The sequence below is a fragment of the Haplochromis burtoni genome, unplaced genomic scaffold, assembly GCF_018398535.1.
Source record: "Haplochromis burtoni strain Fernald_Lab_line unplaced genomic scaffold, NCSU_Asbu1 Contig_506, whole genome shotgun sequence".
NCBI classification, from domain to species: domain Eukaryota; kingdom Metazoa; phylum Chordata; class Actinopteri; order Cichliformes; family Cichlidae; genus Haplochromis; species Haplochromis burtoni.
In genome coordinates, this window is record NW_024582867.1 from 3,050 (window position 1) to 147,228 (window position 144,179).

Here is a 144,179-nt window from a genome sequence, read left to right on the forward strand (position 1 = left end):
GCTGTTCAGACCTTCTGTTTGCCAGGGCAGCCAGTCAGAAGAAATCTGGCTTAAAGGGAGAGGATCTAAAATGGATTATTTCAGATATTGCAAGAATGGCATTGCTGCACCAACACCCAATCTATGGTAAATGAGGATTATTTTGAACGGTGATTCATGCTAAGCCACTCTTATTAGAGTCTAAGAATGCAAATGTGATGGTGGAAAGGAGAAGAATAGGTTTGTACCTATTTTAGATTTGCATGTGTTTAAAACTCTGTCACAATGAATGACCAGACTCAGGCGCAGAACTCTGTTGATGTTGCAAAAAATAACAGTTTATTTACACAATCACCAGGTGCCATATACAAAGTGTGAGTGGAAGGGTGGTGGTGGTGGTGGTGGGGTGGGGGGGGCACACTCTTCTTCGGCCACACGCACCACTCAGCAAAGACATGCCTGGGGAGACACAGGGAACCATGACAGTACCCCCCGAACTTAAATGGGAGCCTGCTGGCGACCCATCATTCTTGCCAGGATGCAGGGGTGGAACTCTCAAAGCTTGGTTTTGTCCAGAACCACTGACCGCAAAATCCAGGAGTGTTCTTCAGGGCCATAGCCCTCCCAGTCCGCCAGATACTGAAATCCTCTCCCCCTGTGGCCTGGAATCCATAGTCCATTTTATAGAGAAGACAGAGGCATGCCAGTGGCCTGGTCCCTGTGCTTCTTGGAACGATGACTCGATTTCCCATGCAATGGTCCCAATGGTGTAGGTAGGTTGCAGGATGGGTGCAGTGTCAGTTGGGTCCTCAGAGAAGTGGAAACGGGGGACGGGTCCAGCAAGATCTATAGACTAGAAAACATGACTGGAAGCCAGGAAAAACACCGGGAATGAGAATACACTAGAAAGAGATGGGGTTACACCGACAAGTGTCGTAACGATCCAGCGATGAGAAACACTGAGCCATCACCTTAAGTAGTAGCTGGAGTGTCCGGAGAACAAGAAGCAGGTGCGTGATTATTTGCTGGAACCCGCAATGAGTTCCACCCTGGCAGAGGAGAGCAAGAGAGAGAGATTACAACAACAACATCCCGAGGAGACACAGGGAACAATGACAAACTCAGATTCTGGGGTTTTTTTTTGTTTTGTTTTTTTAATCAGTTGGCATGTTGTTCCTTTAGTCCGAATTCAGATATCAATTTCTGTGCTGGATGGAATTTTATCTGCACAGTTCCTTAATTTATAATGAAATGAACTAGAGATGGACCGATCAGATATTACATATCGGTATCGGTCCGATACTGGCCTAAATTACTGGATCGGATATCGCAGAGAAATAAAAAATGTAATTCGATCCATTAAATATAACGAAAGCACCTCACAAAACTTGTGACATGGCGTAACTCGGCTCATAACCTTAACACGTCGGAGCAGTGTGCTCACATGATAGAGCGGCTGTGGCGTGCGAGACCTGTCGGTGGTCTGGTTGAGCATTTGGAGCCTTGCTACCAACCCGGCATTTCATCTCCGACAAAGTTATCCCAGAGAGAAGTAAAGCAAGTGTGTAAGTTCATCTCTGAATGTTTGTAAAGCATTCCCACGTTAAGCTTAACAACCGATATATGGATCGACTGCTTCTTCTGTCTCCCTCCCTCTCGTGCTGCTACTTCAATCGTGAAACTGATCAATGATCAGCTGATCGGCTTTTCTGTCGCAACTCCGTCTCTCTTGTTTGTTTATCACCCACTTTGCACCAGAAAGAGGAAACCAGCGGATAAACAACAGCAGCACGTTTAACCTTGATAAGCTGTTGTTAGAATTTATTTAATATTATGTTCTACACCAGGATCCTTTTCTACGTAGCTGACGGCTGGTAACTGTGCAGGGGCGGATCTAGCAAAGTTTAACCAGGGGGGCAAGTAGGGCATTAACAGGGAAAAGGGGGCAAAAATACATACTTTTCTTTCTTATTCTCATTTAAAATGTCTCACTTGTATTAAATAATTATCTGAATCTTACACCCAAAGTTTTAATTTGATGTAAAATGAATAGAAGTCCATTACTGTATATAGTGACTATTAAGTCTAATATACCCTAGTAAGCTATAGTACTTTTTCCTTTGGGAAGGCACCAACTGTGCAGTCTGCAATTCTGTAGAAGAAAGATGTTGAATCTATTTAATATTTCTTGAAAAATAATTGATTTTGGTGCATTTTTTTTCACACTGCATCAAATTAAGGTTGATTACGTCGATTAAGCATCATGAGGTGGAGCGTGGGGGGTGGTTCCCTTTTTTTTTTTTGTTGCTGGGAGTTGGAACCCTATTAGTAAGGTTGCTTAATATTTACGCTAATTACTCTTTAAAATACCAGAATAGGGAGGATGGTGTAGGTTTAAGTTTATTAGACTGATCAGTATTGCTGAATTATGAAATATTTTGGGTGCAGTGTATTTTTTTGCATACAGATATAACAGAATAGCTTTAGAGTTGTTATTTTTTTTAAACTTGAATATGAACTTATACAAAATGCAGCAAGATATTAAAAAACAGTTTTATTGATTAAAAAAACACTATCGGATTCATATCGGTATCGGCAGATATCCAAATTTATGATATCGGTATCGGTATCGAACATAAAAAAGTGGTATCATGTCATCTCTAAACTGAACCAAAAAGTGCTGTTAGCCAGGACAGCTGTTATCAACTTCAGTAATATACATGCTCTTTATAGTTAACATCTGGTTGTCATAGTGTAAGTTGTATATTGTGTGCCTCTAAATGCCTGATGTCATCTGACTGATATGAAATGAACAACACTGTCTTAATTAATACACTCCCCCATATTAATTTAGTTGTGATCTAGCTCACTTTACCCTTCACTGTCCCATGTGGGAAAATTCAGCCAAAAGCTTTTGGCAAAGATGCATGAAAATAGATATGTCTCTTAGAAAATAATATACGCTAACTAAAAACAGTAATAACTATCAGCAGAGGGAGTAAATAGTAACAGCATTAGCAGATGAGAAAAGACAAGTTAAAATAGGTAAGATTGTTTATCGGGGTCAGTTTACATTGAGGGGTGAGTCACCTGATGACACACTCACACCTACTGTACAGTAAATCTTTAATATCTACACTGCTGCTAAATTGCCAATTAATTAAGTGCACGGCCAGTGTAGTCTGCATAGTAGAGAGCAACTTTTAAGAGACCATTAATGGATTGCTCAGCCATATCTAATTACAAGGTTGTGGCATTTTACGAGAGGAAGAGAAAAGAGAAGTTTTTTCCCCCGCTCCTTTGTTTCTCTGGGCTTTCTTTCAGCAGCTGAATTATGCTGCCTATAAACAGTCCAGTTTTGTTTTTGGTTTTTACATGGTTTTCTGGAAGCTGGTATTAGTTTAAACCTGGAAGACTCAAAACATGAAGTGTATCTGTCATTCGTCCTGTTGTGTCTTTGATCCTATTTTCCTCCTCTCTGCCCCAGCTGGTTACACCTCCAGGTGCCTGGTTCGGCCCAAGGTTTCTTCCTGTTAAAAAGGAGTTTTTTCCTTCACACTGTCACCAACTACTTGCTCATTGGGGGTCATTTGATTGTTGGGATTTCCTTTGTATTACTATAGGGTCTCTTAATTACAATATAAAGCGCCCTGAGGCGACTGTTGTTGTGATCTATACAAGTAAAACTGAATTGAATTGAACTCAATTGAATATATAAATGCTGTCCTTGTTTTTTTATGGGCCTTTCTGACCAGTTAACTACCAAAATAAGCTGTTAACTGTGAAACACGTGAACATTGGTAAACATGCTTTGTGTTGTTACTGAAAGCTAAATGAGAGGACCATCAAATTCATATTTTAATGGATGCTTCTCTAATCTGTGTTAAAAACATGTGAAGGCACAGGGCAGAAAAAGACTTTGCACAAAAGCCTAAAAAAAGGTAAAGAACGAAACAGTGAATTGGTTTTGACATGCTAACTTTAAGTCATATTTAACCTTAGGGGAGTGAAAGAGGTTTTTGTTTTTTGTTTTTTAAATAAAGTTGAAAACCTACTTATTCCTGTTTGCTTTCAGTTCCAGTTGAGAAGGGTACCCTGGCTTTGACTAAGCAGTCTTATTCACTTTATTTTACCGGATGAGTTGTACGGTATATTTATTGTTAATTTAGTAACTGTTATGTCTAGTGTATGTTTTGTATAACATGTACAACACTTTAATCAATTGAGGTTGTTAAAATGTACTATAGATATAAACTTTTACTTGACTCCACCTGATGCACTTTAATAAGTGAAAGCTAGGGGTTCTGCGGGCTGGAGACGGGTTATGTTGAGGTGTGGAGGGTGAGCTCAGAGCCACCAGAATGGGCGGAGAGGGTGGTTTGCTGACAGGAGGGGAAATAAATGAGCTTTGAGATGAGAAGTTAGAGAGCACAGAGACATATGGCGAGGGAGCTGTCTGACATAGAGATGAGGATGGATGGGCTCTGAGTCTGCCTGTAGGTTGAGGAAAACGCTGTATGGGGACAGGTGCATAGTGCCATATTGAGCGGTGACATTATATCTTAGATTTTAGAAGTAGACAGACTGAAAGAATGGTAGGTGGTGTAACCATGTCACTGCAGTATACAAACGAACAAAAGAATTACTTATTACTGAAATGATCTGACCCACTTTAAATGTATTATATTTTGTTTGGCTTGATACATCATGGCACACTGTAAGGGAAAAAAATCATTCCAATCAGTCCTGTTTGTGGCACATTAGTATATGTGAGGGGGCAAACTCCTCAAGATGGGTGGTGATCATGGTGGCCATTTAGAAGTCGGCCATCTTGGATACAACTTTTGTTTTTTCAATAGGAAGAGGGCCATGTGACACATCAAACTTATTATTGTCACAAGAAAAACAATGGTGTGCACCGAACTGGGTCACTTTCGTATGCGGTGCTGAATCCGATACATATCTGATGTTTTAGAAGCGACTGCTGTTTGAATGGTCATGTCGCATTAAATCCGTCTTTTACGTCATCGCGAATGCTTCCTGGCCATCCAGTGTAGATGTTAGTGAAACTGTTTGGAAGACAACGTTGGAGAAACGTGAACATTTTATTTGTACTGTATAATCTGCAGGTTCTGACAGAAATCTGCAACTATCCTTTGAAGCACCGCTCCTCTAAAACAGCAATAAGGATAATTATTAGGCCATATGTAAATAACAAAATAACGTTATAACTTAAAGCAAAATTGGGAAACAAGTCTTTATATTTAGGGCCATCAGTCAAACAATACTGTTTGGTCTGGGTCTAAACAGAGCGCGTTGTGTGTGACGTCTTCTTTTGCGCACGCGGGCGGCTTTGAGGGTTCACACTAGAGCGCGTTTGCTGTCACATTTTATTTGTAGTGTGAACAAGCAGACAGAAAATTGGAATTGAGCATTAAGGCCTGCAGTGTGAACGTAGCCTTAGTGACTTTAAAGCTCATCATTATGTCTCCTTTGTTTAACAAAACAAAATGTAAAAACCGAAAATGTGTGGCTGTTTAGGAGGTTAAGGGTTTTTTTGATAGGTAGGAAATGAGCAAAGAATGAGGGATGTGTGGTATGCGACAAAGATTTGACAGTTGAAACAAACTGTGGGGGTAGCAGTTACGTGGTATCCCAAACCATTTGACTTTGTTGCCAGGAAACCACTGGAGACAACCAGAACTGCTGGTAGGCAGATTTACTATATATGGACTGAGACAGGTATGCTGTTTCTGCAGTCTTTTTGCAACGCTGGGCTAAGATAACGTCTCACGGCTCTATATTTAAGGTACAGTGTAAGGAAGTGGAGAAGTGCTTAAGACATTGATTCTGAACCATAGCTGTATATAAAAGATGGATTTAGCCACAGTGACGCCACCCACTGGAAGTCCATTTCTGAAGCCTTAAAACAGAGACAGTATTTTGTCTTGTGGGTTTTTGTTGTTGTTTTATTTTAAACCAGATGGGTGAATCTGAATGACATGAATGTGAATCTCACATGGCTTGTTAATCACGATGTAAGCAAACCCAAAATAATATTCTTTTTCATCTTCTATTTTACTCTCCTTAAGAGCATGATTGCCAATTCAACTGAGGTCGTTTCGACAAGCAGATTAGTTTTCCCCTTGCTGGGTACTACAATGAACACAGATTAAAGTCCCTTCTGAATTGGCTCCACTTTGCAGAGCTGGTTTCTATATCAAGTGTGTTTTCAAATTTTTAGTTAGCACCAAATAACAACTACAGTTGCCTCAAGATGCTTTAAATTTTAAAGACCCTGCAAAAATACAGAGAAAAAAGCAAAACCCCCAACAACCAGATGACCCCGTATGAGTAAGCATTTTGGTAACAGTGGGAAGGAAAAACTCCCTTTTAACAGGAAGAAACCTCCAGCAGAACCAGACTCAGGGAGGCACAGTCACCTGTTATGACTGGTTGGGGGTGAGGGGAGGAAGACAGGACAAAAGACACGCGGTGGAAGAGAGTCTGAGATTATTAATAACGAATGAATGAAAATAAGTAATAATGAATTGTAACTGATTGTATGTACAGCCTGTTTCTAACTCTTTCTTTGTGAAAAAGAAACAAAAATACTTACTTTTGTTAGCTTCTAATGCAATTCATTAATGTAGTAAATTAACATATATGAAGCACACATTCAGTTTAGCTTGTGTCACATTTAAGCCTGTGATCCACACTCACTGATACTGTGGAAGATCTCATTAGAAAGAATAAGGAGGCTGGGATAGATGTCTCAGTTACTGTCACTGTCAGTGTCATATTCTTCTCCCTCTCCTCTTTCCTTCTCTCCATTATTTCACACAGATCAGACTGCAGCTTTGTGCAGTTTCCCCCCTTTTTTTACACTGTCCATTCATTATGAAGCATCTCTCATCCTCCCACGTTTCAGTCCCCATCCTTTCGTTTCCTTCACTTTTCTTGTGTGTCCTCTCTAAAACCCACAGTTATTCTATTTATCTCTCGCAGCCTTCTCTCTATCTCTATCCTATCCTCATTTTCTCCCGCTCTATCACTGCATGTTCAAAGAGAGCCAGAAAAGAGAGAGCTGGAATAGAGAAAAAGGAGAGAAGAGAAGAGAGGGGAAAAGGAGAAAGACATGAGAAGAATATACAGGGAGTACATGTTCACCTGGATTTCTGTTTTCAAGCCCCTGCTCCTCCCCCTCCTGTTGCCTCTGTTTCCTCTCAGTAACAAATGTCAAAGCATGCAGACCCGCTGCCTCACCCTCCTCCTCCTCTTCAGCTTATTATTATGACTTTCATTACAAAATACCAAAATCTGCCCTTTGCTACATCAGTTCATTGTTCCTCAAAATGATCCACTTTGCCTATTCTGGTCATTTTTTTGCTTTGTTTTCTTCTAAAAATCAGCCAGCTACTTTGGGCTTATGGTGACGTGGCAGAAAGTGGTTGGGAGAATGATTCACGTAGACAAATGAAACACACTGCTTTTACATGTATTCTCTTCCAAAATGCATAAAGGGCATATTTTACTGCATGTATGTATATATTATTTATGATTTCCAGCAGTGGGGATATTTTAATAGTAAACTCATTTTGTGCCATTTCCAGCGATCACCGACTGAGTCTTTTAGCCACACATGTGGGACGGCTGGAGAGATGGAAATTTCCACTGCTTTTTTGGCAATAATGAATAGAAGGATTGCCATGAAGTTTTCCACTGACATTTAAAATCCTAAAATGATGAATTCTACTGACATTGAGGAACTCCATAGCTCTCCTATACCATCAGATTAGGCTAGCACATTGTAGCATGCTAAACATGCATGGTAAACATGGTAGGACAGGGTGATTAAAACTGCTTAAAAGAGGGCAATTTCAGCTGCAGTGCGTCAAACACATTACTATGCATCACTGTGGCATCACAGTGGTTGTAGTACAATTGTAAGGAATGATTAACTGTATTCTGCTGCTCCAATAGGTCTGGCTGAATTGAGATGAAGGATTGTTGTCCTGAGTTAATTGTTTCATTTAGCATCATATGCGAGAAGACCAAAAATCCCAGACATTACTCTATTAAAAATCCAAAACCTTACCTTATACATACACTTGGACTGATCTTTCTCTTAAGATGATCTTCTCATGCACCTCTGCAATGTTACAAGCGTGCTTGCAGTTTTTGGATCACTCTGTAAAAAAACAAACAAACAAAAAAGCCCTAAAACCACATTTGTATTTATTCCTCTGATGTGTGCTGGACCTCACTGCGTTTCACCATTGGGAAGTAAATAAAGTCACAGGGAGGCAAATTCAATTTAATTCAGTTTTGTTTATATAGCACCAATTCACAACAACAATCGTCTCCAAGTGCTTTAGACTGTAAAGATGTTAGAATAATAGATGCCCTATGAGGAGGACTCGGTTACAGTGGGAAGGAAGAAGAAGAGACCTCGGCACAACCAGGCTCAGTGAGGGGCAGCTATGTGAAAGAAAGGACCAAACAGAAGCCATTGGAGAGAGAAGACAAAACTCAATAGCATGCAATCATGGCATTTAAACACGCAGGGACTGAAAAGAGGGAAGTGGAGAAGAGGTGCTCATTGCATTATGGGAAATCTTCTGGCACGCCTAAGCCTGTGGCAGCTGATCCAACTTTAAGTATTTGCTTTATCAAATATGAAAAACTTCGAAGCCTGATCTTGAAAGTAGAGATGCTGTCTGTCTCCTGACAGCTGAAGGCTCTTACTTTTCAAAACTCTAGGAAAAACAAGTAAGCCTACAGTCTGAGAGTGAAGTGCTGTGATAGGATAATACTACTACTACTAATAATACATTTCATGTACAGATGACTTTCACCTTTAAATAAGAACACCTGACAAGGAATTACTTACCAAAATCACAGTATACATAAAGTAGTTAAGAAACGCCATAGAATAAAAAGCTAATACATCATAACCTCAAATTCAAACAGAATAGGCCATTTTTAAATAAAATATGTGTTTTATGACTGGCTTTAAAGATCGGGAGAGAATCAGTATTGTGAGTTAGGTCCGGGAGAAAGAGACCCAAAGACAAGGGGGCACTTGGCTGAAAGCTCTAAGGCTCTAAATTAATGCAGTATATTATCCTACTGTGAGGTCTTAAATTTGCAAGAGAAAGGGTGGCCAAACCGCTCTTTTCTTTTTGTTTTACATTTATTTGTGCCATTGTCATTTGAAAGAGAGCTATCTTCTAAGGTTCAATAGATGTGTCGAAGTGATGTAATTCTGACCTAGTTCTCATCTGCATTACTTTAAGTTTAGGCATCTAAACTACCTGAGTGTGATATGTGATACAACGTTTATGAGGCAATGAGATAAGCGTTATAGAAAATGCGCAGTGATGAACAAGAAATATTTAGGACGAGTATAAAAGCACAATGTCGGCCACAGCGCAACTACATATTTAATGTGCCTCCAGGCTGTCGGTTTAGCCTCCGTATGATCGCTCTTGTGATGGGAGAGAAAAGGAGCAGAGTTAAAGAAGGTCCCAAGTCACAGATGGTTTTTGTTTTTTTTTGGCTTAACACAACTGCAGGTGTAAGCAATGGCTGAATCCCATTTAATAGCTAGTGAAAAAAAAGTTTTATTAGTAGAATTGTACCTCTGCCAGTACAAAAGGTGGCGTACACATCAGTTTGAGAATACAAAGGTGATCAGAGTTTGGCGAGCGAGTACACGCGCGCACTGCCATGATTCAGCCAGCCAGTGATGACTTGGCTCTGGAGTTTATCATCTGTCGCTGTTTAAGGTCAGACAAAAAAAAAAAAAAAAGATAAAAAAAAATACAGGAGACAAATACCAGCTGACAGGGTCACCCCTCAACAGCAGGCCAGTCCTGACATTTGTGTGCGTGAGTGTGTGTGATGCCACAGATATAGTTTATCTCACTTGGACAGTGTGCTGCCATCTGCACTGTCCTCGCCTGCTGACCTTTGTGTTCTTTGTTTTCTCAGTTTTCAAAACTGTTGAAGATGAAAAAGACTTTTTAGAGCTTTTCACTTTTTCACTGTGTCTTTTATGGTGTAAGAACTCATTTTTGCTGCCTCTGCAGTAAGTGTGTAAAACCAAACTGTGGTTGAAATCGAAACTTGGTGTCCTTCAGCCCCGGGGAGCTGCTGCTGCGGCTGTAAGACAAGCTTTTCCACTGTGTTTTATGAGACATACTGCACGTCAAGACGTCCTTTTATTTGAGCTCTTCTCCCCTATTTGTACTTTCACGATCACCTGACTCTCTGTCCTCTCTCGTCTCTTTTGTCAAGCCAAACTTTCCGGCCCCTTCTCCCCCCCCAGCCCATCGGCCCTCCAGTCCAACAGGACCATGATGCTCAGCAGCTCCGTGGAGGTGCCCCGCCCGGGAGGGATGAGTGGCTTGAGCGGGCTGAGCACGGCTGCCCGGAACGTGGTGCGCTCCTCCAGTATCTCAGGGGCCATGTACAGCCTGGAGAAAAGTCCTGGCAGCGGGGGCCCAGACTCTGCATCGCTGACTGGGACTAAGAAGCGGCGCTCCAGTTTGGGTGCCAAGATGGTGGCCATTGTGGGGTTGTCACAGTGGAGCAAGAGCACACAGCAGCTCAACCAGCAAGGTCAGTTTACAGTCTAAACTACTTAATCTGTCAGTCGTTCTCTCTATGTTTGTTCACTTTCTGATTCCACCTTTCTGACACTTTCACCAAGGCAAATTCATCTGTTTTTCCTCATTTCCCCAGCCGTCATCCTCATAGCTTCTGTTTTTTCTTTCTGTATCCTTTCCTTAGTTCTAACCTTGGTCTCTCCCCATCTGATTTATTGTGATTTTAAAAGTTTGAAGATTTTAGATTCTTTTTAAAATTGGGGTTTTGTTATTTCGAAGAGGAAGGAGGATCATTTTTATCCTCCTGAATTTTCTTTAACACTTGTTCCTTTAAATTGATTTAAATACCTTGCTGCAATTGTTAAAATGACACTAAAACTGTTATAACAGAATAATTATTATTACAGTTAACATTAGCATAATCCACTCTAAAGTGTATCTGGGGTTATTTTGACAGCTACAGTATTTGATTGAACAAGCTTTATCTTTTAAGGTGTTAGTATTGTAGCGAGTCCTTTTTGAAAGGCTGCAGCACATTTGTGAGCGTCGCCGTGTGTTGAACTCTGCAGCGGGTTTGCAGCGGCAGCAGCAAGCACGCATGGTGATTGTTTGGTAGCGGCATTATGTTCTAATGCGTCTCCTGCGGCGTATAATTACAGATCCTGTGCAGCTGCAAGAAAAGCGTTTCTCACTTTGCGCCTCAGTGGCGAACACAAACCTACTCTTTCCTGGTGGAAAATAAGAAAAACATGTCACACACTGAGACTTTGTAAAGGCTGAGAGGCATGGGCAGGAGGGGCAAGGGGAGCAGGGGATGCATCTTATTTGAGTGCAGCCAAATTTTTCCTTTTTTCTTTTTCATTCCTCTATCTGTCAGTATGAAAGAAGTTGTTCATCTCCTCGTGTCCTCTTACACATTCTGTTTCTCGTCTCAGCACATCAAACTGTAACTTTTACAGAACAGAGTGTTCGTGTCTGCATGTTTCTTTCTTTCTTCTTGCCTAGCTGTACACCGTCTGTGTCTAATTCTGTGTAAGTGTTGAAATATATCACAAGATCTGGCTCTCTGCTGCTTTGTGCAGCAGCGTGTTTTTACCGGTACTTTAAATTATATGAGCGCTTTATTTTAAACAAAAATGTCAAATATGTATTTATTGTACCTGCACAGTTGTGTATATTTGTCAGTCAGACAAAACGGTGCAATTGAAAGATTTCACAATAGACGGCGTTGACTCATCTGCAAACACTTGCCATTTATTTTTTAAGCTGTTTTGAAACCAAAAAAGGTGTAGCACAAACCGGAGAACATTCACCTTCAAAGTAGAAGTTGTGCTATGCTCTTTGCGCCAAATTTAACACTAGTGACTCCCAGCAGCCTCCAGCAATCACTTGCTAACTGGTTGCAGAATACACACTTGTCCCTGGGTAACAGTGCTTACAAGTGGGCATTATTGACCGGTCTATAGGCTTTTGTGAGTGGAGAATTCGATTTCACAGTGACTGCCCCAGCAATCGGTTGGAGAATGCACATTTTCCCCTCGCAATTAGTTATTGCCGTATGGCGCATGTTTGGCTATGCAAGTGGGGTCTAACTCTAGCCCTAGATATCTTATAGCCTTTTTCCACTAGTACCAGCGTGGGTTGAATCTGTTTTTAGGGCTTTCCATAAAGTGGTAGTATCTGGTACCAGGTACTTTTTTAGTAACTACTCGGCCAGGGTTCCAAGCAATCTGAGTTGAAAATGTGACATCAACAGACTGCATGCCACTGATTGGCTAGTCAGTGGCTTCAGTTAATGAGTCATGAGCCCCATGAGTCCCTTCATGAAAATACATTCCAGCAATATGGGAAATGGCTACACAAAAAGCAGCACAGTGGTTCCCGAGTCTGACAAAAAGCCATACAACGAGCAGCAGGTATACCATCGTCTCAATATCCTCCATTGTTGTGGTGTTGGTGTTGAATATAAATGATGTCACAGGACTTTTGGCTGCGTTGCTACAACGACCCCATGCACATTTTGTGATAGTTGATGGTATATTGCCAAGTTGAGCTAGTGGCTATTAATTGACACTGTGATACTCTGTGGGATGCTAAGTTTGGACCTTAAAGCATATTATTTTTCATAGAATTGTGATTTATTCTTAGAACTCCACCGAGTAATTGGCCAACGGCTGGCATATGACAGTTTTGTGCCCTAACCAGAGACCAGCTTTTCAGCCTAATGAAAGTCCGATTATGAACTGGTCTGCTCCATGCATGGGCAACACATGCACAGCGGCGCAGGCACATAGCTGTATGCATGCTCACATTCATACGCTAGCATGCAGTTAGTGTGGTAGCTCTTCACTCAGAGTGAAAAAACAAAGTTTGACAAAGTAAACTGTAGGGGGACAACCATGAAAATGTTCAGAAAAACAGAACTAATCAGACACTTAAATCACCTTCAGCCTGAACATGGACACTTTAAAGAGGCTTACAAAAGCAAAGTGGCTGTCCAGAGCTCAGAGCCAGCCAGAGGCCAGCTGCCCTGGTAAGAGCAAGAGGATCAAAGCAGTTATGGGGATAATTACAAAGTGCAAGTGTCTGGTGAATTTAAAAACATGCTGGGAAATGATGTAAGTACTTGAAATTTGTTTTGTTATATAACTCTGTCGGCCTGGTTTTGTTTGGTAAAGTGAAAAATGTCAGGTTTGTCCGGGTAATTATTTATGCTGCTTCTCAGTAGCAGATCACTTTATTTTGGAGCTATTTAACTGAAAGAAGCAAATTCTGTAACTGACTCCAGTTTAGGGGGGAAATTGTAACATTTAAAGAAAGCACATCTGTATCAACTCTTCAGACACAGCAGCTACATCCATCTTTTATGTACAGATTCTTTATTGAACTCATTTGGCATGTCCCGTAAGTTATAATTTGACATTATATTTATTTAAGTAAAAAATTTAGGTCAGTGTTTAAACACTGTATAGCAGCCGAAGTATAAATTTTCTGGCTATAGCGCATCTTGATATGTGTAGGACTGCATGTTTGTCAAACAAGGTCATTTGATTCACTTATTAATGGGCTTTTATTTGTACCGCAAATGTAACAAAGCCAGGCAGTTTAGCTTTTCTTTCTGTCTCCAGCGACAGCTTATCCTGAAGGATAAGTAAGAAGAAAGCAACCATTAGATAAATGCAAACACATCCACTCACCATAATTCTGCATTGTTATCCCCTATCATTACCTGCCTTTGAAATCAGCTTAAAATGGCTGTTGTAACCAGGGCTCTGTGGACACACACACACTCATACACAGTGACACAAACAAAGAGCTTGCTTCACTCATCACAGCTGACACTTGTCTGACGCAGGGAGAACTGTCGATATTTTCACCACGGGGGCTTTCGTGTCGTGTTTGCGGTGATGAAGAGAGCACAACAAAGGGAAAGTGCAGATGGGGAGGCTAGGAGGGGCTGACGAGGTAGAGAAGAGGAAGGGGAGACAAGGGGTGCATCTAAATTTAGATGTTCTCAGCTGCCGGAGCAGCACATTGTGCCTGGAACAAAATCACAGTATCGTAGATGGCTCTTTCTTCTTCTTCTTCTTCTTCTTCTTCTTCTTCTTCTTCTTCTTCTTCTTCTTCTTCTTCTTCTTCTTCTGTCGATACCACATCTCACCGCATTAGAAGTTCGCTAGTTTTCTCCCTTTGCTGCGCTGGCAACAGGTTATGAAATGATTTTTTTAAAGCACACCTCTGATGAGCTGAGACTCAGTACGAGATATGAATAAAGAAATCTGTTCTCAGTCCTATAACAAGATATTCTAAAGTAGAGTGGTTTAGATCATGACCGTGGACACAATATCTTATTAAAAATAAGCTACTAGCAGCCAATCTGATAAACTGAGCTATAAAGTGTCACTTAAGCAGGAGAGATGGGTCACACACACAGGTCAATTGTGTGCAGCCCATCTAACAGAATCTCATAGAGTCAACTGCAGCTTTGTAGATACAGAGCCTGGTGACAGTGGCATCAGTGTTATATCGATTTCAATGTTTTGCGGGAAAAGAGAGAACTGATGGTGCTTTGTGACTCAGTACTGATAGATATCCCGAGTATCAGAATCAGTTTGGCCATTGCATCTCCAAGCTGATTAAGTGGAGGGTAGGCTCAGACTCAGACAGTCAACATTCCAATTGATTTAGGTGTAAATTGAATCACTGTCCAGGTCTTTTTACGTAACAGTCACCCAACAAGATTATGTCACTGCTCTACTAGGAATTTGCCTGTTTCTCAAAGCTTAACCAGGTAAAGACTGAAAACCTGTTGCTGGAAGAAAAAAAACAAGGTTGTTTACTCCAACCTAACATGTCATCAGCTCATAGTTTACACCAGCTAGAAGGACATATCAGATGCAGATAATTAGGCATGTGACCCACACACAACATTCCTTCTCACTTGGTCGGGTTCGATTAGGGTCCTTTCTTTTCTTTGTGGCAGTCAATAATGACCTAGTCCGGTCAGCTCTTGGTGCTCCATGTTTAGAATGACACCAGCATCGATTGACCAGAGGGGGGTAGGTATGTGGGGAAAAGATGACCAGCTAATAACCAATAACACACAATATTGATGCAGATTTGGTCTTGGACTGGATGCATGAATGGGAAAGGAAAACGAACCCAAAACTCAACATGGATTATTTCATTAAATGACTTATTGATTGATTTGATTGGATGTTGTTGGGGAAGGGAACCTTGAGGAGAAACACAGACTCTCACAGCACTCCGCAAATCTATTAAATGCATATACAGTAACTTCAGTGTTCTGCATGTGTTGTGCTCTATTTTTTCATAACTTTTAAAATGAGATCACAAGCAGCCTTCTTGTTATCTAGTAAAAAAAATGGATGGTTCTACTGCTGCAAACAATACAGTTTGTGTGCAAAACGTGAACACGGTGAAGGAGAATGATGAAGAATGTGACTTAGCAACAAGGTAACTGGTAGACACCAAAATGTAAAGACATTGAAGGAATATGCCAGTATCTTACCGATAAATCGCTTTTAGGAGGTAATGCACTTGTGGTATTATTGTGTCACAGTTCCTACCAGGTACGTTCTTATTTTGTGAACTGGATCCAGTCAATTTACAGCGATCTGCAGAATCACTTAAGGTAAGGTCTAATGCAAACTTTTTTTTTTTCTACAGATGCGTTCAAGCACATTTATTTTATCTGATTCCCAAATAACAACATCAGCATCATCTGATGCTCTTAGTGGGGTTCTTGACCGTTTGTCAAGGTAGGCTTAATTACATTGAATCAAGTTTCTGTAGGAGTTGTCATTAGGGTTGTAACAAAGATAAAATTCCTTTCCTAATCAGCTACTTGTAAATTTCCAGGCAGAACTGCTGATTAAGTATCAGTGTTGCCACACACAACCCCTTAAGTTGGAGAGCTGGTGTTGTGTCTTTCATCAGGCCAATCATTTGAGATCAGTCTGTTTGGTTAAACCTGCTTCAGGGTAAATTTCCCAGTGGCAAAGCACTCAGGATCTCTGATACATGCTCAAATCTCCTTCGTCACAAGGTGGAAAATGAGAACAAACTGTGCGCAGTGAAGAATGCAACAAGATTATTAATTTATTTAATTAGTGCTTTTGGGAATTGACCCACCTATCCAAGTATATTATTCATACATAAACTGATTTTACATATTTGAAGTAGGGCAAGGACGTTTTCTAGGACTTGTCAGAACTGTCAGACAACAGCTGAGACCTCTGCCAGTTCGTCGTCTTAATGCGTGAAATTTAATTGCGCCCTTAGGTGTTTCCAAGAAAAAAAAGACTTTAGGGGTCAGGTCTCTATTTTGCAGCAAAATGGGTAATTGTCATTCAGTGGAAATGTTTCAGCAACTGTCTCTTTAAAGAGAACTGCATGAATAAAAGCATCAGGTCAGAGTAAAGACACTTACAGTATGTACATTACAAGTTTATCTAGTGGTATAGAAAATAAGGTTACATACACTGCGAGTGCCTGCATGTTGTATAAAAGTACAGTACACTTTGTGTTCTGTTGTTGTGTAACATTTGATACCATGTATAGCTCCCTATCTTGACTATTTTCACGCTTCCTACCGACTTGGTGTATTTTTTTCTTCCGTAATGCAGCTCAGTGTTCCTCATGTTATTCCATTCAAAGCCCCGACTCCCACTGTCTCATTATTCTGGGTTTTGTAACAGTGTTGGGGATGGCATTTTGGTTCTGTCTGTGTTCTATTTATTACCTGCTATTATTAGTACCGGTGAGGAGAAGGCACACACACACACACACACACACACACACACACACACACACACACACACACACACACACACACACACACACACACAGAAACGGTTTCCCAGGTTTATTGGGTGAGTCACTCCTCAGCTGAACATGGTCTTATCTTCTGAGCAGGTTTATCCATGACTGCGAAAACAGAGCCAGCAGAGCGCTCCCAGTGCACTGTCTGTCTGCACAGAGGGACGTGGATTCAGAGAAACAAGCACCAATCATGTGATGCAGTGCACCAAGAGAGTTAGATTAAAGGAAACCAGGCATAGATATGCATGTTTGTGTGTCCCACTGAAAGCCCCCCCCCACACACACACCCCAGCTCATATGTGTCTAAAACACCTTACTCTTTCCTGCTCTATTTAGCTCAGCGTCCATGCTTTTGTTTCCTTGACCTCCTTTTTAAAATCTTGACTCCTGTGTGTTTATTTATTATTTATTACTATGGCGCTGTAGCTCCTGCTGGAAGGACGCCAGAGATACGGAAAAGAAACAGAGACAGAAATGGAAATATGTTTGACACGTGATGAGAATACTTGTTCCTTTGCTTATTAAAATGATTCCAGCTACACTCTGTGACCAATAGCAACCACATTTCTGAGTATGCTGTCGTCAGACAAATATTTTTGAGCCTGTAACTCTAGCTCCAGGCTGTGAAAAATATGCAGAGGGACTTGCACCATTGCCAGTAATGTTAAGTGCTTCTGACTCATTTTTATATTTGTCTTTCAGGAAAATAACACAGGTGTTTCCTCCAGTGAATTTTACTTTGTTGTTGTATACCAAAGGAGAAAAAAAATAGAGCAAATACTTAAATTATGTTAAATTAGCCTTTTGTTTCTCAACGCAGGACAAATTGTACTCAAGCGACAAAGCTTTAGTTGTCACAAGACTAGTATTTTAAACTCAGTACCAATACCAGGAAAGTGTTTACAATTTTATTCTTGTTATATTTGGGTGGGACTGATAACTGCCTACCTTCCACATTAATGCTATCACATTATTTAGCTATAGCTGTTAGCCGCTAACTTAATGATAGCTAATGCTACTTTTGGTTAACTGCTAATAGTTCAATGGCTCGCATGCCCCGGACAGATTAACATTTATGATAACTGTTCAACGCTGTTGAAATGTGAGCTATAGTGACCTCTTGAAATTTCTCATTAGGTGTGAGAAAAACGTCAACTACTTCAGCTGCTAATGAGGAGAGGTTGTCTGTCTGAGGTTGTGTGTCAGCAGCAGGAGGCGAAGATGGCACTGTTGGTATTGATACTGTTGCAAAAGAATATTTAATTCAGTAGCAATTTCTATTATTGATTAGTGTCCGGGTACCAATTTTTTCGACAACCGTGCACAGAATTTGGGCGCCTGACCACGAACTCCTCTCTGTACCGAAATATTAAAATGTGAGGCCATCTGTTTGACAGCTCAGCTGAAATTTTGTGATGCAGCAGGGCAACGATCACAATCACAGCATCAAATCTGAAAACGAAAGGAATCAAAGTGTTGCAGTTGCCCCAGTCAGTAAAAGCTCAGATCTCAACCTGATTGAAATGCTGTTGTGGGAACTTAAGAGAGCTTTGGATGTTCGGATGCCCATAAACCTCAATGAACTGAAGCAACGCTGTAAAGGCATGAGGGAAAGATGTGAGAGGCTGATAAAGTGATGCAGAAACAGATTACTTCAAGTTATTGCTTCTAAAGCCAATGAATCTGGGTGTGTTTAGTTTTTTTACATGACTGCACAGAGTCCAATGCAAATGTGCTTTTAGATATGACTGTACACTCTGTTAGCTACAATAAGATGCAACCAGCTGTGGATGAAAACTCAGCCAGTGTTTGACCCATATTTAGCAATTTATTGCAAAGAGACTGCTTGACTCTGCACCAACATCTGCTAAGCTGTGATGCTACATGTGTGGCCGACAGTGCACAGAGCATTTTAAACAGTGGAGCCAGAGATTTGGTGACAACTTTTCTAAAATTGCTACAAGCATCAGGTTCTCAGAAAGAAAAAAAGAAGATAAGACGTTATATAAGCTGATAGCGGTATATCTGCAGGACAATGCCAGGCGGCCAGTAGCAGTTCTCCTAGTTTCCTAAATACTGATAATATGAAGGTTGTACTCCCCCAGTCTGAAAAAGCTCAGGCTAGACAGGATGATGTGATGCAGAGGGAAGATAGCAAAGGATACATTTTTTGGAGGAGCCGTTTCCATCTAGTTAAGTCTTTTTCTCTCATTTTTGAGGTTCTCTCTTCACTCTTAACTGAAAATGTTTTGAAAGGAAATGATCTCTCTCTCTTCACAATCTTGTAAATAATGTTTTCTTGTTTTTAAAGGGTGCTTTGACAGGAGAAATAAGCCCAGCAACAACACACTTAAAGGCAACAAGTTAAAGCGCGTCCTCTACACTATACTATAGTAGATTAAAGAGACCTTGCGTTTCAGTTCTGAGGGTGTTTTTGTGGTGACTCATGCCCTACTTCCAGCTCAGTTTCTGAGTCAAAGCTAGGAAACACACATTAGGAATTTTGGCAGGCGCATCTTGGAAAGCTTACAGTGATTTAGATCCTTTGAGGGAAAACTCACCTCCAAAGGGAGATTCTTAAATGTCACTTTAGCTCAGAAAAGCCCGGACAAAAAGAGCAAGAGCAAAGACTATGAATTGTTAGAATAATAACAATGAAAGTTGCTGAGTCTCTGCAGCATCCGAACTGTAGTAACACACGCGCTGCCCTTTTGATAATGAAAGCTATTTCTGTGGATGACTCACTTGATTACTATTCTTATCCACTATGACTAATCAAAGAAAAAGTCCTTGCGTCTTTCAAGCTGCTATTTCAGGTGAAACTGCTCTTTTTTTTGTAATTTCAAGCGCTGGCACGTCTTTTTGCTTTGAAAGCGAGATTGTGTGATTGGCTCTCCTGACACATACTGTAGAAACTGAAACCTTACTCCTGTCTCTAAAAGCTTTCTCCTCCATACTGGTCCTTCTGGAGGCTGCCAAACACACAGCTAAACTGACCGACGATCACTTTCTGTCCTCTTTCTGCCTCTCGTGTCTCCACTTCCTCATTGTCCTCCCTTTGTTTCCACAAGCTCGCCGACATCGTAATTTTCCCTCCCCTTTATCTCTCCGCAATTAATCTCAATCTCTTTGGCTCTCACTTTCACGCAGCATCTATCACGTTTTCTCAATCTCGCCCACCAACCCATCAATGCTCTATTCTTAGCGAGACAGATTGGTGAACTATTTCACTCTTTCTTTCTTTGTGGCTTTGCAATTTTGGAAGTGTAGCTTCTGCATGTAAAACACTACATCTAAACAGCATGTGGATTCAAAGCACACTGCCTGCAATCTGATTCAACGTTGACATTTGATATACCGTCTTTAAGATGCAACTCTTTACAGCAGCATACTTGCCAATATTTTCAAATGATTTTCAGTGGGGATGGGGGTTAGCTCATCTCGCCTGATATGCTAGCTGATATGGTGTCCTATGTTACTGTTATGTTATGACTTTGCAAAAAGGCTTGCCCACTGTCCAAATGGCTATAAATCTTTTGACAACCCCAAATGCCTCACTCACACAGGCTTAAAGACAAGTCAGCAAGCGCCCGCTAGCCACAGGTCGCAAGGGAAAAATGTTCCCCGACCAGTTTGCAGGTGATTGCCAGAGATGGGTGATTGTCACTAGATGAAATTGGTTTGTACATTTGTCCAAACACTGCCAACTAGCCAGTGAGTGGTAATGAAACAGGGAAAAGTGTGACACTTTTCTTGTCCAGTTCTAGTGAGCCTGTATGAACTGCAGCCTAACTTTCTTCTTCTTGGCCGACAGGAAGAGCACCTGGTGTGTTCTTCTGCTGTTGTAGCCTATCTGCTTTAAGGTTCAACGTGTTGTCCACTCAGAGACGCTCTTCTGCATACATCGGTGCATTGATGCAGTATTTTATCTTGTTTGTCTGCTGTTCTGTGTATTTAATAAACACATTTTGCAAAATGTTAGACCTCTACACTTGATCAAAGTCACGTAATTGTACTTGACAGCAGAGTGGTCTTTTCTCAATAAATATCCCCAAACTGCTTATGTTAATAAGCGAGGCATGAGTCAACGTGTTCATATGTAACATATCTAAGTCTAAGGTAAAATTAAAAAGCACAGTAAACACTGCGCTTACACAGAGCATACGCAAGCCTACTGCTGCCTGCCGTGCGGTGTTTTGGATGGGGATGGGGAGAACAGCTTTTGGTGCATAGGAGCAGCACACAGTTCTGCTTCCTTCTCAAGCAATGGGAACATACAGGCAGATTGATTTCTAATTCTGTTTCATGGCACAGAGACGCTGCTGCTGCTGCACTGCAGGAAGCGCTCAACAAGCGATTTAATTTCTACCCTGAAATGTTATCTCCTGTTGAACCGGAGCACAAAGTATCTGTAAGCTAGATATAGAGCTCCCCTTCTGATCAGGTTGTTTGGGGAATTTTCTTGACCTAAATGAAATTTTCTTCATGCAAAGTTATTGCTCTCATAATCCTGCTTTTATTGAAGATACACTGGCTGGAACCTGGAAAACAGCTAAATTAAATCAGAAGGAAATTAAAATATTCCATCCCAGTAGTAGAATTTTACAAAGCATTTATGTAAAGGCAGGTTTGAGATCAGTTTTGTTTTGCTCTGTGTGTTAGTAGTAGTTTAACAAGCAGCAGAAGGTCTTGTGATTTCGTTTGTTTTTTCGCCATATTTTGCCCATATTGTCTTATTTTTTTCTCATCTGCTTTTTCTCAAAAAAAATAAAATGCTCTGCCATCTCTAATCCTTTGGTCATCAGCCACAGAGTCAAGTAATCAAGAGGAAATTACATCTAAATTAAATTACTCTTTTCCTCATCGTAATTAATTGCCGTTAGACAAGAGCCTGTGTGGCATATTAACTCGCTGACAGACATCCTGCCATACATGAACGTTTTTTTTGATTTCATGAAATAATTTCCCATGCAACCCGATGCTGAGAAGCGCTAATCACTTACTTCACATTGACCACTCCCTAACTTAGGTCTTTGCCTGAAATGTTGCATTGCAGTTCACACACAGCGACAGTGCACACACGTGCACACAAAGGGGAAATTCGATTTGTTTAATTCCCATGCATTATCTTTAAAGACGGGGTAAGACTAGGCTACACTTAACCCTCGACCACATTTATTTGTTTTTGCATGCTCTGTTAGAGTTAAATAACTGACTTGGAAAAGAGGAACGCTGGCAGTGTTTCATAAATGGTTAAATTATAGAGAAAAGGATTCTTTTGGAAGGATAAAAATACAGATGCAGCACAGCAAATGAGGGAAAAAACAAGGAAACAAAGCTTATGATTGCACATTAATACAACATAATAAACCAATTTTGAGAAGTCACGATCATTAACCTAATTACTTGTACTGTAAATAGTTTTTATGCACTTTCTGAACTGTTGCCCCTACATTATATTCGTTCTATGGCTGTTGTTTGTCAAAAAGCTGATATGCCCTTAAACAAATGGTTCAAAGTGAGAAATACTTGTAGTTAGCTTATCTTAGCATACAGATGGGGAAACAAACCATGATTATGGCTGATCAAGTCCTGCTTTCACTGTACAGTAAAAAATAAAATAAATACAAATCATATCCTTGGCTGGTTTTAAAATGAGGTGAATGCAAAAAAAACAAATGATTACAACATTATTTAGCAAAAATCAAACCAAAATGCAAAACATTGTGTAAAAAATTAAGTACACCCTTACTGCTTCCATAGAAATCAGGAAGGTTAGTAAACAACCAGGTGTTTTAACACAATGCCAAGATGGAAAGATATCATCAACGATCTTTGGGAAGACAATCTGGGAAAGGTTATAAGTCCATTTTCAAACAGTTTGAGTTTCAGCTTTCTACAGTAAGATTTCCACTCCTGGAAATCTTAGTCAAATATTTGTGACTAAGATTTCCAGGAGTGGTCATCTCAGCAAATGCAATCCAATGTCAATATATATTCAATGATCAAAAAGAAAAAAACTGCAAAGAACAAAAGGCTCTATCTCAGACTGTGCAGATCTCAAAGGATACCAAAGTGGAGGTGATTGGTCATAAAGCACAGTGTTACATTTGGTGGAGGGTGATGATTTGGCCTTATTTTACAGCCACGGGAAAAAATAGGTGAGGGCATCTACCTTACAGCTAAAAGTTGCCCAACTCTGGGTTTTAAAACAGGACAATGATCCCAAGCACAGCAAAGAATCTACAACAGAATTTCTAAAGAAGAAAATAAAAATGTTGCTCTGGTCCACTCAGAGTCCAAACATCAAACTGATAACAACTGTGCATAAACAAATGCCTGCAAAATGAACTGAAGCAATTCTTTGGCCCCATGAGCTGCCCAGATTTCCTCCATGATGATGTGAAACATTGATAAAGTCATGACTAAATTTGGTTCTACAAGATACTGAATCATGGGGTGTACTTACTAATATTTAAAACCTTAGAACTGAAAGAGGTGGACTTTTATTTTTTCGTGACTGTAGACAGATGCCCGGGGTCTCTTGGGAGGACTGATTGGAATCAATAAAACAAAAAAGCCAGCCGAGCCAACTTGCTCTGTAAATTTCTGCTGTTTACATGTTTGAGTTAACTTGGCTGTAGTGATTTTCATGCTTTTTTTTACTTGTTTTACTGTTATGTGTTGCTTTGCCTTTTTTATTCCTCGGTGAAATGTTTAAGGGCAGTTCAGAAAAGACAAACCTTCGTTTACCAAGACCAGCTATTCCAATTCAACTTGATTGAATAATTCATCATTGGGGAAAAAAGGGGGCATTAAGTCATGTGCTTTGGGAATGTGATTATGATCTATTTAATCACAACATGTTATCACTATTTAAATGTTATCATAGCTATCTTCATTTAGAGGCTCCAAGTTAAACCATTGGGGTTGTGGGTTGTGTTCTGTGCTTTCCTAGGCTTGATAAGATGAGGTTTGCCTTGATAGCAGGGAGGGGAGCGACTATGGCCCTAATACAATCTGACAGATGGCGAAAAAGGACAGAAAGGTTACAAAGCAAAACCTGTGCTGTGATCGCTGACATAGACGTGGAAGAAGACAAACGAATTGATGCCGTCAGGTCACTGGTAATGTCTGTGTTGCTCATGGACAGCTGTAACGCTGGCAAAACAAACACTTGGAATGCATGCGTCTTTCTAAAAGAAATGCAACATCAAAGAGAAAATTAAATTTGTTGGTCACAAGCTCTACTGTCATACAGCAGTAAACCCCAATGCACTGCGTGATTTGTTAAGTTGCTCCCAGTGTTTGAAAATGTGGTTACACTTTTATCTTATTTGTGGTAGCTCAACTGACACAATGGATTGCCAAAAAGTGATTTCTGATGTTTCTTTTAGTTTTTTTATGTCTAATATCTCTACTGATATTGGTAAATGGGCTGTAGTGAAGAAGATATTTGAAGGGGTTCTATATAAATAAAGAAATAACTGACTTTGCAAATATCTGTATATCTCTTCATCTCTGAATCAATCCAGTCTTTAGTATTGAAATGAGAGTTGTATTTATCCTACAGACTTCTTGGCAAAAACTACAAATGCACATTTGAGACATTTATCAAAAGACAACTATGCCCTGCACTAAAAAAATGTTACGTCTGTGTAGATGTGGTTTGGTTACATTTCACAGAGTGAAACTGGCCAGTCAACCAACTGCTATTAGACTATTTTTTTTCTAACTGGAGTAAAAACTGCTGATCCTCCAATAGCCATTTGAAATTGGTTCTAAAAGCATCAGAAATCATTCTCTAAAGATTGCCACGCTTGTTTGTCCTATTTTTTTATTTTTTTTTTTTTTTTAACAGTGTGGGCCTTTTAAGCTAATTTCACCATGTATTCATCAGTGGCTGAATTATACCGGTTTAGCTAGTTTGCTTTTTTAAGCCAATTTGACATAAAATAATAGACACATCCAATGATACTTTTGTCACACTCATTAAACCTTTGCCTTTGTAACAAGAACAAATTAATTATACGCTAAAAACCTGTGTTTACCTACTATTTCATATCAAAATGGCTGCTGTGAAGTTTGTGTTGTGTAAGGACTTGATGCATTATCAGAAGCATGCTAATAGTGTCACGGAGGCTAATATAATTGGTGCTAGCTGTCTACCAAATTGCACCTTAATTAATTAAATTGCTTTGGGTTATTTAAAAAAATGATGTTACTAATAATATGTTTTGCTGTGAACTTAATGTATTAATCATCCATCTTTTTCTGTTACTTGAAATTCTAGGTTTGTGTTTTTTCTGTGTTGTGAGTAATTGGCGGGTATATCAGTTTATATGACGCACATTGCTAATCAAGATAACCAGCATTACCTGATAATGTTTTCAGTTTTATTCAGATCTTGTCACTTCTCGACATTATTAAACCACGACAGCAATGACCAAAGCACCAGACTCGAGATGTTAAAGCAGTAGTCGAAAAACCAATGGGTGATTTTTTTGAGTGTTCCATCTTTTATATACAGTCTGTGGTCACAAATAGTGCAATAATGCCAGGCTAATTAGGAGTTTTAATTTTCAGGATTTTAGCTTCCTAAGGTAAAGCAAAGGAGGTCGCTAGTGATTGTTGATTATTTTGTAAAAACTAGAGGGTTACATTGTGGGGTGTTCAACAAAACCTTTAAACTTAACAAACAGTAAATAAAAACTTAGATTAACTGGCTTGACTCATTTTGAATAAACTCCATAATACAGGAATAGCTCCAAATGTGTCATATGACACATGAATTGTGTAAACTGTAAATATGGCTCTGAATCTCTGATTCATATGTACACTATAACCTCTTGGTCTTACTTAAGCTTCCACTTTGAATCTTCCCTTAGTCCAAATTTAGCTGGGGTCTGGCAGTAAATATACCACAACATATCCTTCATCTCCAACACCCATGCTTGGTTACTGTTGCTATGCATGGTGGATCGTTGCCGTCACCGGTGCATCCAATAGGCATGTCGGCGTAACCCGGGAATCTAAAAACAGCATTCTATATTACAGCATATAATGAGAATGGCTTCATCAGTGTGCTCTCCAAATGTCAGAGCAGTTTTAATGATCTACTGAGCACACACACACACACACACACACACACACACACACACACACACACACACACACACAAAGAAGCTATATGTCATGTGTGAGTGTGCATGCAGTCACAGTGTGTGGCTCTTTTCTGCATTGTTGGCATTTTTAAGCAATCTCACCTTCCTAATAGTGTTCAGCGTTGAACCTATTAGTTCTTTCCACCCTAACACTTTTGTGTTACACCCTTATATTTTTTTCCTCTACCATGATACATAACATGTGCATAAGCAGCTGAGAAAAAAAGTTTAGTGTTTTTTATTCCCGTGCTTCGCATTTCCGCGAGATTCATGAGGTTGTTTACAGGGGCGGGGTATTACTCATCATAGTGAAGCCAACAGGAGACACTTTAACTGTTTTTGTAACACACAGAAACTGAAAACCCTCTACTGTAGCACAATAAAGCACAACAGCTTATGCAATGTTTTTGTTTTAGCTGCTCAAATGGCATATATGTCAGACAACCTCTAATTTCTTCTTCCGGGATGTGTGCTTTGTGTGTTTTGATGTTAACAGTATAACAGACTGAATTCACCAGCAGGTTGGGAGAAAATACATCCAAAATGATTATGAAGCAGGAAATAAGATGAGGCAGATACAATAAGAAAAGAAGAAAAGGAATTGGTTAGGAAGGGGTTCATAAGATAACTAGCAGACAAAAAGCTGGAGAGAAAGAGGAGCAATAAGAGGAGAATATGACAGTGGAAAAGCAGTGGAGGCTCGATTCAAAGAGTGGGACTTGTGGAGGGGACAATATGAGTAAGGGGGAAAGGCTTATGAGCGAACATGCCGGCCGGGGCTCTTGGTGCAATGCAGAAGGCATTGCCATGGAAACGAATGGAGGGAAAGAGCAGATGAGGAGGAGGAGGAGGGGATTAAATAGGAAGGAAGAGATCAGTGCCTCATACTGTGTAGGGGGCTATTTTCATGAGAGGGGAGGGGCCGGTAGACAAACGAGTAACAAGTGTGTGGAAATGGAGTTAAATGAATAGCTTCTCGATAGTTTAACACTGGAGTTCTCCCACTTGTGTGCATGAAACTACTCATCGTAACAGAGGCGTCGTCGCACTTGTGTTAAAATTTAAACACACTCTTCAGCAGACTTGTGCGGTTTGGTTGTGAGCAAGGACAAAGTTTTGGAGAGGAAGTTAGTGCAGAAGTTACAGTCAAGTATTTCCTGTACAAGTTACGATTCTTATTTAAAAAAAAAAATGAAATAAAATAAAAGGCAATAGCGGATGAGCCTGTCGCTATGGCGCTAGTTGTCTCAGGTGGCATTGTCTGAGGTCCAGATCTGAGGGCGGGGGTTGTCATGGCAGCAGGAGTGCATGGAGTTTGTCTGGGTGTCATGCTACAACACATACAGACCTTTCCCTTTCTCTCTCGGTGTCTCTCTCTCGTGCACACACACACACGCGCACACACACATACGCACACATACACACACAGGCTGTTGGAAATACTCTTTACTGCAGGATTATAAATAGAAGGTACCAGAAGGCAGCACCCCTCTCCTCATCTTCAATGCCCATGGGACCCTATCATTCTCATCTTCCTTTTCACCCATCTATCCTCAGCACTCGTCCTCTCTCTTCTTTAGAGCCCCACAGATGCAGCATTTTTTTTTGTAAAGGTTTATGCTAGTCCGCTTCAATCTAACATGCATCTTTTTAGATTGTTGCAGACATCGACAGCATTTTTGTTAACATGGGATGCACCACAGTTTATTTTCAGCTGGAACAAAAGAGCTCTGTTCAGTAACCTGTAGCATTTTAAGATTTGTTCAGGTGAAAGCAAGAGAAGGTCTAGCAGATTGATAGAGAGATACATAGATCTGTCCTCCTCTGTCATTATCATCATTTTAACACCCAAAACTACCATCAAGGGCCTCTGTTTTGCTGTCTGTTTATCTCCACAGTGATGGTGATGATGCAGGGTGTCTGTGGTTGTCATGGTAATGAGCCTGGCATGGTAAGGATGCTTAATGAGACTGGAGATGCTCGGGCTAATGAAGTGGGACGGCTGGGTGTTCGCTTAACTGGCAGTGATAAGGAACCACTTGTTAAGTCTGCTGTGCTGCCTTCACTGCGCTGTTTTGCTGTATATCCAGGCTCCTATACAGGGCAGATGTACATGTTTCTACAGCAACCACCGCTGTAGTCGTAAAGGCGCTCTGTGATGTATTACTTCTCTTTGTTATTGCTTTGATAAGCAGCCATTTGCCTCATAATTAACATGCTCAAAGAAGAGGAAAGCTTTTAATCCCCACTGGAAAGTTTTTGAAAAATATTTTTGGCCAGAAAATCTCCTTTCATAGGGTTGACCCAGAAATTAGTCAGAGCCACTGTGGAGGTTTTTCTAAAGTGAGCTTTGCTGACATGACAGCTCACAGCTGCTTTCTCATCCTCCCGTGTGACTAAACTGTCACTGTGTGGCCCGGGCTGTTCACGTGCACACACTTTGTGCACATGTTGCACAGAGGTGTGAGTGCGCAAGCTGCATACCCGTGTAAAGGTGTGAATTTACAGTTGTGAACATCGATCTCTTATCAAAGAGTTGGCAAATGCCAACTCTTTGATAAAACTGACCTAAAACTCTATGGCTAATGCTACAAGAATGACATCGAGGCTGAGGTGTGGAGTGATAAAAGTGAAGGAAAGAGCTGCACAACCTTACACTTCATATCCTGAACCCAAATCACTTCATCTGTGCCCTGCTGCTGCTATTTCAGCATGCCGAGTCACACGGAGATACAGTGTGTCATTACAGGGGATGATGTCCTGAAAGCTTCTTCTGGGGTTAGCACTCTCTGGCTTGCTCTCATTCTCCTAACGTCAGCAGGACTTGCAAAGCCTTGATAACCCTCCCCTCTCCTCCTCTCATCTCCTCATCTTTCTGAGCTCAGCCTCTCACCTCTCCCCTTGCCCTGCCACCCACTACTCTTCCCCATGCTGGCAATTTGTGTTTCTGCCTTACAAGCCGAGGCTCAGGAGGTCCTCCTAAAGGCTTATTGCTCCCTAGTTGCAACAGCCATTGCAAAATGGGCTTTGTGCATTTAAAATGGACTGTAGTTATACCTGTGATGTGGAGCTGTTTTTCAGTAGCGCAGGGACACCCCAGTGGATATTGCCTTCTCGCTAGAGTGGCCTCGCTTCATAATAAAGAGTGCAGGGATCTGAGCTTTCAAGGCAAACTTGAATTCTTGGTTATTTGTGGTAGGTAGCTTTGAAAAAGCAAACATTTTACACAGAAACACACTCAGAAATAACTAAAGAGAAACATCAGACATTTTTAGGCAATTTGTGCAACTGAGTGTGTATGTGTGTAAACTTTGCTTGGCTTTACGAAGTATCTTAAATTCTCATAAGGGTCACATAATTTCACCGTTAACCCCTGGCGCCCTTAACAGGCAGCTCTAATAATCCTCGGATTATTATACTTAGTGGATTAGCCTGTTGAAATAAAGGTACTTAAAGAAGGGAACATGACCTCTGTGTTCTGCTTTCAGATGGCGGGACAAAGAAGCTCCGCAGCACCATCCGGCGAAGCACGGAGACCGGAATCGCCGTCGAGATGAGAAACCGAGTGACACGGCAGGGCAGCAAGGACTCAACCGACGGCAGCACTAACTCAAACAGCTCCGATGGAACGTGCGTGTTCCGTCCGACAGTGTATCCGTTCGCTCGTCCATATACACAATACCTGTTCATCCAGCATGAGTCTGTTTCTCCTCTTGCAGGTTTGTCTTCCCTACCACACGCCTGGGCCCTGAGAGCCAGTTCAGTGACTTCCTGGACGGACTAGGCCCCGCTCAGATTGTAGGCCGGCAAACATTAGCTACACCCCCAATGGGTAAGCGTGAAGTCGGCCAGCATCACCATCTAGTCCCGTGCAGTCCACTCCATTCTCATCTGTTTTTATCATACAAAACTAGTAGAAGTCATCGATTGTTTCTACTTGATAGCGTTTGATTGAAATGTGAGGCATATAAGCAGGACAATATATCGCACACCAGCACAGTCAGATCATTCAGTTAATACATTATCAATCAGAAACTCCGGTTTCTGTTTAAAACTTTTTGCAGCATGCATCCACTTAAATGCACAACAGCATCGTGAAATACTGCCCAGTAATCGTGTATTCGCTCAGCAGGAATGAAGTTATTCCTGCGTGAGCTATAAATCTTTCATGCAAAGGTTACTGGTTTTGAAAAAATAACTACCCAGAGCAGTGCGCTCCTTTATATCTGGTGGTGAAGATGGCGTTGTAGCTCTATGTGGCCCTCTGCTGCTGAACATTGTCTGTTGCAGCTGCAGTCCAGGCTCTCGTTTGATTGTTAGCTGAGTATCACAGAGATCTCAGCTGCATTGAAACTTCAGGGTTTTTTAAAAAAAAAAAATTTATTATGGTGTTATATTGAGTTTTGGTTTGTTTTGATCTATAGGGGATGTAAATGTAGGCATGGTAGACAGAGGAGGGCAGCTAGAGGTGGAGGTCAACCAGGCCAGAGGGTTGACCCCCAAACCAGGCTCCAAGAACATACCAGGTACTCACTTCTTGATGAAAGCTACAATTCTGTGGGCTTAGCAGCACATGCATGAGGCTCACTTTTTCTTTTTTCATCTGCAGCAACCTATGTGAAGGTGTATCTTCTGGAGAACGGCGTGTGCTTGGCTAAGAAGAAAACCAAAGTAGTGAAGAAGACTCTGGACCCCACCTACCAGCAGGCTTTGTTGTTCGATGAGAGTCCTCAGGGCAAAGTCCTACAGGTAAGTAATCCTCTTTTTCTAGCCTTTACAATTTTCCGCCAAACATTTTAAGCTTCATCACCCAAAAATGAAACGTCTCACGCATTTTTCTTTTGATCCCGAACACCCCAAATAATTGATTTTACGCTGTCTTTGCTGGTCTCACAGGTTTAAACTGGGTGATACTGAAAGTTCTTATGCACCAATCAAAAACTTCATAGGACTTATAATTATTGAGTTAGTAAATTTTTTGTATGAAAAATAGATTTGGGGTCTGCCAGTAGCTGAGAAGTCTCCACAGCACTGGAAATCAGTAAAAAAAAAAATTTGCTGTCATTTCTCCTCCAGGTAATAGTGTGGGGGGATTATGGGCGTATGGACCACAAGTGCTTCATGGGAATGGCCCAAATCCTCCTGGAGGACTTGGACCTGTCTGCCACAGTCAGCGGCTGGTATAAGCTGTTCCCTACCTCCTCCCTGGCAGACCCCAGCATCGGACCCCTCACCCGACGCCTCTCTCAGTCCTCCCTGGAGAGCGCCACCAGCCCTTCATGCACCTAGACACCCAGAATACATACACACACGCGCGCGCAAGGCAGAGTCACGCAGACACAGGCGCACGTACTGTATATACACGACGACTATGTAAGTGCAAAGCCAGGTAGGCATACATACACAAAGCGATGCATCCGTGCAGGAAGACACACTTGACATACACACAAATACCTGATCCCAGCCACATTGACACACATGCACTCTCAACATGCTGCCATAGTCTTTACTGGAATATCCTCTCGACTGTCCGTTCACACTCTCACCCAACGCTCAGTGTTTACTGGCAAAACGATTAGCAGATCCAAAACGGGAGAGGGCGTAATTTACCTGAACATGTAGCATTTTTCCACCCACCTGTTTCCAACATCTCATACCACGAAAACCAGGATTCACCGGGTGTTCTGCAGTCCAAGATTTTCCGTGGCACAGCTCATCCCAGGGCACATCCTGATGCCAGTTTCTAAACTCTCTATGCCAAACTAAGAAAAAAAACTTTATTTTTTAAACCAAAGCAATTGTTATTGTTGTTAATATTACTATTATAAGTAGTAGGTGAACTAGTATACAATATAAAATATGGATATGTAGCAGAGTCAATGACTTAGATGTAATCCAAAAAAAAATAAAATAAAAAAATGACGATACACACACGCACGCGCACACACACAAGCTGGGCACGGGAGGCCAAACACATACACATACCTGGATAACAGGCTCGGATATTCACATAATGGCTATTATGTGAGGTAGCAACACTGCTATTCTATAATTTTCACAGGGCAGAGTTTATATATAGATATATATATATCAAAATAGATATATAGTTAAAAACTTACTTGTGTTTATATATATGTGTCAGCTGCATTCTGCATGTTTGCTTGCGAGACATTTTAAAGTGCTTAAACCTTTTTCATTTAGCTTGCTTTGACCAATGTGACAGCAGTGTAGTGCTGCTTTATTTTGTGCCGAGAAGGGAGCACACCGCACTGAGTTGGGGAGAAGGATGGGGCTGTGGTGATGGCGGAGCGAAGGGGTTGGCTGTCATCGCTATCTGCAGAAGACGAGAACAAAATAAGCCAGCCAGCGGACAAACACATTTATGATCCCTGCCTTCACCTTAGGCGTTCGGAGAAATGTGACCGCTTTGTAGCCCGTCCTCGCGTATTCTGGGGAAAGGGCCTCTACCAGCACCTGGACTTGTTCCAGCTTCCAGTTGAGTTCCCCATTTTTTTTCCCGTCCTACTTGATGAGGGATGTGGGGAGATGGCCAGCGTGCCTCTGCACCTCTCCTTTTCCGATCAAATGTAGCCGGTGTTGTGCCAAAAAATAAACTGTTGTAAATGGCCTTGCTGGCCTATAATCTGTGAAACATATGTCAAACCTGTTTCTCATGAATGATATCAAGTCCTTTTGAGCCACAAACAACATTCCTGTCACAAGATACATTCAGTTTTTGGCAAAGTGACTCTTATAAATCCTTTATTTATCTAGCTAAGAAGTGTCATTTACATTATAAATGCCTTATTGTAATAGAAATCCAGCCAAGAGGGCAACAGAAATTGCAACAAATATAGCATAAATGTTTTAGAAAAGCCAGAAGAGACTGGATTGATTATAATGTAGGTGCAAATAATACACAATCATAATAAGAAGCTTTCAAAACAGGTAGTTTCTTCATTTTGTATATAAGCCCTTCAGAAATCCAATAGACTCTGTAGTCTGTTTACCAATATAAGCCAAGAGATTATACATAAAAAACACACAGGACCATCGGGAATGACTTTTTGGGACAACACCGGAAACATTAACATGCGCACAGCTTGTGAAACCTTTAACCCTCCTAACTTTCCCTTTGACGCTAACTAAACCTCTTTTAAATGTGTCAGCGTGAATTGAATTTCTTTGCGATAGCCGACTATTATGTCAGCACTACATTTACTAGCGTACCTGCCATATGGTGGTTTTACTTGTTTCAGGTGCAAACGTGGCAGTGACACATTTCCAGCACTCTCGTTTTATATTTCCCGTCAGGCGGCGTGTTTGCGTTTTCTTTAAATAGCACTTTACTGTAAAATATTCACGCTGAGCACGCAGCGGTTGACTGCTTCTTCTTTTTATTTTCGTTTGCATTTTTATTTGGTCACACTGCGCTGCGCAATTGTTTTGAATTGCAGCATGGAAATGTAAGTCGAGTGCACTAGAACAGCTGATCCAGGTGACTTCTGCTGCCGGATTTAGACTTCTTGAAGGCTTTTAACCTTGTTCAGCCACCTTTTCCCATTTACATTTCCTCTGAGTCCGCTTTGCACTAACTATAAGGGTGTTTGCAGAAAAAAATCAACAAAACAGTTAAAGGTGTGATGATAATGGAGTCTTCACTGGCAGCAGAGGGACTAGCATCCAAATTAAGCTACTGCTTTCTTACTGGTTTATTTAAGGTGCAGATGTCTTGGGGGGGGGGGGGAGGGTTTATTTTATTTTTTTCTGACCAACATCAATCCTTGTATATATTTCTCATACATGAACACGGGCAAAGGCGCTAACAGAGATCATATTTTGAAGAGGTGCAAAGACACAGTCTCGAGTTCCTCTCTTAAAAGCTTCTGCGTGTTTATGAGCTCTGAATTTGCTTTTATCACCACCTCATTTATTCCTCTCTCCTCATCTTTCTGCAAAAAAAAAGGGAAAATGCGAGGTTTTTTTTAGTCTCGCAGCACCTCAGAACAACACAATTCACGTTTCAATGCTTTTTGAACTTTGGATAAACTAAAGGGATATCTGGCATTCTTGAATTTTTGGGAGGATGATTTATGATGTTTATTTTTAATCCTCCTATCATATGTATACAAAATGTTTTCTTTGTTAAAGAGGTGTTGTCATTTGTTTTATGGTTCGGAGCTATTCCTTGCTGGATCTGTACTTGTATGGTCCCGCCTAGGAAGTAATTTCATGTATTGATTTGTTTTCTTGAGACAGCTGGCATGTTATACAAATATGGGAAAAAAAAGGAATAAGAATCCTCAAAAAACAAGATAATGAAATTTATAGATCTGTGTAACTTCCCTGCTGATTGTTCCACTCCTTGGTAAACTATCAAAATACTGTTGAAAATGTGTTTTGGAGCTTTTATGAGACTGCGTGTGTATGTGTGTCCCTGTGCTATATATCAATCATCCTCAAAGCATTACCCATTCTAATGATTGAATAGATGCAAAGAAATGTATTATATATCTTATAAGAAAGGCAGGATTAGCCAAAACTTGCCCAAATCCTTTGATTCTTGCAACCTAGAGGATAAGTTTGAAATATTGCCTTTGTTTAAAGTGTAGTGCGGGTGTATGTCTTTTAGAGAGATGCATTTAGTGTGTTAGTGTGATGCATAATGAGCGACAGGGCAGCAAGGTGTGAGTGGATCAGAGTTTTCAGATATGAACGCCAACGTTAACTTTGAACTTTCTCTTTACCTTACATTTAAAGGAAAAAAAAATTATATATAAACTGTAGTGTCACCTGATCATTGTGCATTGTCTCACACAAGGTCATTTGATTTATTTGGACACACAATTAACAAAAAAAGGGGGTCGAAGCCTCATTAGCAGCAGGGATGACGGGACGGAGATCAAGCAGGTTGCCAGTCTTCGTGCTTTTGTGGAGCTGAGTGACGCGTAGACTGTTTTCGTTTTCTTTTTGTCAACGTGAAGGTGTCCAGATGCATGAAGTCGACACGGCTCAGGTGACATTTGAATGGAGAGGCTGCCAATGCTCAGAATGTAAAACCCCACAAACTTGCTATAAAAAAAAGCATATTTTTAACCCAAAAAATGTATTGTGTGTAACGCATCTTAATAACACATACCTGAGTCATAGTTTGTGCACTATATCGAAATATAGTATTATATGTATTTTATTTTTCTAAGGACAGAGGTATTATTCAGAGAAGGAGGACAGCGTGGGCAAAACCCGCCTTTTAGCTTTTTTTGCAAAAAAACGAGGGCTTGTTCAGTTTACAATGGCCTTACTTTGCGTAGGAAACGTTGCTTCACTCTTGTAGCACACAGCTGAAAGTTTTGAACAAATGTATTTTGCTTGAGATATTGTACCGAAGTTCTCTATGTGTATATGTATAGTTTTATGAATGTATTTCTAAACCCTAACACCGAGGAGGAGTGTAACTCTTTTTCGTCATCTTGTTTGCTATACTGTCTCTTCTGGAGACTTTCCGGGGACCCCGCCTGCACCCAATCAGGCGGCCCCTACTTTTACTGTACTGTAATACTGTATGTCTTATGATTTGTGTTTTAAAGGAACAGCTCTGTGTTTGTAAACAAGCATGAATTCCGTCTGGCGAGATGCGGTTATTTTATTTATTTCAATCGCCAAGATGGGTTTTGAGCAGAAGGGTTTGCCCTCCCCCCGCCCCCAACCCTTTGTCTATCAAGCTGATGGAATTATTATATTTGTATTTTGATCTAGGAAATATTTGCCGCATGGTTACTCTGATCTTTGCATTTCTGACCTTGTATTTAACCTTTAATGATGGTTTGATCACGATGAGACCAACAAGCGACAGCGGTGGGGGCAATCAGACCCAGAACAGCATCCAGAGAGATGCAAAAGAACTTTTATGATTAAAAACACTGTTATCTTGCAGTAGCATGAGCCAAGCCTTACATTTTATGATGTTTTTCTTCTGGCAATAAACATTGGCTGTAGCATTTGCTGTCGTGGGCGCCTTCGCCCACGGCTTCACTCTCTCTCTCTCTCTCTCTCTCTGTCTCTCTCTCTCTCTCTCTCTCTCGTGACCCCAGAGCTGAGCATGTGGCGCCAGAAAGTGATTTCCGGTATTCGCCCAAAAAGTGATTAGCCTAATTTGTGTGAAAAATATATCGGACTTATTTCTCATGAATGATATTAAGTCATTTTGAGCCAGAAAGAAGTTCCCCTTCAAAAGGTAGAAGCTTGAATCAGTTTTTTTTGGCAAAGTGACTGTTATATTTCCTTTATATATTCGGGTAAAAAGTCTCATTGACATTAAAAATGTCTTTTTCAAGAGAGATCTGGCCGAGAGGGCGTCAAATATAACATCACAGTTCTTGAAACACACTATAAGGGACCAAAAGGCAATGAAAAACCAGTTATTTCTTTATTTATATTTGACCCCTTCATACATCTACAGTCTATTTACCGATATGAGTAAAGATATTAGACATCAAAGAAACTCGTGGAAACATCAGAAATCACTTTCTGGCTTTTGGCACAACACTGGTATCAGTTGAGCTACCATAAATAAGATAAAAGTGTAACCATAAATTTAAGCGCTGGTATAAGTTTAACAAAGCATGCAGTGCATTGTGATTTACTGCTGTATGACAGTAGAGTTCGTGATCAACAAGTTTAATTTTCTCTTCGACGTTGCATTCCAGACACATGCATTCCAGGTGTTTGATTTGCCAGCGTTACAGCTGTCCATGAGAACAAACACAGACATTGCCGTTGACCTGACGGCCTCAGTTCGTTTGTCTTCTTCCACGTCTATGTCAGCGATCACAGCACAAGTTTTGCTTTGTAACCTTTCTGTCCTTTTTCGCCGTCTGTCAGATTGTATTAGGGCCATAGTAGCTCCCCTCCCTGCTATCAAGGCAAACCTCATCTTATCAAGCCTAGGAAAGCACAGAACACAACCCAAACTAATGGTTTAACTAATATTTAAATGGACCACAATCACATTCCCAAAGCACATGTAGTAGACTCGATGCCTCTTTTTCCCTGCAAATTGCGGATTCATCATCCCAGTTCAATTGGAATAGCTGTTTTGGTAAATGAGGGTTTGTCTTTTCTGAACAGGCCTTAAACGTTCCACCAAGATGCAAAACAAAGGATAGCGTAGCTGCCTGGCTGATGAAAGGATGTGGTTTATGGCAAAGATGAAGGAAAAAACAAAACAAAGGGAGCTGTAATTTTATACCTGTGCTTTGTAAATGTTTTCTATGTGCAGTATTTGATAATGTAAAACTGGTATTTTTGTGGTTTGTACGCTGCAAAATTGATTACTTAAGGTGCACGTAGTTTTGTAAGAAAATAGAACCAAACTGAGGAGAAAAGGAAAAAAAACAATGGGATTCAGAAGCCTGTATTTGCATGCCCTTTGACATCTGGACGCAAAGTCAATAAAGTTTATTTGAATCACAGACATTCGTTCTCCGTGTCTTCACTTTTCTAATGCAGGTCGTGCATTCTTTGTGTATCTTTGATGAATCTTTGTTCAAGTCACGTAAAAGAAGAGCTGCATTCTTCCCGATGGCCACCAGGGGGCACTTCCTCCCTATGGAAAAAGAAGTTAAACGTATAAAAGTCTATGAGGAAAAAAACACCATTAATGACCTCAGCAAACACCTTTCTCTTGGTTATATGGCCTCAGTTGCTACTTTCACACATTTTTAATACAACAAGATGCTCATTTTTATAAATTATGATCTCAGTTAGATTAAAATGGACAAAGAAGTAGGTCACACAACAAAGCATATGAGTCAGCCACACATGAACATGTATGGCCACTAGTGGGCAGTAGAAACAAGCTTTATAGTATTGCACAGTTGCACTTTTAGTTGATTTTGAGAGCCTACAAGGAAACCATTTACTACTGTTTAAGTCATGCACATGCAGAGCAACATTAATGTGTCTATACTCAAACTACCTTGAGCTTCGTGACCTGTACATGAGGCCAGAAAAAAATTACTAACAAACTTCCACAGTAGTATTAAACATCTGTGCAGCCACTCCTTTTTTTGTTGACAGCAGTCAAGCAGAATAGGCAATTTTCTGCAGAATGCAAACAATTCATGCAGAAGAATCGTGTGAACAGGCATTTGCGTGGTTTAATAGTGTAAGAAATAACGAAAAGGGACTAAAGACAAAGCCCAGCAATGAACACAACAAACAAAACAACATAAAATTTAATGAAAACAATATTTATTTGCATGTTTTCACGGGGACAATTATCATATGTCACATATACATTGTTAAATTTTATTGAAATTGTGTAAAGTGGGGCAAAGCATGTGGAAAAGAAAAACTAATATACAGAACATGTTTAAGAAACATAATATACAGCGATATTCTGATAAAGAATTAAAATATACAGTATCTTGATCGACAAGTACGTACAAAGTTACATTCCTTTATTCGTTTTTATTTCACTGAAAAAATATTGGACCAAAAAAAAAAAAGTAGCCTGATCACAAACGGAAAAGCTCAGGTGAGGCCTTAGCGTCCACAGAGGTGGACTTGCATTGCCTTTCCAGAAGCTTTTGTTGACTGACAGATTTGCTGTTGCTGTGCTGGATGTGCTCTCTCTTATATAAATGTTGCTCTCAGTGGAGAAGGTGACTGCTGCTGTCACACTGTTGTGAAATAAGTCCTTATATGCTGCACATAGGCACCTCCTATATTGCTGCCACTCACATTAAAAGCAGCATCTTACCAGCTTAACACAAGTGTCAAATAAAATTAAAATAACAGAAACACAGCATTTCCATAAGCATTCATCAGAAAAGGCAGATTTAGCAACACTTTTAAGAGAAATCGGGGCACAGAGATGGTTTGTGTGAGAGGAGCGTACAAGCATCAGCTAAAACAGATGTGACAGATTGCGGATGTACAATCGCTTTATGCTTCACGATGTGGTTTGGCCAGCTTGTTGAATACTCTCATCCCCTCTCAAAAAGAAAAAAAACTGTTTGCCCCCAATGTAAAGGTGAGGCCGTTACAGCAAAACTGGAAACCCACAGGATGCCATCGAGCACAGACGTTCGAGAGACACAAGGTGTACGTTTCTAGACGAGGAATATATAAAAAACAAAAACACATCGAAACACAAGTGCGCGCGATCAAACGAGTCAACCGAGATCACATTCAGAGCACATGTTTTACCCATTTTTTTTATTGGTTTTTTGTCAGTCTTTATCAAAGACTTTGTCAGAGGGAGAAACATTCAGAGAGACACATTCGCAAATCTTAACAAACATACAGTACAGTACATACAATCAGAGCTAGATACACATTCTTTTCATGCAATTCAGTGGAAGCATCTGAAACCCGGCTGACCTTCACCTTGAAGTTTTCCGTCTCTACTCCCACTTCTCTGTTCACCTCCTATTTACAGACATTCAACGTTATTTGAGGCCACTAATGCACCAGGTAGATTCTTAACTGGAGGTGTGCGGGTGCTGATGACACTGCATGCAAAATTATTTCTTTCTTCTTCTTTTTTTTTTTTTTTTTTTTTTAAGTGTCCTACCCTTGGTGAAAGAACAGCACAGTGAAGACAGTGATGCTGGACTGCTGAATTGCTGTTTTTTTTTTTCTATTAATCACTAGTTAAGTGGTTGAACAGGAAAAAGCATACAGGAATACTGTCCACTTACAGTAAAGCTAGTGTTGATCTTTGGTCTCCCAAAATATGGTTTTGGACTTTTGACATTTGAAGATTAAAGATTCTAAAAGAAGCCCTCTAGATATTCAGATGAAGACATCAATATTACGGGCTGTGTAGGTAGGATTTGTTGCTTGAATTAAATATTGTTAGATGAGTAGAATTTCTAGATATATGTGGCTAAAAATGGTTATGCGTATTTGTCTTCTGCATGCAGCATGAAGGGACTATTAGGCTAGCCTAGCTTTTATATTTTTTAATGATTATTAAGTGAATTAGCAGCAGCTCATCTCACTTATGTGAAAATATACTTTTCACATAAATCTCGAACTTGAAATTGGCTGAATAAAGTTGTAGCTGCTACACTTTGCAAATATGGCTGCTGTTAAAATGTAGCTATGTCTACGGTGGCCCTGAGAGGTCACATGCACTGCAACTGTAGAAAACACCAACAAAACATTAAAATTTTGCAAAAGCTCCACAGAAGTTGATTAAAACATAAGAGACATAGAAAAAAAAAAATTCTGACAAAACACAATGGACACTGTAGGTACATGGTTGCTGTTAGCCGTTTACTGTTAGCTGTTAGCCAAAAACATTTTTGTTGTGTTTTGTTTGATTTTTTTCTGTTAGCTTCTCCAGTGTTTTTCTTTCTATTTCCATTGGGTTTTATTGAACTTCCATTATGTTTTGTGCGCTTTTGCACCATTTTTCATTTTTGCTGGTGTTTTATTAGGCAGCAGTGTGTTTGACCTCTCAGGGCCACTGTATATATCATCACTAAATGTCGCCCCATCAGTTGGGTAAATACTGGTAATGTAGGGCGTAAAGTATGAGCCACCTATTTAGGTTGCCAGATTATATATCTCGGTCTATTTTAGCTTTTAAAGCTAGGCTAACCCCAATGCCAACCCCAGTGCCATCTGATTAAATATGAAACAGTGCAATTCTGCAGCTGCTTGATACCCTCATAATGTTTCTGCACACAAGCTCTCTCTCATAAAGGCTGGGCAGAAAGAAAGCTCTGGAATCCTAACCAGTGGCCTCAGAACCGCCTTGTCGTAGTCGTCATATGAAAAGGTCCTGAAGGCAAACATGGAAATCTGCAGAACATGGCTATGCATGAGACGGCAAGAGGAAGCGTGGCCAGAGAGGAGAGAGAGAGGTAGTAGTGGTTTCTCAAACCTTCTTCTTCTTCTCCACCTCAGTCTCCTCCTCCTCCTCCCTTGCATCAGAAAATGTTTAATGGAGAGTCTGATCCACGTCGTTTCTCTTCTCCTTTTGTGGGTCGTTGGTGCTCCATCGAATCTCAGATAGACAAGCTCATTTCCACACGTGCGCTGTCATGTGTGCCGAACTTGGAGCTGCTGAACCTCCCATTTGTTGACCACTGTGTCCCATCATACCGCTGGTGTTGTAAAGATTCATGCCGGCCATGTGCTGAGTCATCTGAAGGGCACAAAATGAACTTTAGCAACGGATCCACTCCTCTCCAAACTTTCAAAACCGCAAAAAACAAACACACACCTGACTGATGTTCCACTGTAGCTGCTGGGCTTGCTGGACTCCGTAAGTCTGCTGCTGGGGTAATGCGGGCAAACCCCCAACCTGCTGCTGCTGCCCCATCATCCCACTTTGTTGCTGTCCTATAATGCTGTTCTGCTGCTGTACCATCATTCCAGTTTGCTGCTGTCCCATCATTCCTGTCATGTAGGGCGACGGCACAACGCCGCTAGGCTGAGCGGTGACACCCTGAGCGCCCATTAAGCCATTCTGCTGCCCCATCATGCAGTTCTGCTGAATTCCAATCATGCTGTTTTGTGGCACTGCCATCACCCCGCTCTGTTGCTGCCCCATCATGGCCATCTGTGATGTCATCATAGTGCCTCCCATTCCCCCTGCCTGGGCTAAAGAATGGTATGGACCATACGGGTGCGTTGGATATCCCATTTGGTTCATGTACAAGCCTGCTGAGAGCAATCACAGACACCAATAACGATGAGCAGACTATCACCGTGTCAACATCCAGATCTGGACCACATCTGACAGAAATCTTATAAACTCTTACCATGTGCAGCCATACTGCTGGCATGTACCGAGGGAGTGGAGGCGTACAGGGAAAGAATGGAGTCCTTGGATAGTTTCTTGACAGTGCCCTCCTCTGCTTTGGGTGCTGCGTCTAAGAACAAGCTCAGATTCTCAGGCACTGAGGCAGTCACTCTGCTCTGAGGCATGGTGCTGGAAACAGACTGGACCGACACAAGGCAAAGATGAAAGTCTGTCTGAATGTACGCAAATAAAAACTCAGCAGCTTATAGCATGTACAGTGTGTTGTCTACTACCGTGCTTTTTGTAGAGGAAGCAGGGGAGGGGGCTGCGAGGGAGCTGAAGAGATCCAGGGCAGAGTGTGCAAGGGCTGTGTTAGACACCACTGGGCTCTCATTACTGTCTGGAACACATCCTCCACCATTAGACACCACAGGGCTTGGAGCTGGGGCATCTAATAGAGGTAATGATGATAACAACCGTTTCAGGTATCCACGTTCAAAGCAGCTCATCTAATTAAGATTCAGCTTTCTGTCCTAAAATAGATGCCTGGCATGTTTATTTGCTTTTTAGGTGCAGACTTGCAACATAAAGCAGTTCTATATTAAGACAGCAGTTTCCTGGTGTGCTAATATTTTGGACTCTGTGTTAGTGTAAGCGCATGCGTGCAGGTGCATAAGGCAGAATACCTAGTCCAAGCAGGTCTGTGACAGACTGGGAATCTGTCTTTGGGCTGACGTCCTTTTTCTGTCACAACAGAGAAAATCAGTGTAATTAATGCAACAATTCTGCACTGGCGAATGAGTCTGTCTGCCGATTCTTTTACTCTTCACACTCACTAGTGGTATAACATGACTGTTCCATTCAAGTCACCACAATAAAAGTTACCAGCTTTTCTCTGCCTTTTGTTGACGCCTTTTCAAATACAGGGATGACCTGTATTTGATAATTAAGTTCAACAAGAATGTTCTACAATATGCATCATCTGTCCAGATGCTAAAATGTTTATATCACTTCAATTCAATTTTATTTATATAGCATCAAATCACAACAGTTGACTCAAGTTGTTTTGTTTTGTAAGGTACAGAGTTTACAAAAATACAGAGAAAACCCCAAAAAATCAGACAACCTCCTATCGGTGCCAGCCAAGCACCTGGCGACAGTGTGAAGGAAAAACTCCCTTTTAACAGGAAGAAACCTCTGGTAGAACCAGGCTCAGGGAGGGGCAACCATCTCTGGCAACCGGTTGGGGGTTAGCTTTTTTAAAAAATGTTGTTCAGGCTTGAAGACAGGGAGTGTGGTTGCGACGATTGACTACTACTGCATTAGACTTTGGTTGCCTCTTGATTTTTTTTTTAATCAATTTAGCAACTTAACAATATAATAAACAAAACCAAGATAACAAAGGCCAAAATGGAATCTCTGGTCTATGATATGAACATGGAATGATGCACCTACCAATTTCATCTTCTCAAATACAACTGGCTCCTTTGGGATGTTGTCACAACTCTTTTCTTTCTGCACAAAGAAAAGAAGTGGTTTGGTTTGACGACACTCAAGGTTGGTCGAGGGTAGCAGGAAAGTAAGAGAAATTCACTCTCCAAACCTGTTCCGCAGATTCTGCTGGAGACACAAGAACAAGCACGTGGATCTGTTTGTGTGGACTCACCCTGAGCATCTGGATGTCAATGACTTTATCCATGTATTTCTTCTTTTCGTATTTGTCCCTAATAAAGATCTCGGCAGCCTGGTCTGTCTCGGGACGCTGGAAGCACTCGGGTAAAAAAGCCTCGTAGAGCCGTTTGGCCTTGGCATTTCCCATCTCTTGAACACACTGGGGATACCAACGGAGAACAAAATAACTGACACATTGCAAAGAAATCTAGTAATGTTCAAATGCAATATCCAAGGTGTCCTTGTTAAAGTGTGGTTATATGAAAAAGCAGGATTCTTACAGTGAGAGCTGTAGAGAACTAAAGAAAAAGTGCTGACCAAAGAAATCCCCTCACACTGAGAAGCATCACGCTGACTGACTTGTCTATCAGACCAGACGAGATGAGCTGCATACTAAAGAGAAAGAGGCTACTCGGAGGTGGAAAATCCTCAGTTATACTGTATGTGAAAATACCAACTGCCAGATAAAATAAGCATATATACATACATATATATACATATATACATTACTAAATTACAAAAAATTATGTTGTTGTTTATTTTCTATCCATCTCTATATTGCATGGAAATCTATTTTATTTAAAGGTTTTACTTTCTGAAAGATTTTCACAAAAGAAGCAACAGCTTAGAATTTTGGGAAAACAGGTGTTTTCTTGTTAACAGTCTTATGCAATGAACAATACCACCTATTTTAAAATTTAACTTAAAAATCTAAAGATACAACCAGCACATTTCATCTGTGTTGCTTTACCATAAAGACTCAAAACAGAGTCAGCCAAACATGTCTGACCATTTTAAAACAAACTCACTGATTAACACAATAATCTTATTTACTTCAACTTTTAAGTAACAAGTTTAAAAATGAACAGTAGTGGTTTTTCTCGATCTTATGCTAAGCTAATTGATTGATTGTGATTTGGATTATATCCACAGTATACCGCCCCCCGCCCCGCCCCGCCCCCCATTACGCATGTTTTACTGGGTCATAATGCATCCCCTTAGTTTATCCTCTATCTGAAATAAGCTGTCTCTTTAATGTGCCACTCCTTAATAAACAACCTTCTTCTGATTGGATGCCCCTCACTTGGCTTCCACAAACAGAACCCATGCCTTGTAAGCCACTTTCTAGTCTAAAATGACCATACAAGGAAATTTCAGCCAGGCTAGTGTCAGTTAAGCTAATTAGAGAAACTTGAAAAACAAACAGACAACCAAAAAACATAAGAAAGCCAACATTTATAGCGTTTAATAATCAGGGACAGTTCAAAATATTTAACCCAATATTTAAAAGCTTTTGGGTTTTTTAGTGGTTATGAAACTTTCATAGTGAAGACCACTGACCTGGACTTGCTCCTGCGTCCACTGATCCAGGTTGACAGACTTGACCTTGGAGATGTGAACCCCCAGGTTTCGATGGATACCAGCACAGCGGATACAGATGAAGATGCCCAAATTCCAGGATGCCCATCGTGGACCTGGAAGAGCAACGGGGGGGGAATGAAATTTAGAGGAGAGGAGAGAGTCTTCGCAGAGGAGCGATGCAAGGAGGTGGTGATAAGCCAAGCTAAACGTATAAAAGAGATTTAGGTTAAACAAGAAAGAGGGCTAAGTGAGTAGACTAGAGAAACATGAGGGAAAAAAACAATTAATTTTAGACCAATTATAAAGAGACAAGTCTGAAACCTCAATTATGAGTCTGAACTCAGCAGGGAACACATCTAATCCTGTGTAACTCATGCGGTGGCCTAACACATAATAGGATCCAATACGAGAGTTAGCCTACATAACTGAGAGGCGAGAGGAGGAGTACAAAGTCCCACAAACACGCACCTCACACACACAAGCAATCACACACACTCAGGGCCTGGATACCTGCAGGGATGATTACTCATTTGATCAAGAGCCTGTGTGTGTGGGAGCACTGTGATCTGAGCCAAATGTATGGATCCACTCAGATTTTGTGGAGACCTGTTTATTGCTTATGCTGCATATGTTTTAGCTTAAAAGCATGCTTGCAAATCTTCCTTCTATATTCAGAACATAAAAGAAATAAAAACATCATAGATGAGATCGTTATTTATTTATTTTTGCTCAAGATATGCAACCATCCTCTTTGGGGACTGCACTCAGCTTCAAAGATAATATTTGTGCTGCTCTTACATCTTTACCATATCTCCCTCCTCCTCTTTCCTTGCCTCCATCTCTTTCTGCGACTCTCTGCCTCCACTTCTCCAAACCATCTCTGCTGTGAGTCCCTGCAACCCTGCTGCCACAGGTCCGTGCACTGTGGCCTTCACGCCACTAGGGGGAAGAGCAGCTTTTCGATTTGGATTTCTCCTCTTCTGGCAGATATAGGCATTGTGCAGAGCTTAAGAAAAGGCCATTCTATGCAAATGAAAGGGGAAGTCGAGTTTGAGAAGGGAAAAACACGCAGCGCCTTCCTCTTTTCCTCTGAGAAAAACACTGCAATGAATAGGCTCCTTCTTGAATCCTACTAGAATTCTGTTTGCACTATTAAGAGTTAGTTTTCAGTTTTCTCCATCTTTTTAAACTGCGAATCACAAATGCAAAAAACACCATGTGCACTGGTCTTCCTCACTGTCTAGCTGCAGCATTAGCTGTCTACTGGCTAATAATAGTAGAATTACTCTGCAAAGCCTGCTTAGCCACTGTACACGCCGACACAGACACAGAGAAAGACAGAGACGCTGTCAATAGTGTTGAAGTCCCTGAACACTGGAATTAGTTTGTCCTTCTCATCTCTTATTCTAATGCTCCCTCTGTGCTCTAGCCGCCATTTCTTATCTTTCTCACTACGGCTGCCTCCCTCATGTTCTCCTTTGTCTGCTTATATCTCTTTCACACCAGTTCCATTTCTTCCTTTCTGTTTATTTTCTGCCCTCATGTTTTCTGCGATTTGTGGGAATGCTTTTTCCATTTGCATATTGAAAAGTTTCTCCTTTTTTTTTATAGCAATGCACAGTTTTGACTGATGTCTCTACAAAAAAATAGGCGAGTCTATAATAACAATTAGATCAGCTGTCATGAAACATAGTTTAGGTGCTCCTGATGTTCAGAAGATGAATCATAGCTGACCTGACCTCTTCTCAGTCATCATTATGAGGCTGATGTCTGTGCTTTTAGCTGAAATGTCTTCGAAATTATGGCATGCGTTACAATAGCTTAACTTTGCTTTAACAGGCAGAGCCCAACCACTATACGTTTGTATTTTGTCCCTTTAGACACACAAACATAGATTTCCCTAACATCTGTTACGTGTAACTCTTTATTTACTCATTTGGCCTCGTTTGTCTGACTCTCCTCGGATGGTTGTTTGGTTGTTATGTTGCCAGCAGGGAAGCTGTAGAGTGCCGTCTGGTAGACAAACTATGCAATGTAAATCCCCAAAAGTTGATTCTGTCATTTGGACGTAGCGTTTTCAGCGGGAGAAACGTTTCATCACTCATCCAAGTGACTTCTTCAGTCTCAGCTGACTGCAGGTTTCCCCAATCTTATAGACACCTACAGGCCAGTGGACACTCTTTCAATGATGAGGATGTACAAATCCTGGAAAGGGAGGAACGCTGGTGTGAGCGCAGAGTCATACGAAAAGGGAAAGACCATCTCTGAATGAGGAGGGGGCCTAAGGTTACATCTTTCTCCATTCTACAATGCTGTGATTCCAGCCATTCCCCAACTCTGTGAATGGTACTCACGGCCATGGATCAATTGTCTTTGATCAATGAGCTTTGATCAGTGGTTGTTGATCAATGGTCATGAGAATTTGCATAATTATGATGAAGGTGCCCTCCCAGCCCATTGTTCCTTCAGTGGGCTGGTTTCAGTCATTATGCAAATGTACGGTTTATAAGATTGGGGAAACCTGCAGTCAGCTGAGACTGAAGAAGTCACTTGGATGAGTGACGAAATGTTTCTCCCGCTGAAAACGCTACGTCCAGATGAACAGAATCAACTTTTGGGGATTTACTTACCTGGATGATATGCAATGTAAACATTGATAAATTAGTCAGGTTTGATCAGGAAGTCATAATGTGTAAAATGACAATATTGTGTTCAAGTAACTCAAAGTTGGTGGGTCCTTAGTAAACAGAACCCACTTTGAGCAGCCAAAAGAAGAAGTTTATTGGTGTGGCCCTTTACAACAGTCCCAGTTTCTCATGTCGCCCCTTGGGAAAATTAATTCCCAACCCCTGCTTAAGGGAGGTAGCCAGCCACCTATGTGACTGGAGCATGCATGTCCACTAGTAATTGACAGTGAACAACCTCCCACCTTTTCTTTCTTGATTAACGGAATTACACTAAAATTCAGCTGTAATTTCTATTTATTGTCAATTAGGAAACACTTGTCCTCGCTTACTTCTGTGTTACACTGTAACACAACTCAAAACCGCACACCCCTCTGAAACCTTAAGATGTAACAAACGCCGTAACAAACTACTGGAGTGGACATGAGGGAACGGAGAAATATGTTTCTGTCATGGCTGGTACAGCATTCAAAATAATTAATAACACATAATGCACCATGCACAAGCATGAATACTAGTAACAGTGTTGGCCACTTACAGTGGCTTGCAAAAGTATTCGGCCCCCTTGACCTTTCCCACATTTTGTCACATTACAGCCACAAACATAAATCAATTTTATTGGAATTCCACGTGAAAGACCAACACAAAGTGGTGTACACGTGAGAAGTGGAACGAAAATCATACGTGATTCCAAACATTTTTTACAAATAAATAACTGCAAAGTGGGGTGTGCGTAATTATTCAGCCCCCTGAGTCAATACTTTGTAGAACCACCTTTTGCTGCAATTACAGCTGCCAGTCTTTTAGGGTCTGTCTCTACCAGCTTTGCACATCTAGAGACTGAAATCCTTGCCCATTCTTCTTTGCAAAACAGCTCCAGCTCAGTCAGATTAGATGGACAGTGTTTGTGAACAGCAGTTTTCAGATCTTGCCACAGATTCTCGATTGGATCTAGACACCAGACAGGTCAGGGATAAAGTTATTGAGAAATTTGAAGCAGGCTTAGGCTACAGAAAGATTTCCCAAGCCTTGAACGTCCCACGGAGCACTGTTCAAGCCATCATTCAGAAATGGAAGGAGTATGGCACAACTGTAAACCTACCAAGACAAGGCCGTCCGCCTAAACTTACAGGCCGAACAAGGAGAGCGCTAATCAGAAATGCAGCCAAGAGGCCCATGGTGACTCTGGACGAGCTGCAGAGATCTACAGCTCAGGTGGGGGAATCTGTCCATAGGGCAACTATTAGTTGTGCACCGCACAAAGTTGGCCTTTTGCAAAGAAGAATGGGCAAGGATTTCAGTCTCTAGATGTGCAAAGCTGGTAGAGACATACCCTAAAAGACTGGCAGCTGTAATTGCAGCAAAAGGTGGTTCTACAAAGTATTGACTCAGGGGGCTGAATAATTACGCACACCCCACTTTGCAGTTATTTATTTGTAAAAAATGTTTGGAATCATGTATGATTTTCGTTCCACTTCTCACGTGTACACCGCTTTGTATTGGTCTTTCACGTGGAATTCCGATAAAACTGATTCATGTTTGTGGCTGTAATGTGACAAAACGTGGAAAAGTTCAAGGGGGCCGAATACGTTTGCAAGCCACTGTATGTAGGTCATAGGCTCTACAAAGATTCACCACAAAAGTCCAAATCAGCCTTTACATGCTAAACCGATAAACATACCCAGTAAAAATCAGCACCGTCACTGTTAGCATCTTGACGTTAGCACTTAGCTAAAAGCGCTGTTATACAGTTCAACTGAGCTGCTAGCATGGCTTCAGAGTCCTTTTTCCATACACTGCCTGTTATTTTTCTCCCCTCATGCGAAGGTTTAATCTGCTTCCAGCTGGGTATTATGAATGTTTGGAGTCATGGTCCTCAGGTGTGCACAGGAGTGCGCTGATCCGGTGAGCCGGGGGAGCAGAAAGAGCACACAGATGAAGGCTACATTTAAGGCAGATCACACCTGCACACCACAGAGAAGCAGCCTTCTCTTGTTCCAATCAATGCTATGCTTGAGTAAGAACCCATATGCAGTGCGTCTGTCCGGCAGCACTGCACACCTACAGGTGCTTTGAACAGATATACAAGGAAGTAGGTGGAGGAGACGTCTAAAAAGGGAAGAAAAGATTGAACCAACGATCCCTATGAATCACTTTTTCTTTGTGGCTGGCATCACAGTGAGTGTAGACTGCTCCACCGTTCACCAGCAGCAGTGAATACATGTCCTCTTTTCTTGATGTGATCAAAAGAGCAAATGCCAACATCATTTAAAGGTCTAATTAAATTCTCCAGGTCTGACTAATAAGTCCCTTTCTCAGTTTTTACACGGAAAAGCATCCAAAAGCAGAGACAACTGATGAATCACCCTGGCAAAACTAAATAAATAATTAAATTTAAAAAATGGCTGTGGTCATGGTTGTGAAACACGCAGGCTGAAGCACATTAGGGGTGGAGAAGGCAGAGCCACAGCGAGAGCCAAAAACAGAGACAAGCAGGAGGGGATTTTTATAGTCATCAAATGGTGGACTTTAGACGTCCTGCTGGGGTGTAACGGGGGGTATGATGAGCAGAGAGCGCACACAGAGATCTGTAATGAACTTCGCTGTCATTTACACACACGTATTTGAATGCTTTTCCATACCATTTCTGGCGACTTGGTCATTAACTTCTCATCTTAAACACATCTCTGTTAAAAACCCTGTCTGAATCCTTACAGTTCCAAACACACAGGTGCACACGTTACACAAATACACTGGTCCACCGACTCTCACACACATACACACTTGTTCATGAGCAGGTACATATGGTCCATTAGCCTACATCCCACAAGGATAAATGGTGCTCTCTGCATGTACCCAGTTAATCCCACGGAGCATCTCAGCCATCAGTGGATCCCATGCCCTGCTCCGCCGCCACACAAAACACACGCTCATGCATACACCCCTTTGTCCCTTACTCTCTAGCCCATTAGCATCTAAACCAATCCAGATACCCTGGAGCCACCCAGTGACCCAATCTGAACCAAGCAGATGGAACCTATTGATAATTTACAAAAGGCACACCCACCATCTGTGTTACCATGCAAACATCATGACTGTGATCCTGCAGGTGAGTAATTGAGGTCGAACAGTGTTACATATAAAAAGATGAGTAAGGCAGTCCAAATTTTTAGTCCTGCTTTTATGTCTTTTTTAATCTTATTGCCCACATATTGTTTTTATCCCCTGAAATGTTACAAGGTTATTGTGCTGAGTAGTCATCTGTGTTATTTGCTTAGCTATTAGAGCAATCCCCTACACCAAGATAACCACTATCTATAGAACTAAAACGCATCCTTAAACCAATTTATCACCCGGTGAAACAGTAACAGCACAATTCATGTGACATAACTTACCTTTGAGGAGCTCACAGCTATATGATTTTTAGGTTTTTAATAACTGCTCTCTTTAAGCTGCTCCTGACATTTTGTCTGCTTCCTGTGCGGCCAATTCACAGATAAAAACCCCAGCAGACTGACGTGTGACCTTATTATACTTTTGTGTCTTTTTCCTACATGGTTGTATAAGTCCAAACGGGCAACTCAGGGGCCACGAGAAAAGTCGTGTTTAGGATAGTCTTACGGAGGGGCAATATCTTTATGTTTTATCCTATAAATTGTTACAGTGGTCAGTGCTCATGTTAAAAATGGCCAAAGTTTCAATGTACAAGAACTCTCTAAGAGCCCAGCTCAGCCTCAGACTGATTTTCTTTTCACTCGTTCTGTGTTTATACACCACTTTGCATTTAATCATTAATCTCTGGCTCTCCTCCACAGTGTATCTTTTGTCCTGTGTCTCCATCCTCTCACCCCCAGCCAGTCTTGGCAGATGGCTGCAGCTCCTTGAGCTTGGTTGTGCCGGAGGTTTCTTCCTGCTAAAACGACACTTTTTCCTTCCCACTATTGCTTGCCGATTGCTAAGCTGGCGCTTACATATTCAGCATTCTTAAAGGGATAGTTCACACCAAAAGCAAATGTATGGGTTTTTCCTCTGTTTTGATATTCTGTGTTAATAAAGTTAACTAGTTTTGGTGATGTTAGCTGTGCCTTCTTTTCATTATAATGGAAATACATGGTTAAAAACTGCTTACTAACTCAACAGTAGCATCTTTTTCCAGAAATCGTGACCCATTTACTCCAAAACACTACGGTGAGCAGTTTCTGGTATGAGTCCTTTTCTTGGTAAGGAAGCATGCAGCTGACAACATTACAGCTCAGCTGAGGAAGGACTCCCTTAATGTTTACATCCTGTCACGCTGTCACTAGCACGAGACGCGTGTGTCCTCCTGCGCAGTGATACGATTTGCAGGTGTAAAAGCAGGATCAGGGTTGTTAAAAAGGGACCCAGCAGCTTATTTGTCCCAAAGCCCTTTGCAGCTTAATCTGGCCATCGCTGTGTATTAGAGAGTTGTGCGCACAGCAATGTAGCACGGTGCCACCCTCTCTCTGGTACTGAGGCTCTGTACTTTGTGCCAGCCAAGGACACACGCGCAAACAAACACACACCGACACACACGTCCAATAACCTTCTTCTCTGAATGGAAATCTCTGCTGACTTCTCATTGGATGAGATTAAAAAGGGTCCGAGGGGAGGAGGGGACTGAGAGCTCATGGTAGAGGTAGACAGCCTGGCATCATCAGGTGATATCACCACAGCAACCAGGGCCCAGCATGAGTAAACACAAGTACAATGGAGACAATAAGGGAGACATGCTTTTATGCTCATTCAAACACACATGCACACACATGCACGCACATGTACACAGCCCCTTGAGACTGAAGCCAGAGGTTGAAGTGTTGACTACATTATGCACCCTGCCTAACCCTCTGCCTCTCCCCCTGTCTCTTTATTATTTCCTGGCAGTATTAAGGATTTACTGGAGGGGTGTGACTTTATGAGGAAGTGGTAGAAATAAATAAACAAATAGCACACAAAGTCATTCAGCCCAGAGAAACAGACAGAGACAGGAAGTTTGCGGCGCACAGGCAGTAAGCTACAGTCGGAGAAAGAGATATTGTTAAGCGGCGCAGTATATAATAGACAGGGGAATGTCTGAGAGTGCTGCTGTTGTGTGTTTGCATTCGCTGAAATAAACACGTTCTTGGCTCCATACACCACACCACTTCCTCTCTGATCATCCTGAGAGAGGGAGGGAGGGAGGGAGAGAGGTAGGTGATGAACGTGCAACGGCAATCAGGTGCAAACAAGATTAGACCAAACCCCATCACGAGCCATATGGCCAAAAAAAAAAAAAAAAACCTGATAAGAGAGAGAGGGCAGGGGAGGGCACTAATGTGCTTGAGGTGTGCACTTGTGCGGCTGTGCACGACTCGAGTGTGTAGTCTGGAATCTGTACTTACAGTTTTGAGAAATGCACTACTCAGCAAAGAGGTAAAAAACACTCTGAGCATCAGCTCAGATCACAGAGTCAGCCAGGACTTTGTAACCTTTCAAAATAAAAGCTTTTTATAACAAAATAATATTTGCTGTTCTTTAAAACTGTATTCATATTTACTGGAAAAAAATGTATTTTGGAACAAAACATTATATTTTAAAAATCAAAAATAATAAGATCTGGCAACCTGTCCAGGGTGTACTCATGAATCACACAGTCACATGTCAGTCATTTTCTTTAAACCCATTGGTGGTTAATTCCCTTACTCGCCAGTGGTTATTTTTCCTGTTGCGACCACAATTCAAATTTTTACTGTCATCCCACGGTCACTGCTCGTCACATTGCTGCAAGAGCCTTCCTGTGTGGACACCCTTTTAGCAAATTGTACAAAGATTTTGTAATGTGTGAAATCTTGACGGAAAACATGTTTTTGTTCGTGTGTGTGGGTGTGGTTGGCAGGGATGTCGAGCTCTTACATTGAAAATCTAAAGAGTTCACACCAAGAGAGCCTTTGTGACCATGATTTTAATATGCAAGAAAAAGGAGAAATGTAGTAGTAATCAAACTTGTGTAGCTAACTTAAATACCCTTTCTCTCTCCACATGTGCCTGATTTGGGAGTAAAAAGTCATAAAATTAGCATCGTATTAGCATCACATATGCAAATATAATCTTCTAAGATATCATTTATTCTCTGTGCTTCTGAAGTCTGCGTCCGAGCCTTCAAACAGTATGTAAATAAGCTGCAGGAGCCCAATCATACTGTGCTGTTTTCAAACTGTCCACTGAGCAGTCACGAGTGTGTTTGCCTGAAGGCGAACAGCATCACTTCTAAATATCTTGTTTAAAAGAGCACCCAAAGGCAATAGGAACATTAACAAAACCCTGCGTTGTTGTATTCATAGATCTGGTGACTTATTCAGTTTAAATACAACTAAGACCTTGTGGTCACATGTCATCTTACTAAAGTAATGTACAAATGTGTTTTAAAAGGAAAAAAAATGTCTATCACAAATTAGATACAGTATTAACATCCTCCCAGGACAGATGATGTGCTGTACTGACTTGACAGCTGGAACTGATTTTTTCTAAAGCTTTAATTACACACTTGAACTTGTATAGACTTAGCTGACTATACAGTTTAGCCTATAGATGTTAGATTTTTTTATTAAGGCAAAACTTCGGTATTATTATAAAAAAAGGATACTAATATGCTCACTACTAAGTCTGTGTTTTTAGTCTTGGACTCTGCTAAATTAGCTTTGCATGAATCAGAGTTCAGAATAATCCTTATTTATCTTCATTTAGATCTTCCTATGTCTGAGACAAGCCAAATCTGATTGGTTGCCCCTTGTAAACAGAAGATTGACCATAAATTCTCTGGGTGAAAATACCTTGTTGATGTTGGAGGTTTGAGGAGAATGGCCAGACAGATTTAATGTTGAAACACAAAGAATCACTCGTTACAACCAAGGTATACAGAACAGCATCTCTGAAAGCACAACAAACTTTGAAGCAAATGTACTTCAAACCACAGAAGATCATACTGGGTGTAAATCCTGTCAGCTGAGAACAGGAAACTGAGGCTACAATTCATACAAGCTCACCACACATGGACAACAGAAGACGTAAACATGTTGCCCAGTCTGATGAATCGAGATCTCTACTGCAATATTTGGATGTTAGGGTCAGAGTTTGCTAGAAACAACATGAAAGCATGGATCCATCCTGCGTGGGGAATATTTTCATACCAACTAAGCATCGTTTAAATCACCACAGCCTACTAGAGTGCTGTTCCTGAGCATGTCCATCCCTTTATGACCCCAGTGTGCCCATCTTCTGATGGTTGCCTTTAATGTTTGCCAAGTGGTCAGTAACTTTCGTATATATAGTGAATACTCCCATTTTAAACTGGGGTCTGTCTACACATATCATTCTCAAAGTTTGTATTTACCAAGGGTGTCCTCCTGCGTTACAGTGATTTGTGTACACACAGCGCTTCCTTTCAAACATTTAGAGTCAGTGATGTTGATCTCGATAAGCCCAACACCGGCTGTATGCTCTACAGAATCCACCCACAAGGCCCACACAACATGCATGTAAACAAAAACATTCATTTTCCAGAAAAACATGCAAGAGCTCTTTAACCAACATAAGGAAACAGCCCCACGGCCTCATCAACTTGTTGATGGCTCATCCGAAAACCAAATAAAGAGCAACCTTTGAATAGTCTGTTTGTTGACTCAAGACTCTGACTGAGTGTATTTGCGACCAAAACACCAGTGTTTACCCACCCCTATGGCAAAAATAAAGGTTCAAGGCCTCCTTGAGGCTACACACAAATGAACACATAGAACACCTGACAGTCTGATTATGGTGATTCAGTGTATAAAAAAACAGCCTGGCTACACTACAATCAAGCAACTCAATAAGTCTCCTTGCTATATAGGTAATCACTGAGAATTGCAGCTCAGTGTTGTAAGAACATTGCAGTGCCTCTTTGTTAAGAGTTGGGTTTCACTGCCTGCTCCCAGTCTGCAAGAACAGTGTGTTCAGGGTGACTCAAAGTCAGCACAGGTGCCTTCAACTCCATCTCTGAGCGGCGATAACTGGAGTCATTTTCACTAATGAGCGCATTTTCTCACTTCATCCCGCCACGCAGTTCTCACCCTTTAAACCCTTTTTAGATCCTATTACTTGAGGTAGCTTGGCATGATGTAACTGCATGCCATGCTCCAGCCGTGTAAGGATGTGGCTCCACGTCTTTGCACCATAGTACAATGCAATTGGTCGAGGGATGATGAATGCAGTGCAGCATTTTTTTCCCAGCGTAGTAAACGATCAAAGAGGGTCGATTCAAGCGCCGGGCGCGCGCCTCGGGCACAAAACCCGGGGAAACATGACCCTGATGGAAATCACCTACCTTTCGATTCACAGTCAGCGCAGTATTTGTTCTCCTCCAGCGCCAGTAAAGAGTTGAGGACAGCCTGGTATCTGTCAACGTCTTTCACAGATTTGCCCGTCATCATCCTCCTCCACCACCACCACCAACACAACAGTTCCTGCGGTCTGTGCCGGCTATTGCCAAACGAGCCCTTAACAAAAAAAAAAAGGAAAGTGAGCACGGGCGATCTGCTCCGCCGTCCCTCTTCTTCCTCTTCCTCGCCGTGGAGCGCAGAGTTTGCTTCACGACGATGGGATGATTGCCTTTCAACCAACCAGCATGCGGCTTATTCGAGGTGAAAATACCCCCAATCAGGACGAAGAGGATGCCATGTGATGTCTGAGATTCAAAATGTGATGCTGACTTTGAAGCACATCTGTTACCTATCACTACTATATTCTCTCTGTGTGTGTGAACCCCCTTCCTCCGTCTTTCTCTCTCCCTCTCTCTTCCTCTCCCTCTACCTCACTTTCTCTCTCTTTCACACACGGACAATATCTGTAGAGTTAAAAGTTATGTTATGAGCAAGAGTAATCACTACACTTATTGAGAAAAAACTTTTTTAACGACTATAGGTTTAAATTATTTGTCAAGGAATCTTACAATTTTATAAAGCAGGCTTTTAAAACTCCCAATTTATCAATATATTGCCCATATCGCCATCGTGTGGTCAATTATGGGAAGATTTTGTTGAGACCAAGAATTTGCGGTCCTCGGTTCCCCTCCAAGACGCCAGAGGGCGGTAAGATAAGCAGCTGAACAAAAACTGCGTCAAACACACCCCTAAAACTGTAGGAAAAATGCGTTTCTTTCAAAATAAAGTGTATTATCTGGTGTTATACATAAGAGGCTACATTTGTCTAAATATCGGCAACAACAGAGTGTAATTTCAAAGGCTTTTTATTCCTCATTGCACCGTTTTCTTTAGTTTCAATGGTTTACTCGCGAATTTCCCGCAATAAAGCTTTTACTTTTAAGTAAGACCGGAAGTTCATGTTTCTATCTCATGACGCTTGATACAGCGAGAGCGACTTAAACAGGCGATTACGGAAATAACTGCTTAGCCCGAATCAAATAAATAAAGGATTAATATCCAGTGCACCACCTGTGTAAGCCTGTAACACCCGTCACAATGTCCAGACAAGCCAACCGGGCAACAGACAGCAAGAAGATGGTAGGCGACTCCCACAGGATTAATGGCAACATAGCAAGCTTAGCTAGCAGGATGCTAACCGTGGCTGTAAGGCTAAATTAACAACTCACTCATGTCTCTGAGCTGAGCTACTCGCCAAATTATGCATATTTATCTTGCACGTGTGGCTAGGTACAAGAGGTATATTTGTACCTGTTTAACATTTATTTCACTGTTGCTTAATGCCGGGTTTGGCTTTGACAGGAAGTGGAGCTACAAGCTAAGCTATGACAACAAAACACAAAAACACATTTAAAAGCTATTTCTTAAAGGATTTTTCAGTTGAACGTATATGAATTTGCAATTTATTAACTGAGCTGACTAAAACTGTAATATACCTTTCTAAAAACGACGCTAAAACACTATTTTCCAAGCAGGTATCGTAGCTCCTGTGCCGTGACAGGTCATTCATGTCAGCTGTGGCTATAATCTTAAGTTATTTTATGGTAATAGCATTAGATCTGTATAGCTTTTAAAGTTTGGTGTGAAAACTGAAAGATCAGCAATAGAAAAATGTGCCACATATTAATGAAACGTTATTCAATCCTAAACTGGCATCAAACGTTAGTTCAATTCTAGGAGCTGCCCTGGGACGATCTGTTTAACTTCTAGATGCTCAAAAATATCCCATCCCCAAATTATTATTTAACTTAAAAATTTTTATATAGGCTTTTCTTGCTGGTAAAAAGGTTGTCATTTGTCCAGATTTGTGTGGGGCAAACATAACATGTGATCTGTGTGGTTTCTGTTGGTTTTTTGTTTGTTTTTTAGAACTCGGAGTTGTTCACACTGACTTATGGGGCCCTGGTCACCCAGCTTTGTAAAGACTATGAGAATGATGAGGAGGTCAATAAACAGCTGGATAAGATGTGAGTACTCTTTCAAGCAGGATTTTTCCTGTCTTTGAACGAACCATTTGCTCCACATACAGCAAAGGCTTTTTTTTTTTAAGCACAACCGACAGACATTAGTGCTTCAATTTGTGACCATTTGAATAACAAACTTTGAATTAAGCTCCAGTCTGGCCAAATCCTCTTTTGGGGCTCACACCCAGCTGTCGGTTGAAAATTGTGTAAATACTGTTAAATGCACTTGCTGTGTGAAACAAAAAAAGCATTACTTAATTAGAAACACAGAAGGTAAACTTTTCCATCACTTAAACAGTAACTAGGTACTTTATGAGGTACACCTATTTGCTGCCCTTCAACACAAATTCCTAATCAGCCAATCACACCTCAGTTCATTTAGGTTATCCTGTCTCAAGCTGTTAGGGAGGCAACAGTAACTCAAATAAGCACTTGTTCCCACCAAGGTATGTAGAAGAGCATCTGTGAATACACGGTGTGTCAAACACTGGGATACAGCAGCAGAAGTTCAAAAGCACAGCGCTTTTTCTGTGTTAGCTGGCTTGACACAGTCGAAAGCCCCAGTCACCGAAAATAGCCACCACAGTGCTTTTTACCACCTTTCTGTTAAGCTGGGTTTCTGCTCTGCTATGTGAATGATTACATAAAAATAGTGATTTTACAGGTCATGTGACTCTTCTTTCACACAAAGTGAGTATCACCTACTGCAATAAGAGACAGATCCTCAGATAATGATCATAAAATGGTGATTAAAAATATACCAGTAAAATGCACCATTGTCACAAAGAGAATGCTACTGAAGAACATTAATCTTGGGATTTATTTCACACAGCGGTAAATAAACAGTTCCGTGTGCTGCTATTTATTTTAAAGGTGACTGCGGCACATTTGAGCTTTGAATCTTTGAACTAGTTCCATTTAAACATTAAAGGTTTCTGTTCTGTAGCCTAACAAAGGAGATGTGGAAATCATTTTACTTTGTCAGCAGAGGAAAGTGAAATCAATGTGTTTTGTTCTGGTAGCTGCAATTCCAGCAATGTAAAAGAGATTTGGCACCAAATTAAAAAACCTGTGCGAACATGGTCCATCCAGCTTATTTTAAACTGAAAATTGGAACATAACCTGGTCAGGTCTTCAGCATAAGTTACCACGGTGATTTAGCTAGGTAAAAAGAGAGCCACTTTTGTGACACAGAAAACTGACTTTTAAGCTCGTAAAAGCTTGATAAGCTATTAAATAACATGAAGGCATGGATCAGTCCGGCATCAAGCTGGTGATGTAGTAATGTGTAGTGTATCCATCTTCTGATGGTTTTTTCCAGCAGGATTAAGTACCATGTCCCAAACCTCAGATCATCTCAATCTGATGATCTGAGGTCAAAACAAAGGCACCCTTTGTTTAATTTATAGTTAATAAGTTCATCTATGTACCATTAAGTATGTGCTATCATTCAGCCTGTTTAATTTGATACATTAGGAAACATAAACCTGGCTCTTCTGGTAGATAATTCCAAGCCACTGAAACTCACTACATAACTGTTATGATGTGCAGGTGTGCATCACAAAGCCATAATGCAATAAACACACAATTTATAACATCATACATAATTTTGAACGTATCACAGGAAGTACAATGCTGATGACAAGGTATTGCCGAGTATTCTGTACATGAGTATTTATCTGTAACAAAGTTCAGTTCTTCTGTCTCGCATATGTTGAACCTGTGGTTTTCAGTGGATGCTCTCAATCATGCATCCTTTGGGATTTTTGAAGCCTCTTGGGTGACTCTTTATAGCTGACAGCTTCATTGTACTCTTTAAGCGTTTTCCTATTTTCAGTTCATAACATAGCTTGACACAAAATGGAGCAAAGATGTAGTCTTATCAGATTTCATTTCTTACACTGCTGCTTCTCCTCTTGTAAGTTCTTTGGATGGGGTCTTTTGAAGAAGCAAATATTTAATATTAAGACAGAAGAATCTTAGGAATGCCAAGCAGGAGACAGTACTCCCCCAGAATAAGATTAAGACAAAATGATTGGTTTCTAACTTAAGAAATTTAAATTATCCTGTCATGCTGACAGACCTTTGGACTGGATGTACTTTGTTTCTCTGGCTGTGCGGTAACCCTGAGCTGTCAGGACGGGGCTCGTCTTACCTGGCCTTAGAAGGCAGTGAATCTGCACTGCCCAATCTGCCAGATGCCATCCAGCTGGTTAGAGACGGACCATGTTAGGATTGGGATGCATCCATTGGCTTCAGACTCTGCTGTTAGGTTAAGTTGTCAGGACTCTTTAATCAGAAATGTCATTATTTGGCAAGTATATGAACCAAAAATATTTTGAAGGATTTGAAGCTGTCTGCCTTGGCTTTACAGTTTGCCGCAGGTTAGCCTGTCATTTCCCCCCAACTACTTTTCCTTTAATATAAAAAGAAAACATGACTTTGTCTCTTACCCACTTCTCTCTCTCTCTCTCTCTCTCTCTCTCTCTCTCTCTGATGTTCTGACTTCCACAGGGGTTATAACATTGGTGTGCGTCTGATCGAGGACTTCCTGGCACGCTCAAGCATCGGCAGGTGTCAGGATTTCCGAGAAACAGCCGATGTCATTGCTAAGGTAACTGGAAGGTTCCAGGCCAATCAGAGCATGACCATGGACTTCTCCCAAGATAGACAGAGGGAAATAGGAGAGGGAGGAAGGGACAGAAGGGACAGATTAGAGGGAACATTTCTAATAAAACACCCTAACACAGGATGGATGAAAGAGTGTTAGGATAAGGGTAAGGGGTAAGTAGACAAGAAAAGCTCAAAACACAGAGTGAAGCATATTTCTAAACTTTATGCTAAAATCACATTCGTGTGAGTGTGTGGAAATGATCCGGTGTGAAATGTGATGCAAATTCAGTGATACATCTCTGGTTTGCCATCTTTGGACTTTTACTTTGAAAGAGAACCTGTTAAGCTTTTCCTTATTTTCTCTAACATATTTGCTGTTGCTATCATAGACGCTCACATTTGTCATGGCCAAAGTAACAAGTTAAGAGTAATCCCTATGAACCAAAGGCTCTAAATACTGGCTGTGAGCACAGAAACCACACCCACCTGTTATTCAAACTTTCTGGTAGTGAGGGGCAGCCAATTAGAAGGTTACAGGCCTTAAAAGGAACAATTTATTTATTTGTTTATTGTTTGTGTAGTAGATGTAGTGATGTGCTTTACCAAGGCCCAGTATAAGAAAAATAAGAATTATTTTCAAATGTGAATCATGCATAGTTGTTAAAATAGCTGGAAGTTAACAAAATGGGTCTCTGTTCAGCTTTGGCAACAGGGCTGCATAACTGAGTCTGGTTTTATACTAAGTCACCTGGCTGTCAGTTTTTCCATATGACTTCCTTATGACAAAAGGACACAGACAGACCAGGAAGGCGGCTCTCGGGCACGTTGAGCCTCTTCAGTTGCTTTCGAGGTGTTACATCTGCGTGCAAAGGGAGTCATTCCACAGATGTAACAACACTCCAGCTCAGGGACCTGGCTCGTGGTCATGAAAAGAGAGGTCAGCTCTGTAAATGGAGGACCACTATGGGACAGCGGTTTGGAAGGTGCAGTGAATGACTGCTTCAGGATATCTCGTGACCTCTAGCTAAACTCTGAAATCACCTCAGCAATTCTTCAGTTAAATAGACGCAGAAGAGGTCTGTTATGTGGTCACAACAGATTTTCTACAGCTGTGGATCATATTTTCATTATTATTCTGTGGCTAGTGATGTTTAAAAACTGGAATAAGGACAGCAAACATTTTACATATGAGTGCAAATCTGCCCAGGCCAGCTTAATGTTGGAATTGGAGCGTGCAACTGGGATTTTGTTTGCGCCATTGAAATTTTATTTGTCAGAAAATGAGAAAGCCTGCCGTTCCCTCTATGAAAAAGTGATAAAGAAGAACAAAAGCCAAAAAAACTGATGACTTTATCAGAAAATATTTGTAAATGATTAATGTTTTTTTTTCCCTTTTTCTCCTCTGTTGTTAATATTGGGGTCTTCATTAGGTTGCTTTTAAAATGTACCTAGGAATCACCCCAAGCGTGACCAACTGGAGCCCTGCAGGAGATGAGTTTTCCCTTATCCTCGAGAATAATCCACTGGTAGACTTTGTGGAGTTGCCAGATAACCACAGCACACTCATCTACTCCAACCTTCTGTGCGGCGTCCTCAGAGGAGCCCTTGAGATGGTAAGATAAACCTCAGAAGTTTTAAGGTGCCGCGTGTATAGGATGTATGGAAAAATATAAAGAAACAATGGTGATATGGTTCCAGTGCACAGTTACATTTAGTTTATGCCGTAAAATGATGGCATACATCTTTAATGATGTCTACTACCAATTTTATTTTCCTCTAATCCACACAGGCTCAAACAAATACACATATAAATGCATTGGTAGAGTTTATTTAAATTGGTTGGTTTTCTGGCACAGACCTGGCTTTTAAGTGTAGTCCACAAATTTCCAATAGGGTTAATGGTAAATGGACTGATTCTTATATAGCGCTTTTCTACTCTCCCAAAGTACTCAAAGCGCTGTATACAACAAGCCACATTCATCCAATCACACCCATTCTCACGAGCACTTTCTCTACAGGTAGTGCTTTCTAACTACATTCACACACATTCATACTCCGATGGATGCATCGGTTAGTATCTTGCCCAAGGATACTTGACATGCAGACTGGAGGAGCCAGGAATTGAACCACCAACCTTCCAATCAGTAGGTGACCTGCTCTACCTCCTGAGCTACAGCCCCCCCAGGGTGGAGTTTTGGGAAGTTTTCAGAATGTTAATGTTGGCCAGCTTTATCCATTCCAAAACCAGTTTTGTTGTGTGTTTGGGATCATTGTCTTGTTGAACACCCAGCTGTGTCCAGCCTTCAACAGTCAAGATTTTGATTCTAGGTGAAATAGAAAAATTTCGAGATAGTTGTCCTCCTTCACTCGTGCATGATGCTCCTTTTTTTGTTTTTGCTGCCAACACCATACTTGAGAGTAGGCGCTGTGCTCTTAGATTTGAAAGCCTAACACATCTCTTGTCATTGTGGCCACATAGCTCAAACTTTGTCTTATCTCACATTATACTTTTCTTCCGAAAGCTGCTTGATTTTGGAGCAGGTGCTTCTTTCCTGGTCAGCACCTTGTCAATCTATGACAATGTAAAACTTGCTGTGGACATAAAACCTGATGAACATTCATGCCTATGATGAGATACAACTTCTGACCACAACTTTAATAGTGGAAAATGAACAAATGAGGATAAAAGTCTGTCTTCCTTTTTGTTTTGTTTTTTAAAACAAAATCTTTATGAATGTGGTTTAGGTCCAGATGGCGGTGGATGTGAAATTTGCCCAGGACACTCTGAGAGGGGACAGTGTGACAGAAATCCGCATGAAGTTCATTAAGAGGATTGAAGAAAACCTGCCTGCGGGAGACGAGTGATGGAAACGCAGAGATCACCTGCATCCCACAGAGGGAGGACTGATTTAAACACAGAACACTTTCACACTTTAAAAGATGAACACGATTCACACCATCAGACCGCATGCTCAACTTTAACAGGATGGTTACTTTTCTGGCAACATAACATTTCTACGAGTCGATGTGAGCATAAGAGGCTGATGGATGATTCACTAAAAATACCTGAATCGACTCGTAGCTTCAGTTTGACCATTTATTTGTTACTAACCCATGTGTAAAGACTCTCGTTGACGTCTTTTTCTCATGAATAAAGTGTTTCGTTTATTTTTGTTCGGCACAAGGCGAGTAAGTCTTATGCCAAGTTTTTTTTTTTTTTTTTTTTTGGTTTATTTGGTTTTTTTTGGTCTATCTTCTCTGTTTTTTGTTTTTAATGAAATCACACTTTATTGCTGCCAATTATTTGGCATGTTAATTTATGATGATGTTCAGTAAAAGTGACCTATTTGATGTGATGCTTTTCTCATCCATTTATGAGATTTGAAACCTTCTAACATGCCTGCTTGGGGACCTTGAACACTTTAAACCAAGCTCTTTCTTACACAAACACACTAAATGTTTCAGTGTACTGTGGAAGTTATTTCTTTGGAGCTGTTCTGCAAAGGCAAACAATAACCGACCTTAATTTCTCTCTTATGTTTGTTCAGGGCCCATAGAAGCAATTTGCATGGGTGCAGAAAAGTCACCAGTTGGGGCTGTCACACCTGTGAATAGCTCCCTTACAAGTAATGAACAGCACCTCTCAGTCAGACCTGCTGCACACCTCATCAATAACTTAAAACACAGGCGGCCATTCATGAGATGTAGCACATGCACACACACAATCCATCTGTGGTTCCACATTTGAAAGGAAGAAAAAAAATTGGTCTGGCTACAATGAGAACATTAGCAATATTTTCTTAATTCCTCATTTTTATTCATTTTTTTTATTGTGTAACAGAACAGCAAGAGTACCAAACTCACGAGTCTGCTGAAAGCACTTAGAGAATGAGATTGTCAGATAGGGATTTCCTTTTGGAGAAATCTGTCAGCCATTAACTGCTGGAAACCTCGAGGCCCTACACATTCTTATTTTATAGCTACTAGTGCTATTACATGAACCCATGACAAATTCTGTTGACTTGAGGTCAATTCTCCAAACAGCCACAAGAGGTTGCTGTGTACATTAGCTTTCCTCTGCGGGCATGTGGTTTAAACGATGTACTTTTTTTTTCCTGCCAAAGATGGATATATTGCGGTGTGGGGGTGTACATTCCCTTACTTGTGGGAGTACTGGCCGGATCTGCAAGAAAACGTATATAATAAGGCTCTATTTTTTTCAGATGGTGCTAATAGCTTTGATCTGGCTCGAGATGAGAGAAACATTGACAACATACAGTCAACTCTGTACTTTATAAGATGTATTAGGGAGGGATTTCTCATTATTATGCATTGTCTGAAGCATCTGCCTACTCCCGTCTGGGGTAGCGCTCATTTAAAAGGATAAAGAATGGAAAGCAGAGGCACCACAAGGGCCAACAATAAACTCGGCAGGCCATTAGGCGAGCACTCAACACATTACGCGCGCGTATCTATGCACCCTGTAGGCCTGTCATGTGGATGTTGGATGTAGAGTATTTCAGGAAATCTATTTTTTGGGTGGTTGTGTGCAGAAGCTTAATGTAAATGACTTGGCAGGTTTGGAGCTGGACCTGAGGGATGCATAGACAGCTGGGTTTGTGTACTTGTGAAAACCGGTATCCCTCTGCCATATGCTTACAGGAATTTACCTTGACAAATGCATACACACATGCTGGTCACGGAGCCCAAAGCGAGGATGAATTTATTACCACCGCAGCACTCTCGCGTCGGTGTTAATGCTTTCTAGAAGGACCGATCATGCAAACAGTCAACTGTTTCTCGGCTCTTGGTGAGAGCTTTGTGTTGATTGTTTTCACAGTTTTACCCATTAAGCAAGAAAGTATGAAGAATAACTAGCGCTCTGCTTATAACCTGAGCATCTGGGATTTCTATTCCCTCTGCAGGACTGCAGATGGTGTCACAGAAGAGAGAGAGAGAAAAAAAGAGTTGTTTGAGGCACTTAAGACTCATCGAGCCACGAGGAACTACTTTGAAGATGCTATTCATATTTATTCCCCTTCTTTCTGTCTCATAGTTTCAAACAGTCTACGATGCTTCCTAACATGCAGGCAGTTTGTTCGCCGTCTCCCACAAGCGGACGTGCTGCCATTTAAAAAATATTTATTAATATTATTTATTGCAGCTGCCTATATTTTTCAGAAAACTTTATTAGGACAGACCTGGAATACAAGTAGCAAATGTTACGGGCCTGAGACAGCGTGCTCTGATCTGCTTTAAGCCAGCTAAATGTTTCCATGTGGCCTTTATGGGAAACAAATGGTGAAAGGCACGCTGTGACAGTAAAGCCCAGCACACAGCCTGGTAATGGACCTGCGCTTATTGAATACCGCATCCCTTTCTTCTACCTCCACCCCATCTATTTCCAACCCCATCCTCTCAACGTTTAGCCCCCCCCCCCTTTCCTTTTTCCCTCTGACTTTCACAATGTTTCCATTATTCAACCTGTTTACTTTGCAGTTTTTGGGAATGTCCTGTATCTGCTGGGAATCGTGCTGCCTCACAGGTGAAGTAAAGGCTGGCCGAAGATTCAGTCACCCAGGATTTTCAGAGGTTTCCACAATGTGTGTGTGTGTTTTGCAGCTAGTCAGTGAGAACAGCTGAGATGAAAGCAGTACGGACAGCACTTCATAAAAGGAGAAAATGCAGTGAGTCAGCATACAAGTGGATTCATGGTAAATTAAAACCCTGACTAACTGAAAAATGCTCCTGGGCAGTGAAGCAGTAGAGGTGGCTGATTTAATGAGCGTGCACACCTGAAAAGATGCTCTCGCCAGTACAGGAGTTATTCATAGGAACGTCCCTTGTCTGCTAAAACACACCTCCCTGTTGCTCCGTGTGATTTTTAGTGGTTTGAGGGGATGTTCGATTGGGATTTATGCGCATAAACACCTCAGTAAATAAATGTGGATGTGGTTTCGAGAGGTAATTATAAGTTGATTTGGTATTCAGTCGCAGCATGTACCCACCGAGATCTGCTACAGCATCTGCAAGCCATTTAGAATATGATTCATTACCCACTTCCAGACAAACTGTTGAGCACTTCCTATAAATCTAATAACTCATGCTTCGCTCAGTCATCTACCATGGGTTGTACATCCAATAGAAAGTGAGAAGTTATTAGGCTTCCCAAAGTAATGTTTGGGTCATTAAGTGTGCTGGCAGGGAAAGAGAAACTAAACTAGCAACAAAACCCCTCAATTCCCAACAATAAAAACAGATCGGCACCAGGTAACCCACACAATGAATTCCTGGATCGCCAGTGCTCCGGGAAAGTTGTGTTTCTGTCTTTTCAACAGGAAGACATGTCAGGTTGAAGTTGGCTCTTTTGTGTATCAGCGGCGGCCTGGCTGGTTCCAGAGAGGGTTTCAGGCGGGCCTTGGACAATTCCAAGCCATTTAATGCTTTGTTTTCAGTTTTTCCTTCTTCCCTTTCTTCCAGGCTTTTTGGATAGGAGCTGCTAAGCTGCCTTCACTCTGCTTCCAATTTCCTCCTGCTCTTTTGTTCTTCCTCTTTTCTCCGGAATCTTATGAAGAGGAGGTTTTTTTAGATATTCCTGATGACACAGGTTTTACCCAATCCAGATCCTTTTTATCTTTGGCCCTTATTTTCCCACAATATTCCTCAGCTCTTGTCTTGTTTTTCTCCCTCTTTTCTTCCCTTTTTCTTGACCCCGCTCGAGCTGGAGTTTATGTAACAGCGGCAGAACTTTCCAGCTTGGAACAGCCTCACTTCAAGATAGAGCAAGGAGAATGAGAGAGAGAGAAAGAGCAAAAAGGAAAAGAAAAAGTGGTGTGTGTAATTTTACACTGGCTAGCCCGAGGGCAAACAGCACCTTAGCTAACACTTTAAGACATTATTCCTCCAAAATTCATATATGTAAGCGCTCTATGAGTCTCTGGGGCAGTAACAAATAATTTCAATTGAAAAGCTGGAATGTGAAAGTCCTGGTTTGCCCTGGTTTGACTAAAATCAAACCAGGCTTCCCTCCCAGAGCGTAGGACTGCCTAGAGGCTGCAGACCAGCTGCACTGGACAGGATGTCACTGCTCATTGCTGCCAAGCATGAGCTGACCGTGTGTGTGTGTGTGTCACATTAATATTTTGTGTGACACACAGACTGTACACTAATTTGAGTGACAAAACAGACTGTACACTAATTAGGGCAGCTTACTTCAAATGAGTCAAGCTGGCCATCTATCTACATTTCATAGTACGTTATCCATGCTAGTATGCAAGGCATAAATCCAGACACCAGCTCTAGGATTTATATCTTCAGCAAAACATTTATTTCCCCCTGATTTTAAGCAATTGTTTTATGCAAATTATTGTGATTAGAAGGGCTCTGGATAGTCTCATTGTAGAGGCTAAACATTTTCATGCCTGAAAAACTGACTCTCTGTTCAAATACACTGGAATTTGAGGCTCACCTGACCAATAACATGATGTAGCAATATATAGTATGATTCTATTTAAATGTTGAGTGCATTTTATGCATGTTAAAAAAATGAAAAAGTAATGGCAAATGAAGCCATATAGTAGCAAATATTGCATTTTGATCAAAGCTTGGACAGTTTATGTTTGACATTGTAACGTGTCTTGAAGTTAATTAATGAGACGTCTCATAGGTCAGTGTTGCCTTCTTGGATAAAATGTAGCCACCATTTTATAATTTCATCCATTTCAAACTTAAAACAAATAAACAAACAAAGCAAAACAAAACACAGGTTATAAAGTCAAAATAAGTCAGCACATTAAATGACTTCTTCGTGTTAAAAACAAGCTAACAAATGATTTAGCCATGGATGTATTTTCATTGTAAAGGTTAATATTAGGTGAGTAGTGTGTTTATATTTTCTTCAAATTTTATGCTGAAAATGTTACACATGGGTGTATAATTAGTGCTATATAGTTATTGTTGTATAGTTAGTGTTATCTGCAAATTACCATTCTCCGATGGCAATGTATATCTGAAAAAACTGTAGCTGTTAGAACTGCTCTCTACAGATTCAAATTTGATCTTTGTTACTCACATTTGAACACTTTTGTAATTTTTTTTTTTTTAAATCTTAATTTACAATACTGATCTTCGCCTTTCTGGGAAATTACTACCTAGCTATCCTAGTAGCTTTATGACACTAAGTACATTGAGCTAAATGCTAACACGGAAACTGACGTTGAACTGATTTCTGCTAGAATGCTCACCAACATCCATCCATCCAACAGACAATATTTAATCGTGGTCACTGTCTTATTTTAAAATGTTAGATAGTTGTTATTTCAGCTAAAATATTGTAGCGGGTCAGGGCTGTTTTGGGTTTTGTTTGACAGCTGTGTTCTGTTGTTTCAGGCGGCAGCATTATGTTGCCATGGTTACCATGTGACACGCCCTCTCTGCAACTGTGTGTTTTTCTGGTGCGCCTTTTTGTTGTTACGCTAGAGCTGCGCCGAGCAGTTGCGTTAGCGTGGTACGTTTTGAACTAGCTATAGAGAGTATAAAGGATGGATATGGCTACTGGGACATCACTGATCGGTTTCTAAAGCCCAGTTTTGAAGCCTAGAGATTAAAACTTTCAACATTGCATCACTGTAACTGTCTGTTTAGTCAGAATGTGGTTTTTACCATAGATAATTCTCATTTTGGTAACATTGTATGACCAAGATTTACAAAATGACCTTATTTTGGACTCAAGTCAAGTCAAAACGCTTTTCTACCTTAAAGTTTTAAGCAGAAATCTTTTTAGACAACAGCTATTGCCATCTAGTGGTTTTCAGGTAGAATGCAGTTTTCACTAGAAGGCACTTTCACATTGGCTTCATTTTTGCCCTGCAGAGGCTACGTCCATCTTTTATTGAGGTTTCTCATGTGATGTCATGTGCACAATGCTCAACAGCTGTCTGCCATATTGGATGTGATACAACCACAGGTTGTATTCCCCCCTCAGTAATTGCTTTGGTTTCTAGTAGATTGCCACATTTGCTTGTAGTAAAGTTGTGCCTCAGCATTGCAGCCAACATGTTTCAAAAGGTGCAAGTTTTACTTTGAAGGCAAACAGTCTCAATTTCAGTTTCACTAGTGTTGGTAGACAAGTCCATCACTTTCAACCAACTTCAAGAATTTGTTCTATAATAGTTAACTCAACATTTGTAGTAAATGAACTTGTAAGATATAATGAGGTTTAATAATCATTTTGGGACATCAACCTTTTGTCATGAATGACAAGATCAGACTATTGTTCACATTGTCACTATTAGTATTATTTTCATCAGGTGTAGTGTTACTGTGTCCCATTACTGCTGGAGTCTGTGATGATGTGTCTCTCCAACTGTAAAGTCTTCAAAGTCTTTCTATTTTTGCCAAGTTGAAGACCTCTTGTTCACCTGCTGGGCAGACACACAAAGGCCTCGGAGTGATGAGCCATTTATGTAATGGACCATTTTTATCAGACAGAGGGTTCCTCTTTGGCAATCCATAATGGAAATCAGAGATAAAATGAGGTTAGAAACACAATAGAATTAAAATTGCATGAGAAGAGTGCAGAACAGTCCATTAGTACAGTGTTTTCAGTGCAGGAAATGAGTCATATTTCTACATGTATAGATGCCTGATCTTTTTCCCCTTCATATATAACACATGCATACATATATTTGGGATGCTGTCAGTGTATTCTCCGATGGCAATGTGCTTGCCAGACATGTGTAACTTAAAGTTCAACCTCCTCATTTCCTTGTTCATGTCATTCAGTAATGTGAGCAGTGTGCCAAAATCTCTTCTTAATTTTTTATGGTCTTCAAAACATTCTGTGTGCACATGCATCAGGGCTCTAGACTAACTTTTTGCCATGGGCGTACCGGTACGCCTAACAGGCACAAAAGTTAGGCGCACACAAATTTTATAATAATTTATATAATATAATGTGTTTTTCTGGATACACTGTGCTTTTTCAGCATTCAAAGATTGATGACACCGTGTCAGAGCACTGGCTATGAATTTCAGAAGGACCAGGCCTTAACTTAACAGAAAAGTTAGCAATAGTTCTTTTCCTATTACAGCTACATCCACTTCTGTGGTGCCTAGGCTGCTCACTAGGGCTGGGTATCATCACTGATTTCTATAATCCATTCGATTCCGGTTTTCAAAGTCCCGATTCGATTCAACTTAGCCTCAGACAGTCAGAAATATTATAATTCTGATCATTTATCAGTACTGACTTTATCAGAATTGTGAACATCACAGCAGATGCCTTTGTGTGAAAGTAACTGAGAATAAAACACAGAAAAACATGAAGGAGATTTTCCTGGTCTGGCTTTTTATAGCAGATAACCTTAAAAATATTCTACAACGTTCTGCATATAAAGTTTAAATTTCTTCAGTATTGAACAACAGAAAAAATAGGCTTTCTTATCCGAGGTCATTTAAGTGAAAAAAAGAAAAGAAAAAGACAGCAGCCACAGCGCTGTAAACAACGGTAGACTGGTGGGCAATAAGTGAATGAATAATACAGAAAACAGAGATTGGAGACGGGAAACTGTTCTTGAAGTACAGAGAGAGATAGAGAGAGAGCTAGCTGTGCATGGAGTGTGATTTTAATAGTCGTGGAAGCAAAACAGCAAAATTCATGACGACATTGATCAAATGTGAAGCGCAGTTTGCTGCTTCTTTTGCTGCTGGCTCGACGAATTTTAGTTGGAGAGAGACAAAACCTGCAATCTGGTCGCATTTGCGACCAAATTGGTCGCACTCTAGAGCCCTGTGCATGCATGCGTACTGTGGAGGATATATCTTTACACACATTCATATGTACATCTGCTTCACCTGTGTGCCGTCCTTTGTGATTTCCTTGCTTAGTTGCTGAAAGGACCCACTGCGGGCCACATAACGTACAAATCCTTCTTCCAATTAGCTTGCCCAAGTTAGGCTCAGTGGCGCATAGATCTACTGTAAATCTGACCTGCAACATCCTGCTCCAAAGGGATACATGGAGCAAGTAAAAAGGAAGGGAGTTCTCCAAAGCTGTGTAGCATTTTGTTGGATTGTTTCCAGGCCTCTCATGAGCCAGGTCAGCATCTGGCCCCACCACCTGTCAGAATCCACATCAGTTATCCGGTTAAAGGAATGTCATACGCTTTGAAACAGGAAAGAAATAGACACACATGTCTGAGTGGATGTTACAACCACAGATTAAGCAGCAAACAACCCCACATGGAGCCATTAAATGTTTCTTCTACGGACAGACTCTACCAGAAGCCTGCCTCGTGTCAGCAGAGGGGTTTTATTGTTTTCAGTAAACAGAGAGCAGTTGATTGTCATCAACTGAGATTCTCTCTGTGTTTGTTGTAGTATTTCCAGCCACCATCATTTGAGCACACTGTGGTTTCATGTTCCACTGTTACAATGAACCTCTTATGTTGCTAATGTGTTGTGAGACCATATAATTATTTCCCATTTCCTCTCTTTTAATCCTATCAAAGCGTTTCTTTGATTTAGACATTAAACCATAATAATTTAAACCAAAACTGTATTCCACAGAAACAAAAGACAATGTAACAAAATCACATAGACAGTCTGTTTTCAGAATACCACATTTGGTTTCTTTTGCACTCAAGTTGCGGCACACACCACTGAGACATTTTCAGTGGACATAAAAGCCAGTGGGGCTGAGTGAATGAGACCTGGATGTCCTTGGAGATGTGCCTTGGAAGGCAAAAGAATGACTTGTGAATGTGAAGGGATATCCAACATTCAAAATCCCTCCCACCGGTTCTATCTACTTCTTGGCAGATGTGAATGAGCACAAATAGATGACGCTGTGAGAAAAATTAGGAAGTGGATCGTCCAAGACAAAAGTGATGACACGCTCTTTCAAGCAGTCCGGTTATTTGGCATGAGTAACTAGATCATGGCTTTGTCCACATGACAGCAAATCCAGAACTTTTTCCGAAGAAGCAAATATTCTCACCACAAATCAATACATGAGTACCTCTTTAAAGTGTGGATGGAGTATTTTCGTCTTGGTAAATGTTACCAACAAACATCAGCATCTTGGCACTCTCATTGTAAGGAGCATGCTCAACTGCTGGCCAATGTAAATCATCATTATGTTTAATTATAGTAGTGTTTTCTTCAAGCACTAGCAGAACTTCTGACTAGCACTTAAGAAACTGCAAGTGTGAACTTAGGTCAATGGAGTATGAGTGCAGTACACTGTGAGCAAGGCTCGTGTACTAAGAAGACTGAGCGGAAATAAGAAATTTCAGGTCTACTTGGTAGTAATGGAAATCTAGATTTGATTGATGAACAGCAAAATGTGAGACCAGGAGCTCTAAGCAATCAGATGACGACACCTCTACCATGAACCATGCTCTGGAAGGGGTCGACCTGGAAATGAAGCTCAAAGAGTGGACTGTTCAGAGACATAACCCCCATTCACACCCAGCTCCGGTACAACGTGGTCTGGAACAACTTTACAACCTGTGGGGGTTCTCAGCCTCCAAAAATATGTCACTGATTTGCACACGCAGACACACACACACACACCTGTGCATGGTTCACCAACCTTTGACATGTGCTGAGAGGAAGGTGGGGCCACAGTCAAAGTGGGATACTTAAGACATCATGACATCATCGGGCCAGGTGATGGAGTGCTGTGTCAGGCTTTGTTTGGTTTTCCAGCTCTAACCATATAAGCAATAACACAGACTCTGAGAAAACATGTCAGTGGAGGATATAACTGAGACCGGCACACGAGAGAGGGAAAAAAACAAAACAAAACATAAAATAACAATTCAGGACATGAATGTGTTTGGAAGAAATCTAGGGTTGAACATAGCTGTAATTATTTAGCAACAAGGTGCCATCAGTTTCATTTCCCGCATCTCCTTCACACCCCAGTGACCCATGAGCCACATCTGGCGAAAATACTGACACAGTGGGTCTTATGACACATGAGGCTCCTCTCAACATCTTTATACTCAACATAATGCGCTATACATTGAGTGTAGACCCCAGTATACTCAGAAGCTACAATTGCTTAAATATGCAATGTTTAGAATTTAGTAACATCTACTGGTAAGGTTGCAGATTAGAACCAGCTGAATATATGTAGGAAGAAAACAAAAACAGAAACACTAAAGGGGCTCTGACTGACTCTCAGTGTTTGGTTTATCCATTGTATGGACCTGCAGAAACATGAAAAGGCAGCAAAAGTTATTTTCAAATGTTTAAGCACTATGAAAACATATTTATGAAACCTTTCTCCTAGTATTCGGTGCAACTCAAGTTCTGCAACTTACACAGATGAAGTTTTGAAAAACTTACCTGATTTATTGGCGACTTCAAGGTTGTCTCCTTCTACATCTCTAGACCTCTTCAAATGCAATTTTTAATATCCTGTAAATGTGTGTCTAATATGTGTTGGATGTCCTTCAGTGTTTCAAAATGACAAACCTTTAACTAGAATTTCTTTTTGGTGGAAGTGGACACATGTTACAGGGACCCAACTTTGGTGAGCAGGGCAGATGGGGTGCAATACTGGTACATGCCAAACTTAAGACTGGTTTGCTCTGAGTGTCCTCAGTCAGACACCTCAGGACTTTACAGTAGAGCTCCACCATGGCAAACTTAACCTGGGGGTTGAATTTACTGGCCCATGATTAATGTTTTTTTTCTTCCTTTTTAAGCATTTGTCACAAAGTATATTGCTCAGTTTCTGATGAATTACAAGCAACTTTATTCAGATGGTTTGTGTAGAGTTAACAGAAGCTGTGTAGTAGAACACATTTATGATTTGTGTACAGACCTTCCAGAAAGACTGGTGGGACTGGTGATGGAAACAGTAACAGATGGATTGATGAATGGGTTGTGAAAAGCAATGATAGAAGAGAGTTGGCATGATCTGTGACTAGTATTTATTGCTACTGTGATGAAAATAATAGAATTATTCTAGTCAGTAGTCAGTGGTGCAAGGTGTGGACCCAGCAAGGAAAGAATGACACGCATAGTGGAGGGTTCCATGAAGTGTGAGTCATTCATTAGCACCTCTTTATAGACTTGTGTACCTCATTTAAAAAAGGTACACTGCATCCTAAAATAGAAGCAAGAATTAGCATGCTTGGAAAACTCCATCTGATGTTTCCATCTGCACATTTTGGCCACTAATGGAAGTGTGTGACGTGTTCAAAACCAAAATGATGTGGTGGTATGATGTGTGCAGAGTCACATCACACCACACCACCTCTGAATCCACCCTCACTTCTGGCGTTCTAAAGGCCAAGCAATAGAGAATGACTTTAATTTCCCAAAGATGGTGAAAACGCCTTCAGTTTTCCTCACATACTGGAGGCCTGTGGGCTTTGAGTTTTCTGTATAATGCAACCTTGGGTTTCTTGAAAGGTGCTATATAAATATATTATATTATCAGTTAGCTAGGAAAAGTTTCAGAACAAACATGCAGACACACTACGATCTTTATAGTGATGATTTATTTAAATCATTTGATGTATGTCTTAGCCATCGTAAACTTTCTATACGCAAATAGTCACAACCCCATGTTGGGAATATTGTAGGGTGTTAACAGCGTTTCCCATCTGATGTTTCCGTTTTAGGCCACCAGGAGACTGAGGTGTGACGAATGTCCATGCCTGTAGGAAAAGGAAGTAGGATGCAGTTGTGTGACCTGTCTACCGGGGATAGGAAATGTAAGTCGTCATCTGGGGCCAGCTTAGGTCATCTCTGTCTGATTTACCTTACAATAGCGCCTGATCAGTGCAGCGTGTTGAATTTTGATAGGGCATCATGCATTGAGATTAGATTGAATCTAAACTAAGGAAAGTTCAGAAATTTTAGCCATTTTAATGTTTTCCATTCCAGCTAAACTGAAGGCTGAAATTCATGTCTTTATATCACTTCATAACTACAATCCCCTTAAGGCATTTTATATTGCATGTGAGAGAGCCCACAATATTAGAGAGAAAACCCCAACAATCAAACAATCCCTTTTGGCAAATCAATTTGCCGACTGTAGGGAGGACGAACCCCTTGCTTAAGCAAAATGACTTCAGCAGAACCCGCTGAGTAGTTGTGGAGTGAGGAGAAAAAAAGAGAAAAAAGAAGAGCATAAAGAGACAAGGAATAATAAACTATGGGAGAGGGGCCAAAAAGCTAATGACATGCAGTGGTGGTATATAAACATATAAGGAGTGAAAAGAGGGGGGAGTGGAGAAGAAATGCTCAGCGAATCACAGGATGTTCCCCAACAGCTTGAGCCTATAGCAACATAACTGAGGGATATTTCAGCATCGCCTGATCCAGCTGGAAAAGCCTTTGTCTTACATCTTAATCATTGAAATTCTGGGACCTACAACTAAGCCTGCAGTCTGGGAGTGATGTGCTCTCTGGGGATAACATGACACTGTGATCAGAAGATATAATCAGAACAACCTAGACATGATCAAGACCATCATTTCTTGTTGGTTTTGGACAGGTGATTTTGTTAGTTTAGCAATACAGAAATTAGTCCCTAATAAGTCTATCACTTCAGTCTAATTTAGGGATCTGATTAGCTTCTCTTGACAGGCAAAGATGGGAATGTGTGTGTTGTAGTGATCCCTTTAAAGCAATTATGAAATCAGTGGTGCAGGATAATTGGTATCTATTATCCTCCTGGGTGAGTGAAGGCAGACAAAGCTGTAATGCAGAAGAGGGGAGATAGATGCTTCATCATCCTTCTGCCTTTATTACCTCAAAGTGACTTTGAGGTGAAACTGGGCAGAACATATAATGCTGTGAAGGATTTTGGGATAGCTAGGATCCTTTCAGGTTTTTTGACCACCCTTGTTTGAACCAATGATTGGTTTGAACCCATATTAACCTTACTGATGCCTTGCTTAGAAGTAACAAATTGGAAAGTTTTCCAGCATCAGCTCTGAGATTAAAATGCTTGTTTTTTTTCTTGTGTCCTTTTATTGTTTTCCCCTCATGTTTGTAGTTATCTTCTCGTGTTTGATGCCTGCCCTGTCTCATGGACTATTTCCAAGGCCATCAAAACTGGCAACAGTGCAATTAGCACTGTGCAATTAGCTGGGGCTGTTGCACACTGCTCTCGTTTGTCTGAAAGGCATCTCTATTTGAGTATTTTCCTGTATTTTATTATCGTAAATATCATCTGCCAGGTTTTCTCTAATTGCATTCAATGAAGTGAATGCAAAATATCCACATAATTTGGCTCTTACATCGACAATAAGGTTTTACAATTCTGAAAATATAAGCATGTAAATATAAAAAAAAACATAAAAAACACTCAAACAAAATACACAATTTCCATTACCCTCTTAAAAACAGCCTAAATAGGCTTTTAGGTGATTTTTAAAATTATGAATAGAAGCCGATTCTCTAATTGCATAAGGCAACTTATTCCACTGAAAAGATGCTCTAAATATAACAGAGTTTTTCAAAAAGTTACTTTTAACTCGAGGAGTTACTAAATTGTGGTTAGTTGAGAATCGTGTAGCATGATTATGTATTTCATCTGGATACTGCAACTGAGCATAAAAAAAGTGTGGTGTGTTTACCAGTATTGCTTTCTTTAAAAATACAAGTAAGCCATAGTATAATTTAGCTTGTACAGAAAGCCAAGAAAGTTTATCGTGCATTTTATCAATATTTGTATAATATGAACACCTTAACACTAATCTGGCCGCCCTACTTTGGACCTACTCAGATCTGTCTTATTAGCTGCTGACCAAATGATTGAGCAGTACTCTAGATGAGATAATAGTAGTGCATTAATGACATCTTTCATAATTGAAGAAGTAATATAAAAGGAGCATTTCCTAGCTATAGCTATGCCCTGTCCCATTTTCTTAATAACAGAGTTGATGTGCTGAGACTATGAAAGGTGGTGGTTTATGGTAACACCAAGTAATTTAATTTGGGTGACCTGTTCTAATACCGATCCAGCTATGGAAAGATTTCGTTGTGGGCTGTTGACTAAGCGTACTCTACTTCCTATTAACATGGATTTGGATTTAGACACGTTTAAAATCGTGTTGTTTTTACTTATCCAGTCAAACACGTTCAGCAAATCTAGTTGTAATACGCTTGTCAATTCAGAGTAGCTACTGGCTGAATAAAACATGGTGGAATCATCAGCATACATTACAAGATGAGATTTATCCAGGACGTACGGCAAATCATTCGTGAAGACTGAATAGAGAAGTGGACTGAGGCAGCTGCCTTGAGACCACAGTTCATTTCACAGCCCTCTGAGAAATAACCGTTATAATAAACCTTTTGCCTTCTTCCAGACAAATAACTTTCCATCCAGCACAAAGCAGCTGGTGAAAATCCATAACATTTTAGTTTATCTATCAAAAGATCATGATTTATCAAATCAAATGCAGCATTAAAATCCAAAAATACCACCCCGGCCAAATTCCCATTATCTAGATATTTATACCAGTTATCTGTCATGTGAATGAGAGCTGAACTGGTGGAATAACCAGGTTTGTAGGCATTTTGAAACTGAGTGAGTAACTGATTTTCTGTTAGGTAATGTTGAATTTGTTCATAGACAATCCTCTCCATAATTTTACTTAGAATGGGGAGTAGACTAATAGGTCTGCTATTGACACTATTAAAAACGTCATTCTTGTTTTTAGGAATGGGAATTATTTTCGATTCTTTCCACTGCAATGGAAATAAGCTGCATGCCAAAGATCTATTAAATATGTGACCTATAGGAAGGGACACAAACTTGGCTGCAACTTTGAGCAGTTTACTACCCATTATATTATTTAAAACTTTCCACACCTTCTTTCTGTCCTTATTGGCCTCCTTGAGCTTGAGTTGATAATATTCTTTCTTCTTGCGCCTATTCAATTTAGTTACTTGATTTCTTAACTCGCGATATCTTGCCTACTCTTGTGGACTGACAGACTTATGTGCTTTTGTTATATCCCTTTCTGACATTGCAGCCTTAAGTTCATTATCTAGCCAATGTGCGTAGTTCTTTTTAACAGTAAATCAGTAAATCAAAGGGGGCATGTTTGTCAGCCAGGTAGCAAAAGTTTTCAATAATAATAGATAATGCCATATCAGGGTCACGCTCGAGGCAGATGTCAGTCCAGTGAATTCCTTATACGTCATTAATATACTTATCTGCATTGAAATTTTTGTATGATCTATGAAAAATAATCTTTTGTGCAGTTTTCAGTGGTTTCATTTTCTTGGTCAAACCTACAAGATTATGGTCACTATAACCAACTGGAATAGAAACAATATTAGAGCAATGCTCAGGAACATTTGCATATATGTGATCAATACACGATGATGACCTATGACCTCCTGCGTTGACCGTGACCCGGGTGGGAATGGTGATCATCTGAGACAGGCAACAAGCCGACGCTGATGAACTTATCTTTTTCCTTAAAGGACAAGAAGGAGCTGACCAATTGATATTAAAGTCTCCAAATAAGAACATGTCTTTGTTTTCCTCAGTTACTCTTTCCAGCATTTCACATTCGTTCTACATCATAAAACATATTACTACATGGGGGTCTATAGCAGCAACCTACTAATACAGGCCTGCCATAACTGAACCCACACAATTTCCAGATCGTCAAGCTAAGTCCATACGTAGTTTGCTTGCCATATTATCATTAATGTATAGGGCTACGCCCCCTCCAAATCTGTTTCTGTCCTTCCTATACAATTTATAACCTTTTATTTCAAATTCATTATTCTCAAAGGCATCGTCTAAATGAGTCTCGGAAATAGCCAGCACACTTATCGTATTTGTTGACAACAGTGACTGCATTTCCAGAATCTTATATTTAAGGCTACAAATATTGACATGAGCTACTGAAAAATCTTTACCGGAGAATCCGGGAACAAGTATAGGGTCAGACATTTGCAGACCGATTGATCTCAAGAGCTACAAATGACAACATTGCTGAAGTCTAAATATTAATTCCGGCGTTCTGTGACCTCGGTTTAACAATTAATTTGTCATATTTCAGGACGGCAATATCACCTCTGTCTCTGGCCGCTCTCAGCTGTGGTAACAGTTCTGGACTCTGAAAAATCCTCGTTGATGTAAAGATTGGTACCTTTCAGTTTTTGGCAGATGAGAAAATTAATTGTTTATCTTTAAATCTTTGTAGTCTGACCACAGTCTGCCTGGCTCGTCCATTTTCCTTGTATGGACCGACTCTGTGAGCGCATTCAATTTGAATGCTGTCACTATCCAGACCCAGCTTGTTCTTCAGCATGTGTCGGTGAGCTAGCAATTAAAGTTTGGAGAGCTGCATCAGGCTGTGAGGCCCACGATGAATAAAATAAGTAAAATTCCCCTTTGTCCAGTAAGTCATTCAAGCCTAAACCATTGATTAATTTGCCTTTCTTCAGTACTCTCCTTTATCCTCGTCTTTTACACTTCTCTGCATCATTTTCTCTTTGAGGTTTTGTGGTTGCAGTGTGATAACTTCAATTTAGCATAAATCCTTTTTGTCGATCAAAGACAGTCATTTACCACTGCATAGCAGCCCCAGGCCAAACACACTTTTCTACATAAACCTCTTGATCCTATTTCCCAGACTATTATGCTTGCATATTTCAATCGGCATGGAGCACAAGTGAAGGGTGGAGGAGGGAGGCTGAGGGGGGTAGAGAGGAGGAATGAAAAGCACAAGGAGGTCAGCAGAGAGACATTTCTTTCTTTCACACCATGTGTTACTGTAAGATATTCATTTCCTCTGCGACTCCTCGCCCCCCCTCCCTGTGGCCCTTTGTTTTTCTTCTCCATCACTGTCAGTGTGCACTGGCTGAGGTAGTCCAGGTCGTATTGAGTCCACTGGAACCCATCTCTATCTTGGATCCATCCTTCCAAACTGGTTTCCCAAATTGATCCGTGCAGAGTGCAGCTGCGGTAACTCGAGCGCTTTTTATTTTGAACCACCAAAGCCCTTTAAAAATGAGCATGTTGGACTTCTGGGCCTAGCTATGAGATTAAACTAAAAGGACCATTTTTTAAAAATCAGATTGACTCTAGACGAAGATCTGTTGACTTCACGTGAGATTTAAAATGAGGCTTGGATCGACTTTAAGCCAGCTGCAACAAGACCTGCTAATGCATCTGATTTGCAAGCCAGTGACGTGTTATTAATTTATCAAACACCTTAATTCACAGATTCTTTAAAATGAGATGAGACATCGCTCCTTTACTCCTCCTTCCCCTTCATTTGTCTGTAACTACCCCTGGCCTGTTTCCTCAGCAAGCCTGCAGTTATTAACGGTGCAGTATGCCTCTGAGTTAAGACATTCTCGTCATAAAATCCTAAAAACGTGACTGTGGTCGTACTTCAAAATGCAACACATTCTTTTACACAGAGATTGAACAGAATTCATTCCAAGTAGAGGGGAGAGTTTCTGGGGGCCAAAGCTGTCACATACTTTTGTTCCAGTTGTTTGGGTCACATGAACTCTCTCTCATTAAATACAATATGGTAATTTAAGTTTTTTATGTGCTGCCATTTATTTGTTACATTACTCAAACCACCAAAAATAAGGTAATATATGATAAATAGAACAGACATCTTACAAGTACCATACCCTCGAGTCTTTTTCATCCTCACAAACTTCTCTGATTTTGTAGTTGCGAGTGGGCGAGGAGGTTGGTGCCGGAGCTCTAATAAACAGTCTCAGTCACATATTAGGTCTGCCCTACGTGTGTGTGTTTTCAGCTTTCAGATTCAGTCAAAAATAACTACTTATTTCACAAACACACAATATGCTGCATGTGAGTGGAAAAATTGCTCCACACAGGAGCGATTGTCCAGCCCTAGCCTAGCAACTGCAACTAAACACAGCAAGCCAGTTCTCAGTGTACCAAAGGAGCGTTCTTGGGTATCTAAGGGAGCTTTTCAGCTTTCAAAGAGTTTGGAAGATATGCCTTTTCAGACACAAGAGCAAATGTGTTGCTGAATGCTGCATTCATCTGCTGTAATATAGTAACCAAATTTTTCTCCCGAGGCATCCATTCACTTCCTACCTTAGTTTCCTATTGCGGTTAGAGGTCACATAAACAAAGCCAATAAAAATGAGCCACACAACAGATGTGTAGCATTACCCCCCACTAAAAAAACAAAATTATGTATGCAAGTATTTATTATTATACATGCTTAAAGGAGACTTTTATACTTTTTTGTCATTTATTTTGCATACCCTTTAATCAATGGGCTTTAATCAGTGGTTGTTGATCAATGTTCATGACAATTTGCATATTAATGATCAAGGAACTGACCTCACAGCCCATTGTTCATTCAGTGGGCTGGTTTCAGTTATTGTGCAAATGTACTGTTTATAAGGTTGGGGAAACCTGCAGTCAGCTGAGACTGAAGAAGTCTCTTGTATAAGTGACGAAGTGTTTCTCCCACTGAAAACGCTATATCCAGATAAACAGAATAAACCTTTTGGGACATACTCTAATAAATGGTAAATGGCCTGTATGGACCCCAAAGCGCTTTAATAAAGGTTATAATGTTATAAAGTGGCAGATAATAAGGTAATAGAGTGCAAAATTATGTATGCTAAATCTCAGGCTTCACATTAGTCTGAACTGTTAGAACTGCTGGCTCCGTATGTCAGTGAGGGCAGAAATAGTCCCACCCATGTGCTGTTCAAATTGGCCATTTACAGCTAATAAAAAACCAAGTTGACCTTAAAAGGAAAAGAACTAAAATGTCTCTTTTTAGACTGTGGGTAAACTGAGGGGCTGCACCAAGGCCTGGTATAAGATAAACAAGGGTTGTTTAGAACTGTGACTCTTGCAATGCTAGTCCAAGAATAAGAATATGAAGATAGAAATTAGCTCAAGTTATACCTAAACTGAGAGTTTGCTAAACTTAGTTGGTAACCTTCTTAACTTATGATAGCCAGACATAAATAGTAAATTCCTGTATGATGTTTTAAAATAAATTGTTCCTATTTCATAGGATAATTCATTATAGTGCTAAGGATTCAACCACCAACCTTCCCATTAATAGATGAACTGCTTTTCTCCCTTAGCTACAACCACCCATTGTGTGTTCTTTTATCCAGGTATGCCTTTACTGGAGTGTTTGGGGGTCATTACCATGAAGCCATTGCCAATCAGAAACATAGTGGATCAAAAGCGGATGTTATTCTTCATTATACATAATTCTATCAATTTTGACTAGACCCCCCAAACCACTGGCTAAAATGCAGCTCCAAACCATGACAGAGCCTCCACTGTGTTTTACAGATGGTTGGAGACACTCACTCCTGTACCTCTGACATGAGGGCTGTCTCAAGACCTTTGCCCAATACTGAATATTTATGACCTGACATTTTAAAAAAATATGAGTTATAAGTAAATATTAAGAAGTGACTGGTTTTTGTACGAAGTTTGTATAACAATTTTTTTAAACTTAATTATCAGTCGTGTGTTCTGAGGATGTCACCACAGCATTGCTGGGATAATATTTACCCAGGTGCTGAATGTGGATTGGGAGACGTTTATAGAGCCGAGCGCTTTATGGAATCCACATCCCTCTTCAGCAAGCCCTCGCTGGGCTGCCTGCACAGTGTCTCAGAGAGGGAAAGAAAGGGAGAAATGGGAAAGATGGAGTGAGAAGGAAAGAGCAAGACATGATGATGGAGGGAGCAGAAAGAAAGTAGACACCAGATACGGACAGACACAAATAACCCAGAGTTTGACAGTTATAGTTAAATCCAGTTCTCCACAATGCTGCAAACCCATGCATTTCTAAAACAATTTGTTAGGAGGATAATCACGCTTTGGATCCAAAGCACTCAATTCTGCAGTGAAGTCGAACTTAAGAACTCTGCTAAAATTCCTGCCTTTGGAATTTGGATTCCTGTGTTTTGAGACATATGCTTTATATATGAGCCTGGACGTGGCCAACACGCTGCTTTATTTTCTTAACCAGACACCCACTGGCAAGTACCATAACTGTGGTCAAAAACAGGGAGAGGCTTTAGCAGCATACAGAGCCCACCCTACCAACCGACATCCATACACGGTGCCTCGCCCCATGTGTTCAGTTCGCTCGTATGCGTCTGTAAATGTGAGAGCGGCTGAGACATTCAGGAAGGAGAATAGCAGAATTTGGGCCCTACCAGAGGGCCACCTCGGCGGCTAGGGTTACCTCCACTCATTCTTCCCTCCCTTTTTTCCACATGAACAGGAAAACCCGGCCTCTCCCTCCCTCTGAGAAGTGCTGTATAACTCAGTGTATCTATGAAAAAGAGATGGGCCAGCCTGGTTTAGCTCGGCCTTGGAAAAACCACATACTAGGGCGTACTCAGCCTTCAACATGCTCCCCGCAGAGAAACGCATATCGGGGAAGTCGTTGGCCCCTCTCATAAAATCAGCACCACGCTTTCACCTTCCCTATTCTTTTCTTTTGTTTTCTGTATTTCTCCACTCCTTGCTATGTTGTTTGCCATGCCCCCTTTCCCTTCCTTTTGAAATGTGCTAACATGTCAATGGTAATTCATGTTGATAGCAACCCTCTCTCCAAATGTTTCCACTGTAACTTTAACCCAGAAATCGGTGGTAGATCCTTTTTGATCGAGCTGTTTGCTGAGGTGGCTACTTAGCACTGCTTTCCTTGGCTAGTTGGTGGTGACCTGTTTAAATATACGCCCACTTTCTGTTTAGAGTGGCGTTTTGGATTTAAACCCTCTGCTCGCCAGTCAATGCACCTGACGGGAACAAATAGACTCAATCTGCTTAAGCTGTCAGAGTTGCTGTTGGCTCAAAGCGCAGCATGTGTGAGGGATGTGGACTCAAGGACGTTGTCCATATAACGTTCAGGTTATTTGGTTGCACAGTAATCAAGTCTTTGCACTGTGTGTGAACTTTTACAGCATGTCTGTTGTTGCCGTTGTAGCTGGGAGAGGTGTAGGCTTTGCAGCCTTAGCACAAAGCGGGATTTCCAAGTCGTTATACCGAACTTACAAGGAGGTAGTTTGTTAGTAGTGTAATCCTTCTGAGAATGTGTGCATTCTAAAACTGCATCAGGGTCAAGATTAAGGGTGTTTAAATTTGGACTCAATGGTGAAAAGAAAACTCTGATTCTTCTTTTTTTATACAGTTGTAATCATTATTTAAATGCACTCAAGAGGTCACTTGTCAGTTAAATGTAAGCATAATGTACACATACCTCACACATACCTCCTTTTTGTCTCTTTACACATCTGATACCAATTACAGAATTATATACCCAGAAACACTGATGGCTTTGGGATTTCAGGGAGTCAGACCTGGATCACTTGATAGTGCGCATGCACACACACACACACACACACACACACTACAGTGACCCCAGTAATTAGGGCTCATACAGTGTACATGAATTTAAATACTGTTTCACATAAATCATGGCCTACCTATTCCTTTAACTACACACAGCCACAATCTGCTAATCACGTACAAACACATGCATGCCTACACACACTCTGGAGTCTTATCTGCAGTCTGTCCCAGTCCACAGATGTTCCCTCTCAGCGTGATCTCCAGGATTTGGACTGTGTTTTGAAGCACTGGGCCATCGATGCGCTGCAAAGCCTTGGAGATTTTTAGTGGCGGGCCCTAAAAGAGAATTTTGCCCCCTCTGCTGAACTCCCTAGAGAAGCTGAGCTCGGTGCTAATCATGGCATGGGATCCAAAAGTGGTGCAAATAAATGTGCATGGGTTTGTGTGTGTATGAGTACAAAAACACGCATGAATTTTCAGCCTTGTGATATGGGTAGCACATGTGTAGCACAGCAGTCATGTGAGCTTTCATTCTTGAAGTCTGTAGACTTACAAAATATTGGCAACCTTCCTCCAATACATGTGTTTTCTATTTTCTAATTGGAGAGACTCCACTTTTACCTTATTTCCATCTTTTCCCCCTCCAATAGCTGATATATTTTGTACATTCTGCCTTTCAAATGTAAACACCAATGTGGAATGTTCCCAATCAAAACCCGAAAAGTCGCTCATACACAAATCTGATCCCACGTATTTGTTTTGGTCTGTGGAACACTTTGAGCTTCTATTTTCTATTTGTTTCCTCACCAGTGGGCATGACAAAGGGTGGGCGTTGCTTTTATTGTACACGGGAGTATTAACAGGTGGTTTCAGTGGTAGTCCTTACGCACGCCTTGAGGTTCATGGATGAAAACATTTAGCCAGACAAAATTTGCACCATAATTACCATTTCAGTCTTTGTTACATCATGTCTACACATTCAAAATAATTTTGCTTGGATAGACAATGTGCATAAAATAAATAAATAAATAAATAGAATGATAAGAAAGACCAGAGTAAAACCCTAAAGCGAGTCCAGACTCAACACACGGTCACTAAAATGAGGTCGTAAAGGAAAATCTGAGAATCATTTTACAATTTATCGGAGCCCAGATTCTTATCAGTTTGTGCTTGCTATTAAGCCATTCATAGTTACTGCACAATGGGCAGTACAGCACAATTTGACCTACTTTGTCAACAACAACAAGACTCTACAGCCGCATAAGCAGCTGTATGAGGTCCAGACAAAAGGTTTATCAGAACTGGTGTGTTTAAAATCGGAGGAAATTGTTTTGATTTGCTCCATCAGAAGTGAAAAGTGGTCTCTCATCAACTTTTTCCAGATACATACTGCAACCCTGAACTTTCCTAAGCATTACCTGGTATAGGTACATGTGAGAATGGTGACTGGACACTAAACAGTCTTTAACTTGCCAGCTTTTGATATGGGATAATGTTAGAATAGTGCAGGTGAACTGCAGGTCACGAGAGGTTGTCCCGTGTCCTTCATAATCTAATCCAAGAAAATTCCTCGCCTAAAACAGGCAGAGTATTTTTAATGGCTCCCTGCCTCTTGCTGTTTAAGTGAGGAAGGAATTATGAAAAATTACAGCAGTACCCAGACCTGATTATTAAACATTCTGTAGAATGATTGCATGATAAAAAACACACGTTTATGAATCTGACTCAAATATTAAATTATTTTAAATTGTGGTCAGAAACACCCCCTCCCCTCTGGATCTATGTTATTTTTGTGCCACTATTCTGGGCGCATGTAAAAAAAATTTGAGCGCACGTAAAAAAAAAATTGCAGTTGCAAGTGTTGCATTTTGAGGAGAAATTTATTTTGAGCGAAGAAAAGCTAAATTTGAGTGAACAAACTTCATTGCTGCGTGCAAAAAATGCATTTCAGTGTTTGCTATTATCCACACACACACACACACACAATAGCAGCCCCTCGCTCAGTTTCTGCATTTGCGCTCGCTCGCAATGTGTTGCTCGCGCTCTCAACATTTCTGCCGGTGCGTGCTCAACTCTTTCTGTACACCGTTATATTTATGCCACAAAACCAGCCAATCACAGACTTGGATGCAAAAAAATCTGATTGGTCTCCAATCAGCTGGAAATGACGAAATGCAATATCCCAGAATCCATTTCGTCCAAAACTCAAACGAGGCAGTGGCGGAGGAACACAGAGTGGCGGAGTTTGAAATATTACTCTTTCTGTGTCACAAGATAAACTTTTAAGATATTTTCATGTGATAATGTAGCTGTGTAAACTTCTAATATCTGCTCGATTTATCAAGACATCACATATTTCCATAAGTGCTCTAACGTTTTCTGAGATGGCTGTTACCCACCAGCTGACCGGGTGGTCACTCGGGTTAAACATAATATATAAGGCTGAACTGACAAAAAATCAGCAACTACACCACCAGGTATTATAGGAAAAACCATAAAGCCTTTGAACTAAAACAAACGCTGTTGTGACAGTGATGTACACTGTCTTGTTGGTATATATGTATGATTTGTATCACCTTCACGTTTTCCTCTCACCACGTATCCAAATCGATATCATGAGCAGCAGCTTTTACAGCTGTGGCTCCAGCAAACATCAGCTGATACTAGAAAGTAATATTAAATAAATTCTAACAACAGCTTATCAAGCTTGAACGTGCTGCTGTTGTTTAGCGCGACATCTGCTGGTTTCCTCTTTCTGGCGCAAAGTGGGTGATAAACAAACAAAAGAGATGATCAGCTGATCATTGATCAGTTTCATGATTGAAGTAGCAACAGGAGAGAGAGAATGAGACGAGAAGAGGCAGCTGACAGCGTAAAGACAGAATAACTCCAGCTTTGTGTCTTTTTTTTTTCATTCTAGCTGAAGTCCGTGACGAATCCCTTTTCACCTCAATACGGCTGTATTGTAATTGGTCCAGCTCAGAGTTGATCATGACCAACTGGCTAATCCACCACCTTTCATTGTTTATACCTGTAACAGGGCAGCCCTTAGCGGCTGGAAACACAGTGAGACAGACCAAGGCAAGTGTAGTGGAACAAAGTATTTATTTGCTATATGGCTCGCCTTACAACAATTAACTTGCCGAGCTTCTTCACAGCACAAAAAATCCACCTCTAATGACAACTGGCAGCCTTAAATATGTTCAGCTGTCACAGACTTAACCATTATTCCACTCTCAGGTAAATTCTTAAATCCCAACCTTCCACCACAGTATACAATATATCAATAAGAATAAATAAATACATAAATACATTTTCACATTTACATATTAATAAATATTTCACACTTTAATGTTACACCAAACCCAATATTATAAAAACCCAGAAACCCAAGCACAAAAAGATTCACCACACTCTCTTTACCAATGGTCTCTCCCGGAACCTTTAAATGGTGTCTGGACCCCCGGGGAAACATTTGCCCAAACACCTTGAAGAGGACACAGGCAAGAAAGGTGAGTAATCATTAACTTACAAACACTTATTTGCAACACTTTTATCCCTAGATTTCACACACACTTTGCATTAGTTTTCCTTATTGGTAAACCTTAATCACAATCTCAATCACCATTCTTCTCTCCTGACAGACAACCACCACATTCCTTGATGAGGAGCAGCTGTGCAGGATCTGAAACAAGGCTACCAACTGATTTTAAAATTCCCAATAAATAGTCAATAAATATTTAAACTTCTTGTGTGCAAATCCATGCTTAAAGTGCAATGCTCATAAAGTGCTTGATAAGGTGCTTTTAATAAAGTGAACAGTGTGCTCCAAAGTGCTATACATATAATATACATAAATACAGTAAGGGAGTCCTCTTCCTTACAATACCGTTACAAAAACAAACAAACAAACATAAAAATGAAAAATCACCATCGGCCCACCGGGTAAATGCCGGGTATGCCCAATGGCCAGTCCAGCTATGCGGTCAGCTGGTGGGTAACAGGCATCTCCAAAAACGTTAGAGCACTTGTGCAAATATGTGATGTCTTGATAAATCGAGCAGATATTTGAAGTTTACACAGCTACATTATTGCATGAAAATATCTTAAAAGTTTATTTTGTGACCCAGAAAGAGTAATATTTCAAACTCCGCCACTCTGTGTTCCCCCGCCACTGCCTCGTTTGAGTTTTTTTTTCAAGTCTGTGATTGGCTGGTTTTGTAAGAGTTTTGTAAGAGTTTTGTAAGAGTTGAGCGCTCACAGGCAGAAATGTTGAGATACCAAGCAAGACATTGCGAGCGAGCGCAAATGCAAAAACTGAGCGAGAGGGGCTGCTATTGTGTGTGGATGGATAACAGCAAACACTGAAATAGATTTTTTGCACGCAGCAATGAATTTTGTTCACTCAAATTTAGCTTTTCTTCGCTCAAAATAAATTTCTCCTGAAAATGCAAAACTTGCACCTGCAAATTCTTTTTACGTGTGCTCAATTCTTTTTTTTTTACGTGCACTCAAAATAGTGGCACAAAAATAACGCCATATGGATCCAGCTTCATAAAGGTGAGCAGACATGTCTGTTTTTATTGAACTGAATATCTTTATTGTCATTGTCGCTTGAACAACGAGATTAACAGTTGTCTTCGATCAGCTAAAAACCTTGAAATACCAATAAAACAACAGAACATTCACATTCATTCCAATACATATGGATCAATTAGTTGCAAGTTATTCCACAGCATGGTACAGGGTACGGTTGCTAATGCTGATGTTCAAATATGATATTGCTGTTGGGTAGAAGCTGTGTTTAAGTCTGTTTGTTCTTGCTTTGTTTGTCGTATACCGTCTGCCCGAGGGCAGCAGTTTCAACAGGGAATAGCCGGGGTGAGAAGTGTCTTTAATCATGTTCTGAATTTTTTTTCAAGCAATGGTTTTCATGTAAATCCTTCAGCACAGGGAGAGGGCAGCCAGTGATCTTTTGGGCGGTGTTAATGACCCCTTGGAGTGCTTTCCTCTGAGCTGCCGTACAGCTAGGGTACCAAACGCATATGCCATCAGTTAGTACACTCTCAATGGTAGCTCGATAGAAGGACACCATCAGTCTCTGTGTGATATTATTATTCCTTTCATTGTGGAGCCAGAGGAAGTTTGGCTCTCTTAAGTGTGGTGATAAAGGCATGGCCTATCAGGAGGAGCCACACCTAGGACATGTTGCAAAGAACATCTTTCTTGGCTGGCTTGGCTGAGTTTAAGGAACTAGTTCAAGGAGGTGGCCAGGGAGAGGGAGGTCTGGGCATCTGTGCTTAAGCTGATGAGCAGTAGAAAATTGATGGATGGAGTACTTAGCATGCTTGCCATTTTAGGTCAGTACAAATAAGCTAATTAGCACCATAGACTGTAGCCAAAGTGAAGCCACTCATTGGCTTTTTGACTCTGTAGTGTGAAACCCTAATGTTGGCATTTTGGAAACTACCACTAGTCATTAAGCGCTAACAAGCAGATGAAAGAAAACCAAAAAAACCCCCTAATAATAATAATAAAAAATAAAAAATTCTAGCGTTTCACACACCAGAACTGAGGCAAAATCTCTTGGATGAGCAATATTATTTTGAAATAATTCCATTAAGCTTTTAAGTGCAGTGGCTTCATTTTTAGCTTTGGGGGTCTGCACCTAAATTCCTGGTCTAGTCAATGTTAATGCAAAAAGTTAACAAGTAACAACTTTGATTCACTGCTGCTGCTTTTGGTGCTAATTAAAAAGGAACATCAATAAACACACAGATATTCTCTGTGCACTATAAACAGAGAAACATGAGAAACAAACCGTCCTATAGTTTTAAGTTTGGCCCAGAGTGGCAAGTGAGACCAAAACACCACCACTGCTCCATTGCATGTCTAGAATCACAATAATTACCCCAACTCTCTCTTTCTCAGCACTATCGGGTGTGTTTTGGTTGTACCCTGTCCCTAATATCCTGTTATTACCCTGTATGAGACATGTTTTGTGTCACTGTAATCCCTGTTTATGGTAAAAGCATTTCTGCTGTATCGTTGGATTTTAATCAGATGCAAGCAGGATATGGTTGTGTTCAGGCCCACTTTGAGGTTGCACAGTCTGTGGTCGGTCTGGCTTTCTTCCCTTGTGAATTGAATTATAAATACAGATGACATTAATGATTTGATCACTCCCACCACTACCATGGAAAGGCACAAAATAAACTGCTGTTGTCCAATTCTGGCTGAATCTGCAGAGCCAAACTGGCAGTGAAGGCCTCTATCAGGCTACAATCATATCCTGCAAACTCTTTAAAAGGAGATTCTCAGGAATGATCACAGTAATGAAATGGCAAAAATATGCACAGGTTTTCTTACAGGCCAAAGGCACTGAATTTGTTTACATTTTTATAAGGACTTGAGGTAAAACTACCACAAACAGGACAACCAGGAGCTTTTGGTTGCCCTGCGACTCTTTGTTTCGCAACTTTGTTATGTAAGTCTTTCTGATTCAGCAGTGCTCACTGCTGTTGAAGAATGTACACAACTCAAAGAGAGCTGGATCTGTACCGATGTTTCAATATGTTTCCATTTTGATCCTCAGAACCCACATTGGAAACAGACAGCTCCAGCCAAGACCGTTTTTGTAACAAGGGCATACGACCGAATGTTACAGCTTAAAAACACGCTTTCCTTTTTTTGCGACATACAGCACGGAAAAGGAAAGAGCAGAATGCTTTAGGACTTACTACTGTCTTTAAATAGATCAACTCATTGGAAGGTTAGGCTTTGCTGTTCATAAAAAAGGCAGAAAACAAAAACATGAATGAGGAACATTCAGCTTTTAATCTGACACAAACATCTAAGTAGACTATTTCTCAAATTTGGAATTAAAAAAAAAATAGCCAGTTCTCTTTAAAGGTTAAACACTTATTGATTTCCCTATCACACACATGATGAGGATATTGACAAGCTGGATAAATAAGTAGGCAGCATAGAACCTAACTAAATGAAAAGGCATTTCATGCATCAATGGGATATGTAAAATTAAAAGATCGATGAAGAAAACATGACTATAGCCATACTAATATGGAACGGGTAATGTGTTAGAAAAGAAAGGATGCCACATTGTTTAAGGGAAATAATAAATGTCAACCTACAGAGGGCTGAATTCAAAGACACCCTGAAAATCAAAGTGAAAAAAGGATACGGTAAATTCCATTGCAGCAGCTCAAAATGGTACTCATGCATGCCTAACAGTGTTAGGGCATCCTCCTGGGCAGTCTGATCTATAACCTGGCTGGGTTAGATGTACTGATACATAATATGTGAGAGGTTTTCTATTGGATTTGGGTCAGCAAGTGTGGGGGCAATTCAGTGGCATCCATTCCTTCATTGTCAAGGAACTGCCTGCACCCTCCCGCCACATAAGGCTGGGGATTGTCGTTCACTATGAAGAACCCAGGATCTACTGCACCAGCGTAGGGTCTGATACTGGGTCCAACGCTTTCATCCTGATACCTGATGGCAGTTAGACTGCTGTTACCTATTCTACAGAGGTCATTTTGTATCTCAGGCAGTGTTCCTCTTTGCGTAAAGGAGCACATACTGGTCTTGCCGATGGGTTAAGGACCTTCTAACCCTCTGTTTAGTTCTCTTAATCCAAGTCCAGCTCGCTTAGACCAGCCTTCCCTGTATAACGCTTCAAAAATTGCTCATGGAAAGGCTTAAGGAGCACAATAACGCATTGGTTTACACTCCCTAGATTCCAGTCTGATCCAACAACTCAAGGAGAAAGCCTGATTCACAGAGATCCCACCGCTGCCGTCAGGGCAAAAAAAGACACCAACAGCAGTGACCTGTAATGTGAGAATCAGGTGGACCCACACAATATTAGGCAGGTGGTTTTAGTGTTGTGGCTGGCCGGTGTGAAAGTTCTATTCTACCAAAAATGCCTTTGTTTTTGTGGTTCTGAAATTTTCCACTGAGTAGACATAGTGTAACCATGTCTTCAGGCCATGGTGTGCACGCGTGTCTGTGTGCTTTTAAAGGATAAGGATGGGATTCGTTGAGGTTTGAAATGGGAAACAGACTATTGGATACTCTTCCAGAAGTGATTATATCTGTGGGATAGTAGAGTCCATCCAAAATGTGTGTGGTGTCTTTGTCTTTGTCTGGTTTCCTAATGCCATTCGGGGGCGCAGATGAGTTTGAGGACCCGAGGACTCTTATGACAAATCAGTGAAAACAGCCTGGTGTGGAAGGGTTTGGTAAACTGCTATGCCAATAAGACCCATTCTTTACAGAAAAGATACTATTTGTACCTGCTAGGGGAACAGATGGAATACCACAAAGAGGCACTCCAACAAACACCATTACTTTAGGGGGACATTTTATCAGAACATGAGAACAAGAGATGATATAACAATAATATGACGAAGTATTGTGGCTGTCTGTTACTATGACACACACTACTAATAACTTCCTGTCTGTCCACATGATGCTGGTGGTCCTTCTCTGGATGCTGGAGCCTCCTTTTTGCTTGGAGTTCAGTGGAATTTTTTGTTTTGTTTTCTTGCAGATCAGAAACAGACCCTGTAACAGTTCACCCTGGCCCCTATTAGGAACACATTTAGAAACTACTTCACTTTGATTACTTCAATATGAGAGTTTGTGCCTAATTTGTGTTACCTGTTTATCAGTGGTGCATTAAGACCTCAGACACAAAAACATAAATCATTTGTTCGGGAAAAGTTGTGCCTTTTTTAAGCTAAAAAACCATGAGAGCAAGCTTTCCATTGCCTAACTGACAAAACATGATTACAAGCGATTAAAAATTGAAAAAATATGAATCATTTCATGTTGCTTTGTGTGTGCAAATGACAGCTGGCTTTTTCCAAACAGTTTATTTAAAATGAGATGCACGCTGACTTTGTCTGACACAGCGTGGGAACAGGAATGGCCAACAAGTGAGTAAGGTTTTGTCTGAGCGTGTTAAATGTTGTGTGAGTTATTTCCCCACGGGACACAAATGTCCCTACTTTCAGGGAAGTACTGTGTTTAATAAATGAACCTGTTCGTGCACTGTTTCACCACACTGCCAGTAGTGCAGAACGCTCATGCCCTCTCAGGAGCCTCCAGCCCCACAATGCCAGGTTTTTTTTTTGGGATCGGCACACGGGTTTCTCCTTTTAGGATGCCCATGGCAGCGAATCATAATCTGAATTGCATGTCAGAGTCTTAGTTCCACTCGCTGCCATCCTCATTCCTCTGCTCTTTCATTCCAACTTCCTCTCACTCTGTCTTCCTGACCCTGCAGCTGTTTTTGAGGAATATTTCCTTTGTTTCCCCATCTTAATATCGTACCTGTTTGAAGAGGTTATGTGACGCTTATCTCTCACTCACCCTTCGCCTCGTCTCAAGACTCCCTCTTTATCTCCACTGACAAGTAATTGCGCGAAACTGTGTGTGTGTGAATATGTGCACGTGTGTATGTTGTACTCCATCTGTCCACTCTATGCCGCACATCTGCACCACAGCTGAACTCTTCTCCAGGCTATGTCTGCACTGTTTGGTTTTCAACATTTTGCACGAGTGTGTGCGCGCATGTGCCGGGATCTGTGTGTGTTTGTGTATTCCGTATAAGATAGGATGACCATGAACACTATAAACTATTTAGAAAAAGATAGCGTGATTTCCTTTTTTATTGTCTATCTAGGCTTTTTTTCCCAACGTTATATAATCATAATTGCGTGCATGTGCATGCACATGGAGCATGTAAAAAACAGGTGTATGTCACTACTTTATGAACCCAGTCACCCCTGATCCTATACGGCTTCCACACTGTTCCCCCCAGAGCCGATATCCCGTTATATAATCAAATGTGAGAACTTTACATTGCAGGCTCTTTTTATTTTTAGCTCAAGGATCAGATCCCAGACAGTGAAGGCTTTTAGAGAACAACTCCTACACGCCGCAGCCTTACAACTCTCATGCGAGCTTTGAGTCTTTGGCAGGCTTTAAGGCCCATGTGAGCTGAGCCAGGTGATTGCCTTTTTGCCTGTGTATTTTCTTTGTATGAAGGTATAAATATTTATCATATGAAGAAACGGAACAAAAAACGTTGTTTGTGTTCACTAACTCAGACACAGATGATTTTCTTTACTCACGTGTTATGGATTTCGCTTAATAATTCAGATTTGTTAACATAACTTTAAATTGATAGTAGCCATACAGAACATGATGCTTTGATTTCTGTTTGTTCCATAGGAAATTGTGAAAAATATAATAACTTTAGGGCCGGCTTGGGATTTAGTTTTGAAAAATTGTCTGGCTCATATAAATAAACACAAGTGAATTTCTGGAACGATGGGTATTTTGCTCCAGATATGCATGTTTTTTTATCTATTGGTCTCATTGTTCACACTTCTGTACTTCCTTATGAGTATTTCATAACCTGGCCTTATGTCAATGCTGCAGGTTAAAGTCTGGGAAAATGTGACAATATATGTTGTTATATGAGAAAACCATAAAAGGGACACAATCACCTGTTATCCTAAGAAGCGTTTCTTTGGATTAGGAACTACTTCACTCCAACCGGTCATAGCAGATGGCCCTGCCCCTCCCTGAGCCTGGTTCTGCTGGAGGTTTCTTCCTGTTTAAAGGGAGTCTTTTAACAGGAAAACGTGCAAACTAGTTTTCAGTTTCAGAATAGAGGCAAAATTAGCTAGCATCTAAGGGATTTAATAAAAAAGTGGGTCCACAAAAGTGGTAAATCTTGAAAAAACCCCAGATATTAAGTTAAGTCAAACTGTTTGTACTTAAAAACCCCAAAAAACCAAAAACCAGGCTTGGAGCTCAGAGGCTGTCTCTACAGATAAAACTGTTTTTTCCTCAAGAACAATAGCTTTAGTATCCTTAGATTTCTTTTAAAAAATGTTTGAAAATTCAATTTTCTGTTAAAGACCATTAACAACAGCCGACTGTGCCATGCAGCGAAATGTCAAACTGAGTTAGTATAAAGTTTAAAACTCCTTTATGGAGAGGTGGTTTTGTAGATGGCAGGACTTTTTTTTTTTCTTTCTTTTCTTATTTTTTTAACCAAGTGCACACTGGTTGCATGTTTTCCATCTGCAGTGCTGTCATGATTTCTAAGCTAACATTTCTTGCTCCTGTTGCAAGAAAAAAAGCTTAGAGTCCTGGATGAAACAAAGAAAAAGGAACAAAGGAAGGAGTTTAGAAAGAAAATACATTCTGACTTTCCTGAAATAACCCCCTTTTTCTTTCTGCATGTGATTCAGAGATTAAAGGATGGAGAGCAAAGTGAATCGTTATAACTGAGTTGAATGGGATTGGTATGTCTTTACATTCAAACTGTTATTAATGGAAAGGACTTTTACTTTGGCAAAAACGTCTGCTGCGCACACACACACACACACACACACACACACACACACACACACACACACACACACACACACACACAGAAGGGGAGAGAGAGAGAGGTCATTAATACAAAGGATTACAGCAGTTTTGGGATTTTCACTTTGTTGGATTTAATATGAACAGTCACATAAAATTCATTCTAATTTTTCCTTTGCTTCAATTAAAATGTGTCTTTAAATCTACCATACCTTTTATTGTTCAAAAAGTCTACTGACATAGTAAGGAAGTAGCTAGGGAACTCAGTAAGTATGAACAACAATAGCTTAGGGACAGTTTCTCCAATAAAGAGAAATTCATCATCTGCAGTTCGTCAAAAAAAAAAAAAAGTGCCATTAAAAACATTTCAGCAGATCCTCAAAGTGTGGATACAGACTGTTTCCAGAGGTACAGGTACACTTCATGCACTTATCAACATACAGTTCAGAGGCTTGCATTAGAGTGCATTGGTGCTTGGGCATCTTTTATTTAGCACGGTTATACCATTGTGAAATTAGCTATAAAAATATGCTCAAGAGTCTATCATATGTTTGTCATGCAATTAAAAATTCAAAAATATATTTTTTAAATCCGCAACTTTGCAAATTAGAAGAATTGTTTTTGGACAACAAATGTGTCACATTTTAAACAGGGTTTGAATAATCAGCGCTGACATACAGACATTTATGCGCTGGGTATAACAGACATGCTTACCGTGTGAAAGGACCGCGGATGTCTTGGAGCAGAGAAACACGCTGTATTGTTGCTTTTCTCTGTTGTATAAGCAACGCCCGACTGTCAGAAACGCTCTGTGCGGGTAGCAAAGTCGGCTCCAACGCACGTCCAGGCAACCGTGTGAAAGAAAGGTGTCGCTGCGGCTAGGCTCTCAGGATAAAAAAAATAAATGGTAAATGGCCTGTATTTGTATAGCGCTTTATTTAGTCCCTAAGGACCCCAAAGTGCTTTACACATTCAGTCATCCACCCATCCACACACTGGTGATGGCAAGCTACATTGTAGCCACAGCCACCCTGGGGAGCACTGACCGAGGCGAGGCTGCCGGACACTGGCGCCACCAGGCCCTCTGACCACCACCAGTAGGCAACGGGTGAAGTGTCTCGCCCAAGGACACAACGACCGAGACTGTCCAAGCCTGGGCTCGAACCAGGAACCTTCCGATTACAAGGCGAACTCCCAACTCTTGAGCCACGATCGCCAGGCTTTTATTCATATTTGCATTGTGGTGCGTTAAAACTAGCAGCCTCAGTGTCCCGCTTGGATCATTATTCCGAAAATTCAGATATTTAAATAAAATGGTGAATTGGCTAGTGATGAGGAGCCACTTAGATCCGTAAAATGAGGTTTGATTAAATTAAACTCTTATGAACAGCGATGAATTCTACCTCTCTGCTGATGTGTTCCAAACAAACTATGTTTTCTACATGGCAAAAGTGCAGGTATATTACTACTAGCCTACTTCCTGTAATAAATGAAATCATCATTTGAAAACTGCATTCTGTGTTTACTCAAGTTATCTTTGTCTAATAAAGTGTGACTTGCCTTTTGCTTTCATGAGTGTGATTTGCCTGATCTTTATTTTTTTTAACTTTGTACTTCCAAAACAACATATGCAGAATTGGGAAAGCCATTAACGAACAGATAATTAACCAGGACACCAGGAGGGTTCACTTAATTATGTGAAGATGTGTTAAGGAAAAGGTCATTCTTTTTGGATAAAACAGAGCCTTTTCATAAGTTAACATGTTCCTCATCTAAGCCATGACTGGCTGCCTGAAAATGAGCCACAGTGACGTCAACTAAAACTTACTGAAAAGCTGAATTTTACATTCTGTAATTCATAAGACTGTAAAAGTGCAGGTATATTACTACTTAGGCTATCCAAACCTACCTGGTCCTGTTTGAAAAAGCCATTGTCCTTTTGTTAAATCATGAATTAACTGCAAATAACTACATTGTGTTTGAAAGCTGAGTGCAATTTCACTATCCACTGCCAGGCTTGATTACTGCCAGACCACAAATCACCTCAAAAAATCTGTCTAACAAAGTGAAGTAGGCCAAAATACTTCAAAAAGCAACATGTGACAAATAAAAAAAAAAACAGCTGGGAAACAAAGTCAGTCTGGAAAGGGTTACAAAGCTATTTCTAAAACTTTGGGGCTCCAGTGTATCAAGGTGAAAGCCATTATCCACAAATGGAGCAAAACTTGGAACAGTGGTGAACCTTCCCAGGAACGGCCGGCCTACAAAACTACTTCAAGAGCGCATCGACGATTCAGCCAGGAGGTCACAAAGGAACCCAGAACAACATCTAAAGAACTGCAGGCCTCATTTGCCTCAGTTCAGGTCAGATTTCATGATTCAACAATAGGAAAGCGAGTGGACAAAAATGGCATCTATGGGAGAGTTCCAAGGAGAAAACCACGGCTGGGCAAAAAGATCACAAAAGCTTGTCTCACTTTTGGCAAAGAAACATCATGAAGAAATCCAAGACTTTTGGGAAAATATTCTGTGGACTTAACTGAGAATTGAACTCCTTGGAAGATTTACATCCTGTTATATCTGGCATAAAACTAACAAAACATTTCATAAATAGAAAACCATATCAACAATCAAACATGGTGGTAGTTTGATGGTCTGAGGGTACTTTGCTGCTTTAGGACCTGTAAGAATAGTCACAATAGATGGACCCATTCTAGTCTCTACTAGCATCCTAAAGGAGAATGTCTGGCCATCAGTTTGTGCCTTGAAGCTCAAGAGCACTTGAATTATGCAGCAAGACAATGATTCAAAACACACCAGCAAGTCCACCTTTGAATGGCTCCAAAATAAATAAAAAAATAAATAAAAAATAAACGTTTTTGTCAACATCTGGACTTACATCAGATTGAGAGGTTTTGGCATGACCTCAAAAACTCTCCAATGATGCTGAATTATGCAACGCTTACCCAAAGAAAAGTGGGTCAGAATTCCTCCACAGTGATGTGAAGACGTATTACCATTCATCACAAATGCTAGATTCCAGCTTATTCTGTTTGGGGGGAATTATTTTTTTAAATCAGGCCAGGTGGGTGGATATGGCTGACTCTCTCGGTCATGGTATGATGTTTTTCTTTGTGAGATCTTCTACTTCACTTTTCAGACAGGTTCAGTTTAAGCGATTTATGGTCTGGCAGTAATTAGACCCGCGTGTGCCAAGTGAAATCGAACTCAGCTTTCCAAAGATGTAGTTGATCACAGTTAATTAATGATTTAATAAATGGAGAATGACTCCCCCCCCACACACACACACACAAGACCAGGTAGGTTTGGATAGTTTTCTTCCCCTTAATGAATAAATTGAAAGACTGCATTCTGTATTTACTCAGTTAATTACTGTCCAGCATTAAAATCTATGCCCATTGGACGTAGGTAGTAGGGGTGCAACGATACACAAAATTCACGGTTCGGTTCGATACTTTGGTTCGTTCGATATTTTTTTGATACAAAAAAACCTTCATGCTTTTTTAATTTGTCATTTATTAAAATTATAAATATATATTTTAACTCAAAAGTACAGTTTTTAAATTTAATGTTGCTGAAACAACAAAGGGATAAAATAATAAATCTATCTGATCGAGGAATCACTCATCTTTGGAAAAGAGAGTTTATTACAGAGAAATGGCTCTTTCCAAAATAAAAGCTATACTATACGCTTCTTCTGGGCTATATTCTCAGCAGCATATTAAACATATCAGGTCCCCATAAGGAGAATCATGTGCTAACGACTGTCTAAATGACTCGTGTAAAGTTTGTAGCATGCGTGCTTGTTGTTTTTGTCTGCTTCCACTTGTCTTTGGACTAGGATGATGTCGGCGTAAATGTGCAGTCATATTCATTTTGTTCCCACTAGTGCTGTCAGCGTTAATCTGAAATGACGTTAACGCCACAACACGGCAAATCTCCGTTAACGAACTACCGCGGATCGCCCCCGTGCTCGAAACCATGACATGACATGCAAAGAATTTCTAAATTATGCGGTTTAAAATTATATATTTTAGTCACTTAAAATTGTGAAAAGTCGTAGATTGTTAAATTAAATTATTAGTTTCCATGAGGGAGTTTGGCACTCACACATACAGGCTAATGCTTTTCTTTTTCCTTGTCTGTGTTTGTGTTGGTAACATGCTTCTGGGGTCAAGAAATCCATCACGAAACTACAGAATAAAACAGATGAAAGTTTTACGAGATGGTGGGTTTACTTTTGTCGTATCAGCCCGTCCCAGTAGCCCTTGGTGTTAGGCATTCGTCACAATGAGTGACATTCACACAGAGTCTCTTACACACACACAAACACACACATACATTCATTAAACTTTCAACGCAGCAAGTGGTCATAACATGGGAATGCAAAAGCAAATAAAAAACAACTGGGAAAACTAGCCACCAAAGCAGTAAACTGTAAATCAATAGTGTGTTCTGGCCACTGGATGATGGATGCAGGCTGCACTGTTTGTATTTACAGGAGTATCGAATGCTGTTTATAAGAGAGATGAGATCAGAGAACGAGTGTTGCCATGGGAGCAGACAGACCATCCGGGGGCTGCACGACGAAGACTCTGGGGCACTCTGTCATCACCAAGTGCAGCTCTCTACTTTGATTTCCTTTATTAGCTCCCTTATGTTTGCCTCTGTGTCCGTGTGCATGTGTGTGTCAGGGTCGATTCACTTCATGGGTGCTTGCATCCGTGATGATTAATTTAAAAGTGGAATTTTATCCATAAAAGTTGAGTGGCATGTTAGAGTGTTGTTACTTCTTTTTTTTTTTTAGGCACACCACTGGCTTCTTTCTGCCTTTAATCACACATAGTGTGGATAAAAGAATGTACAGTAGACCTGTTGTAGCTCACAGCATTTATTGCATACTTTGGTTAGTGCTTTTGATTGCTCTTTTTAGGGATTTTAAGGCAGGATGATACTATACTATGCAAGAATGTAAAGAAGAATGCAGCGAAATCTGTGGTAACCAGAAATTCCCCCCTAAACAGAAAAGTATGATGCCAGTTATTCAGTTGATACTGACAGCTCAGCCAAATGCAAAACTAGTGAAAAAAACTAAAGATCAGGAAGGAAAAATCTTTGAATGCAAGTTCATGCACCTGCACCCGTCTACCTCCTGAGGTTAAGGCTCTTACTTTGAAAAATCCTCAGGGTGAAATGGGTTGACCGAGAAAGTTCTTGTCAAATGCGTGCCTACTTTTGACTTAACTGATAACATTGCTGTGAATTTTTTTTCCCCATGAGAGACAACATAATCATGATGGACAAACAATTTGTGCAATTTTTTGAGCAATTTGTTCTCAGAGCAATTTAAGATTCTGTAAAACAATTTTGAGCTCACAAGTAAAAAAATGCTGTAAAAAAACATACCGAAAGATTTAAGTAGCTGTGGAAATATTTTTATAGCCAGTGCTGATGGTCTGTCTTTATCATTACATCTTGCAGTTATGTCAGTTGATGTATGTTCCTCTATCATTGGCTGTGGCCTCAGTTTACTGCTAGCTGGGAGGACAACGTAAACAAGATTTTTCATCAGACTAATATAAGAAATCTGCCAAGGCCACAGAGTAATTTTAGGTCAAGCAATAATTATTGTTTACCGACTTCAGCTACTGTAGTAATCTCCTCTATTACTCTGATAACGGAAAGACTGAGGTTTTGAGGCCAATGTGACAAACTCAAACAGTTTCAGTGAAGTAAAAAGTTAAAGCTCTAATATCACAGTTATGCCATTGTAAAAATTATATCTGTGCCTTTTTTCCAAGATCATCAGCACTTTGATCTCCTCACCCACTCTCTTTCTGTTTTTCAGTTAGAAAACTCACATTGAAAAGCTGTATTTCTAGTTTACCCAACCAAAAAGCTCACTTTTCCCACGTGACCAGCCTGGCCTGTCAGATGTTTGGGAAATTAAATGCCCAATCTGCTGTTTGCGCCTAAGCCCAGACAGGATATTATGATAAGCACACTTTCGCAAACAGGAAGCATTTTAACCCAAGCGTCAGTGCAGTTTATTTTGATTACGGTTTGTTTAGACCTCAGCAAAGTTTCCTTCAACAGTATTGTATGCAAATTCATTTATTTTGATACACTTACTTTCTCCTCTGGGTGATGAAACATGGAGGCTGGATCCATTTATTGCAGTGAAAGGCCTTTTATGAAGTTTGTTTATCAACCAGGCTTTGGGTTTTTCCTAGTTCATGAAAAATATGAAAAAGTTCATTGTTTTGTTGCGTGCAAATTAATAGGTTTTCTTTTCAGTTTCATCATATGAAAATATTTGGAATTCATTCTGCTAGTGTTTTCTCCAAAGCAGTAACTGGTTCAATAACGATTGTTTTAAAATGGATTACATTTGTGCCAATATTTTCCATAGTGCTTTAAAAAACATCCATGCATTTTATGCATGTTTTTGTTTCTGCTCTGCTTTGCAGCATTGCAGCTAAATTGATTTCCTCAGATTGTCTCATCACGCAGTGAGAACAGGAAGCAGGAAGTGCCTGTTGCCATGGCGCGGTGTGAGTGTTATGTTCTGACAAACACTGCCCAGTGACACTTGGCAGGGAACGCTGTTGCTGTCTGGACCGCCTTCGAATGTGCAGACGCGCGTGCGTGCATGCGTGCATCTGAATCTGTGCACGTTTTCCTCCCTCCTTGGTCCTCTCGCAGACGGATGGCTGTCTTTGCAAAGTGGACTCAGATAAGATTTCAACTTGTCCTGCTCTGACACTTTCAACAGCCCTGTAGACCTTTACATCACCAAATACCATCCCTGCTAAAGCATTTGTGTGCACTCAAGACAGTGTCAAAAATAAGACAAATGTCCACATCTTTGGCTTGGCCAAGCATATCCTTCATGCCAAATCAGCAGTGTGGGCATATGCCTCTGCTCAACAGCCAATTAAGAACTGCATTCAGGAATATTACAGCTGCTGACTGGAGTGGCTCTGGAGACTGCAGCTGGGGGTTTCAGGGCTCGAATGATGGATGAAGTGTGGGCCCTGGCTCCCTCTCAGGGGCTCTCTCCTCCTTATCGCTGGAAGTCACCCATGGCAGAGGCCCTGCTTGTTCAATTCACATTTGCTCTTTGTCATAAAGGCAAGTAAATGATGAGATGAAGGACAGAACAAAGTGTGTGCTATGTAACAACACCACTTTGATATTTACACCCACACACACAGCTAGAAAGTGGTTGGAATGTGCAGGACCACATATATCAGACTGTCAAAAAGTGCTTTTGATTGCACTGAGTCTGCATGTGTGTGTCAGCCACCCCAGTGTATATGTGAGAAGACTTGAGGCCCGGAGTAATCACGGTGTGTGTTTTTCTGTCTGACGAATAGGGCAGACAGACACTGGAGAAGACAAAAACATTTGAAGTCATTTATCAAATGTAATCCATGGAGTGAATTAGTATTAGCTAGACAGCATAGTGCAAAGTCTCCAAAACCATATGGAATGTGTAACAAATGTTTCGGGCCCAGTTTTTCCAGTGTTTTTACATTCCAGACATACAGCGATGAGGGTCGTTTGTGTTATGTGGTCATTTGTGTGAGCGCCTGGATGCATGCATGTTTGTGTGCAAATGAGCCCTGGGCGGAGCGCATAGGATGGGAAGGGAAGCGCATTTTGGCCGTGGGATTAGGTATAAGTGGGCGCGTTGCGAAAGACGGGGAAAACAAAGTGAGGATAGATAAAGCAGAGGGTGGAGTGAGGTGGAGAAAATTAAAGGAAAATAAATGGGAGGGTAAAAAGGCAAGTATAAGTAGAAGAGTGGAGCAGGGTGGAAAATAGTGGGAAAAAAATAAGGAGGGCAGGAGGGAGGGAGGGAGGGGTTGAAGGCCTGAGGGAGTGGCAGCGAGGGCCGTTTGAGTTGGAGCGAGTGATGAAGGGGCTTTGGAAGGGGAAAGGGAGAGAGGGACACTGTGAAATGTTGAAAAACCTCACAATTGATGGTGTTTGATTTCCACAGTAATTACCATTCCTCTGGCTCCGCGCATTCCCAATCTGGCCCTATCTTATATCCACGCCACATTCCGCAAATGATTAGCTGGCCCACTGCTTCTCCCTACTACCCACGGACCGAGTCTGTGAGGAAGACGTGAAGAGTCTGAGTTTTCAAAAAAAACAAAGCACCCCCCCCCAACGTAAACAAAAAAAAAGCTACTGATGTCTCAAAAACTTCAAAATAAAACTAAGATCTTTGGAATAAAGTGCTTACACTTTACACAAAAGGGCTGACACTATGCAACAATTCCACAGAGTATGTAGGATCCTCACCCTTAATGTTTGCACAAAAAAGAATGAAGAAGGGGGAAAAAAGACAGATGGAGGACACAAAAATTGCTGTGCCAAGCCTATTCGCTTGAACAGCTCCAACAGCAGCCTCTGCTCCTTAGCTGAGTGAAAAGCATTGCTCACATTATTTAAAATGTCCAGTTTACTTTTCGCTGGGAAACTATCCCAACTGTAAATAAAAACAGACTGCAATGACTGAATGGGATGGAAAAAAACTGCACAAAATTAACATTTAATGTTGAATTTGAAAGCTTTCCCCCCAATTATATTCTCATTATTACTGTATTCTTTTGAACTTTGCACAATTTTCATAAAAGCTGTGATAGGGCAACAAAAGATGAAAAAAGTTGCTCAATGCCAAAACCCCCCACACTTCTTATCAGATTAATTGACAACAGGTTAAAAACACGATTTGATATTAAAAGAGCATTGCATGCCGGTTTTGGACCACCCAGTCTGTCCTTGCCAAGGAAGGTCTTGCTTATTACAGCAAGATAATGCCAAACAACATTCTGCATTTATTACAACAACCTGGAGCCAAGCAACACGGATAACCTTTGTACATTTGATTCTTCAGAATTAAGTGCTGCTGGATTACCAGCTGAGGTTTCTCTTGGCACGTGTGTGTGTGTCTGCATGTATTTTCCAGCATACAAGCTCTTGCAGTAACTTCATGATTTTGATGTTTGTGCGCTTGTGACCATGTGTTTGTGTGTGTGGCCGTGTAATATAAAGGTACAATATGAGAGATTTGGGGCTGCCACATACACGGGAGCAGATTGTAGATAAGTGGACCTCCAGACTGTAGAGCAGCTGGAGGTCTTAGGCTTCAGCCACTATTCTATAAACCATGTCATCAATCACTGTCTAGTTACACAGCAGGAGATTTCACTGTGTCTCTAAAGCCGGCACAGCAATAAAGTCACTCAACTTTTCCAATACTGCACAGGGAAGCATGAGAGCAGCAACATGGTCTAAGTATAAAATCATACTCAAAGTAAGCATAAGTATTCGTGGACTGCCTTAATTCTTTTTGACATAGATTCAGCAAGGTGCTGGAAACATGCCTCAGACATTGTGGTCTATACTGACCTTGAATCACACAGTTTCTGCAGATTTGTTGGCTGCACATCATCCCAAAGGTTTGATATCTGCTGACTGTGGAGACAATATTAGTAGAATGAACTCATCATCATGTTTTAGGAACCAGTTTGAAATGATTTGAGCTTTGTGATATTGTTTGTTATCTTCATAAAAGACAAGATAACACAAAGATGGTTGAAAAGATGGGTATACCGTGGTTGTAAAGGAATCAAAATGGTCAGCAACAATACTCAGGTTGGCTGTGGCATTTAAACAATGCTCAGCTGGTTCTAAAGGGCCCAAAGTGTGCCAAGAAAATATCCCCCAATATTACATCAGCAGCAGCCTTAACCACTGAAATACCACCACTCAAAACAGGATGGATCCATTCTTTCATTTATGGCAAATTACCAGCAATTTCAGGAACACAGACCAATGTGTGTGGCACCAATAACCATGCAACATTCAAAAATCTCTTAAATCAACTTTCTTCCCCATTCTGATGCTCTCTTTGAACTTCAGGACATTGCCTTGACCATGTCTATACACCTAACCCATTGAGTTGATATCATGTGACTGGTTGATTAGATATTTGCATTAATAAGCAGTTGAACAGTTTTGCAGTGTTTGGCTGAATCTGAGCAGAACATATAGCCCTGTACACTTTACAGTTCAGCCTGCTTCTTCTATCAGCGGTCAGATCATCAGTAATCGCTTGTGATCTGGTTCCACTGGCAGCCATACATGACATACATACATAACTACGTCTATGTGAAACATTGACAGATAATATAGTATGTTTTGGATTACGAGCTGTAAAATCTGCACTTCAATCATACAAAAACTGTCTCTTTGACCAACAATTTATGGCCCTAAGTGTACAGTACTCAGATTACACATGGCAATGAAATCCAGGCCCTAAAGAATCGAATCTAATATAACCACGGTGATAGTGAGTGATTATTTAAATATCTTTTTAAAAAATTTATTTGTATTTTGGCAATCTGTAGCTGCTTGTTTTTGGACTTGGGGCAAGTTGTGACTGGGTGAAAAGCACTACACGATTGCCATGCAACCCTCACTTTGAAAATGGAGATCACAGCAGACAGGAAAGAAGCTAACTCTGAGTAAGTACAGGCTTGACATGAGGCTACGTTAAAAAACAAAGCAAGTCGTTTATTACGTGGCCATATAATAAATGGCAGCATGCTATGCTGTAAAAAGTCATTCAGTTTTAACTTTTACAAGGTGCTGAAATGGCTTTAGTCTTCCCTTTAAACCAAAATTGCTGCATTATCGCTGTGCCTATTATTTCACAGGGTTGCTTCACTTTGTTTCTTTTCATTTCATTTTGTCAAATACATTAAATGGGACAGTATAGGGGTTAGGATAGTCTCTTAACAACAAGAAAGCCATCATTTTTAATCTCCTGACAGGGTAAGTAAAGGGAAATAAACAGAAATAAAACTAAATATGCAGACTTCCTCTTCATGTTACCCTGTAGAGCTTCTAATACGATAGAGCAGCGGGTGGTGGTTACAGAAAAATATGCTACAATGGAATTTTATATAATTAAAAACAAGCTAGCTTTACATATAATTTAAATGGAAGGATACACATTATATATACAACACGGTGATGCAGTAGTTAGCACTTATGCCTTATAGTAGTAAGGTCCTTGGTACAATTCCACCAGCAAGCCTTTCTGTGTGAAGTCTGGATGTTCTTTAAGTGGTTGCATGGGTTCTCTCTTGGTATTCTGGCATCCTCTAACAGTCCAAAGACATGCATGTTATGTTATTTGATTCCAAATCAACTGTAGGTGTGAATTCTTGTCTGTTTCTCTTTTTTAGCCTGTGTTGGACTGCGATGGATATTGAACCCTGGGTCTAGATTAGGTGACATTAGAAATGCCTTTGGGAATATCTTTTTCCTTTCTCTTTTGTTGTTTGTGTTTAAAGGCCTTTACACACTGGATGTAAAATGTATTTGCTTCTTACAAATAATTTTCAGACTCATCTTTTCTTAATGCTGCTGTTCGCATGGGCCGTGTAATTTTGCTGGATAAATTTGCGGTATTTATCGTTTCAAACCGACCTCGATTTTTTTCAGATTTTTAGGATGTGAATCAATGAATCTGAACAATGAGACCACTGCCTACACGACAACACCGCATCTTGGAAAAACTGGAATTTCGTGTTGTTTTTTGCTCGGTGTGTAATGGCCTTAAAAGTAGTTTTTATCCAAAAACTAGACTGAATTTGATTGTAGTTGTTAAACTCTCTTTATTCGGGGTCTTTGCACAACCAAAAACCAAATAAGTCCTTGTGGTTGAAAAATAAATTGATTCATTTATCCTTGAAGAAAAAAGACCCCAAAAAACAAAGGAACACGTTTTTTCGTTGAATAAGTAAAAACACACAACTCATAGCAAAGTGCTTCGACTGGCAGTGCACTCTGCCAGTCGAAGCTCATTTCTCTGTTGTGTTTAAGTAAGATCGCCTGCACAGTTGGATAGAAACATGAATATGGATTACTTCTCCCCAGACTCTTTAAACATTTCTGCAATGACTTTGGCTTTTTCGATAATTCCTGACTAAAGATAATTGCACAATAGATCCTTTTCCAATGTGTTAAGCAAGCCTAGTTAGACCCATCGCTGTGGATTGTGTAAATAGGAAATGACGGATGAAACAGTTGTGGGGTTGCTGCCGTTGGAGAACTCTCGGGCAAATAATCAACATTTCTTCTCCTAGAGACATTGAAAATTTGGAGAAGTGACAGCTGTGTATTTTGGTAAGCATGAGAAAATTTGTTTAAGCCAAAATAGAGGAGGGAAAAATGAAAGTAAGAAAACAAACAGCGAATTTTGGTCGCACACTTCAGTTGTGCAATGATCGCAAACACGAAATCCATTTTCCTTTTATTTGTCATTCAAGGACAAGCTCTCGTGATCCCCCGCCTCGATTTCTCAGTTTTTCACTCTTTTCAAATCTTCTCTTCAACCACAAAAAACAAAAATGTTCCATCATCTCTCCCGAGAGCTAGAATAAATATTTAGCATTTCTCCGTTCCAAAACGTTGTCCCAGCGTATCATGTTTTTTTTTTTTCTTTCTTTTTTTCCCTCCGCAAGTGGTCACAGGTGTGCAGCCCGCTCAGAGCTTTGGAAATGTTTTGCCTCTATGGTTTGATTGATATTTCCGGAAGAAGCTCGGAACAATTCCATGGCCTGGATTTGTGCAGGATTTTGGAATTATCTGGTGATGGTTTACAAGGGATCTGGCAAAGCGCTCGACAACAGGCTTTGATCATACATGCTCAGAGAGGACAAGAGCGACATTGACCATATATGCTTTGACTGGCTCAAGTGAAGAAAAGTTGGCATGAGTATTAGAAATGCCACAGAAGAGGAGAAAATGTAAAACAGAATTTTGTCTGTGAAAGGTGTTAGAGCCTTAGGAGGACAATCTGATTTGATCCAGTCTGTGGACTTGAGGCTTTGTTAGTGTCATACAAGTTGGATGAGATCATCATCTGAGTCCATGTGCAGATGAAATGTTGGTATCATAATCTGTTTGTTCTGCTAGCCTGCTGGACTAAAGATGAACCTATTGGGTTTTTTTCCTGACAAAAGCCACAAACGTAAAGTTTCTTGTATAGCCAACAGTTTCTGTTGCCTATTTCTGAATATGAAAAATTTACAAATATTTTGACTCATTACTGTTTTACCCAGAAGCTTGGGAAGAGTCTTGAACTTGGAGGTGCTGAAGTGTGCATGTTTGGGCCTTTGGCAGGTTATAATAAGCTGAAATATTCAAGTTCCAGGTTCAGGATGCTTTGGTAACACTCTAATGCAGCAATCAAAATCCAGATTACTGAGGCCCACCTAAAAAAACAGGAAATCCTCTGGGACCGACTAAACAACACAAGCTTTTGGCTATAAATTGTCATTTCTACAGTCACTTATGTCACTAATGCTGCAGCCAGTACCATTAATAACATAAGTGTTAAGATCAATGTGTGACGCGTCTTCAACTGGGACACAAACTTCCATAATGGAGCAGTAAATGTAGTTCCAAGCAGCTTACCACCACTTATTGCCAGTTGTTTTGAACTTTTTATCTAAATAAATACATTTTTGTAAATATATAACTGTATATGCCAGTAATTTCAAACTGAATTTCTGTTATTACTATGGCTCACCTGCAGTACCTTGGCAACCCACTGCAAGGCTCTGGCCCACATCACTGCTCTGAAGTATTTAATACCTGGTCAAACGTCAATCATCAGTATCCCATGTACCTATTGGTAGTGACTTTAGTCGGTTGCCTGGAAGTTGAAAAGTGTTTATCTCAGGTCCTGCTAACTTATGCTAGCATTTTGTTTTGCCCATAATTGCTTGAAGTTGCTGAATGTTATTCACTTTCTGCGGTCACTGATAGTGACTCACCTCCTATATGTTCATCCACCTAGTGTGCATGCAGCTTAAGCATACACAGTGCAACAATAAACTAGGTGACTTTTAAAACATACACCTGTTATATCAAACTGGATGGAAACCCATTTCCATCTTTCAGTGGAGCGACAGATGACTGTGGGAACAGTTTACCACCTGGAGATTTTGTGACTCTCATTACAATTCTCATTACAGTCTGATTACAATTCGGTTACTGTCCCCTCTGAGGTCATCTCAACTGTGTTGTGTCACATCTGTATGTCATTATGTCATCAACCATAATACTACAATAAGGACCAGCTTCCCTTCAATCCATTGCCAGGTTGTTCTGCTTGCAGAAGTAGTAGCAATGGCAGGCTCCATAGTCTAAATGTTTAGAATAATATTCATTCTTTCATCCATTTTCTTCTGCTTATCCGGGGCCAGGTCATGGGAGCAGCAGTCTAAGCAGAGAACCCCACACCTCCCTCTCCCCAGCCACTTCCTTCAGCTCCTTCAGAACAGTGAAGTGTTCCCAAACTTGCCAAGAGATGTAATCTCTCTAGCATGTCCTGGGTATGCCCTGGGGCCTCCTCCTAGTGGGACTTGCCTAGAACAAATCACCCACAAGGCACCCAGGACGCATCCTAGTCAGATGCCTGAACTTCAACTGGCTCCTTTGGATTCAGAGGAATAATGGTTCTCCTCTGAGCCCCTATTGAATGTCACCAAGTCACTGAGAATAATATCTGTGTTTGTTATTGATAATTTGGTTTCTTGTCACAGGAACACTTTACTGTTCTGTTCGTCCATCTCACCCGGCCAGCTCCATTAGCTACACATGCTAAAACCCACAACCTCTCCGTCAACTTACCCATCTGCTCATCCTCTGAGTCAAAGATTGCAATGGGATTGACCTTGTTATTTAACTTTGAGACAAACAGCATTTTCACTCCCTATCCGCCCTTCTCAATAGATATGGTTCCTTGCAACTTGAACCTCTTCCCTAAAATTGTAATTAAAGTTGAAGGCTTGCAGTTTTGACACACTGGAAGATGTACACACTAGGAGTTTCACAGAAATTATATTATTATAGTGAGATGTGAATTGCTCCCTAAAGGCTTTTTCATTGACCTAGCCATGAGTCAAATAACAACTGCCTCTCTAATAGCCATAAACTACTGGAAAGCAGCCTAATCAAAGCTGACGAATGACTGTTTTCATTCCATTAGGTTAACACTGCATTCAGTCTATCTTTACACTATTCTGTTTCACGGTGCACATTCACCTATAATCCTTCCTTTTGCAAAAACTATCAATCATAGTCTTTTCTGTTTCATTCTTCCATGAACTATGGCAAAAATGTGTCTTTGTATTCCCTTTTTAGGAATAGGAAGGAATGTGCCCATTCCCCCCCCCCAACTCCTTTTCATTTATAAAAGAATCGGTAGTGATGAGGTGCATGTCTAGACTTCTACTTGGAGTATAGATAGGAGTCTAAATAAATCTAGAAATGCATTGGACTAGTGGAAAGTTGCATTGCTGACTAGCTGTGAATTGCCCTCTTATGAAAGGAATGGACAGTGATGAAGCCGGAATGCTTGGCATTGTTGAGTGTATGGTCAGAGTTGAGAAAATAATTAAAACAATATGTTTTTCTATGAAAAATGTCATAACCCAAAGGGAACCTGTTGTCGTCACATTATTACTTGCTTGCTTGTATTAATGGACTGATCAGGCAATAATGTGCAGTGTGTGTGTGTGTGTGTGTGTGTGTGTGTGGGGGGGGGGGGGGGGGGGGTCTATTTATCATCAGGCCTGTGGCTTACAGAGGAACTAAAAGAGCAACTTTGGTTTAAAAGGAGAGTCAGAGAGGAGATGTGTGCTATCTCTTGGTTTATTTAGCCAATGAGGAGAGAAAGGGGAAGCTTTCCAAGGAACAATGTCACCTTTGTTTTTACTGCAGGTCAAATAGAGGGCAAGGGTCAGATGCGTTTCTCGCAGAACACAGGAGAAAAATTTGAACAAAGTGAAACAGCACCGCCAGTGATCTTTTATCGCCAGATCTGCTGGCAAGATGTTTGACCTGCAGCCAAAGTGAAGGACTCTTACAGGTAATCCAGAGGACAGTTGAGGTGTTCAACTGTTAAAGACAAAGAGAAAATGTACTCTCCAGAAACCAGCTGCTCAATTTTTAAATTAAGATGTGCTCAAAAGGTTTCACTGGACTTTATGTAATCCTGTGAAAACTATCCAGACAACATACAATAACTCAAAGTAATCATTTTCTCTATGACTTTATCAGTCACATCATTGTAGAGGAATTTTGGAAAAAATTAAAAAAAAAAATCTAGTTGATTTGCAGCCATTTGTTTATGTACAGCTCGTTTAAAGTTCTGCCACAGGTTTTAAGTCAGATTGAGGTCCGGACTTTGACTGCATCATTGCAACACTTTGGTTCTTTTCTTTTTCAGCCATTCTGTTGTAGATTTGTTGCTGTGCTTAGGATCACTGCCCCGCTTCGTGACCCAATTTAGGCAAAGCTTTTGCTTTCAGACACATGGCCTCACATTTGACTCTGGAATACTTTGGTATTCAGAGGAGTTCATGATTGACTCAGTGATGGCAAGGTATCCAGTAACACAGTGCAATAGTGCAAATTTGGTATTGATCTTATACCAAGTAATTCCAGGGCCAGTATTGCCAATACCAATACTTCTTTTAACCTATAAAGGCAGCTTATGGAGTGGGTGGCAATGTGTCATGATTTATGAGATGAATATTAATCAATTGGCAAACTCAACACATTCTAATGACCACAAAATCACTCCGATTTTCACTCTCTAAAATAATTAGTTAATGCTACAAAATACACCTTTCAGGTTTTCATGTACTATGAACTTGGGTTTCTTGGAGACCTGGGATGTAAATGTACCTGTCTCTAAAGGACCTTGGGCCAACATCTGTTGTTTAAATGTGTTATAGGCTCTAAGTAAAATAGATGAGACACTCAACACAAAAAGGTTCAGACATTTTTTATAGTCGTGACTGAAGTATGTTTTTTTCATTTACAAAAAGACCCCAAAAAAGGACAGAATCATATTTTAATGGATAGAAACAAAGCATCGATCCAGCCAAGGCAGAATCGACCTTATACCAATACTGGCTTCGGCTTGATCTACCCACCTCTAGTATCCCAGTCCAAAGACTGGTCCAAGACTTGTCTTTGCAAGGTTCAACCAAAAGTACAGAATATACCCTGAATATAAGGCAGCATCTGCAACATAAAGGTAAAATGAAGGTAAAGTATGGTACTTTATTTTCTGACTACATCAACTACATTCCTGTCCGGTGCTTGTAGTAACATGCTGCCATTGGTAACAAATTCCAGTCTTGCCCCCAACACGCCGATATAATCTTAGCAATTCCTCCACATTTTCAGCATTCTTTCACACCGGCATACCTCATGAAACTTTGACACAGACTGCAAGGGGAAAAGCCAAGGAGTGGTCATCCAGAGTAGGGAACTATGAGCATAATGTTTAACAGAAGTGGAGCCTCTGGATATTACTACATGATAGCATGTTGAAACACAGGTTATACAAGACCCCTGATGTGCAGACTCAGACTTATAAGTCACTTACCTCAAATAAAAGGTATAAAAATATGGACATTGTTTCAAAATGATCTAATGCCTCGCATGTAATTTTCCGCCTCTGAGCAGGAAGGTATTTGCCACAGAAAGGTTAACAGCTTATATTAGCTTTAAGGGCCTATAAAATGTGGCCTTCAGTGTATTTTACCTCCTGAGTGCCTGCGTGGATACACCTGGCTGGGCATTTGCATGTAACTCTGGCAGTACGCATGCATAGTGCCTTATTTTTGTTGACTTTGCCTGTATTCAAGGGGCTGCTTGCACGGCTAAGTCGAGAAGTGTTGTCAGTTTAGTCTCAGCTTTTACATTTTGACATTAAAACTAATCACCTCTTACTGAGACCAGGCTCCAAGCCACACTTCATTAAAAGAGCATTAAAGCAAAAGCTAGTAAAACTTTACTGAAGTTCACAGGATATAGCCATTATATACCTATGGTTTAAATTTCATCTTTTCAGTGGAGCAGCTGTTACTATTGAATACTCAGAAGGGATGAAGAGTATAATTTAGTACAGAGGTTTTCAAGCTTTTTGTGACATGTCATCAGTTCTTCTTTTGATTGTATTGTCAGAGAAATGCACCTTGGAGAGCTCGTTTACTGCATCTGGACCAAGCATGATATGTCATACAATCCAGCAAATCATCTGAGCCAGTTCCCTTCTTGAAGTACTCTTCCAGCAGTAATTTTCTCTGAGAGTGGATGTTTGGTTTTCAAGTGCCTCTTTAGCTTGTTTGGCGCCATTCTAGCTTTAGCCAACTTATCCTGACAGATGGTTTTCTCTGACTTTATATTGCAGTAATGATGTCTAGTTGTCACAGAATCCCTTGGCACACTATTTGGAAACGACTGATGTAGTGTAAGTAAGCTTGAAGTTACAGCTGTTGTGTCACATGTCACATGTGTACATGTGGCTAAGTCATTGATTTTTCTGCTGCTGTGTGTTGCTGCAGGTACGTAATAAATAGCTACAAATGACCGTTGTGTCAAAACTCCGATATGATTCATTACCAGTGAGTCTGCTGTGAACTGTAAAGTTGTATATTAAAGATATTTCATTCTTAAATATATGTGAAATTGTACAGCAAAACAAAACTATATAAGTGAAAGGTATTTGGCAGTTTTGGAGAGGTCTCTGTGTATATCAGCTAAACTGGTTTTTCATTTTAATGTTACTGTGTGGAGAAAAAAAAATAGAAAACGCTTTAAGGCTTACATGAAGTGAATTCAGACTCAGTGACACAGAGATTGCAAGACGGTGTCTTAATGAACTGTGCCTTGTCATATTCTTTTCTGTGCCTACTTTTTAATGTGATACATTCAGAATCATGCAATACTGAAATGAATATTACCAAGTAAGCCGCTGCAAATTTTAAAAGTGCATGAAACTGACAGATTCAATTATATTAAAGTAAAATCTGTTTAGTGGACCCTGACAGCATTAAAACTTTTGAGGTTATTTGTCCAAAATAACTTTTTATTGAGAATAACTTTTTGCAATCCCCCCTTTTGCACACAATTATCACAAAATAAATTAAAAACAGTGTTAAGCCTTCTTCCAGACACAGTAATCAACTGTGGCCATAATACAGCAGTAATTTAGAAGAGAGATATAAAAAGTGAGGTTTATGACAGAATGCTGCTTGAGATGCAAATAGGATGATTCCTTTCATTTTGTTAGATTTTCATTGTTGTCTAGTTTTAGATTTCACTGGTCAAGCACTGCATGCCTTGCTTGCCTTTATGGAACAGGTGAAATCAAAACATACACAGAACATTAGGGTATCCCTAACCACAATCTGGCTTCTTGGTCATCTTTAAATAAGTGAAAAACACTAAAAAAACTCTATTTGTCTTATTCAAGAAGTATAGTATTATCAGACACAGACCAAAAGACGAAGTTGGTCATGACTTATATGATCAACAGTGTATTTAGAAACCCGGTGGTTTAGGAAATGGGGAAAAGTCGGTTTTATTGTTTAGGGCTTCCAATATAAGTATTGGAAGAAGTACAATTAATTCAACTGTGGATGACCACAAACGAAAAAATCAGACAAATTTAGCAGTAAGAGAGCAAATATAAGTATAGCAAAGTCTATGACATGCGATATACCACTCTGATCCATGACTGCAATTTCCAAAGTATATATTTTCTCCTCTAAAGTAATTGATACATTGACTTGAGGTAAAGTTAAACCTTGTTTGTTGATTCTCAAAATGCCATAGAACATTTAGTCTGTCTGAAATTATATTGAATTTTTAAGAAATTGGTAAGACGTAAAACTAGATTAGCAGATATAGGAAGAATTTGACTTTAGCTCAGGAGAACAGCCCTCGAAATGAACTTCCAACATTTTACTCCCAAAGCCATCACTTCCAACTAAACTTTTTCCTATGTCAGATACTCATTGCTTGTCTTTTACCTGTTTCTGAGTTTGAGGTGGTGATGTGTGTGTCATTAAAATCTGACATGCTTGGAAATGTTTTCTCTTGCTTTTCCAAGAGCTGCTGTTTGATGAGCATCCAGCTCCATCTCTGTTGTGAGGCAATGATGTACTCCAATGGCGGATGTTTTCATTCAGCACTGGCCTTTTGCAATGACCTGACAAGCATGGAAATGAAGAGAGGATTGGAGTTTTACTTTGGACTCCAACTTTAAAATACAATCTGAAGATTTTTTTTGGTTGTTCCATTTTTGTAATAAAACACATGTATGGAAAGAGAGAAAAGGATGCATGATGACAATCCCATTTTCCTTCGATGGGATTTGGCTTCTAAAAGATCAACGAGCGTGTTTTCTTTTGCATTACTGAGGTCAAGTCAGTTGCTCTCTGATCAGGATAGACTTAACTGTCAGTCTTGGAAGCCACACATATGACTTTTATTTTCTTCTGAAAAAAGAAGACTTAAAGCAACAGAATAACACCTAAACCAATGCACCTTTGGCACTCACATTCTCTCTATTACATTTAAAATAAATTATAAGGCTTTGTCTCACCTTGCAGAGCCTGACAGTGGAAAGTCAGTTTGTCATGTGAAAATTGTGGGTTTTTTTGATTCCCTGAAAGAGATGTGAGCAGAAGGCTGATACCACAACAAAGAGCTAAGCTTAGCTGCTGGTCTCAAACTCAAATTATGATGTCAAATGTTCTCTTTATAGCTTTTGATCACTAGATCACACTTCTACCTCCATTTTCTGCAAATTCCAGTTGTGTGACTCTAGCTCGGGTGTCTCCTTTAATATTTCCAACTGCACAGGAATGCACACCCTTTTTGTTGAACACACTTATTACAGATATATAAGTAGAAAGTATTTTGTTTGGATCATTATCATTTGCCATATATTTGCTTCACAACATTTTCAGACCCTTTCACAAAGTTTATTATGTTGTAGATTTAATTTTAAATGAATAAAATTGACTTTATATTCTATCAATCTGTCTGTTTTGCATTAAAAATACACCAGAAGTAGGTCTTACCTCATCTTCGAAATTATAAATTTGTGCAGTTGATGCAGCTCCTTAAAGGGATGCAAAAATCTTTGGAAGGATTCCCTACCATTACAAAATAATGCAAAATTGGACATCTCTACAACTTGTTTTACAAATAAATCTGAAATTGGAATAATGAAACATTAAAACCATTGTTGATGACAAAAAGTCAGTCTAATAGAGTTTCAGAAGCCTTTTGCAGAGATGGGAGAAATTTGGAGAAATTTGGCACAGGAAATAGACTGAAACATTTTTGTGTGCAAGGCACAGCAGCCCGCTTGCAATTTGCTAGATGGCTAGTAAGAAAGAAGAAAACTGACTCTCTGGTCAAAAGAAACAAAACCTGCACACTGGGCAGAACTTCAAGTACTATATCTTGAGAGAACCAGGCATAGCTGTTTACCTTATAAACCAACCTTACAGACTGCGCAGGGTGATGGTAGCATCATGCAGTGGGTGCCTCTCATCAGGAGGGACAGAATTATTGATCAGAGGTGATGAAAGGATGAAACCAACAAGATAGCAACAGATCCTTGGAAAGAAAACCTGATTGAGCATATGTATGACCTGAGACTAATGAAACCCAAAGACAGCAATCTCACAGAGCCTGATAGGATGTTCAAGGAAGATTGAGATAAAAATTCAGGTATGAAAAGCTTGTAGATTTTTAGTCTGAAAGAGTTAACATTGAAAAGCACCACAAAAAGTACAGAATTCCTTAGATTTCAGTTTTTAACAACATTTTAAAACCATTATTTCTTGTCATTATACAATGTTGAGTGTAGATGAATAAAAATGAATTCTACAAAATGGGAAAAAGTGATAAAGTGAAACAGTTTGAACACTTTTCCATGTGAAATGTTGGTTCACTGTCATATATGGAAATTTTGAGGCCACATTCACATAAACTCAAGCATACAAGGCACTTTTACAGCATCTTTTCAGCACATTGTCTTTAACACTTGTCGATGTCTTTAACCTCTCCTTTGTGATTTCCCCTTAAATCTAAGCACTGAAACATCAGGAACATTCCTCAGAAACTATGAATACACAGAAGATGACAGTTTAGGCTGCAGCTGGAGGCTGTTTCTCATGCTGAGATACTGTGCAGTTCTTCGTGCGTTCCACCCACCTTTCCTTTCCTCATGTAATAGTACTCCAGTCTCACTAATGAGCTAGTTGAGAGCAGCATGATGTGATGGAAGATGCTTGAGAAAAATCAGTTCTGACACCGCTATAACTATAGAATTGGGACGTTCCTATTTTGGATCACATGATATGCACTGGAATGTATGTGCACCTGTGGCTGTGTGCCTTTTTAGGCTCATTCATCTTTTTTCACTTTGTAGCTCCGCGCTTTATGTTTTGCATTTTTGTTGCGTGTGGCAAGAGCACAGATTTCTGCATGTGTTCATGTGTGGTCTACCCAAAAGCACAACATGTGGCCATGGTTAAAATGGATTATTTTTGCTTCTTTTAAATCAGACAATGTCTTCATTCCCTCATTCCTTCATTGCCTTCCATACCCTTCCTATTCTAGTTTCCTTCACGGAAAACAAATGAACTCTAATAGCATTCTTTGAATTCTTGGTGTGTGGAGCTGCTGTTTCCGTATTTCACGGATCTGAATGGTGTGGCCCAGGCAGCCTGGAATTTCTGGCTGCAAGATCAGAAGCCTTGATTTATCAGGATGTACTCTTTTTAAGGTGTGTGCATAGCCTGGGAACCTTGGATACACACACCTGATTACACACAAGTGTGAACCAGAGACCCTGCCGCTGACTCGGGAAGTGTCAAAATCGAGGGTTGTTGTGTCGGTGTTTGGGTAGAATGTAACAAAATTTCTCAAGCTCTTGAGAAAAAGTGCCTTTATACTTTTGGTATTTATGTCTGAATGTGCACTCTGTGCTAGGGACACCCATGGGATGGGCTTAGTGTCGGATTAAGAGGAATCATGCATTTTCATGCATTCTTAGTGGGTGTGTTATGGTTTACTTTTCTCAACCAGTATGCAGTGTTTTGGCAGCTAATATTGTTTCAAACATATGGATCGATTACTTAAACTGTAGCTTTTGAGTTGCATCTCATGTTTTTGCTGCAAAGCCACTTGCAGCCTAATACATGGCGATTGGAAAGACATGAACATGCCAGTAATATGTACTTGGATGCGTCTCTCATAGTCTCCTGCTATATAATACATCGTTCCATTGCAGTGAATTAACCATTGAGCAGTTTTTCCTGCCTTGTTCTCTGATGACCTTTAAGTGTTTTTCTTCACAGGACACTGCACCCTGGGTGGATTTACACTAGGATTTAGTTGCGGCCTAAGTGCTGGCCCACCCAAACATGCTGTACATGAGCCATTCAGTGTGGTTAGAACACTTGATCTACAGGAAGGCGAATTACCCAATATGTTACACACACACACACACACACACACACACACACACACCTTAAGGCCTTTGACTGGCCATATTATCCTCCACTATAGGTTGTTTCATAAATGTACTCTCTCTATATATATGCAGGGTAATGACGTGATTTTAGCTGATTATTTCTTGTAATTAGTTTTGCCAGATGCAGTTAATTTGAGCTAAATGCTTCCATAAGCTTACTAGCTTTGTTTTATTTTGTATATTTAAAGACTCATCTATAGCGCCACATATGGTGCCATGATAACTCAATTTACAATGTCCATATGAAGGCCAGTGAAATCAGTAAAAGAAGGTTCTGGAAATGATTCCCTGAGAGAGAAATCTGATGAACACAACTGAAAGATTGTTAAAGGAGAAGACCAAAAGGTTAGATTTCCGTTGCACAAACTATTTTTTTATAAACTAATGAGCATGTCCGGAGTAAAGTGCTGAACCGCTCTGTGTCAAAACAAGTTAGTGAAAAAGGATTTTAATATTGTCTTGGAAGAGGCTACGTCAGTTACTCAAAAAGCTCTTCTTGCAGCGAGAATGTCAAATGCCATTTGTTTAGACCAGGCCAGCTTAGACACGTGTCCCACAGAGGGAATACAATCAACACTGTTATGATGCTGGGGGCAAAATTAATCACCAGGTTTTCCATACAAGAAGCCTTTCATTCGTGCATCTCATGAGGTAAATGTTGAAGGAAGGTTCTGGCTGGGTATTTTGGGAAAGAACAACCTACTAACCTTTGAGGATTGACGTAGAAGAAAATGATGAAGGTAGCAACTGTGCCGAGCTGTTATTTTGAAAAACAGTAACACTAGGGAGAAGCGTCTGGAGTGGAGTCATGAGTGCCCTGCAGAAGCTGCTTGTGTTTGCACTTAATGGCACTGACAGTTTTTGACTGTTTAATACATGCACTCTGCGATGGTTTCATTTCATTTTCAGCCTCTCGAGTTAAACTCATGTGTGAGCGCTGAGTCATGGCTCTGAAGTGTCTCAGACTCTCCAACACACACACACACACACACACACACACACACACACACACACACACACACACACACAAAATCACTTGCTCACCTGTGGCACACAGGTCTCAAACCCAGCACTTTTACTCAGTCACAACCAGGATCTCTGAAAACTCACATCAGGCCTCAGAACGTTTTTAAAATAAAGAATGAACTTGCATTAAAAGCATTATATGTAAAACAGCCTGCTGTGCTGTAGACCGGACTCGTTCCTTGAACGCCACAGTGGTAACCTGAGGCTTTTTTGAACATTTTGGTATCTTTAAGAAAAATTAAAAAGTTTGCTACTTTCCTTAAATATTCAGTAATAGTAATAACAATCAGCAGGATAAATTGGTGTGATCGGGAGCACAGGTCACCATCAAGACCTCCATGGGAGAAGACTCAGCGGTCCATCTGCATCTAAACGCCAATGTTCACATTTTGGAAAGAGAAGATAGGTGATTTGAAAGAGGAGTAAAAGAAGCCATTTATGTCCACTGTGAGCGACCATCTTTGAACAGAGGTAGTGATTTACGACACCAACTGTCTGATTTCTATAATCCAGTTTTGAGATCCCTTCCCAGACGCCTTAACGCCCACTCACATCCTGGGCCATCTGACCTCAGGAAATCACATGATAGGGTGGGGCCAGGTTTCACAATGAGCTCACCCAAAACCCTGGCTGATTGTGACCTACACCCGTTTTCACACCTTGGCTCATGTGATTAGGTAGAGGATCATTAGGGGGTCCTTTGTTCCTTCTTTGGGGGGGAAACTCTCACAGGGTTTAAATCTGGGACTCTCCACCATTTGACCTTAGAACTGAAGAAGCTTCTCGGATGAGAGGCGAAACGTCTTCAAGCAACTTAAAGAAAGACCATCAGGACAGCATTTCATTAACTTCAACTTAATCTCCTAAGACCTGAACTCTTCCACGGCATGCATTCTCTTTGAAATTTGGGCATATTGGGGCCCGATAAATGTAAAAACAAAGAATTACCAGATTTATTTTTTTTTACCTTATTTTTGTTTTTAAGAAAAATAAGAGCCACATATGAGGATATTCGTTTAAAATTTCGATAGAACAGTAGCAGTATAATGTCCTCGTAAGTGGATATCAGGCCCTTATAGAGCAAAATTGAGTATTTTGGTCTAAATAACCCCAAATGTGATGTCCACATATGTGGATGGCAGGTAAACCCTTTTAATTTTCAGTTCCAATTTAGCTTGTCCCTAGTGAATTAGTGTGAGTGGTAACAAGATCATGAAAGCATGACATACCTGGATGCACAACAGTCACATCGAGGCCGTGCAGATGCTTTAAATTCCCCAGTGCTGAGGTAGTCTAAATGATTCAGTGGCTATTTTACACCGTGTTCCCAAGGCTACATGGAGGCAGCGTACATCACAGATCACAGTATGCCATTACATGTCTGGGCTTTCTAATGTTTTCTCATCTAAAACGTTGAGTAAATAAAGTGGATGTGAAGCCATCACTGTGTTTCTTTTCTCCTTAATGTAGAAAACTCACTTTTTTTTTAATCCAAAGTGATACGAAAAAACTAACGAAAACGATTCTCCCAATTATTGTTATTTCCCTCATCCTCTGGACTTAATTGGGCATGCAACGTTTTACAAAAACTGTCAAGGCCGGCTGTGTGGTAGCCGGAGGAAGACCCAGAAAGTAGGACATAAAATTCAATTGGTGAAAACATAAAAAGTAACATACTGTAACATATACCAAGAACAATTAAGTCAACGATCACTTACAGGAGAAACGCAAGGAGAGACACACACCGCTCGATGACGAACACAACAAAGGCCAAGGGAAGACAGAAACAATATATACACATGATGGGGGAAAAGGCAACCGGTGGGAACAAGGCTGAAACTAATAGCACATGACGAGACAGAGGAAGTAGAACTAGACACGATGCACAAGAGGCTAATGACACACAAAATAAAACAGGAAGTAACAAATGACATGTGAACCTGACAGAGATACAGAACATAAATAAGGAGACACAATTGAAGGATCAGAATGGGAATACAAAAGGGGATTACCAACCTGTGAACTAAAACAATCAGGGAACTAAAGGCACAGAAATAAAGATATAAAATACAACAAAGGGGACTCGTATAATGTATAGAAACAACCCATAGAGTTAGCTAAATGCCAATATAGAATACAAAACCAAAAACCCTTATCATTCTCTAAATTTAAAACCCTGGGTGTTGGACCCAAAAACCAGATGGCAGAGGTAAAGGGGCTCTGTCATGCACATTCCCAGCTACAGTTTTATTGATTGATTGATTTTTGCTACTAGACCAGCTTTCAATTACTCATAACTAAAAATGTTCTTTATTTATTCTATACAGGGGCTGTACTGCAGTCCCTCAGTTCAACTACTGTTTGACACCACCCTCTTTGAGCCAACTTTCTTCTGATTGGCTGCAAAGTCTTGTGCAGCAGGTGGGTGGGGGTAAGCCTAGTAGCTATAATAAACTATGTGCTGACCTCTTTAGTTGAAATAGTTTTAGTTAGCCAAATATGAGCATAGGTACAACAGGAAAATAAAGGAAAGCATAATAGTTCCATATTAAGCACACCCTTCCCGTGGGAATACTGTGAATAAGACTCGTTTCACCTGATAGGAGGCAGCCTTTCTGCAAATTGACTGACTATTATCACTCTCAGAGGGATTGCTGAAGATTTGCAAATGAATGCGATCTGATTTGCTGATTGCCAGCATGTTGCCATCAGTCTGAATGAGTCTTTGTCAATGAGCCCAGTTCGAGGGAACTCAACAGAAATTGCTGCCAGCTGATTGTGCTCTGGATATATTCCTGTAGAACAGGAAGGTTGCTGAGTGCAAATGTAATAGTTAAATGTGAATTTCTGTCTATATAGAAAGCAACACATATATGATGTTTGATGATTTCTCACAGTTAATTGGTTTGTTGTCTGAAACAGACTACATGCAGTTGCCAACTTGAATCTGGGCAGCAGAGTGACATTTATGGCAGACAGTGTTGGTGTGCCTGACAATCATTTTAATAACTAATGTATGGTAACTTTATCTTACTGGATAAAACAGAAAGTTTGAGGACATAATTTGAAGTTGGCAAAGGGTGATAAATCACAGTATTTGTTATTGCAAAAAAAATCACTTTAAGAATATCTTATCGTGAAGTAAGTATTGTCATGATATTGTATGGTGGGGTGTCTGGTGATTCCCACTTTTACTAAACAGTGTAGCAGAGGTTAAGCTTCCTCTACATTTTGGTCATGCAAACAATATCAGTCTTGTAGATGAAGGACGGGTAAAAGAAATCGTTTTTTTTCTTCAGGATGCAGTTCATTTGACTCATTTCACCGGAAAAAAAAACATTTGCTCTGATTTGTGTGGTGAGTCATGCAGTGGCACGTCCTGTTTGCACAGAAGATGCCATATTTGAGTCACAACTGAGTGAGACTCAGTGAGACCACTCAGTCCTTTCTTTGGCTCTGCCATGTCTCAAGGCTTGGTTTGACTTTACTGGAGATTTGACAGTAAATTTGTTCCTTAAAGCTTTTCACACTGAGTGCACGCTAAATGGCAAACTGAGACAAAAAACGGTAAAGAATCTATCTGGTCAGGTAAGAGAACACTATACATAGTTACCTTCGGGGACTTATGCAGCTAGAAAAAATCGTTCACAAAAATCACATAACTCACCACCCGTACCTGGTACTGTAAGTTTATAGTACTGACCTGGGAGACAGCCATAATTAATCTAAAGGAATATGTTCTGTACTCCCACCCAAAGTGGAAACGTTTAAAACAACAGTGACTGACTGAGTTCCTTGATTTCAATCTGGAGTTCATTTTAGTCAGATGTCTTCATCAGTTAAAATCCTTTAGTTGGAAATGTTTCTGTTTCTGTTAAGCATTTCTCAGACATTTTCCAAATGTTAATATAGCTATCTGGTGAAGCTAATCTTAAATTGAGATCACATTCATGCACTAAGCATATAAAAGTATTTCTGAACACATTTTTGAATGTGACCACTGACAAGCCACACACATGCTTAAGCTCAAGTTCAGAAAAATCTCAGACAGAGCGTCTCACAGAAATCACACCATTTGACAGTCAGATATTTAGGCGGATATACACCCGCGCACGCATGCCATTCCACGAGTTAAACTCACCAGCTAAGTCAGCGATAACCTACAAAAAGCATCCTCATCATCTTTAAAACAAACGGGCATCCCTCCAAAGAGGCTAAGTGAGGTTCTGTAACGTTAAAGATACTGGTGTTTTATGGCCTGCTATTGGAGCCACATGTCAGGAATCATTTAGGAAAGAACGGACTTCTACATGTGCACCCCTGTGACTTTTTGATTGTTGCAATTACATGTGCGTTGCTCTTCCTAAGGCTTCTGGCCGTTTGTAGTTTCTGGCTGAGTACACAGGTTCAAATATTTTTTCTCCCAATTTATGGGGGAGCGGTAAAGATCGCCTCTGAGGCTTTGCCGCAGATGGTCCCAATGATCTGTAGGCCCGAGGACCCCACACTGGAATATTTGTACCCTTTGCTTTTCTTCCCCCCTTCCCTCTTGTGCTCCTTCTCTGCATTTTGTCATTGCTCCTGCCAACCAGCTCTGCTCCGCTCCCTGAAAGCTATAAAATGAGTGTTTAAACAAAAAACACTGGCATGCTTTTGCACTCCTTCAAAGTGGATTTTTCTGGCATTGGAGGCAGTACAGAGACTGGGCTCATGTCTCATTGTATACTCTCAGACACATTCTCAATTGTCAAACTCAGAGGGGTGGGCAAATCCAAGCATCACCACAAACATAAGACACATGGTGGACAGAGGCAAAAGAGCCGAGTGACAACCAATTAAAAAAAAAAACAAAAAACAAAAAACAAGAAAACAGCAATCTCCACTACATTATACCTGAGCTGGCCTTGAGAGTAAGCGTTCCCAGGACTCTGGCGCTGCAGTTCCCAGGAGGTTGCTCGCTCCAATCTTTCTAATGAGAGAACCTTCCAGGCTAGACATTGTGGGCTCTGGCTCCAGCTTCCAGCCCATGCTGTTCTCACCACAAAGAAACGAGCCAAGTTATTCACTGATTCCTTTCTGACATCCCTGGCCAAAATGTCTCCAATCCCATCGTCCTACGGCCACTGCTATTCACTTTCTCTCTACCACTTATCCTTTTGCTTTCTGTTAATTTTCTTTAAATTTCACTCATTTTTTTCTTTTTGAATGTGGTCAGAGTTGTTATTATGAATCAGAGAATGCAGACGCTTCAATTAACAAAGGTATGAGCAGTACTGGGAATTAACTTTCTCCATATAACTAGTTACATGCATGTAATTACATTACTGTTTCGAATCAAAATGTTGGTTAATGTGTTGGATTCTTATGTTTTTGGAATTTCTTTGCATCCTTTTGCTGTACAGAAATATGTTCCTTTGGCATATTTCCAGACTGCACTGCAGTAAAGTGTAGTCAGCAAAGCCTTGGGATAAACTAGCATGGATGATCATCAAGAACAGGATTGCTTACAAGGAGCTGTATCTGTGTCTAGAGGGAAAACATTTATGCTGACATGTTTTTGATTAGGTGTCTTATTTGAATATGGACCAGCTCTTGTTCACCAGTCAAATCAATGCACACTGCACTCAGTAACATAATGCTGTGTTCAGACCAAACATGAAGCAGAGCTGACCCTTGTGTAGCTTAGAGTCATGGTAAAAAGAATTCTAAGGTTTTACATGTCAAAACATAATAAAAAATAACCTTATCCTCACCCAATTAGGTTCATACAACCTCAGATGGCTTACAAACTGGAAAACTCAGACATGTGTCAATGCCATGGCCCAGTCTTTCCTGGAGTTGACATCACAAAGTGTCCCTCAGGCCAGATAATATAATACTCAAAGTGTAAACAACGCCCAAGAACAATTTTCAGCCTTAGTTAGTATATTAAAGGTTAAAAATCATGTCAATACAATTTTGGAAGGGTTGTCAAGAGAAAGCCACTTCTTTCTAAAATGAATGTGGAAGAATGGCTTTGATTTGCAATCTTGGATCTGAGTAATGCACAGCAACCCATTTGGTAGACAGCACAAACACCTCATATCAGCTGTCAAACACGGTGGTGGAGGGATGATAATTTGGGCTTGTTTGGGCCTTCCAGCAATTGAGTCGACCATGAACTTCTCTGTATAGCAAAGTATTCCAGAATCAAATGTGAGGCCACCTGTACAGCAGCTGAAGCTTGGCTGAGACTGGATTGTACAACAGGACAATGGTTCCAAGGACAGCAGCAAATCTACAACAGGATGGCTGAAAAAGAATCAACATGCAATGACCCAATCCAAGTCAGGGACCTTAAGAGAGCTGTGCATGTACAACTGCCTGGAAACTTCAATAAAATGAAAAGAAAAACAAGATCTAGCAATGCTGTATAAATAGTTTGACAAACTTTCTCTACAGTGATGTGAGAGACTCATAAATCCATACAGAAAATGATTACTTCCAATTATTGCAGCCAACGGTGGCTCCACAAGCTTCTAAATCAGGGGTGTCCAACTCCAGTCCTCGAGAGCTGCTGTCCTGCAGCTTTTAGATGCATGCTTGTTCCGACATACCTGAATCAAATGAATGGCTTGTTACTAGGCCTTTGCCAAACTTGATGGCATGCTGAAGAGGTAATCCAATCATTTGATTCAGCTGTGTTGGAGTAGGGATGCATCTAAAAGCTGCAGGACAGTAGCTCTCGAGGACTGGAGTTGGACACCCCTGTTCTAAATCAGGGGGTGTACATTTTCAAAACTTATGAGAGATCTTAGCCATCTCTCTCTTTTTTTCGTTCTGTTTTTATGTAATTAAAACATGTATGTACATTTTGATTCAGGTTAGCTGGAACTCTGTAATCTGTTAGGTGTAAGATGCACAAATAGGAAATCCGAAGGCACAACTACTACATGGACAACCACGAGGTGAACTATCACTTTCATACTTCTACAGGAGTACTGCTGTGCTTGGCGTCTTTAGTGAATGTCAGTTTTTACTCAGCATGTGATAGATCAGGTTGACAGTAGAGAGGAAATAGCATCGGTCAAAAGGTTGGCCAATTCTGAAGGAGGAGGTCCATCTGTGCAAACAGCACCTATACTGGAGTTATTAACTATCCCTCGGGGAAACCAGGGGTGAAAGCAGTGATGTAGGTCAAAATGTTGTGCATTTTTTGAAAGATATTTCCAAAGGAAGTATCAGCTACAAATTTTTAACTCATGACATGTGATAAAAGAAAAATTGCTGGAACATTTAGAGCGTCCTTCACATCAGGCAAAAAAACGTTTATTCCTCTCCTTCCTCATTGTCTACTGCCCTTAAAAATTACGAGAGAAAGGTCATTTGCTCTTTAATTCACCCCTCCACTTTGCTTTCAAGAATGTCTGCAATGCTTCCCAAGAATCCTGCCTTGTTGACTTTGGTTTGGGATAAAAGGTGCAGTCGCCTCTGTTCTCCAAGCTGATCTGAAAGGTGATTAGGCTGACCTCAACATGAGCCCCAGCATAGCCCAGCACATTGACCCAGACAGATTACTCCGTTTCTCTGCGCTCCTGTTAGTCAGGGGTCCACAGAGAAGAGATACATAAGATAAGAGGGGAACAATTAAGGAAAGAATGTGGGTATCTTGGTAGTGGTAGAGGGCACATTGTAATAAAAGGGAGGGGAATTCACATCATTATTGTCTTGAAATGATTGGATGCGGTTTTCTTCATGTGTCTTCTCCCATTTCACATTGGACAAAACCTTACCAACACCCACCAACAGCTGGCTGTTGGTTCAGTGGTGAAGAAAACTGTTCATTAAGTAAGGTGGTTGTCATGGCTTTTTGTTTAAAGATAGAAATAGGTCATATGGAGTCCTCTTTACTAAAGCTTTGTTTCATGATGTCATAGCACTAATCCTTGGCTGTCAGTGTTCCATTGTGTGTTTTTCTGTGGATGCAGGAGGTGGGGATGGAATAAATACTCTTCACAATTTAGCAAACAACACCACACTGGGAATTTCACCCAGAGAATACTGGATCAAGAGGATTCTAATCACCAAGAAGGCATTTAGGTTCGTTATACTCAATACAGAGATGTGGTGCAATGATAAAACATATTGAGAATTTATTACTAATTATTTAAAACATCATATAAAAGCACAAGCATACATACCAGTATACAAATATTCTACTGTCTAGGTTGCCCTGTCCCCCACTGCTTACCAGTGGGGGACAGGGATGCCACACACAAAAAAACAAACAAAAATAACAACAACTCACCAATACACAAGTGCAGCATACTGTCACACACTCACACTAATGAACTAAAAATGCAGGTGTGTAATACTCAAAGGATCCCACCACTAAGGCACCCCTGGTCTCCTCCACGTCAGGCCCTCAGCATCTGAATAAAAACCCCCAAAGAAAATTATAATATATTCCAAAAAAACAAGCAAACAAAAAAACCTAATAGGCACACGCTTGGGTTAGCCCAACTGCAGGAACACACTGGTGATCCGCAGCTAGAAAAAGGGCCTCCTACCAGTGGTGTAACAAAAACTAAACTACAAATCAAAAGAACATAGAGCCAGACATACAGACTAAACAAAACCTTAAATCTGGAGCAGACGGAGTCACTGTATTACTCCAAATTGCCGTCCGCCCGACTACTCTAATTTAATAATCAAGTAAATCAACATGCACGCCAGCCGACTCCCGTAGCCGGCATGTATGTAGCCGCTATCCACGCCGACGTCCACTCCTAAGAGGCTGGCAGCAGCAGGGAAAAGAGAATGACAGACTACGTGACTTTCGCGCATTGCATTGTGGGTACGAGTGGCAACAAAATCAAAACACTGCATCAAGCGCTAGCATTTCCAGCACCGGTAATCATTAATTCTGCGGTTTTAATCCCTACTTGCATTTTATATGCCCCAAAACAGTTATGTACAAAACGACAGAGAACACGGCAGGCCAGTACAAAGATAGACTTGACGAAAATGCAAAAAAAAAAAAGTAGGAGGAAAAAATCAAAGGAGTGAAAGGGTCAGACCCATACGAGCATACAGAGTGGAGTAAGGATGTGAGCATGCTGCCCAACTTTCATCACCCACATATTTATTATTATATGGTCCTGTGTGTCATAAGTGTGTCATGCAGCCTATCTCCGCTGCAGTCCTTTGCGCTCTTCCTGGGACTTCCACGCTCGGAGCTGCACAAGCTCCCTGTCTCTTCGACGCAGCTCGGCCCGTCATCGGCTCAGTCAGCCGACGTCTTAGAGGTGCCTGCGTCTACAGCCCCGGCAACTCACGGCACAGTTACCAGGAAAAAACGACGCTCACGCCGTCGCCACCCTAAAGTTACTGAGCAAACCCTGGTGGTGAGTGTTTCTTCCATGCCACTTCCGAGCCTGACTAAATTGGACAATATTCTGTTCCTGAGTCCGCAGTTTTTCATGTCTGTAACTCATCGGAGAGGAATAGTAAGTTTGAAAATGACTGTGTTTGCAAGCCTCATAACGTTTCGAAGTTCACCTCTGCACCTATTAAGCATGATGCATGCTGTTCAGGCTGAATGAAATAATTCTGACACTGTAGACTCTGTGTGCGTCATCCCAGAGGCCGTTAACTCGGTGTCTTCTGGGACAGTTAATCCAGAGCCTGCATTACAAACCCTCACGCCCGTGTTTGAGAATGACTGTTTTTCCTTTGCTCCTCCCAGGTCAGCAGTAATTAACTGATAATCTCACTTTAGAAAAGCAAAAGACTATTTTTGAGTTGCATACCTGTGAACTAAATATTAAAAACAAACAGTCCTGAGGTTCCTGTTCCTGCTGAAACCAGAGGGGACCCCCTGGAAAATGAACTGTGTCTTCCAACCTTTAAAGGCTGCTAATTATGACATGGACAACTTTAGTACACCAGAGTTGCTAAGACCAGCCCGCCATAAGTCTCTGTTTGCTGAAACTGTGTTTGTCTCCACTAACTTGGTTTTCCCAGTGTCTGTTACTGCTCCTGAGCTCAGCTCTCCATCTCCAGTTCCTGTACCCAGGGCAGCGTGGGCCCAGCTTTCCCTTGCACCCGTATCAGTTCCTCGGGTGAGGGTGGCTGAGGTCCAGCTGGTCCCTGCTTCTGTCTCCAGCCTGGCAGAGGCTCCGTTCATCCCGGCACCCGTACCTGCTCCTTGGGTGGGGTTGATGGACACCCAGCTGTTGCCTGCGCCTGTTCCGGTTCCCCGGGTGAGGTCAACTGTGACCCTGCCGACTCCTGCACCTGTCTCAGTTCCTCGGGTGGGAGCGGCAGAGGTCCAGCTAGCTCCTGCACCTACACCGGCCCCCAGGGCAAAGGTAGCCAGAGCCCAGCTCGTCCCTTTTTTTTTCTTTCAATTACTCAACACTCACCCAACGTGGAGACAGACATAAAGAGACACTGTACACACAATCACACTCCCCAAGCGTACTCTAAGCCCCGGGTCTAGGTACCCTTGCCCCTGGAGGGGGAAACTGCACCCAGACCCAGGTGGTGTTACCCTTTTCCCTGTGGTGGGGAGATGCAGACCGCCCAGCTCGTCCCTGCACCGCCAGCTGAGGACTGCGTGGTACTGACAAACTTTGGACAGACTGTTTGCCCTGCACAGCCCCAGCCGTTGCATCCCAAGCCGACTGTGTGCCCTGTGCAGCTACAGTTAGCGTCCCCTCAGCCAGAAGTCTCCACACCTGCTGGCTCTGCATCTGTTCTCGCTGGGGGTTCAGGAGAACCTCTCCAGCCGCTCCTCGTCTCCGCTGGGGGTTCAGGAGAACCTCTCCAGCCCCTCCTCGTCTTCGCTGGGGGCTCTGGTCAGCCCGGCCAGCACCTCCTCATCTCCGCTGGACGGTCCAAGACGCCATCGTCTGGTCCAGCTCCGTTGCCTGTGGCTGTCACGCCACCATCTGGTCCTGCCTCGTCTGGTCCTGCCTCGTCTGGTCCTGTGCCCACCAAGCCTCGACCAGTACACCCGACGCTTGAGAGCCGCCGCCGTCTTCCACGCGGCCATTTTTCACGTGGCCGGCCCCCGGAACAGCCGAACTGTGAACTTTTGTGCTGTTTCCTCCCTGGTTGACCTTCTGACCTCTTTGGACATTGCTTCCCTGTTCTGAACTGTTTTTGTGTATTTGTGGACTCAGTTTTGGTCTCATGCTCCTTGTCTTTTGTTTGGTTTTGGTCCCTCCGTCCAGGCCATCCAGGCCCAGCATTCTTAGTTTTCGGGTATTTTTGCATTTTGTTCTTTATTTAGGCCATGGTTCCTCCATGGTTCCTCTCTGGGTTGCTCTGTTAAGTTGTTCCTTATTTTGATTTCCACTTGTGACTTTTTCCCCCTGTGTGTCCCTCTGTATCTGTGAGCCCTCGTCTCCCCTCCTTGTGTTTTATTCCATGTTTCCCCAGCCCGCTATGCCTGTGCTCTCTCTCCCCCTGTCTGCACCTCTGTACTTCCTGTTTTACTTTGACAGTCTCCCGTCAGTGTTGTGTTTACTACTGCCGTGTCTCGTTATGATTATCTGTGTCAGCTGTGTTCCCCGTGTGCTCCCACTTCCCTCGTTAACCCTCTGTGTATTTATGTGCAGGTCTCCCTCAGTTCAGTGTCGCGTCGGCAATGTCTCCTCCCCGAACTTGTGTCCCTTTCTGTGTTACCTCGGCCCTCTGTTAGCATTCCCAGTTTAGTTCTGTGTCTTTGTGAAGACTGCAATAAAACAGTTTTGAGTTCAGTTCCTGTCTCCGTGAGTTTTGCATTTGGGTCCTCATCTGCCTCCACACAGCCAGTTTATGACAAAGTGTGAGTGCATACACTCACAAAATGCTTAGTAACTTCAGATCCCTGCAGCAAGCCCAGGTCCAGTTTACTTCGGTGATTTGGACTATTCCATTTCACAGCTGTTGTTAATTTTTCCAGCATTTTGCAGGCTTGTTTTCCTACAAAACACAACAAATATTAGCCCACAAAGCCACAATAAACAAAGCAGCATAGTGCAACAAATTCAATTCAAATCAATATAAGACTTATTTGTAACCTACATCAACAATTTTGTTATGATAAATTACGTAATAACTACTAGAAGATTTACCTTTGTGGAAATGCTTGGAGCACTAACATGCGAGCTGGATTGTTCTGAAATGTTATATTTGGTCTTCGAATGGCTGCAATCCAGGCCATCCGTCGGCTCTTTGTTACTTTGGAAACATGGCTTGAACAATTTCTCTTCCACGACGGAATCCGATAAAAAATAATTTCTTTACCAGTCGGCTTCCCGTGGCTGTCATGCGACCGGCTATTGCAGTTAATAATACAACAGCTTCTTGCCATTATTTGTGTTTCTTTTTATTGCTGTGTGACTGTTTTCATGTGACAGCCTGCATGCACTAGTACTGCTTGCCACTCGTACCTACAATCCTTTGCGGTTTTACCCCGGAAATGACGTCACATTTTCCTCCAGCATAGTGAGGATAGGCTTAAGTGCAACATACATGCTTAGGCCTACCGTTTCTTCTTTTGTCCAGTTTCCTGAATTTATTTAAGGATACATTTCACACCATACCAAACTATGCCAAGTTTTACTGTAATAGCTCTTTGGGAATTACCTTGTTGGTGCAGAAACACTATTTTATGCCTGCCAAACCGTGTTATCCTTGGCATTTTTATTAGAATCAACTAAACAATGAAATGGTAGGTGCATTTATAGGTGAGAGCACAGCTCTGTTGCTGTGTTTTCAGTCTTAGTCAAGATAATTATAGGGCAGATAGAGATCTCAGTCTTCATATCTCGCTCTTGGCAAGAAAGTAAATGAGTATTTTTCTTTCAACCACAAATTGTGCTACTAATAATCATGGATCATGATAAACCTTAAAAAAGTCCATTGATGTCTGAGTGAACATGCATAAATTCATTCTTTTTCCATCTTCAGTGAAACAGTTGGTCTTGGAGATGCATTTTTTTTCCTTTGCTGCTTCAGTATTCTTTTCCTTTCTACACTGTAATTACCCTCTCTTTTTCCTGCCCCTCTCCCCAAAACTACCGTCAGGAAGCTGTAAGTAAAGCTGATGTTTTGAAATAAGGACTATTTCCACATTCGCCATGCACTGATACACGGGTGAGAGAAAATCGCGATTGGCTTGCATGGGCCAACAATAATATTGTGTTTAATCTAGATATCATTACATGCAAAATGAGCAGGAGAAATTCAAGGGCACCATTGTTTCCCTCGGTCAGTTTTTCAAGGGTTCAATGATGGGGTGTTTCCTTTAGAAACCCAAACCCAGAGAGAGATGTGGAGGTGCCACAGTATTTAGACAAAATGATGAGAAAGACCTAAAATCACTGAGACAGATGGTAACGGTTGAGACAGGAAAGAAATTAGGACAATCACTGGTTGCCTTCTACTTGTTTTCTTCATACATTTAGTAAATAAACTATTTGTGTTCGATGACAGCATGAATTATCTGGCACCCAATCTTGTAACCTACTTGGAAATGCATCACAGTGATTTCAATCTTTGCTGTTTTTACCCCCCTTCTCTGCAAAACAAATGTCAGAACCACTGCTGTTGAATCAACAGGTCAATTGGCTTCAGTGTCATTGGGTAATGATGATTTTTTGCTTGCTGAAATTGTACAGAATTGTGTTTCTCAAAGAAAATGGACAGAATATTACAAACATTATGTTGAAAGTTTTTAAAAAATTTAATTTGACCTTTATTTAAACAGGTAAATCTCATTGGGACACAAAGTCTCATTTTCAAGAGAGACCTGTTTTAAATATCCATGCAAAATTACAACATGTTAAAACATACTATAGTCATTACTATAGTTTGACAAACTTGTGTAATTAATGCTAATTACCAAAAGTTAATAAAATCTGAAGATTAAATTTCAGCCAGCAAATTCTAAAGCTGTCAGCTAAAAAATTAGACTGAGCTTGATTTTTCTCTATTTTGGGATTTCAATTGCCAAAGGTCAGGAGTGGGAACATCAAGTGGAAACCCACTTCTACTTGGCGTTCGGATGAGGCACTGGGACAGAGGCAATCCTCTGCCGCCCCGTTTCTCATTGCCTCTCTCCAAGAGGAAGAACAAGGGCCAAGTGCAGCAGTGGAGAAACAGGAGGAGGAAACACAGGCAGAGACATCTGTAGGTTCCCCAAACTGAGCCAGAAAGACTGACGAAGACTTGTTGGAGCTTATTAGGGAGGGCACACAGTTCCAAGAAGACAGAGGAAGAGCGAGAAGAGCAGAGCAGAGATCAACTACTCATTTATCCTTTTTGGAAGAAATATAGATTTGTGCTTATTAGTTATACAAACTGGACTTGTGAGGAGAGAATTGATTTGTTACAATAAACAATAAAAAGCAGTATTTACAGCCACATCTTTATTTCATCATCAGTCATGCATTAGTGAATGTGGCTATTTTAAAAAGGCTTAACTGAGTTGGAACTCATCAAGAACATTTTCTTTCTAAAGTAGTTTTTTTCCTTTACTGACTTTGTTTATATTTGGAAAATATCTGGCTTTGGAGACCCCCTGTGGTAATACCCAAAATGATACTGTAATGCCAATGCTAACAAAACCCCATGTTAAAATGGCCTGTATTTGTATAGCACTTTATTTAGTCCCTATGGACCCCAAAGCACTTTACACTACATTCAGTCATCCACCCACCCATTCACACACTGGTGATGGCAAGCAACATTGTAGCCACAGCTGCCCTGACCACCACCAGTAGGCAACGGGTGAAGTGTCTTGCCCAAGGACACAACGACCGAGACTGTCGGAGCCTGGGCTCAAACCGGCAACCTTCCAATTACAAATCAAACTGCTAGCTCTTGAGCCACGATCGCCCCAATGCACATAGAGCACTGTGCAAAAGTCCCAAGCCACCATTTATTGTCTTAGATTTTGCTAAAATGCGAAAGAGGTGCAGTAGTTTATTGAAAAAGGTGTAAACAGACACAGAATTACAGTACAGCAGGCGAAAAAAGAGTTCGTCAACATAGCCTGAAATGTTTGGTAAAATCTTCAAGTAGTCTTCAGGAATAGTTCTCCAAGCATCTTGAATGGCATTCAAAGCTTGTTTTTGGATTTTAACTGCCTTTTGTTCTTCTCTCTCCCAAGATGATCCTTCACTGCTTCAGTAATGTTTGAAGTCTGGGCAATGGGGAAGTGAATCCATGACTAATAAACTAATAATAATAATCCAGTATGTGTATTTCTATCAAGCTATGCTTTTACTCCAATGGAAGTGTGTGGAGATATTACCCATCAGTTTCTTTCTAGTTGGTATTACATGGGAGATCAACTCAAATCACTTTTATGTGTTCTTAATTCCACCAATTTTAACAAGATGCCCAGCACCACGGCTGAAATGCAATCCTAAACTATGACAGAGCCGCCAAGGTGTTTTACAGACAGCTGTAGACGCTCTCTGTTGTATCTCTCTCCTAATCTCTTCCTCGCTAATGATTTCAAACAAAGATTTTACATTTGGATCCATCACTCTATGAGACCTTTTGGTACCAATTTTCAGTCCAGCCTTTCTCAGCCCTTTCTCCTCATATGTAAAGAATGACTTCTTAAGCCATTGAGACCATTTGATGAGGCATCAGTAAATAGAGCCATGTACATCTCTCAGGTCCTGTCTTTCAGGTCTTTTAATTTTTCCCTATTTCTTTAGAACATGACTTTCAGATACTATCCATCTGCTGTATATAGTTTTTTTAGGCCATGTCTCTTTAATTTCTTCAGTTTTTGTCTAATAGCTCTTTGGGAATCACATTTTTCATGCCAAAACACTATGTTATACCTGCGAAACTTTGTTATTTTTGGTATATTTTTTAACTAATTTGAAGTAAAGAAATGGGGAAAAATGTTTGCGTTACAGGCTACTGGTAACAAAGCTTACTCCTGGTATCTTTTTCATGATTGGACAGGACAAGAGGTGGACTTGAATTGTGTGAAAAAGCACCACATACACCACCACAAAGTAAAACATTGAAAGACCTTCAGAAAACACGGAGAACTATTTCTCAAGACCGCTTTCACAATAACAGGAAAGTCTCACTCCTTGGAAGTGAAATACAAAGAAATGAGGGTTGGCTCAAGACTTCTGCACAACACTCTATTTTCACTGGGTTTGTACTTGTAAGATGCTTTATATTGAGTTTAACAATGTTTCACGAGCACTTACTTGGCGCACACCAAACCTGATCCCACTATCCACATTATCTTTATGAGCCATTTTTCTATAAATGGTGTAGATGAGACCAAAATTACAGACTCCCTATTTCATGTTCTGATACCTTTGCTCCCCGCTTGATCCTTGCATGCCACAGTGCAATTAGTCTCCAGTTTCGAATGAGGTTTCATTGCATTACACAAAAAGAAACCTCAGCAACAGGTTAAATATACCATGGAACGAAGAAACTTTAAAGGAAGAATTCATGATGATGGAGAGGATGAGTGGTACAGGTTCAGGGAATGAGCAACAAACAAAGTTGAATAATGTAGAAAATAAACAGGGAACAAGAAATTAGTAACCAGGAGATTAGTGATGGTGGTAAATTTGATCAGCTGGTGTGACACTCTGCTGTAAATGCTTGTTATGGTGCTAGACATTGTTGTGAATGCGCCACTGCACTGGGTTATTATCCTGTCAGCTGCATCTGACAGATCAGTGCCAAAAACAAAGGCTCGTTGATCACTTGAGTCTGGCTTCCAAAGTGAGTCAGTCCCCACAGACCTTCGTGTTAAAATGCCCGACTTTATAGTAGAAATAAACATGTTTACAGCCTGGTGCAAAAGCGGTTTTGGTTTGTATGGGAAATTTCTCTCTGCATGACAACTTTACCAGGTGATTTTTCTTTTTCTTTTTATGTTTTTGTAACTCATTGCTCATTACGCTCTGAAGTTGGGTAAGGCCTAAAGTAAGACCTCCCAACTGTTTTGGAGCCTTTTTGACCATTTTATTCCAGATGATGAGAAACAGTAACTTGCATGACTAGCTAATTGTACCAACAGCCCATACAAGAGGTTTGTATTGTGTTTTTTTTCTTTGTCTGTGAAATTCTAGTATAGTTTTCTTTAATGTTAGCAGTAATTAGCAAATGTTTATATCTGTTCAGATCACCCACATGATCTTTGAATCCATCTTGCTAGCAAAGCTAGCTAGCATTGGACAATAACTAAACAATCCACCACAAATAGTTTTTTCCTTCTATCATGTTTTTCTTTGTATTGCTTTATTTACCCAAATACAAAATTCATCTTTCATGAATGGATACAGCACATCAGATAAGCAGGAACATTTGCCAACCACCGGATTCAGATCAGTATCCACAATTGATTTACACTCTTAGATTGCTAGGGAAAGGAAAAGATAGACTCAGCTAACGCTCCTGGTCTCCCAATCCCATTCTTAATAACCCCTCAGAGACGACGAGAGGAAGATGAAGGAGGAAAAGGGAGCTCAGAGAGGGTGAGAGTGCCACGGGATGTGATTAGGCTGGACCTCCCGTTTATGATTTCTGTATTACAGGCGCTTGGTGCCAGACATTCTCTCCATGGAAGGAATGTCTTCTTAACCAGTTCCATGTGAATGGTTTAGGAGGGAACCGCAACCCACTGGTTGGGTTGAAGGCTTTATAATACACACACACCAAAGGAAGAAATATGTAAAGGATGGAGGGCAAGAGGCTGCAGCAGAGAGAACAAAAGCATTAGAAGGAGAAAGACGATGAACAAAAGATCAGAAGTAAGCCAAAGATTTTTCAAGTACAGCTGTATGTATAGGGTTTAATCCACCTTGAACCTATCATTTGTTTTCCCTACTACAACCCATGCCAGCTCTTAGTGAAATGAATGTTGAATTGCAGAATATTATGTTGAAGTGGTTATTCAAATACAGTTAGTGGCTTTAGGTTTCATATAAAACAGAGACAAATATCTTTTCCAGGATAGCATGACTTAATCTCTATAAGGCAATAAGAGAGGAAGAAAGATCAACCTCATGCAAGAAAACAAATATTTATGTAAGACATAAGATGTAGGTTGGCTTTATGTGGATGAAATTATCTATATATATGTGTGTTAGCATAATATTGGTTGAGATGTATATAAATCAGATCTAGAGTTCATGAGGTACATGTGGAAATATCATTGCCATGTAGATATATATATATATATTTTATACAGCTTTCTATCATGCCCCCAAATCTAGTACAAACACTTAAAACATACTCAGACATTAAACAGCCTTGCATGCTGTGTTAAAATTTGAGACTTCATGAATTACACCAACTGTGTTAGCAGCAATTTCACGCAATTTAACTGTAATTGCAACGCTAACAATCATTAATATGCTTTTGTTCAAAATGTTCTTATTCTATTCGGCTTCTCTTCCCACGAGAAATTGGCCGGAAGCGTGCGCAGGCTCAGCTCCGTCCTTCCGCAAGTTATTTGTATTTTACCATTCAAGAATAGCACGATATTGGATGCTGAGTGTAAACTTTTTTTTCCCCCCTGGAATTTCTTCTGGACTTGATTGTGCTGGATTTTAGCCACATTAACAACACGATAACTATGGTTTTGTTGAAAATAGCTGCAGTCTCTACTCATGCTGTGCATTAAAAGGTTGCAATTAGAAGCCCATTCAAACTGTTGTCAAGATTATTGATTGAATAAACAATTATCTACCATTTGAATAACTCCTAATTCACAGCTTCACAGCCTCGCAGGTGCTTAAATGACTATATTTAATGCCTGTTTTTGGAATGTTTATCCCCTGTTGCTTATTTTCATTCTTCTATTTTCTGTTCTTTCCTGAGCACACACATGCACAGCTGACAAAAGTCACAACCTAGTTATTATACAAGCTGCTGGCCTTAGCTCCAACAATAATGTTTATTCATCTGTCTCAGGAAAGAAAAGACACGCCTGCCGGTAGCAGCTAGTCAAAGCAGGAAATCTATGAGAGAAAATGTAGATATCCTGCACATTTTCAAGCCAACAGCTGTCACCCATAAACACTTCTAGATGTGCAGACAGACAAGACACAAGCCTGAGGAGAGATAAGCTCTCCTCAGGCCTGAGTCTGCAATGAGCAGCGGTAACTAGAGAAGATTTTCTGTAACATTCTTGGCCCTGAGAATATGAAAGCATGTTATTAGACAAACTACATTCTGCTACAATCTTAGCGTTTTGTTTTCAGCACTCGGTGCCATTGTTTTACAGATTCTTTCTTCCTCTGCAAGATCAGGATGTAGAAAACATGGAGAAATTTAGGACATGATTGTGTTCCTGGCAGGTAACCTCTGGTTCTCCTTAAGAGGTAAATAAAACTGACCTCTTTAGACTGTCATCTTTCCAGTGTGTAGATATTACTGGTGGTTGCTAGGTGGCTAGATTCAGACTGCCTTCACATGCATGAGGTATTTCTTATAAACATTATATGTATGTAATTGAGTGGTACTGTAATATTATAAGATAACCTTTATTAGTCCCACACGTGGGAAATTTGTTAAACTCTGTTATACTACTCAATGTCATCCTGTTATTGTTTAGTCCCATAACACCACATTACTGCTGAAATCCCAACATTTCCTAAGGCTACAGCATGTACCTAGTAACACATTGTCTACTTTTGTGGTAAAGCATACAAATCAAAAAGAATACACAGTACATGCAAAAGTCTTGAGCCACTCCTGATCTGCTTCAAAAGAGCCAGATTTGTATTGTATCATGTATGTTTTTTAAAGTGCTCTTGCGAAACAAACTTTCTGAAGACCTTTCAAGGTTTTCTTTGGACACTGGCTGCTTTTTCACTTAGTCCAGTCCTTGTACCGGACCGTTTTTAGAAATTTTGTTTGTCAAGCCACTTAACTGCGACGAAGCATGAAAAAGGAACCTAATTCAAGACATGGACACGACTTGAAGCTAATGATTGAGCTCATAAACTCTGAGTGTTTGAGAATGTTTACTGACATCATGGCTCAAGAGAACCAGATGGTCCTTGCTTTGAAACCGGAGGAGTCGCCCACTGCTGGCCATTAGAGAAAATACAGGTATAAGCCATTTCCACATTGGCCTTACTTCAGATCTTTTATATCTAATCAATGACTTTGAACTCTTTTATCCATAATCTCCTGCTTATATTGAGATAACCAGGACATGTGGGGGTCTGTGTGGAGAAGTATCTCCTTCAATAAAGACTCTTCTCGATGAATTTTAAGAGTACACTGGACTAAACTAAACTTCTTCAGTGTCTCTGACAATATGCAGTTATACTGTTTGCAATTATACTGGATAGAGTATAATCACTGGACACCCTCACACCCTTATTTTATGCATCACTACATAGTGGCACACTACTTTCAGTAGTTGCACTGAACGTTGACTATAAATTGTGAGGTGGAGAATACCCAAGGTTAACATAATTCCTGGAGATGCTGAACTGCATTATGGCGAAGCCACATGTCCATTTACTCCCCTCTCTGTGTTCCTCTTTATTACTGCAACTGTTTTGTGGCACATCTGTGTCTGCCTCTTTACCCATCCATGCATGTCATACTCTTTATCTAGTAGCACCCACATCCAAGAAACTGATTTAGGTCTTAGTGGCTCACTTGCCACCTTCATGGGTGGTCCTTGCTGCAGTTTTTCTACTGTGGTGTTTGTGCACTTCACGGGTCTTTTGTTTTTCTGGCGTGTCTTACCATGTTAACCAAAGCCGGAGGCCCGCTGCCTGTTTTCTTTTGCGTATCTACACATCTGCAGGCTTTCGAGGAGAAAGTGGGCAAAAGAGTGGAGAACAAAAGTAGGGCGGAGGATCAGCAAGGCAGAATAACAGAAATGCTTTGCATTTAAACCTAACTTGCCACATTCTCCAGTAGGTGTGTATGTGAGAGTTAGTGTAAGCCCTGTTCTTCTGAGATAAACTGTGGTTTGCAGGCAAAGGCCTGGCACTAATGTTGACAGCTTCATTATTTATCCTTCATTTTGACTGCTTGTTTTGTGTAATATACACACACATATTTCCATCCTTGCTCCGCCCTGTCTTCTCTGTTTCTCAGGAATAAGTCAACATTATGAATTTTGCGTGAAAAAAAGGGTCTCCCCAAAGAGTGCATTACACATGAAACAGTCACTCAGTCACCGGTGCTTTATAGCTAATTCACCCTGATCTGAACAAGGTCATATTGTTCGCTGTTTATTCTCCCACAATGATCAAAGTTGGAAAACAATCCCTTCCGACAGTTAATATTTCTTAATGTCCCACTGAGAACCAATTTTGTGTTATTCAAACTGCTTTCCCAGATGCATTTCTCAGGACATATCACCCACTCCGAATGCGAAATTCATGATGTGATATCCACAGACTGTGCGGGAATTGACCCGTGAGGCTGTAGTGCAATTTCTCTGTTTCCTTGTGTATATACGACATTGGGTGTTGGGACAGCTGTTTAGGGAGGAGGTTCCTGTAAGCGCCAAGGTCAGGACGCACTCACAAAGCCAGACAGGACGCCAGGTGAGACGGGGCACCAGTATACAGCCCATGAGTGTGAGCAAGTGTGCATGTGCAGACAAAAGCTTATTTGGCTTCTCAGGCACTGAAACACAAAAGAAACAACGCTAGAAGCTCATCCAGGGTCAGCAAGTGGTCAAGTGAATAAATTAGTTTGTTATAATGGGACTAAACTTACAACAGCTTGTTTGAGGGGGCTGAGGAGACCTAAGGCATTTGCAGCAGGAGCACAGAATCTGCTTAGTGTGAGTACAGAGGCCAAAGGTCAGGGAAAAGGATTACTGCCACTCAAGAGGTCACAACCCAGGCTGTTGTAAGGCTTGGGAAAGCAATACTTGCAAACACAGTACTGGCTGTCAGCATTGTTGTCTTATCGCTGTATAAAGTTAATGTTTCTAGGTTTCTATTAGCTTCTCTTTAAACAGTTCTGCTAATCCAGTAGGGATAAAAGTAATGGGTTACACATATTACACAGAACACTTGTCCTAAAAGTAATGCAGTACATTACTTCACTACTGGGGCGATTGTGGCTCAAGAGTTGGGAGTTCGCCTTGTAATCGGAAGGTTGCCGGTTCGAGCCCCGGCTTGGACAGTCTCAGTCGTTGTGTACTTGGGCGAGACACTTCACCCGTTGCCTACTAGTGGTGGTCAGAGGGCCCGGTGGCACCAGTGTTCGGCTGCCTCGCCTCTGTTAGTGGGCCCCAGGGTGGCTGTGGCTACAATGTAGCTTGCCTTCACCAGTGTGTAAATGGGTGGATGACTGGATATGTAAAGCCCTTTGGGGTCCTTAGGGACAAGTAAAGCGCTATACAAATACAGGCCATTTTACTCTCAGGAGAAAGTAATTCTTTATACTACTCCTTATATCGGTTTAGTGTTTTCTGTAAAATTAGCTCAAATGCATTTTCTCATAATTACCATTTAACAATATACACTGATAGTCCACAGTCGCACACACCAACACAAATCCTTATCCTAATAAGGCCACATGCATGATTTTTGGGTACTTGGGTACAAACACAAAGCCAGCAACGCAAAGCAAAGATGGAAACTAGCACAAAGCGATCACCACAGTGATTCTACTTCAGATACATGAACGTGCACAGCATGACTGCTCCTCACTGCTTTTGTTACCTGTTAAGGTTCAGGCTGTGGGTAGACGATAAAACTCAGTTTTATCATCATTCTGGTTTCTTGGCTAGCTTAGCATTAGCATGTTGTCTATGCAGGTGCTTGTAAAGAGCTGAAGTTGAATTAGTTAGATAACGCAGATGTTTCTGTTCTGGATGAACTTTACCATTGCACTCTTGTCCCTTTGCTCAGTAAAAATAAAAGTAATGTCGATATTCCACCCTGTAGGCTGCACCACTATTTTCCTCTTCCCGCACACAAACTGAAATCAGCTAATTGTTGCGCAAGAGTAGGCGGAACCAATAAACACAATTGATAGGCAGGCAGATGATCAATTCAAAGGAATTGAACTACCAGGAACTGGTTCTCGATTCCCATCACTAATATCCAGTATGGCTAAGAAGGGAGAGATAAAGATTTCAGCTCAATTTTCACCCTACATGTACAGTGTACCAGTGAATCCCACTTTTTAATATACTGTTGTGTGAAAAAACAAGTACATCAAACACCTTATCAGACTTTCACATCATTGTGGATGACCTTTGACCCACGTGTCTTTACGACTTGGTCAAAAGGCTTTGCATCAGTCCCTTGAGATTTATTTTCATTCCCTTATGCACAGT

General features: G+C 40.7%; 3 protein-coding genes across 5 annotated transcripts; 2 read left to right on the top strand and 1 right to left on the bottom strand.

The window, feature by feature from the left end:
- The first annotated feature begins 5,392 nt into the window (after window positions 1-5,392).
- rims3 (regulating synaptic membrane exocytosis 3) lies at window positions 5,393-37,572 on the top strand. The gene is made up of 6 exons (XM_042213984.1): window positions 5,393-10,605; window positions 29,590-29,731; window positions 29,821-29,933; window positions 30,526-30,627; window positions 30,711-30,850; window positions 31,178-37,572. Exons 1-6 carry the CDS (start codon window positions 10,341-10,343, stop codon window positions 31,388-31,390), a joined length of 975 nt encoding a protein of 324 aa, XP_042069918.1. The 5' UTR covers window positions 5,393-10,340; the 3' UTR covers window positions 31,391-37,572.
- A 997-nt stretch (window positions 37,573-38,569) lies between these two features.
- On the bottom strand, window positions 38,570-56,402 carry smap2 (small ArfGAP2). Of its 3 annotated transcripts, XM_042213983.1 has the most exons (10): window positions 56,222-56,402; window positions 55,938-56,109; window positions 44,877-45,010; window positions 43,531-43,695; window positions 43,320-43,379; window positions 42,551-42,608; window positions 42,158-42,315; window positions 41,884-42,064; window positions 41,343-41,785; window positions 38,570-41,264 (listed from the first exon to the last, which is right to left on the bottom strand). In XM_042213983.1, exons 2-10 carry the CDS (start codon window positions 56,041-56,043, stop codon window positions 41,139-41,141), a joined length of 1,431 nt encoding a protein of 476 aa, XP_042069917.1. In that variant the 5' UTR covers window positions 56,044-56,109; window positions 56,222-56,402; the 3' UTR covers window positions 38,570-41,138. The 3 variants fall into 3 exon arrangements, with proteins under 3 accessions (XP_042069917.1, XP_005948461.1, XP_005948460.1); XM_005948399.3 differs by having other exon boundaries at window positions 41,343-41,782; window positions 55,938-56,402; XM_005948398.3 differs by having other exon boundaries at window positions 55,938-56,402.
- Window positions 56,403-56,947: 545 nt separating this feature from the next.
- Window positions 56,948-64,564, top strand: trappc3 (trafficking protein particle complex subunit 3). The gene is made up of 5 exons (XM_005948394.3): window positions 56,948-57,132; window positions 57,922-58,019; window positions 60,531-60,630; window positions 62,060-62,242; window positions 63,375-64,564. The coding sequence occupies exons 1-5, from the start codon at window positions 57,091-57,093 to the stop codon at window positions 63,492-63,494; spliced, it is 543 nt and encodes a 180-aa protein (XP_005948456.1). The 5' UTR covers window positions 56,948-57,090; the 3' UTR covers window positions 63,495-64,564.
- Window positions 64,565-144,179: the final 79,615 nt, after the last annotated feature.

Excerpts from the sequence above, each read along its gene's own strand:
- smap2 (XM_042213983.1), bottom strand. The coding sequence starts at position 56,043 with ATGATGACGGGCAAATCTGTGAAAGACGTTGACAGATACCAGGCTGTC. Across the intron at positions 43,380-43,530 it reads TTGACATCCAGATGCTCAGG|AAAGAAAAGAGTTGTGACAA; the intron begins GTGAGTCCACAC and ends TTCTTTGTGCAG. Across the intron at positions 42,065-42,157 it reads CTTCCTCTACAAAAAGCACG|TCTGTTTCCAGCACCATGCC; the intron begins GTAGTAGACAAC and ends GTGTCGGTCCAG.
- trappc3 (XM_005948394.3), top strand. The coding sequence starts at position 57,091 with ATGTCCAGACAAGCCAACCGGGCAACAGACAGCAAGAAGATG. Across the intron at positions 57,133-57,921 it reads CAACAGACAGCAAGAAGATG|AACTCGGAGTTGTTCACACT; the intron begins GTAGGCGACTCC and ends TTTGTTTTTTAG. Across the intron at positions 58,020-60,530 it reads AATAAACAGCTGGATAAGAT|GGGTTATAACATTGGTGTGC; the intron begins GTGAGTACTCTT and ends TGACTTCCACAG.
- rims3 (XM_042213984.1), top strand. The coding sequence starts at position 10,341 with ATGATGCTCAGCAGCTCCGTGGAGGTGCCCCGCCCGGGAGGGATGAGT. Across the intron at positions 30,628-30,710 it reads AGGCTCCAAGAACATACCAG|CAACCTATGTGAAGGTGTAT; the intron begins GTACTCACTTCT and ends TTTCATCTGCAG. Across the intron at positions 30,851-31,177 it reads CTCAGGGCAAAGTCCTACAG|GTAATAGTGTGGGGGGATTA; the intron begins GTAAGTAATCCT and ends TTTCTCCTCCAG.